The sequence below is a fragment of the Ziziphus jujuba genome, chromosome 10, assembly GCF_031755915.1.
Source record: "Ziziphus jujuba cultivar Dongzao chromosome 10, ASM3175591v1".
Lineage (NCBI taxonomy): Eukaryota > Viridiplantae > Streptophyta > Magnoliopsida > Rosales > Rhamnaceae > Ziziphus > Ziziphus jujuba.
The window spans coordinates 19,162,156-19,264,018 of NC_083388.1; the positions used below are offsets into that span (position 1 = coordinate 19,162,156).

Below are 101,863 nucleotides of genomic sequence, written 5' to 3' on the forward strand. Positions count from 1 at the left end.
AATCTTTTTTTTTTTAATTTGTGACGAAAAGTATTAAAACATGCCATAAACAAAAATTAAATATGCACAAAAACATGAAAAACTCCGCAACAAAATAAGAAAAACAATAAAAAGGATGAAACATTCGTATATTTATAAGAGGGAATTTAAATTAAAAAAAAAAAAAAAGTGACTTTATTGCTACACTGTTGGAAAAGACCGTGATAAGTCATAAAACTATCTCTGATTCTTCATATTACCTCAACAATTTATCATACCATTTGAGAAATGTTGCATCGGTATTGAAGTCAATTGGCTAGCTTAAATGTACATAGAAGACTTGGTATGACTGCAAAGACTTCTACGATCTAATCCGATTATAGATAGTTATTTCTTAATTTTTCTTCATAAATCCTTTATTGTATCAAATTCGACCAAGATAAATATTGAACAACATATAATTATTTATAATATTAAAATAAAACATGAAAATCCTATGAATAATTGACTATTATAATTTTCAGCAACAAAAAAATAATAATAATAAAATTGACTATTATAATTATATATAATATTAAAATAAAACATAAAAATCCTACAAATAATCGACAATGAGCGGTATGTAATACCATATTATTTACATAAAAATATTCTCAGGCCCAAAGGGTATGCATTATTTACTGGTGGATTTGGGAAACTTGGAAGGTCTGGGACCACGAAAGGCACTGATCTTCACATGAATAGGTATGGAGATAACTCATCTTTGTCTGGTACAGTTGTAATGCTCATCCCGTGAGCCATAAACGACCCATTGGAATAGGACCATTTAACCCAATTCTTACTTGGCCATTGCCAATCTAGCGACTATTTTCACATCCACCAACCAACCATGATTTTCTGTGGTTGCAACTTTTTGTTGATGCAGACCTTTTCAATAACAAATCTCAACCATATTACCCAACTTCATGTAAAAAGAATATCTCACAGAAAACAAAAAAGTAAAGCCATAGTTTTCATTCATGCTAGCGCTTATCACAAAGTGATCTCATATGTCTTTTGTGCACAAATGAACCATGCAACAGGGTAAAAATAAACATAGCAACAGTAGAAAGCTTTTATGATATAGTTGGTCCTCATGTTTGTGTCTCATGTCAACATAGACTTATGGACATTGGAAAATTCACAACTGAAGACAAAAAGACTTGCAAAACAGCAAACAACAAACAATATTTACAGATTGCTCGGGCTTATTGGGTATTCATCATCCAACCGAGTCAACTGAACAGCAACTTATCGTCTTTTTCATCATCATCTAGTAACCTCCTTGAATATATGCATTCAAGCGGTCTAGCTCCTCACGGTGCTCACTCACCACAGCTCGAACCACATCTCCAATGGACACCATGCCTAACATTCCCGTGTCATTAATCACCGGAATGTGCCTGATTCGGTTATCTACCCAACAAACATGAAATTCATGCTTGTATCATCTTCCTTACTTGAAAGAAAAAAAGAGATAAAATAACAGTTCGTGAAAATTTTTCAGTAACCAAAACAGCATATAATACCTGTCATCAGTTGCATTGCCCGCAAGACTTTGGTATCAGGGGTGACAGTGATAAGCTTGTTCTGCAGCCACCAAATCATAGCATATGTAACCTCAATTAATAAACAGTATTCACAAAGAGAAACTTAAACATATTTTTATACAAATAGCTGGAAATCAAAATTTCACATTTTTTCAGTGTAAAGTTGATGAAAACCTCACTGTCATATGATACATACCTCTTCAGTCATGATATCCCCAACCTTGGTTGACTTGGATGATCTTCCCTGCACTATGATCTTTCGGAGATAATCTGTAAATAATAATAATAATAAGTAACAAGGAACTACAAGGGTGGTCTTCTAAGCATCACCTAGTCTAGCAAAAGAAGCCAAGCGTGCCGTTCCATGACATTCATGAACAAATATGAAAACCTAAAAGCATTTTCTAAGTTGAGCAGCAAATACTGCCTAAATTGTACAGCATGATACTGCCATTACATATCCCTTTAACCAAAGAGAGAAAAAAATAAGAAGAATAAAAAGAAAGTCCTTGGGAGATAAGCCATTCTTCTAGATACATGGCATCAACTAAAAACATCCTATAGTGTTCATTTGATCAAACACTCCAAATTTGTTATTCAAGTGCACTCTTCGTCCTACAGTGGCTCTGATTTGAGCTAGCTAAATTAGAAATGCTATGAAAGTTAATTGTGCAACAAATACAAGTGGTATGATATTACAAGCCAATGCAGCTTACTTGTGCTTCCCATTAGTAATTAATTAACATTCTGTTTGTAGATCTCATATCAAACCTCAAATTTTAAGTGTAACCCAGCCATAACAAAATAACATTTAATAGTACCTAAAAAGAAACTATCTCAAAAGACACAGAACAGAGTTTCACTTATAAGTTTTAATCATATTTTAAATTTCCTTCGTTTTTGAGCTTGATTTTTTCTTGAGCTTATCATTATCTAAATTTCTTCCAGCTATAATGTAAACTAGGGAAATTCCAAAAGATCAGGTGTAAATAAGCAATACAAGCAAACAAAACAAAAACTTCCAACACAAGATACAAATAGAAAAAGAAAGGTAACACGTTGTTCTCCTCTAATGAATGATGCGATTCCACATATGGAAGAACTGCAATTCATGTATAGAAGAATAAAAATGATAAAACTCGTGAAATACAATAGAAACCAAAACAAAAAATAATAAAGCATATGCTCAAAGAGATATTAAGTTTTCTCGAATTAACACCAGTGAACAACATTATGTAGCCAGTACTCCAAAATATAATGCATTTCCAACCTAGAAATCCTTTAATTTTCCATTAAATGTTCATTCACACCACGAATTTACAATCTCAAAAAAAAAAAAATAATAATAATAATAATAATATTATTATTATTATTATTATTATTATTATTCATATTTTCAGTAAAGAGATGTATAAACTTTATCATAAAACACCTCTTTCTGTTATAATTCCTGCAACTGACTTCTCTTCTCCAGATTTGACGACCACCAAAGCTCCAACATTATGTTGGGTCATCTGTAAAGAAAATGGTTAATTTAGTCCATGCATCACTTCACTAACAAAGCCAGTCAAGTTATTGTAACGTAACTAACATGAAATAACACAAAGATCAAATATGCATACCGACTTAACAGCATCATAAACGCTGTCATCCGTAGTGCACCAGAGCCAGGAACCATCAGCACTTTTACCTTTTCCTTTCAAGATATCTGCTATTGTGGTGCTTTCGAAACCATGCTCTTCCATTCGGGCAGATGTCACTGAATGAGAACGTGAAACCAAAGGCTGCAACAGAGGATTCACAACACGCATTCGTTGCAGAACAGCATTTTTAACAATGCTTCCATGTGATAAAAGTGCTTGACGTATTCCTTGCATTTTTTCCTTCATTAAAATGAATAAAAATGTCACACTTCATCTTTTCAGAACATAACTAATATTCCTTTTCTTCGCAAAGTTATCGTGCCCCTGATATATGCTCTACCTTAATGAATCATGCAACCTATGAAACACCAAACTGGAAGTGCACCCACATAGAATTTTTCTCTTAAGAGAATGAAGTCTTGAGTAATATTATACTATTACTTATTCCCCTGAATTTGAATTCCTTTTATTTCAGGGGTCAAGTGGTCTTGGAGGCGTTCTGGGGTGATTATCATTTCTATCATCTTTCTCTCTTTTTATTTAATTACATATACTATGTTATTGAACGCTAAAATGGTTAATACTCAGGAATGTCATCTTATTATAAAAATAGTGATTTAGTAGGAGTCCACGAGAGGACCCCAAACTCAAATAGAACAGTTGGGTTATATACCAAGACTCTTATTTGATTGGAAACTACGACCAATTCAACCCATATATCCTTTCACTGTATATAGTTTAGTTGAATTTAATACAAAACTGAAAGGTGCATCCAAAAAATAATTTAAGAAAAGTAAATGTATATGTTGGAAAAGAAGAAGAAAAAAAAATAATAATAATAATTTTCAAAAACTAACTACAATGTCTAGTGAGCAAAATCCCCACCATAAACTTAATTGCTGAAAATAGTCGATCGGTGGGTTTCTTTGTAAATACCAAGAGGAAAAAAAATAAATAAATAAATAAGATATCATAATACTTAAATCCTTTTTCTAAAATTTTCTTCCTGTTTATCATTAAAACTCTAATTTTATTTTTTATTTAAATTTTAGATCACAGAAAGAAGAAACGCAGAGACAAGGATAAGAGTTAAAAGAATGACACAAATTAATGAAGCAAAGTCACTTTCCAAAAATTTCATATAAAAAAAAAAAAGAAAGAAAAAAGAAAAAAACTAATAAGTTCTAAAAACTGTGTCTTTTTACAGGTGTCGGGACCCAGGAGGACCACATCTTCCATTTCATTAAATAAAAACGGATAAACAATAAAAGGTAAACGATAAATCTAGCAGTCTCTTATTATCTGAAAAATAAAAATTAAAAAATTAAAGTATTCAACCATCTGAAGCCAAATCTCAATCAGATCAGAGCTTTGTAATAGTTAAGAACCGCAAATTATTTGATTTAGATTGGTGAATAACAAAGATGAAAGCTAAACCAGTAACTCAGAATTCGATCAAAACGAAATGATTAAAAAAAAAAAAAAAAAGCCATGCAAAATCAGTTAAATTCCATTTACATCATATTTTGGTAGAATGGAAAAAGCAAAGTTTGTCTGGTAATTTTGATCCTAGAAAAGTAGTAGTGATGGAAGAAAAGGAAGATGAAGATAGACAAGAAGGTTGATAAGGATGAGTACCTCAGCGAAAAAGAAAACCAGCAGCCAAATTGGTTGAAATGGATAACCCTAGACACCGTCTCTCTGGAAGTAGTCAGGACCATCACTTGGACCCTTTTTGTAAACTGTGAAGTCTCAACTCTTTGAGATTCCCCACTCGTGTGAATGCATACGTGTGTGTAACGTAATCCAACATCCATAACCATTTTCAGACAATTAATTACAATTTTCTACCCAAAAATGATTCCCTTATAAAAATAAATAAATAAATAAAAAGAAACAAACAAACCTACCTTATCTTTAAAAAATAATATTCTATATGCAAAGAAAAAATTGCACAAACGTACTAGGTTATCTTTAAAAAAAATAATAATAATAAAAAAAATTGCTATGATGATGGTTTTTAATTTTTTCCTATTGAATTTTTGTAGTTTTAATAATTTATACTTAATTATTAGTCAATGGGTTTATGGAATTTTTATTGTATAAATGCTTATATATATAAAAATATTATAAATATGCTATTTTCTCAGTGGTAGTCATTTTTTAGAACAGTTTTAGTAGACCAATAAATAGTCAAATTTTGAAAAAATTTATAGTCAACCTAATTTCAATTTCAATTCAAACATTGGTTGGTTGGTTTGCTTGAAACTCTATGTTTTGATATATCAGTTGGCTATATATGAAAAAACTCTTATGTTTTCACTTTAGCCCAAAAAAAAGAAAGAAAAGAAGAACAATAATTTTTTTTCCTTATATATGAAAAGATAAATTATTAAATTTCATTTAATTATTTTTTTTAGTAATTTAATTATATTTTTACTTAAAAGGTAATAAGATTGCGGCCAAGAAATACATATTATATATATTTTTTTTTTATTTTAATTTTATTTTGTTGTTTTTTCCTCCTCAAAGTTTCGTATAAATTTTGAACACAATTGCATAGAAAGGTGGTCAGAACTTTCTGGAAGAAATGGGAAGTAAGGAAGTTAAAGAAAGCGCAACCCAAACCAAGAGAAAAAGCATAGAATAAGAGTGGAGAGAGCAAAATGGCAGGTACATGGAAATTGCGGTACCTTCTTCTTCCTTGTAACGCGCATGCTTTTTCATTGCTGTGTAATCGTCTGCGACTTCCACCATTGCTTCTATCATCACCCATCACCTCCACCAGAGCAATTTGTTTCGCTTCTTCTCCTTCTTCTTCTTCTTCTTCTTCTTTCATTACCACAAACAGACCGCTTCTTCCATTGACGTCCACTATTAAGAAACCAACTTCTTCTCCTCCTCCTCCGCGACGTTTTCACTCCAGATTGTTCAGCTCCTCTGAACCCACCAGGATCAACACCAAGGTCAACTTTTCTCTGGGAGACTCCGATGCGGAAGACGACGACGACGAAAACAAGAAGACCACTCCCAATGAAATTGATAAATCGAAGCTTCCACCCCCTTACGACCCCTTTAACAAGAAACCCGTCATCGAAGAGCCGGAAGACCCCAAAGACTTGCAAGAAATTTTCCACAATATGCGCAACGATGGCCTCCTCAACAATGCAGTCAAGATGTTCGACGCTTTGTCTAAAGACGGCCTCACCCACGAGGCTTTGGAACTCTTTGCCCAGATCAAAGACAAAGGTCACATGCCTGACGTAGTGGCGCACACAGCCGTTGTCGAGGCCTATGCCAATGCCGGACAGAGCAAAGAGGCTCTCAAGGTGTTTATGCGTATGCTTGCCTCAGGGGTCACCCCCAACGCATACACTTACACCGTTCTTATCAAGGGGCTCGCCGCCGACCCCAAATACCTTGGAGATGCCAAGAAGTATTTGCTGGAAATGATGGGCAAGGGCATGCGTCCCAATGCCGGTGCTTACACTGCCGTGTTCGAGGCCTTTGCCAAAGAGCAGAAAGTTGAAGATGCTGAGAAGTTTTTGGAGGAGATGAAAGCCAAGGGATTCAAGCCCGATGAGAAGGCTGTTAAGGAGGTCCTTAATAATAAGAGAGGACCCGTTTTTAGAACTGTCATGAACATTCTTTTTGGCAAGTAAACTGCCTTTTTTGTTTGGGTGCAATGAAATTGTGATCTTTTTTTGAGAGTGAAGATGGTGTTTGCTTTTGCAGATTTTTGTTTTCAAGTTATGAAAATAGTTTATAGAGCTCCTACAGCCTAACACTTACTTGCTTAGCCTTTATCTGTAGAACATAAAAGATTAGGAATGGTTATTGCCTTGCTACTTTTCTAGGTTTGCATAAGACTGAGCAACTCATTCCGATTAATAGTCATTTGTAAGTGCATATTTGAGTTAAATGGCCAATAATAACCAGTGACCACTGCCAAAAATGTGAAAATTGCCTTTGAAATCAATATTTCCGACATTGTTGTAAGTTGTTAAACACTAAAAATAATGTGAAAAATCAAGGTTTAAACATATAGGGGAGGAATAAATAAGCGAGAAAAACAGCGCATTTGAAGGATGAGAGATAAAAGAGATGTTGAACGTCGGACCCCTGTAAAGCACTTAAAAACTTAGTCCTGCAACTCTGCTGCAAAGTATCTCTCAAATCCATCGAGCAGCCCCAAAAAAACAACACTGCAATGTAATACCCCGGCAGCAGCAGTCTCAGACCTTTAGTGGCTGATAATAGGGGATGGTGAGAGGCGACTTAGAAACCTAGCTAGTTAGGGCATTCTGATGCCCTGTGCCCAGATCTCCCGCAGTTAAAACAGGCACCTCCGAAACTTCTGTGTGCAAATTAACATATCATGTCAGTATTGCACAATTTTGGATATTATACGAGAAACAGCTACTTACGAGAATAACTGAGCAAAAATTTTCCAGAAAGCAACAGAGGAGTACAATGAAAATTAAAGGTTCAATACATGCAACCTCTTATCACATCCTACTGAGGTAAATGGGGATAAACTTATTTTGCCACTTTAAACTCCAGACTCCTTTCACTCATATGATACTCAAGTAACAACCTCTACAAAGTGTTTCATTTACAAGAAAAGAAAAATTGGAAATTAGAGAGAAAGAAAGTGGTGGACCGTACATATTTCTTGATTATTTTTTGTCAGTTACTAAAGAAACAAATTTCTAGTATCAATACTTTAAAGTGGTATACAAGTATATATTATATATGAAATAGGTACTTCAAGAAATAACAAAAAGTGCAAGAGATTTTGTGGAAATATACCTGTCCCTGGATGAAGACCTGCTTGTTCTTCTACCTCCAATTAGCCAATCGTCCCCAGAGCTTCTAGAGCCACGGGACCAACTACTGTTTCCTCTTTGACTTCGACCACCACTTCTAAAGAAATTATCCTCGCCATCAGAGACTCGACCACTGTCCCATCCCCGTGAACTTCTAAAACCTCCACGACTTTTTTGACCTCCCCGTCGACTATTCCTGTCCCTACCAGAAAACCTGCCATAAAAGTCATTGGCAGGCCCATCATCTTGCAGAGCTGGCAACTGTCAAAACAAAAAAGTATATGTGCACTTAATCTCTTGATTAGTAGTTTAACTTTAAAACAGGGATGATGTGACCTGGGGGGGAGGGAGGGAGGGAGGGAGAGAGAGAGAGAGAGAATGCAGGTGTACATAAACACACCAGAAAACTGCAGAAGAATCAAATTATCACCAATTCAAGCAATTAATGCTGTCATGCAGAAATGATATGATGGGAAAGCGACCAAAGTTAAAAACAACCTTGGTGATCTTGGAAATTGTGTTCCCAGGTGGTAATTGTCGGTCCAGCAACTCTTTTGCAATCTCCTCTGGAAGATCAAAAACTGCCCCTTGAACCTGATGTCAGCATTATCACTTACTGTCACAAACATAGCATGCATAATGGGACAGTAGAACAAATACACATAACTTAATGTAGATACAAACCCTTTCATCTGCAATTATATGAATTTTTCCAACTTCATCAGCGGCTGCAGAATAAACATCTGAAAGAAATCCAGTGACGGATCTAGCAGACAGATATCCTCTAGAAAAAGCTGAATCTCGAGTCCATTGCAATGTGACCCAACCCTGCAACACAATCAGATCAAATGAAATAATCAGATACCAATGTGGACAACTGAAAATACAAATGTAGAAATGTAAGACCATCCAACTAGGAAAAAGAAATAATAACAACAATACAATATAGTACAATGGGTTCAGCCAAATTGGTAGACAACCAAGATCTATGTAGCAAATAAACAATACATGAAATACTTTTGTGAAATAAATATATACTACAGGCTTGTATATCCTATAAACCAAGGCGAGAAACTGAAAGGTTTAGCAGTCTGCAGATTACTTCCATCTGAAGAAACAAAGACAAAAGAAACCTAGGGTAATATGCTTGTACATAATACTCATGGATTCAGAATTTAACATTCTTCTGCATTATGAAGTTTTCATACTGTTATTGTCAACAACTTTGCTAAAATTAATGCAACACTTCCCCCCTTGTCCCCGTCTTTATTTGTAACTTAAGCAGTTTCTCTACAACTTAACATAATCCATTTTGCATAACAAGGTTTAATGCAAGATTATTTGAGGAGCAAATGAACCATATTAGTTGTTGCCCAAAAAACAAGAACCATATTAGTTTAAACATTAAGAAAACCTTAATATTAATGATCAATCGCATATCATTGGCCCATTGCTACTCTAAATTTAAAAGGGGAAAAAAAAGTTGAAAACAAATCTTTTACCTGCTCATGGGAAATAAGAGACCGGGATGAAGGAGGTCGAGAAAATCCACTCAACTGTGCTAGTGCAGCAGCGAGAGCACTTGTTCCTTGTTCTTCAATCAATTGTTGTGCAGTGGGGGTGAAAAAGTCGATCGATTCAGGATGAACTCCACTAAGAGTGGCAACCACTTGCTGAGCAGATGACTCCAGAACCTCTTCAATAGATGGTGGACTGACAAACTCAAATTTGCACCCAACATCACGCTCAAGGGATCTCACCGTTCTCCTCTGGCTGTTAGTAAACATTAAAATGGCAGAACCTTCTTTTCCTGCACGTCCAGTACGACCAGAACGGTGTACAAAGGTCTCTGGATCATTTGGAAGCTCATAGTGGATAACCTAGAGAAACAAGTAAAGAGGCCAAAAAATTTCTCAATATGTGAGAGTAATCTGCACTTCAAATTTTGAGGGAAGCAAAAAGGACTATAAGAGAACCTTTCATGGAACACAAAACATAAAGCTCACAAGGCTGAACATAAAACTAATATTAGGAAGTATTAACAAAAAAACTCAAGAAGTTATTTGCATGCATGATCTATCCAAGGGCTTATCCTACAAAATGATAATCATTTTGTTGATACCTGATGAAACATGGCATAAATTATCATTTCTAATAAACAAAAATAATAATTATTATTTATGAATCATTGCATAAATATTCATTGTATAAATCAAAACATATATATACATATACAAATAATAATTTTGAGAGTCAAATCCAATCATTCTTCACATTTCTTACTCCTGGAAAAAACAAAAATTTATTGCTGTTTTACGTGTTCAAGATTTGTTTCTCACCAGTACCAAAAATATGCATGATGCCATTGTAAAAAATAAGGTCACAAAGTATTCAATCCCAGAAAGAGGCTGACCCAACTTAAATGGATGCATTAGCTTCTCATGGCCTAAACATTGTGGATAATACCCTATCCCATTATGTTTTGGATTGCAATTTTTAAGTATACATGATAATGACACTGAAATAGATGATGCAAGAACTTGCTTCTAATCATAAATAATTCAAGTGTTTACCAAATCAACATTGGGAATATCAAGCCCACGGGCTGCAACATCAGTTGCAACAAGCACAGTGAATTTCCCTTGCCGGAAACCATTTAATGTTCTCTCCCTCTGATGCTGAGATATATCACCATGTAAAGCCTCAGAAGCTATACTATTTGATAATGCCAAGGAGACTTCATCTGCATCTCGTTTTGTTTGTGTAAAAACAATGGTCTTCCCACCTTTTGCATAAACCTGAAGATGAAATAAATTTTCAGTGTTATGTAAAATGGTAGTCCTTTCTAGCTTTGTTATTAAACTTGAACAATAACTACACAACCATAACTTGACAATAAGAGCACCGTGATAAGATTACAGTATATATATTAATATTTGAAAGCTATAAAAGAGGTATAGATTTCCGAAAAACCACCAAAAAAAAAAAAAATTAGTGCGAAGATATATTTTGTACATGAACCAAAATCTTAGCACTAACAATAACTGCAATATCTCACCGTTACAAGATCACTAAGAATGGTCCGCTTTGAAGTTGCAGTTGTTGATAATGCATAAAGTTTGATACCCTCTGCAAGCTTTTCTTCTTGTTCACCAACCTTCACAGAAAAAGGAAGGATATGAGAAACAAAAATCACCGGTTATAGTACACTCTTCAATAATTCTAGCTTTAACATTAGCATTTAAAATGCACATGCAAACCTTAGAAAATGAACTTTTCATCTATCATAAGTAGCAGGCCAATCTATGCAAATATGTCCTATTACATACACATATGACAAGGAACTTGCATCTTTTTGTCGAAATCCCATTCAAAGGAAGCCACCCAGGCTTATTTTTCTTTTATATATTGAAAGTCACCCCATGTAATAATAACGATCCTACACCTAGAGGGTGGTGGATCTTAGCCTTAAAGACTGCAATCGAGAAAAACACCTCCCCTAGAAGTTGGACTATAAAAAGATTTTTTACTTGTAACATAGAGTCATATTACTATCATGGAGATTATATAGAAAATGGAAATAATGTATTTGACAAACAAATGAAATAAAATAATAAATAACTAAAAGAAAAGAAGTTTACCAGATCAATGGTCAACGGATTGTTCAAATGCTTCCGAGATAATTTTCTCACCCAACCAGGCATAGTAGCAGAAAAAAGCATGCTCTGCCTCTGAGATGGAAGCTTTTCTAAAATCACTTCCACATCTTCCTCAAATCCAACTGCAAGCATCTGATCAGCTTCATCGAGGACCAAATATTGTACCTCCCCCAAATTGAGGCTATTACCATTTATCAAGTCAATAATCCGGCCAGGAGTTCCAACCACTACATCAACTCCACGGGAAAGAGCACTTTGTTGTGTAATATAAGAAACACCTCCATAGACACAAACTGTGCTTAAATGAGGTGCAGATTCTTTAATCTCCTTTTCTACTTGCTTTGCTAACTCCCGGGTAGGGGCAAGGACCAAAACTCTAGGAAGACGTCCTGACCGCCTGTAAGTAAATAGAAAAATAAATCCATTCAGCAAACAAATTTCAAAATTGAAGATGTCTAACTCTGATATGTGAAACAATTATACCTCCGAGAACCTCTTTGTTCATCATCCTCAGTGAGGCGCTTAATTATTGGGATCCCAAAGGCTAGTGTCTTCCCAGTACCAGTCTTTGCACGAGCAATGAGATCTCGACCTTCTAGCGCTGGGACCAATACAGCTCTCTAAATCATATCAGGAAAGAAGAAGTAATAAGTCACAACTGCCTTCGAACGTTAATAGACATGATAACTGTTTAATTGAGAAAAAGTAGATTCCTCAGAATTAAACATCTGAGACCCAAAAAAAAAAAAAAAACAATACATAACTTTATCCCTTCAACTCCTTAACAAAACAATTTATAAACCAAAATAGACCATGAATAGCCAATAACGACTTGAACAACATTCACCATTTAAATTTAAGAGAAGGCTACACTACGACAAGCAAAAAATATTCTAACACCCGGATAAAAATAAAACAGCAAAACTGGGAGACCAAGAGAGGAACTTAATGTCTTTTATGATGCACAAACAATGGAACGATGAAAAAAGGAAGTGGGTTTCACAAGTATGGTCACAAAAAACCATAACACAGAAAAAAGCATACTAACCAAAAGATTCTTATCCCCATTTTCCGGACAAACAAAAAGAAAGATATAAAATTTTAGTGGCAATGCTAATGAAACAGAAATGTTGGGACCAATTAGCACAGAAAAAGAACAACCATGAATATTCAACGTTTCAATTAATTTGAAAAAATAAAAGAGGAGAATTAAGGCATAAAAAAAAAGACAGTACTTGGATGGGGAAAAGGTGAGTAATCCCACGTCCCTGGAGAGAATCAACAAGACGCTGAGGCAAACTCAATTTGGAAAGGGCGAGCTCATCTCCGTCGGCAGAGTCAGCAACTGAAGAAGGTTCATCTTCAGAGCCATAGTCTTCGTTACCATCGCTATCATCCAAGGAACTCTTAGAGAAGTCCCCGAGACCTTTAAAAGCCTCCTCACTGAGCACCGAATTAGGGGTGGCAATCGCCGAGGAAACCAAACCAAGGCCATGCCTTGAAGCGGTCTTAGCGCTGTTAGTGGTACTATTACTAGTATTATAGGCTCTGAGAACGCTGTTAAAGTGGGACCTATCAGGTAGAGCCAAGGAAGACGAAGAAGGGTTAGTCTGTGGTGAGGTAGAAGCAGCGGTCCTCCTATAAAGTTCGAGACTTGGAGTCTGATAAATGGACGAAACGCCCAGAATGGAAGCCATTGCTGAAACCCTTCCTCTTGCAGTAGCAGCTGAGAGGAAGAACGAAAGAGAGAGAGAGAGAGAGTGAGTGAGAGAGATAAGAGTGATAAAGGAGTGCGAAAGAGAAAGATAAGGCTGAGGAAGAAAGAGGTGGTGGTTTGCGAAATGTATGGCCTCCTAAACCTCCACCTCGGTAGTCTTTCTATGTTTCTCTAAAAACTTTGTATAAATTTTATATTTTCCCCTAAAAGGCTAAAACCCACCCTGCCCTTGTTGATATTTGTTCTCGGAGCTTCTGCGGTTTTTCTACAACCCACAAACCTAATCCAACTTTTCACGGATTGGCCCGATTTTCTCTCATCTGTTCTTTTATTTTCATTCCTTTTATAGGTTAGAAATTTTAACTCACAGCCATAAGCCATTGTTTGAAAAAACTGTGTCTTTTACCATTTCATTATTTCATGGTTTTATTATGATTATTATTATTATTTTCCGCATGTTCCTAAATCCCCGTGGGTTGTTTTATATTTGTACGAGTGTGAATGAAGAATAAGGGCATGGTTTATGGAATAAATATGTGAATAGAATGTATATTTCATAAATTTTTTTTGATAAATTTTAAAATTTAATAAAAACTATTCCATAAAAATTTATATATTTCTACTGGAAAGAATAATAATTTTTTTTTAAATCTTATAATTTCTATAATTAATCTAAATAAATTTTAGAATATTATTATCAAATTTAGATTTATATTAATTATCATATACTATAAATATATAAATAAATATAATTTTTAGTTTTTAATTAATTTTTATGAAATTTGAATATTTTTTAAAAAAATATTTATAAAAATTAAACTTTCATTTTAAATTATTATTTTCATCAAATATATAAATAGAAATTATCAATCATTGTTTTTATTTTTATTCTTATAAATAGTTATTTCTATTTTTAAAAAAATGATTATTCTGTGTATCAAACATAGCCGTAAGTGTGTAATTCAAGTTAATTAATTTGCACTTCGCCCCTTAATTGCCTTTGAGCTATATTGTTATATTTTTAACTAATATCACTTCAATTATAGGATTTTATTTAATAAATTTAGCAAAATTAAATATGCACATTGCATATCAATAAAAAATAAAAATAAAACAAATTTCCTATAGAGTTTTTTTTTTTAAAAAAAAAAAACAAATAAACAAATAAACAAGCAAACTTGATAATATATTACAAAATAACAAGTTTAAATCTGTCTGAAGAAGATAAGCCAGCCAGTTAGGGCCAACTTCCATCTAACAAACAAACCAATTTCATGAGCCACTTTGTTGACTTCTCTAGGTGTAAAAATACAATTAAAACTAGCATTACAATCCATAAGACATTTTATGACCTGTTTGTTTCATGGGATTAATTAAGCTAAGATGATCTTGGGTCATGGCCGGACAAGCTCTCTCTTCCAAAGATCTGTCATTGGAAATGTGGAGTTGATGCTCTTTCAAAGCTCTTCCACTGGAAACCTGGTGAAATCAGTGAGTTCTTCTCGATTCTTCTCCTCTTTTTCTTCGATTCTTCTTCTTCGATCCTCCTCCTCCTCCTCCTCCTCCTCCTCCTCCTTCTTCTTCTTCTTCTATTCTCCTCTTTCTTCTTCTTTTTCTTCTATTTTTATGCAGTTTATATGCTGGATCTTTTAGTTGCAATTATAATTTATTAGTTTTCTATCTAGCTTTCTCTACTGGTGCCGACAAAACTAATGAAGAAGACAAATTAGAGGAGCTCGCCTAGTGCAATCGCAAATCTCCACCTATTTATCTCTTAAATTTGTCTTCTAACTAAAAAAAAAAAAGTTAGTTAAACAAGGTAAATTTCATGCTTATTTAAACAAGGTAAATTTGTTGCTTAAAGCTTTAAGAAAAAAATAAAAATTTGTTGCGCTTATGGGTTTAGATAATATTTAGGGATTTCATTATTAATAATAATGTCTATAAAGGTTTTGGTATTTGATATGTATATTTAAGATTTAAACATATTAAGAAGATGCTGGTGAATTTTAATTTCAGATTATGTAAGTTTGTAAATGACATATTTCTATCATTTACTATGGATGATGATTATTAGTGTATAGTTGCACTTGTTAGTTGTTAGTGCTTTCATTACTGTTATTCGCTTTTTAGTTTGCAATCGGTATTACATTATTATTTATTTCATTAACTTGTTAGTTGTTATTTTTTTAGATCAAAGTTTAGTTGTTATGATTACACTTGTAAGATTTTGTTTTGACGACATTGTTTCTCTGTACTTGTATTCTTACTTATATAGATGGCTTTTTAGTTTACCAACATAAAGTTATTATCTCAATTTTTTCTCTTTGAGTTTATGATTTAAAGTCAAATTGTGTTGTCTCGTTGATTTTCTCTAATAAAGTTTTTTTTTTCCCTGTTCAAATAAATAAATAAATAAAATCAAACTGTGTTATTTTAAGTGGGTGGTGGAATTAAAAGGTGTTTATACAATAGTTGCTTTTGTTTTGGGGTTATGATAAAAAAATGTTTTTAACTTGTAGTGATCATAATTGTATATGTGTATTATAATTTGCAATGGTAAACTTAAATATGCTAACCTTATTGCATTTTTATTTTCAGGATATGAATTGTACTTTGCTTCTAAGTATTTTAACTTGCTGTCATGTTGTGTAATTATAAAGTAGCTGGAACTTTTAAGTAGCTGAAAAAAACAGTGGAGCTCTGCCAAGCCAATAAAGTGGAGAACAGTTTTTTTTTTTTTTTTTAAAGTATTTCAAGTCAGTTTTCGCTAATTGTAATAAGGAAACATGTTTATAGGTAATCTCCTAAACAACAGATTGAATTTTACTTTATTTTCTTAGGATTGTACAGTTTGTCCCGTTATTTTCTTTCGTTGTGCAGTCATTTTTGTTACATGATTTTCCTATTTCTCTAGTTAGTTTAACCACAAGCTACCTCACTGTTGAGAAACAAGGACAAACACAGTTGTATTAATTACCCTTGTTTTCTTTGGTCAATTTAATCCCATCGGTTCATACTGTTTCATAAACCATCCGCACCTACTTTTTGTGAAGAAATGAAATGGAGGTAATATAATTTTATTATTAAAATGGTTTTTGCTGTCACTTCTTATTGTAGTGGGATGATGATGATTATGTTCCTGTACCAGCATTCGTGAATATGGAAGCCCCAATATTCATTATCAGCTACTTAATGACGAAAATTCTACATCTACAAGTATCTTTTACTTCAGGACTCATGAGAAGCAGAGAACTTAAGAGAGTTGTATATAATTTTCATATAACAGAGAAACTATATATAGAATAGAGAAACGATTATTTGTGGGTGTAAATATAAATTCATATATTTTTTTTTTATAAATATAAATATATAATATTTACAATTTTAATTAAATATAATATAGTATCTGTTTTTTAATTTTTATTTTATTGTTATTTATGGCTTACTATATTATAATTTAATTCTAACTGAGTTTTTAGGATAATATATTAACATAATTTGTAAATGTAAAGTCGATTTTTTTTTTTGTAAATATAAATATATAAATTTTATTTTTTTTTATTTTAGGAGTATTCATTTTAAAAAATTACAATACAATCTAATTCAGTTTGTGCCAATAACTAATTTAGAATTAAGTTCGAAATTATTCTAAATATAAAATATGACTGTCTTTTTTATCTAATCCGGTTCAATCCTAATCAATTCGGTCTGAATTTATCATGCATACCAAATGTACCATTACAATCTTTCTAACAAAAACATGTTTGAGCTCAAATATTGATAATCCACCCGTAAGAATGTACAGCTATATGTGAGTCACTCACCATTCCTTTCCATGGAAACAAACTTAAATACTAAACCAAAACCCTTCCTTAAGTGCCAGCAATTCAGCTGTCAAAGGCTAGTAAGCAGATTTAATGGACCTAACAGCAGCAGCCATCAATTGCCCACAAAAATTCCTACCCCCACAATCCCAAGGTTAACATCCGCAAACCCATTAAACCCAAATTACATACTTCTCACACCTTATCTTTCCACCCAAAACAATCATTTGACGCATGGAACTCCATATGTATTTTTTCTATTCCAAATTCCCTACTGCCAAACAAAAGCAAGTTGCTCTTGCTGGAAACCGTACCCAAAAAAAAAAAAAAAAAAAAAAAAAACTTTTTCACATAACAAAAGGGTGAAACAAGGGATACTTCAAAACCATAAAGAATTCCTTTCAAACCTTTTTTTTTGCATTATGACATCACCGCACAATGCATGCACAGTCGTTCCCTCACCATAATGACAAAGAGGACAAATCCCATCATCCACAAATTTTCGATGTGACAAAATTATATAAAGTACATACAAGCAAAAGCTGAAAACACAAGCACCCAACAGGAAAATTTTGATCATTGGTGGTACAATTTTCCATAGAGTTTACACGAGTATATATATATATATATATATATATATTTTTTTTTTTTTTGTTCTAATGTTGAAAATATAGGATTTCAACTTTTGAAATTTATCATTAGATTGTCTTCCTAAAAAAATATATATTAACTGTGAGTGATTAATTTCATTATTTATTTATTTTATATATAAAATGTAAAGATTTGAATTTGAATTATTATTTTGAAAAAATAATATATGTATTTTAAAGATAATTTTATCAAATTTATTTGTACAAAAATATAGGGTTGAACAAAAGTGAAGCTTCCTATATATATATATATTTCTTTTCAGGCACAAATGAGTATATTTATTGAATGTAAGAAACAAATACATTAGTTTGAACCAATGTTCAAAATATGAAAAAAATCAGTAAATAATTTAATATCTCATTTGGGATAGAAAGTCTTATTTTTGGCCAATTTAACCATCCAATCCCAATCTTATATTATTTCCCTTAGGACAAAAAGAAAATCCACATAATAATCAAATTGAAGTAAGTACTCTTTATATAGTATCGATCACGGTAGCAATGGTACAAATTCAACGCACATCCTCCAATGTACTAGCATACAAAGCAAGTCGCCTTCAAAATAGCATTCTTACAAATTTGCCACAAACCTCCAACACAAATATTAATAATAAAAGCATGAGACCTGTCTTTCATGGTAGAAGGAAGTTCTTTTTTTTTTTTTATTTGATAGCAAAAGGAAGTTAAATTAAATGCCTATAAGAAAGATAAGAAATCAAACAATGAGGATTTGGTTACAACTCTATAAAAATGAGCGGCTATTACCACATAGGATAAAATAACCACAGCAGAGCCCCACTTTTTTTTATTTTTATTTTTATTTTTTTTGGGGGACAATCCCACCTTCTATAGTTTGAAAATGGAAACATAAGTACAAAGCATATAATTAATGGTTCATATGCAACACATATTTTATCCTTTCAATTACATATCTTTCATTTTTATTCAAGTTAACTTTTTAACTTCAGGAAAAGGAGAATCTCCACTCGGACAACAATAATAATAATAATAATAATTAACACAAGCAAAACAATAATAATAATAATAATAATAATAATCATATCCTGCATCTCAATCATTACAAATAATATTATATACCTAACATAATATGATATTATTTGGAGTTTGTTTTGATCTTTACATTATATGTATATATATATTTATATAAATTTGTTTTTTAGCTATGCATTATTCATTTAAAAGAAAAAAAAAATCATTTACGGTAAGTCATAAAAAACCATAATGATAATTGTTCATTATATTTCAAAGTAAAAAGACAAAGTCACATGTGCTAGAACACCTGAAACGAGTTATGTCACTGAAGAATGTTCTGAAGAAAAAATAATTTTAAAGAAATTGAAATTTTTGATATTTTACAAAATATATAAAGTTTAGAAAGTTCTATACAAATCTGAAAGGAGAAGCCGATGTGGAGAGGCTGATTTTGGACCGTGTGGTCATCAAAACCGTAATAGGTTTCTTTTTTTGGGGTATCCTCCTGCGCATCTGTATTTCCATCATTTGTTCTTTTTATTTTTTATTTTTATTTTTTTAATATGGCTTTCTTTCTCTTTAAGCTATTTTTATGTTGTAGATGATTATAATCCAAATTATATAAAATAAAAAAAAAATATATATATATATAACAAAAAAATTTGTACCGAATACCCACTGTATCTATTTGGCTCTGTTTTTGTTGTTTGTTGTACAGCGAGACTGAAAGCCGCCATTATTGGCTGCCAGTAAAGCAATTTCTTGCGCTTCGTCCCTCTCCCGTTCTTATCAAAACGACGGTTTTTTTTTAACGTTTTCCCGATAGATCTCTCAAAAAATTCCCAACTTTTCTTTCTTATTTTCCTTTGTTCTGGATTTTCGTGATTTCAATCTTGCGCACTCCTTGTCAATTAGGGTAAAGCTTTCTGCTTTTTTTCCCCTTCTCATTTTTCTTCCCAAATTGTTTAAAAGTTCCATAACGTTTCGATTGCCATATTGGGCTTATGAATTTTTGAAATTTTTTTTTGTTCTGGGCAGGCGATTTTTCGATTATTTAGGGGGTTGGGTTTACGACTTTTGGTAAGGAAAGCCCCGTTTTTCTTTGTCTGGGAATCAGAATGGAGTGCTTGTAATAGCAACCGAGGAAGAAAAGGTTTTGCGCAGAGTGGTAGAAACCGCTGCTGAGGTTATGATCATTAACTCTTGTTCTTTATATGTGTTTCTTACATGTTTTTTGTGTGTTGGTTTTCTTATTGATGTTTAGTCGTTGTCGTCGTTGTTAATTTGCAGAGTGAGTTGGGAGAATAGGTTTGTTTGAAATGGGTGAATCAGTCCCACTTTACTATGTTGTTATTGCCTTCATTTGCACCGTGGGAGCCATTTCTCTGGCCGTTTCTCATATTTACAAGCACCTCTTGAACTATACTGAACCTACGTATCAGAGATACATCGTCCGCATCATTTTTATGGTTCCTGTGAGTAATTTTATCATCTTTGCAAATTTGAATTACATGCTGCATTTATAAGACCATGTCCAATTTTTAATATTGGTCCTTTTGCATTTTTTGGTTTAAGCTGCAAGTTCATTTCTTGAAAGCTTTACCTTGAACCTTTTATGCATCATCCGGCTGCTAGAATGTGAAAGAGAAATACATGAAGTATATGTGAAAAAGATAGGTATCATTTAGGTTGGCTTCATTTTTTATGCGTCAAATGCTCGTTGTATGTATTATAAGAGGTACAGGTTGAATAATGACTCCATAATTTATATCTTGAAACTGGTCAATTGCATTTCTTTTTCTTTTTTTTTTTTTAAATTCCTTGCTGATTTAACACAACTAGTTGACTTTAGTATACGTTCGCTTTGACCCAGTTTATATTCTGTTTAGTCTACTGAAGCCACCTAGCTGTGGTTGCATGCAAGTTGCAACTTAGCATTTTGGTAGTTTTTCATTTTTCTTTTTTTATTTTTTTTCTCTGTATGCTTTGAGGAAAAAAATTGTTAAATCATCAATCTGTAAAGATGGAAAGAGATAAGTAGAAGATATTTGTTCTATGATTCAGTTACTATGTTTCCCAATTTGTTTATCTGTATTTGTTTTTTTGAGTAATCTCTTCTTCCTCTGGATTTTTGCATTTTTTATTCAACGTGGAGTCAAATCTGCTACTTGCATGTATTTAGTTATACTGTACTGTCAGGGGGAAAACATTATTTTTTTTCCCATTCATTATGTGTTTCATGTATCGGCCTTCATCCATTCTTCTATTTCCCCCAATCTCTGAAACACTAAAATTTAAGAATGCTGGTTCATTTACATTTTTTGTTACGTTTTTAAAGTCGTAACCAGTGTGAACTTTGTTATCTTTGACAGGTTTATGCATTAACATCTTTCTTGTCCCTCATTTTACAAGAGAGTTCAATCTATTTTAATTCCATCCGTGAAGTGTAAGTATGCCTTATAATTTCCATAACACATTTAAATTTTGTAACATTTTGTTCATTTTCCCTATTCAGTTTCATGGAATTGTTCATGTTCTTGCCTTGTTTTCCTTTGTTTGATTCAACATTGACAAATTTATATAATACGATCACAACTTTCTCATGTTCATATGATGTAACTAGTGATGTAGATATATCTTACTTTTTGTATGTGATATTACATTTAGATTAGGTACATCAAAATAGTAAACGGCAGGTAAGCGATTTGGCTTGCATTGTGGCATCAAACTATTAAAGTTGCACTTGTTGGATTTCTACTTTTTCATTTTATTGGTGTTTCTCTAGGTTTTTATTTATGCTGGGAAATGATGTATCTTACGTTAAAATTATCTAGTTCTGTGTAAATTTTACTGTCTATTGAGAAAATTTACTTTAGGTATGCTAATGTTGTTTAGTAAGATGAATACAATTGTCTGTTTAGCCACAGGTTATGCTCCATGTCTTGTTCTGCTTTTAGGGTCTCTACTTGTTTGAAGGGTCTTCTTTTTTCTCTTTGCATCTTTAATTGAATATTTTGTTACCATCATAATAATAATAATAATAATAGGAAAAAAAAGGTAAATAACAAAACAACTACAACAACAACAAAAAACGTTTCTTTTTACTGTAGGATGTTGTTGAAGTAACTGTTGTTTTTACTTAAAACAATAACAACAACTATAACAAAAAGGTAAATAACAAAACAACTACAACAACAACAAAAACGTTTCTTTTTACTGTAGGATGTTGTTAAAGTAACTATTGTTTTAGATGATTCAGGACAATGTAACAAGTTATATATATATGTTACTCATTCTGTATCCATCTCATTTACTATCTCAGTTATGAAGCTTGGGTCATTTATAATTTCCTGTCACTGTGCCTGGCATGGGTTGGTGGCCCAGGAGCTGTTGTCCTTAGTTTAAGTGGTCGGGTTCTGAAGCCTTCATGGGGTCTGATGACATGTTGCTTCCCTCCTATACCACTGGATGGGTGAGTTCTGAAAAGATAGATACTCTGTTCTTTTTAATTGGCCAGATATATTTATGTGTATATACCAAGATTCTTTTTTTGTCAGGATAATGGCAGAATTCTATATTACTTGAGAATCTTTGAGGGATTAGATTTAGAATATTAATGCATCAAACCAGCCTTCTCTATATGTCATCTGAAGGCTGCTTGTGACTCATCATTTCCCAGGAATTATGGACATTTTTTCTCATTCTTGTCAAATTGATCAGATATTCATATGTCTTGGTATTGTTCTCCAAATTTTGCCTGATAAACTTGCTCTCGTGGAACTGTTGATGCAGGCGCTTTATACGTAGGTGCAAGCAAGGCTGTTTGCAGTTTGTGATTCTGAAGCCTATTTTAGTTGCTGTTACACTCATACTTTACGCAAAAGGGAAATACAATGATGGAAATTTTAGTCCAAGGCAGTCATACCTGTATCTTACCATCATCTACACGATCTCGTACACAATGGCCCTCTATGCCTTGTTCTTGTTTTATTTTGCTTGCAGAGATCTGCTTCAGCCATTCAATCCAGTTCCAAAGTTTATTATTATAAAATCTGTTGTTTTCCTGACTTATTGGCAGGTAAAGATTTCACCATCTTTGCTTATCCAAAAGAAAAGTTTTGATCCTCTCCCGTTTTATGGTTGTGGAAAATTTGGAATGATATGATCTTTGTTATTGTTCAATATTCTATGTAATTAGTACTTTACACCTATTTGTAAATTACATGCTTATTCAGATTTAGAAACGTGTTTAGAAGTAAATTTGAATATGGTTGAGTCTGGTGACTGCATTAGATTTTTAGCAAGATTGTCCTGTGCAAATAGCCCCTCTAGACTTTCATTGAATCAGGAACTGTTTACTTCTTTATGAAATTGCATTGTAGGGTCATCTGGAATATAATACTCTGCTTTTGTATTGCAAGGACTACAAGACTTAGTGGTTGCATAGGATAGTTATGTCAGTTTCTGCATGGTTGGGTTTCTGCCAGCACCTTACCAATACTTGGGGAAATGACTGTATCTACCAAGTACTACAAGACTTAGTGGTTGCATAGGACAGTTATGTCAGTTCTGCATGTTTGGGTTTCTGCTAGCACCTTACCAATACTAGGGGAAATCACTTTGTGTAACTTCTCTATATGTAAAAACTTGTCTGTTTAAAAAGGTTAATAGATAAAATTTTTGGCACTCTTATAAGTTGGGTTATATGTATATTATTTCTGACAGATTTCTAATTGTTATCTCTTAAGTATATTTTGGTCTTAGTCAGGTTATATATATATATATATATTTTTTTTTTCTGACAGATAAGTCTAACTGTAATTTGTATAAGTATATTTTGGTATTGATATTTTTGTTTGCACTTTAGGGTGTATTGGTTTTCCTTGCTGCAAAATCAGGATTCATAGACAATGCGGAGGAAGCTGCTCAATTTCAAAATTTTATTATATGTGTTGAGATGCTTATTGCTGCCATTGGTCATCTTTTTGCCTTTCCATACAAGGAGTATGCTGGTGCAAATATTGGTGGATCTCGTGGTCTGACAGGAAGCCTTGCACATGCCTTGAAGTTAAATGATTTTTACCATGACACAGTCCACCAGGTGAGCCTTACATGTTATTTATTCAATGTGCTCTCCTAGAATATTTTTTTGGCATTGCTCAAAGCTGACCAATGACTCTTCCTTTTCTTGTAGTTTGCACCAACTTACCATGATTATGTACTCTACAACCACAATGAGGGTGATGAGGGAACAAGGAAATATCGGTCTCGCACCTTTGTGCCAACTGGCCCAGAGATGGATGCTGTCAGGAAAAACAAATTCACACTGGGAAACAAGATAGATGACATACAACTTTCTAGTTTTTCATCATCTAATTCAAGCTCTCCAAAACATACTGCCACAATCCCTGATTCTGCTCATTTGGATGTGATGAAGTCTTCCCTGCTTGTAGATACCTCAGCTTCTTTGGATGTTTCATATGACATGTCGCTTATTGACTTGGACATGTCAAGTTACCCCGCAAAGGTTCCTTCAGCAAAAGAAGATGTGCAAAGGTGATAAAAATATTCTATGAACCATGATAGACAGGAAAGAAGGATGTCCTTGTGAGGATCAAGAAAATTTGTGAAAAGGGATGTCAGATGTTTTTTGTTTTCCTCTTTGGGAAAGCCTAACTCTGTGCTGATATGGGTGTGACTGCACTGCCCCCCTTCTTTTTTGATGTAGATGTGCAGTAGTATCAGATATCAGGCTTCCCACTGTGATTGTCTTCAATGGCCTGTTTGTCAAGTGTGAATTGTAGATACACAACTTTTCTAATTGTTATACTTGCAATAGCTTCTCTAATATCAAGCATGGAATTGGGCTTTGATGTCATTGTATTGTTGTCTTTGTTCCTCATTTTACAGTTTCTATGTCTATTGGATTTCATAGGTAAATGTCTGTCTTTCTAAATTGAGCACTAGGACTTAGTTCAGCCAAAGCTTTTTTTTGTTTTAGATTGTCAGTCAACACTGTATTGTGGGGTATTGCTTGTAATATTTGTCCATGTATGTATTAGATTGTATCTTCAAGTTATTTTTGGATACGTTTTTGCGCCAGAGACCTTGTTGCATACACATTGTTCTGTCCATCTGGCCAGCTGGCAACAATAAATTAATACCCAATAGTAACAACGAGTATTTGAATTTAAGATCATTGTTGAAAGAGAAAAACTACTGGATTGAGGATCTGAACTCAAGTCAATTGTTAGACGAACAATCACCGGATTGTTTCTTTAGGGGACAAAATAAAAGGGTTTGAACATTCCATCTAATCCATATTACATAATAATATATAGCATAACGTAGATAGTATGTGTATATTTTGTTCTTTGTTTGTGAATTGATTGCTTAATCGTATCATGTTGAATATTGATTGATAAGATGATATTATTGCACAAGTACTTTTACCTTTAAGTCATAATAAATTTCCCAACAACTCCACGCCTATGAGTTTTTCAGTGAGAAAGAAAGTTAAAAAACGTTAAAGTCATTGTCGACTTTGAAATTAAATCTTTCCATGCGCTGGAAATTAGATCAGAATTTATTTATTTATTTATTTATTTTTTTCACACAGTTTGTTGAGCTGGAGTTAGATATTTCATTATGATTGTCTGTGCTCTGTTTCAATAATGGTAAGTGTATGTACCCATGACTCTTCATGCACAAGGAACCTCTTTTATTTATTTTTTGGGTCTGCAGGTTTGAATTTTGAAGTGCTTCATTTACAATTTATCTTGAAATTTGACATAGACTGAAAGAGAATTTCATATCATATTATATGAGATTTCAAAACAGAGTGCATGATGATCCACGTATAAATGGTAAGCTTGCAAGGAAGAATATGCACAACGAATGAGCTGTTGTACCAATCTTAGCATTTGTCTAACCTTAATCATAACTCATCATCTTTTTTACGCTAATTGCTTATCTGTAATGTTTTTTCTTCTGCTTCAAAACTAGTTGAAATTCTTATAAAATAATATTTTACTCGTAACCCATCATCGAAAACATTGCCCAAATTGGTAAAATGTTTTTTAATTTTTATTTTCAACCTCAACCCATGAGATACGTGAAGGATTATATTTTGAAAATATTAGTTTTATTTTATTCGAAAAACCACATTACAAAAAATTGAATAAAAACTTTACAAGGTATTCTTTCGTATGGACGGTAGTAAAAAATGATGGGATCATATCAATTACCAAAAAATATATATAAATGATCATATTATGATGATTGGGGTCTACCATGTTGTGGGTCCCACATGCTGATGGTGGAAAGTCCAGCTTTGAAAATCAAATCAAAACCGTCCACTATATCTCACAAGAAGATTTGGACAATGCAGTAATCCCAATCTAACTCAAAAATCGCATTTTAGATTTCATTTTCTAATCAAGTAATAAGAAGAACGAAAGGGTGAAAAAAATAGGGACAAACACATAAAAGGTAACACAAAAGGCACGTGACCACGTGTTAAAAGTACATTTTATATTTATAATTATTGTATTTTGAAATAAGAAAATAATAATCTTGTATTTATTATTATTATTGATGGAAGTAAAATATTGTATTATTGCGAAGGAATTCAGCTAATATAAAACAAAGAAATCAGACTAACAAAATTATTAAAGAAACGGAAAAAAAAAAAAAAAATAATGAAGAAGCAGTGTGGGTTTGGCTCCTGTGGCGGCGCACTGCCCGCATACTAAGCAACTCTCAAAGGCAGAGAACCCAAGCAAAGACCATATTCATTTTACAGGTTCGTAGAATTCTCACACTTTCACACCCACCTCTCTCTCTCTCTCTCTCTCTCTCTTTCTCTCTCTCTCTCTATATATATATGTATATTATACACTCTCTTTTATCGAAGACCATCTCCTCCTTCTTCTTCTTCTTATTCTTTCATTTATCTGTTTGTTATGCTCTGGTTTTTTCAGTGAGGAGCAAAAACGAAAGAAAACCCAGCATCTGTGTTTCTGTGTCTGGGTGTTTTAATGGCTCTGTTGGGAGAGAATAACCATTGGGACCCGATGCCTATTAGTAGGAGTGAATCGTTTGGTAGTGGGTATTACAACTATATGGAGCAGAACAATAACAACAACAACAACAACAACAACTTCTTGTACAACAACAGCAGCTACATGATGATGGAAAAGAGGCAGCTTTTTCTTAAGAGCTATAAGTTTTGCAGGAAAAAGAGTCTGACTGAGAGGATCAAGAGGTCGTTGATCAGAGTGAAAAGGGTCATATGGCTTAGATTGCGCGCTGCTCGTAGATTCAGAGGGTTGGTCTGTTTCAGACTCAGACATGGCCTTTCGTACAGGAGGAGAAGATTTCTCCGTCTTCTTAACAATTATCACCATCACAGCAAGTGCAACAACTCCTACTGCTTCTGGTAGAAGGACTAACTTCTTCTTTTATTTTTTATTTAGTTTTTTTAATTCTTCTCTTCAATTTGATGGTGATTTGTTAAATTTTAGTACCTTCAAAAGGGTTTCTTTTACCGGGCTAGATCGATCTTTCTTAGTGTCAGACATAAACACAAAAAGTTATGTTACCCTATTACAGTTCTTTCTGTTCTTCCTCTATAAATATATACACATGATGATTCTGTTCTGTTATGTTCTATGACAGCTGTTAATCATCTTTAGATTATGGAAATTCCAAATAATTACTTGTATATATCTGATCAAATTGAGAATCCCAAAATAAAAGCTTATTGTATTATTGTATATATCCCCACTATACATGGATTTGGTTTCTGGGTTTTGCAATTTTACACAAAGTGCGAGGTTTCTATTCCTTTGCGGGGTCATTTGGGCATGAAAAAAAGTAGGTAAAAGAAGGCTGTGGTCCTGTGGATGTGTTTTGGCAAACAAGAGGCAAATGGGAAATGCAAAATTGTTGGTTGACGTTCAAAGTTTGAACTCCCAATGGCTGGAGGAGATGCCCCCAAAAAAGAAGTCAAAGTGATTCAAAGAACCATGTTTGAATGAATGACAAAGCACAAAGTCATGGGTTGGGCGTGACTTTTATTTTTGCTTTGCATGCGGGAGATTACAGTCTTAAACAAATGGTTTTTTTGGCTGTTGAAAATTGATTGCCAACACCATGCTCTTTTTCTAGTGCTATTCCTTTTTTCTTTCTTTCTAGATTTGAGGGCTTTTCTTTTTCTTCTTTTTCTTCCCCTTTATTTTAATCTCCTTTTTTTTTTTTTTTTTTTTTTTCCAGATTACCACATATTTCTTTTTTTGGTAATAAGATTACCACATATTTCGTTCACTGGAAATCGTGTTTTATTATGCAATGCCCTTCCACACTAGTTTTGCGTATGAATCTCAAACAAGGAACACAAGCGTTTGATGTGAGAGGATTACTATCCACCTAAGATGCTAAGGCCCGATGAAATGTTTCTTATCATGAATAGAAGTTTATAATAAGTGAATTAATTTGGTGTATAGAACTATTCTTTAAGCTCTAACTTGTCCATGTGAAAAAGTAGTGATTTTACCACAAGGCTTATAAGATGGTGATTTGTTTCCAAAAATCATTGATTCCATGTGTTTCTAGTGATTGTTATGTGATGCTTAGAGAGTATGAAGATGTCACGCAAGAAATAATATGCACAAAAATAGGGTCCACAAAGAAGCTTGGCAGCCAGTGTTCTGTACCTAGATGTCTTGTTCCAAGCCTCAACCACTCTGATAACTAGCTTATCTAATATTTGTCCCATTTTTTTTTTTTCTTAAATAACATAATATCAAGGATGACTATGACTAGAGGTCTCTCTTACTTTATGTATCATTACATATGGCAAGCCTTCATTAAAAATCTACTTTAATATATAGTTTGAATTAATTGAAAATTTATATAAGCAGCATGACACATGCTCAAAAGCAACCTAACATCTTACAATTTCTTTTTGTTTTTTAATTCCTTTGGGGCTGAAAAGAAAAAGCATCTTTGGGGTCAGCCAAAGGATCTGACAGATCCTTTGGATAGAAACTTATGGTTTTTTATAGCAATACACAACTCATCAAACATGTCACGCAGTTGACCTTCTATTATGTGAGAAACAAGTTAAAAAAAAAACAAGAATCCCTAATCTAATATAAGATTTTTTTTATTTTTTATTTTTGGGTACAACTTATGCACTAATTCAGGTGGAAAAAAGGTTTTTCATTATCTATATTTGAGCATTTTCTTGAAGTTCTCACAAAAAAAAAAGATATATAAATATCTTAAAAATAGAGTGTTCCATAAGAAAAGAATTAGAGTTTCTTTCATACTTAAAAGAGGGTATAAAAAGGATCTTTCAGTGGATGTGAGCTGTCTTTTATGAGGTCAGACTTATACAGCTATACATTCATACAGTAAATATATTAACCTTTGCTACAAAGTCAACCAGATAAATAAGTACTAAAACAATAACGGTAACATCCTTGATAAGAAAATGAAACATGTGAAATATTTTTCTTTGATTTCCAAACTAGATCTAGAACACAATATAATAGGACATTTAACTGCTTACATACTTGAAAAAAAAAACTAAACACACACACACACACACATACAAACTAATTTAGTCTATGTGTTTGATTAAATATAATAAGACGGCATTGGCCGTCTACCCCACAATCTATTGTCCCTTTTGGCTTAAATATTTCACTAAACGAAATAGAATTGCAGGGTCAATCTCATAGGTAGGTGAGTTACACTGCATACACATTGACAAAGTAGTAGAAACCCATAAAAATGCACAGTTTCCGTGGTGGCTTTGGACTTGTATTATATATATTTCCCACTAGTTTTCTGAAGAGAAATAAATCTTGTTTTTAGCATTTGTTGTTAATAACTTAATATTCAGATACGTTTCTGGCTGAATTTAATAAGTAGTTCCATAAAGTCAATAAGAATCTGGGGAGCTCTGAAAAAATCCAAGATGAAAAAGCATTCTGTCAAAATGGGGGTAGCAACTGATGTTGATCAGATAAATGGGAAGGTAGTAAGCTAGAGGTATAGTGTATTGGACAAATTCATGGGATGTAGTTGATAACCACATATGTGAGATTGCCATTTTTGGTTGTGATAGAATTTGTCTTTATTTTACAACATGATGCCATCCTGAGTGGACAGATAAATAGGAAAGGTGGGTAAGGTTATTAAGACTGATAATCATGATAATTGTGGAGAAAGTACCAAAAATAGGTCAGATTATTAAGATTTGGTAATATCTTCCTCTTGTCAGACTGACACAGGTATTCTGGCTTGATTTTTCTTTTTTTTATTTTTTTTTGGCTTAAATTTAAGTTTCCGGGATTAAACTTTTTGATGTTTTTAATGGAAGAATTTGGTACAAAACTAAGATAAGAGTGTCTCTGATGGAAATGCTGAAAGGGAGGATGCTAAAATAAATATAGTATTGGCATTACCTTTTGCATCTTCATGGAGGATGCTGTGTTTTGGCAAGGCCAATTTTAGTGCCAAATATAGCACAAGAAATGACATTACCAACAAGATGTATCCCTAACCCTAACACTGACTTGGTGAGTGGGCAAAGATTTTTGGTAGCATTTTCTTTTGGAAACTGTGCTGAAATTTAACATTAACATTTTAATATTAATATTTGAAAGTTCATTGTGGAAATGCTAAGATTTGAAAATGATTTCATCATCATAATAGTCTTCATATTTTTTACTGGGGGTGCACCAGGAGAGGTCTTTAGAAACAAGTCCCTGAGGAAACAGCGACACAAACTCTACTCTCTTTCACAATTTTCTGTTTTTATCCTTTTTTTTTTTTTTTTTTTTGGTTTTTTTTTCTTCCCCGGTGAAGAATTTGCTGTCTCTCTATTTCTCCCATTTGGGAATAGGAGTCTCCTCTCCAATACTGTTCCGTTGGAAGCATTTATTTTTTTATTTATTATTTTTCTAATCACAAGTCCAAACCACAAAGAAGCCCTATTGACTCAAAGGTGGGCTGCGTAGCCTCTGCAACTGTTAACCCATTGATTAGGTTTGAATTTGGAGTCCTAGACACCACACTTTGAACAAAGAGAAGGGCCCAGCAAATTTTGGGCTCAAGATGGTATGGTTCACCTTTCAATCATTCAAGAAGCCGAACGAGGTCTAATTGGTCTAATTGGTGCTTTAGACTAGACCATAGAATACTAAAAAAAAACAGAAAGAAAATCCCAAAAACGGAATTAAACAAATGGTAGACACTGTTTTGTTCAATATGGGACAAATTAGACCAACAGTTCATAGTCTTGACTCGGTTATGGACTAATCTGCATCATGTACATAAACAAATAAGTAATACCAGCTTTTTGGCTAAAGATCACAACCACATACATTCTATACTGTAGCAAATGATTAGCTTTGATTTGCATTCTAACGTGGAATTCAATCATTGCACATGCTTCCCAATTCCTTTCATAGTTTACTAATTATACTTTTCCATTTTATTAAAAAAAAAAAAAAAAAAAAAAAACCAAGTGAGGGAGAGAGACAGAGAGGAGCTATCTCAATCACTGAGGTTGGTTATACCAGTGATGCTAGCCATGTGTTAGAAAGTAGAAATTCAGGGCATTTTTCTCTCTCTCTCTGTGCCTCTCTTTCTCTTTCTAAATTCAGAGTATTAGTGTAATAAATAATGGTAGCCATGTGTAATATGGAATCTAACACAGGCAATTTTCAGCTCTTTCTCTTGCTTGTTTGTGTTTGAAAGAACATTAAAACCAATTTTCTCGATGGACTTAGTGCACATCCAGTAGTTTTCTTAAACTCTCTACAGAAGCCTAAACCTTTTTCCTATGCCACATATATAGGTTAGCTATAACTTCTTCACACTCACTCCCCTATTTTTTTTTCCTACTTTTATCTGACTTAGACTTAATGCTGAAAATGGGTTTCCAACAAATGGTTGAGGGACGAATCAGATATCGATATGAGAAGCTGAGCAGCAATATGAATATTGAAAAGGTGGCAAGTCCAGGAAGAAGGCATTGGGTTAAGAAAATGAATGGAAGACTGAAAGGTCTTCGTTTATCGCGCTCTAGGAGGCTTACTTTGAAGGTGTTTTCTGTGGTTGTATTGTCAAGCAGGATTGGTAGGATATACACTAAAGTTGTCAACAGGATGAAGATTGAAGGTGGATGCCCTGCTATCATCTTCTCAACTCAATGGGGACTTCCTGTTCTATCTCATCCTTCTGTTAAATGTGGGAAGAAGGTTTCCAATATTGATAGGAAGTTAGGAACTTGACATGTTCCAATTGGATTAAACTATTTGAATTGAAAAGATTAGTAATTTTTATTTTTATTTTTTACCTAATTTGATTTTCTAATTGTCTTTTCTAACAGACAATATGAATGAAATTCTGCAGTTCATCTGATATTATTTCCTTTGGCGTAATGAGGTTTCCTTCTTTGAGTGAAGAAACCAGTTTAAACATGTTTAGAATGCTAGAGTACCAAAAGGGTTTCCAATGTATCATTTATCAAAGGGACTGGGATGTTACTGTTCCATATCTTTGCTGATATTAGCAGTGTGGTTGATTCGAATTTAAGATTATTATCTGCGGAAACTTGGCTTTGCCTCTTGACTGTCGCTATAAAGATGTGATGATTTCCTTTCTTTACTGGACGATTGCTTTTCTTATCTTATTTTTTTTCCCCCCTCATTATTAACATGTAAATCCTAGTTAACATGATTTACAATTTACCAATATGCTATGTTAGTAAGTGACATTAGCAAAGCAATTGAGCTTGAGCCAATGCATTCGAGGTGGATTCAACAGTCTAATATTCCCGACAATCATTATTAGGGCGTGGGATACTTTTTGTGTACAACTTATTAGAAACATGCAACTTTTGACCAAATTGCCTTCTTGGATATCATGAAAAACAGTGCAACTTTCGTAAATTTTTCCAAAGGTTTTTGATTAAGTAGTTAAATGATTAATGCATTTCATAATTAACATGTAGCTTTGTTTTCCTGTTTTGGATCACATATTATTGTTCACCTATATGCTTCCTTTTTGACCCTAACTGGTCTTATGAAGTAGCTAGACTTTTAAGAGTTTTCTTGGATTTCCAGTACTATTTGAACCTCATCGATGAGTTCTTTTGAGAAAAAAAAAATGTTGGAGACCTAGCACTTCTTTAACATGAAATGATGAGGGTACTTAATTTTAACTTTGACTCATTAAGTGTGTAGAAGTTAAAAACTTTTGAGTACTTAATATAAAAAGAAGTGTTGAATCTCTAAATCCTGTCAAAGCACTATGAAAAGTGCTTGTTATCACAAAAATAATCCCCATCCTAAGAGAAGGGTACAAAAACCCCCAACACCTTAAACTATGCACCATGTGGGCATGCTTAGATTGCAGGACCAGTCCAATAAATTGCTGGGTCCTCTTGCAATCACTCAAAGTTGGGCAATGCCCTGGCTTAGGCATGCTGATCATATCATTTCCTCTCTGCAACCACTTTGATGGATTTCAATATCAGTCCAGAGAGGCTATGTAGCTTCACTGTGTCAACTACTTCAGGCTTTAACTGGGAAACAAAATCAACAAAGCTTTTTTGTAATTGAGTAAATTTTTTAGAAGTCAGTCATATAATCAGTGTAAGGAAGATGGACTAGAAAAATGTTTCCAAACATGCCAATACATATTTTTCATACACTAACATTTCAAACATTAGATTTCCACCATTTTTCCAGCATATAAAAGAAAAGGTGAAAATTTTGGTTATTGCAGGATAATACTATACAAATATATAATGTTAAAAAACCATCATAGAAAGATGTTAAACAAAGTTTTTCCCAGTGGTTCTCTGAAGAAGGTTCCTAGTGCATATAAGATCAGTATTGAAGGAGTCCACCAAAGCTACCTTTAGAGGCAAACCTAGTCATGAACAGCGAATAAGAATCTTTCAGGCTGAAATGGGGCAAAGGGAAGTATCCTATCTTATCCTTGCTGCCTTTCTTCTTCCCCTTCTTCGTCAAGCGCCTCAGCCGTGGAGGTGTAAGGTTTTCCTCCACTATCTCTGGCTCTTCCTTGATGGTAGCTAGCTTAGTCTTGAGTATTTCTTCAATGTCTTTCCAGGAATCAGTCCTCAAAGTTTTCCTGCTTGTACAGGGCACTGCCTTCCACATCTTCCTATATGCCCTCCTCATATTGTGCACCCTACAACAAACTTTGGCTTTGAATTCAGCTTCACATTGATCAAAAGCTATGTGTGATTGACACACCACCAGATCATCTTCAATGCTCTACTCCTTATATTTATGATATAAGAGAGGCACTGGGGAGGATCCAGGAAAGCGGGTATTGAGTTTGTATTAGTTGGAAAGGTATAGCAGTTGAGAGAGGGGCCAGAAGGGCAAGCATCTAGCGCCCCCCCCTTCTCTTAAAGTACTTAGTGGCTTTGTTTCTTTACAGCGATGGTTCAATTATAAGGTAGGGGTTTTGTTTGATAACCTTTCTTTTGTCCTACAATCAAACCTATATGTCCCTCTTCTTAAGAAACCATTAAGATATAAGATAAGATTCATTCTTTAGTTTACAAGTTTTTTTTTTAGATTCATTCAATGAGCTTTAAGGAGACATGTCTGCAACAACTTTGATAGTTTCCACTTTGTCGTATATTATATGTTTTTAAGTTTTTATGATCATGATATATGCATATGGATTAGGGAGGGAAACTTTTTTTAACTCCAAGCCTTCTCAAACCGAGGATCAGGATGTTAACAACAATGACCATTGTTTTATGGACTGTCCCTAAAGGAACGATTACATAAACTCTAAAAGCCACTTTGTCACAAATTACATAAACTTGAGGGAAGATATATCAAATTGCAGTAAAAAAAAAAATTCCCTTGAATTCAATATACTGTTTTTTGGCTAGAAAGTTTTTTTAAAGAGACTATATTTGAATCAAAGGTAGAGTTTTGATAGAGTGATGACCTTATTCATAAGTAATGGTTTGAGGAATATGTTGAATAAAATTATGGTGGAATAAGATAGAAAAAGCATAGTTGGTAAGCACTTTTTCTTTAACAACCTGAAGCACATTACAAGCTATTTAAAGTTTGATGTAGCGTTGAACTGATAATTAGATTTGAAAGGAGATAATAAAACTTTGCATGAACTAATTATTATGTAGGCAGACCATCTCCAATCTTCCAGCCTGTAAACACCCACCTAACTTTGTTTATCCTCTTAAAATACCTCTTATATCATTGACAAAAATGATATAGAAAATCAAATCATTCTTTTAGTAGATCCAACCTAATTTATTAAAATAAACACAAAGAAAAGGTTTTGGATACTAAGGAAAAGCTTGTAGCTTTAACCCGAACTTATAATTGCCTTTTTCTTTTTTGGTGTATCAAATTTATAATTGCTTGTCTTCTGCCTTTAAGGTTAAACAGAATGAATATATAACATTATCAACATTATGTTATCCATGCCTTTTTCGATGTGGTTTTGCAATGATTAAACTGGCATGAGGCTATTTCTGATTTTTTTTTTCTTTTTTTTTTTCCTTCTATCCCCTATTTCCTCCCATGACTCGAACCCGTTGCCAAATGGTTTTATGGGGACATTTTTATGCCACTTTTTTGTTTATAATTCAAATATATATATATATATAATTTTTTTTAAAAAATTTAAAAGATAATTAGATGATACAAAGGTACCTTTATATTTTACAAAAATTATATTCAAATTTAAAAATATGTGGTATTCGAAGATAAGAGAACAGGAAAATTTGTAGGTGTCGTTCCAGTAAAACATTTGGTTTTTAGTTTTTGATTTTTCTACCCAAACATTTGTAATTTGTTTAACTCATATGTTTATCATTAATGATAATTAAAGTTTATTAAATATCTCAATTCACAACAAATTTAAAAAAAAAAAAAATTAAAAACCAAAAACCAATATGCTACCAAATGATAATAAATGAAGCAATATACGTGTATTACATGGGAAAAAAACTCTAGTTCACTGCTGAGGTTTTGGGTATTCCTTGCACACATCAAATGCCACATGGCAAAGTTAGCCCACGTCAGATGGTTACAAAATGCTGGAAGAAAATGTTTTAGTTTCGGTTTCACGGCGTCTCTCTCTCTAGCCCCTCCACTTACTCCCTTTCTTTTCTTTCTCTCTCGTCTCTGCAAAATCCTGGAAAAAGTTTTTCACTTTTTGCAAAAACAAAGTATCTGATAAAACAATTAAATGGCACTTTTTTCCCCATAAAACAAATATTTCTTAAGTTTTATTGTCTTCTAAGCTTTCGTTTCAGATCTGTTGATTGTGGGCTTTCCATTATTAATTTGGTTTTTCAATTCAAGTGGTTGGATTTTTTTTTTTTTTTTTTTGGGTTTGAAGAAAAAATATATATATTTCTTTTTGCTGGGGTGGTGGGTTTATTGATTTGTCTGAGACATAGATGTTAGAGAGAGAGAGAGAGAGAGAGAGAGAGAGAGAGAGGAAGAGCTAGGATTAGATTTAAAGAAGGAGAATGGAGAAAAACATGCAAGCAAGATTGTAAAGCAGGGAAGAGAAAGAAGCTCGGGAAATGTGATGAGCAAGAAAGATGATATTGTTCCTTGAGATTTGAAGTCCAGAGGAGAAAAGGAGAAGCAGTCCGTTTGGTAGAGAGAGAAAGAGGCGTTCGGTTTGTTTGTTTATGTGGAAGGTATTCCACGTGTCATACAATCATAGGCAGGAGTATAAAAAAACTCAGTACTCGGGGAGTACTAGAGTTTTTTCAGGGTATTACATGTTTGCATATTATTTATTTATTTATTTTTTTTCCTTCGGTCACTCCTCACTATACTTTCATTTTGGACCCAAAAAAATATTTGATCATTTTTGGGCCTTGTTTGCCGACTAAGCAAGTCCACCATCATACGTGAAACACGTAGCTTTTGCCTCAATGATGATTAGTGTAAACAAACAAACCAACTTCGTTTTTTTGTTTTTATACAAAAAAGTTAATTTTTTTAGCAGTTCGAATTAATTGGTGTCAACTCTGGGTGTTGGCAGGAACAGGATCTCCTTTCTCCGATTACTTTGGCAAAGAAATCTTCGACCTTCACTTTAACATCTCCCCCTATTCCCCGCAAAAACTTTCAATTTGATTCCGCTTCTCAACTGGGTGGTTTTTGTTTTCTTTATTATTCCCTCTTCATTTTTATACATTATCTACCAAAAAAGTTTTTTTTTTTTTTTTTTTTTAGATTCTTTTTGGGTTTTATGGGTTTGATAAGAAATTTTTTTTTCTACCTATTATAGATAGATAGACGTTGATGTCTGTGTCTGATAAGGAGATCTCCAGCGTTGGTATTAGTGGTGGTGGTGGTGAAGGTGGTGGTGGGTGTGGAGGTAATGATGGCGATGAAGACGACGATGAGAGTGGTTGTGTTTGTGGGGTCCATGCCAACGAGGATCGCAGAACGAAACAGAGAGGGTATGGCTTCGGTGGGTTTGGAAGAAATTTGGGAAAAGCAAAGCAGGTGGTCCTAAATCCATTCACCAAAGCAAGAAAGCATCTTTCCATTAGAAAACAAAAAAGGGCATTTCTTCCTTCTTCTTCTTCTTCTGCAGCTCAAAATGCTGTTGCTTCTTCAGGAAATGGGATTGGAGGAGATGGTGGTTCTGGTGGTAAAGGTTGTTACTTTTGTTTCAAGCGACCTCTAACTTTGGAATCACCAATTGGGTCTCGAACCAGTGATCCAAATGATCCAGATTTCACTTATGATATGTTGAAAGTTCTCATTGAGCAGAGTGATTTCTATTCCAGGGAATGCAATCCCCACTTAGATATTGATTCCATTGCTGACTGAGGGAGCTATTTGACCAATATCATCTCTATTGTTGATTCTGCATTTTTTTTTTTTTTTTTTTTTTTTTTTTTGTTTTCGATGATGATGATGCTATTGTGTGGTTGTTAAATTTGAGAGTTTTTCTCGGAAAGTCTGAAGAGATTAGAGAAATTTTGGTGTTGAAGAGAAGTGTCAACAGGTTTTTTCAAATTAGAACCTTTCTTGTTCACTGGTTCATGATAATGGGTTTAGACTTTCAATAGGATTACGGAAGAATTTTGGTTTAAGCTGTCTTAAATTATATGCATTGAGATTGAGGAAATTTGGCTAGTTTTGATGTTGTTTTCAAGAGGTTCTGTCAAACGATGGCTTATAGAGAACAAAGCTTGGTCGCCATTCCGTTGTTTTGTTGGAATGGAATGGAAATTCATATTCAACTTTTTCATTTTGTTATGGTTCACAAAATCTTATATCTTGTGCTTCCTTCTGAAGAAGTTGAAGATAATTGGATTAAATTGCTGAACCAGGTGCCACCATAGTCAGAAGCAAGTTGAAGCTGTGTAACCAAAGCAGGGCTTGTATGTAAAACGAGAATTCTTTCAAGTTTAATTTTTCTTTTGTTGGTCCAAAAAAATTCAATTAGTATCTGATTAGCATTTCATTTCATTTTGTATAGTTCGGAAACATAACCCATACCACGAAGGGTTATTTTTACATGTAGATTAATAGAATGTAAAGTTACACGTTTCGAATGGAACAATTAAGTGCAACTTTCTATTTTCTTGTTTAAAATAGTTGATACTTCGGAATTGATGCTATCACTTTTTGGAGGATTCTAAGTAGTAGTAGTTTAAGTTCCATCGAGCAGTATCACTCTATACAGGACTTTTAGACACATTTCATATTCTTTAAAATGGAATAAGTTCCTCTCTCTTGCTTGGTTTCTCAGCTATTAATTAGGTTTATTATTGGGGAATCTTTGGATGATGCTGGCAGAAATGTAATCCATCCTACATACAGTTTGGAGACCAGTGGAAATACTGAAAATACAATGGAGCTATTTCTAATTGTTATTTCAAGTAAATGTCGAAGTATAGCATGGTGAGTGTAGTTGATCTTGAAAAAACTTTTAGTGCATGGTAATCTATATCTAGGGAATAATGGTCCAACTTACTTCATATAGCTATGGCGCCAAATGAACTTCCCTATGTTATTTCTATGATTTGCTAACTGTAATCACACTTAATAGGTTTCTGGGATAAGGAATTGCAGCCATCAGAATTACCATCTATGGTTCTGAGGGCATTTTGTTTTTTATAACATGCCTAAATATTTGATGTTGACTGTTTCATTTTATTGTGCAAGTTGCTGCCAATTACCCTCTCTAGTCTAGCCCACATGGTGATGATTTGAGGAAGGGAATTTATCAGGGCTACGCATATATATCTGAGAAGTAGTGTGAAATTGAAATGGTTAGGGTGTTCTGTAGGCATTTGGCTTGTTCTGTCTATTATATCATCTTTTCCAGGTACCCGAATAAGTTTTCAGATGTGCAACTCATCATTTATAGTTGAAGCATATTTAGTACATGATTAAAGTCATTGTTTGGTGAAGAAATCATTCCTTTACTCTCTACAGGCCCTTAGCAGATATCATAAGTTGATTTTAAAAGCTTGATATGCATAATATAATTCTTGATCCATGGATTTCTCTATTCCTAGTTCCAGGAAACCTTTTCTTGAATTTTGTGGGAGACAAAGCAAACACCTATAGCTGTTAATGAGATATTTTCTTGAGTATGAGAAGATTTTGATTGCTAAAATCACCATAAGAGTATCTTATAGAAAATTATTTGATTGCTTAAGCATGTAAACTTTCTGGTTTAACAATGCAAGGAAGATCTAGTTGTTTACTGATTTTTTGAATAGCCTCTTGCTGTGTATCTGCAATTCTAATATGCATGTCTTTTATAAACTTAAGAGGCTATACAAACAGGATGTCGTTTAGAAATTAACCTCTCTATGTTTCTGTGGCTTAAATTCAGATAAACATAAGCAGCTTATAGATGAAAAAGGGTTTGATGGATATCTAATTTTTGAATTCATCACTGCTAAGACTGACAGAATTCGTGGATGAAAAGGGGTTTTGATGGATATGTAATCTTTGAATTCATCATTGCTAGACTGACAGAATTCATTTTCTTTCAACTCTGAAAGTGAACTTGGATGCCCAATTCGTTAAGTTCATGCACACTCTCAGCAACATAAACAGTATTTGATGGTCATTCAACATTGAAAGGCGCACTTGGGAAAGTGGAAGTAATATTGTTTAATCCCTTAACAGCATTTAACCTGCAAACACCTGATAACAACACATCTTTTAGACATTTTCATGGACCAAACTTATGTCCTTGTATTGAACCATAACATAGTTCGAATGGTATTAACACTCTTACCTAACCCAACCATACCAATTATGCAATTGAGCTGGTCAGAAAAAATCTAGACAAACCAATCAAACTGGTTAGAGCAAAAAAAAAAAATAATAAATAAATAAATAAAATGAAAATGCAATCTTTCTTACTATTCATAATTTATTTTCTTACCAAACTGATATAATTGGTTTGATAAAAATATCTAATCGAACCACTAATCCATGTACAATGCATGTAATCCAATTTTTGTAAGTTGGGTCTGCATGGAGGTCTGTGGGCTAGGTTAGGAGCAAAAAGAAGACAATTCTCTTTAAAATCACGGAAGTTTTGCTAAAACCCAACAACACCAAACAAAGCACGAGAAATTTGTTGATATTTGTTTATCCGAAATCTCTTTCTCTTGTCCCCAAAAAAAAAAAAAAAAAAAAAAAATTTTCCACTTTTACACATACAATTGAAAAATTAATCCAACCCAATTGAAATAGGATCAGATACAATTAGCACAAACCAACCTTTCAATGAATTCAAACCGAATTTTTCATGTCCCCAACTATAAACGTACACCTAAAATTCAGTCAGCAAATGGATAAAAAAAGAAAAGAAAAGGAAAATGGCGACCAGAAATTGCATGTAGGGATTAAGAAGCATGACAGAACTGGAGAAAAAAACAGTTGGGATGGGAAGGAGAGATTCGTTAACGGGGGACAGATGAAAGGATAAGAAAAAGCGTAAAGGGCGCTAAGCATGGAAGATGGACCCTACAAAGGCACAGAGACTGAGAGGCTTTAAACAAGAAAAAGGAAAAATGAAAGTTATGGGCAAAATTGGCTGGTGGTGGCTCGGAACCGAACCCCGAAAGGCCAAAAAAACCAAAAGGGATTTAGCTCAGAAAATTGGGTAAAAATGTTTGTTTGACGTATTTCGGAACATGGGAGTCCATGAATTTGATACAATAAGCAAACAGGATTAGGGTTTTGCACGTGACTCGTCATCAGGACCATAACGCAAATTTTTGTTGGTATTCGAGTTAAAAATAATAATAAAAAAAAAAGTCATGGACTTACTACTATTATTTCACTCCTCTCTCTCTCTCTCTCCCTCTCTTTCATTGACCCATTATTTTGCAGGAGTACCCGAAGCAATTCTCTATATTTTATATTTTATATTTATATATATCTGTCTTGATTTGTTTTATATAAAGTATCAACATCATCATCACCATGATTAGTAATCCCACTTCCATTTTTGATTATATAATAATGGGTTGGGATTTGTTTTGCATTTCTAATTTGGAACCAGCTGATCTACACTGGGAACTCGTTCACAGAGCCTGGACAAATAAAAATTCCAGCTTTGGCTATTATTTATGGGTGTCATCAACTAACTGTTAACCATCTTTGGGAACCAAACCGACCCTCTAACAGTCTTTTTCTTTTTTTTGCTTCTACAAGAAAAAAAATTACTATTTTTTCTCTCTTGGATCCATGTCCTTGGTGAATATTAAAGTTAGGAGTAAACCCACTGAGGAAGGTTGGGATATTATTTTTACATATATATTTATTTGGGGTATAAGATTAAGGCGGTACCTCGATGAACTGGTATAGCTCTTGGCTTTGGAGGGCGGGTCCACAGACACAGCAGGGCGGTGATCGAGATTTTTTGTGTGCTTTTCCATGAGATGGGATTGGGGGGTTTAATTGGCACACTTGGGATTTTCACTTCCAGCTCCTCTCCTTTCCATCCTCCCTTTCTTTGCTCGCTTGGGGTTTGGTTGGCTTGCACTGAGTCTTGAATTTATTGGTTTTTGCTTTCTGAAGCTTCACAAGGTTTGACTCTTTCCATTTCTTTGCTCATTTTGTTTTTCTTGCTTTACCAGGTTACCAACCGTGTGGCTAATTTTGTTCAAGTTTAGTGTTTTTTCTTTTTCTTTCTTTTTGAATGTCTATGCCTCTCTGTGATACTGGATATTCTTATTTGCTCGTGTTCTTGTTAAGAATTCAATCTCTCTATAGTTACCTGCTGATAGCACCCTTCTCTTTTGCCTGGTTTTCTTGGAGGAACTATAAGATTCGACTGCTATTTGATATATGATTGACATCTGGTTTTTCCATGTTGAAGAATAGTATTCCTTGTTCATACTTATATTTCACTGATTGGGGGAAACTTTGAATGAGTAACTGGGGCTTGATAATTGTTCAATTTAGTTAAAGTTTATTGTCAATTTTGTTTAATATATTTTTGTCGTACATGGAAAATAAGCTTTAAATCATAGACCAACTATGGAGCATCTTTACTTTTCCACCATTCGAGGTAAAGAAGAGACTGAGAATTATTCTAAAATACGAGCAGACTGTTCAATTATTAATAAAATATTTTGATTTATTTTCAGCATTGTCAAAGCATCCCATCAAAATTCCTGGCCCCTAGCAGTCCACTGATTGTTGCTTCTAGCTTCTTTGATGATATTGATGAAAACCAAATCCTTTCATCAAATCCATCATAGCTTTAACTATGATTAAAGTTTTGTGGAAATCTTTCTAAGATGTAGTTTTTTGGGGTCTCCAAATTAACCCTTTTTATTTATTTATTTTTCAGTTTTGGCAAAATGTCCTCTTCAAGGCCCACCAACTCATCCAGCTCAAGACACAGTGCAAGGATTATTGCTCAGACCACTGTAGATGCAAAGCTTCATGCAGATTTTGAGGAGACGGGTAGTTCCTTTGACTACTCAAGCTCAGTACGTGTTACCAATTCAGTTGGCCTGGATGTGCCACCTAGGACTAACAAAGTAACAACTGCTTATCTCCACCAAATTCAGAAAGGAAAGCTGATCCAGCCATTTGGTTGCTTGCTGGCCTTAGATGAAAAAACTCTAAAGGTCATCGCATATAGTGAGAATGCTCCTGAAATGTTGACAATGGTCAGTCATGCAGTTCCAAGTGTTGGGGATCACCCTGTTCTTGGCATTGGAACAGACGTCAGGACAATTTTTACTGGTCCTAGTGCCTCTGCATTGCAAAAGGCACTAGGATTTGGGGAGGTTTCTCTCTTGAATCCCATACTAGTCCATTGTAAGACCTCTGGAAAGCCATTTTATGCGATTGTCCATAGGGTAACAGGTAGCTTGATAGTTGACTTTGAGCCAGTGAAGCCGTATGAAGTCCCCATGACTGCTGCTGGGGCTCTGCAATCATACAAGCTAGCAGCCAAAGCAATTACCCGATTGCAGTCTTTGCCAAGTGGGAGCATGGAGAGACTTTGTGATACGATGGTCCAAGAGGTTTTTGAACTCACAGGTTATGACAGGGTGATGGCCTATAAGTTTCATGATGATGATCATGGAGAAGTGGTCTCTGAGATCACAAAGCCTGGTCTGGAGCCATATCTGGGTTTGCATTATCCAGCCACTGATATCCCACAGGCTTCACGATTCTTGTTTATGAAAAATAAGGTTCGTATGATTGTTGATTGTCGTGCAAAACATGTGAAGGTGCTTCAAGATGAGAAACTTCAATTTGATCTAACCTTTTGTGGTTCAACATTAAGAGCTCCACATAGTTGCCATGTACAATATATGGAGAACATGGATTCCATTGCTTCGCTGGTTATGGCTGTAGTGGTCAATGAGGGGGATGATGAGGGTGATAGCCCTGATTCTGCACAGCCACAGAAGAGAAAGAGACTCTGGGGTTTAGTAGTGTGCCACAACACAACTCCCAGATTTGTTCCGTTCCCTCTTAGGTATGCTTGTGAGTTCCTAGCCCAAGTATTTGCTATCCATGTGAATAAGGAATTTGAATTAGAAAATCAGATCATTGAGAAGAAGATCCTGCGGACTCAGACACTTTTGTGTGATATGCTGATGAGAGACGCACCATTGGGTATTGTGAATCAAAGCCCAAATATAATGGATTTGGTGAAATGTGATGGGGCTGCTTTATTATACAAAGGCAAGATCTGGAGACTAGGAGTCAGTCCCAGTGACTACCATATTCATGACATAGTCTCATGGCTCTCTGAGTACCATATGGATTCCACAGGTTTGAGTACAGATAGCTTGCATGATGCTGGTTTTCCTGGAGCTCTTGCTCTCGGTGATGGAGTATGTGGAATGGCAGCTGTAAGAATAACTTCCAAGGACATGATTTTCTGGTTCCGGTCCCACACAGCTGGAGAAGTCCGATGGGGTGGTGCAAAACATGAACCTGGTGAGCAGGATGATGGTAGAAAGATGCACCCAAGGTCATCTTTTAAGGCTTTTCTTGAAGTTGTCAAAACAAGGAGCTTACCTTGGAAGGATTACGAAATGGATGCGATCCATTCATTGCAGCTTATCCTGAGAAATGCATTTAAAGATGTTGAAACCTTGGATGCAAAAACCAATACAATTCATTCAAGGCTGAATGATTTAAAGATTGAGGGGATGCAAGAACTTGAAGCTGTGACAAGTGAGATGGTTCGCTTGATTGAAACAGCCACGGTGCCAATTTTAGCAGTAGATGTTGATGGGTTGGTTAATGGGTGGAATACAAAAATTGCTGAGCTAACTGGTCTTCCTGTTGATAAAGCAATTGGAAAGCATTTGCTCACACTTGTGGAAGATTCTTCAATAGATGTAGTAAAAAAGATGTTGGACTTGGCATTGCACGGTATGTCGGAATCCTTTCACATTTTGAATATCTTTAGCAATAAATTTAATAAGCCTCATTGGAAATGACAATAGCTTGGATGTGTATACTTGTATTACATAGGTGTGCCTGTGCAGGCAGTTGCGTATAACCACTTAGGCAAGTCTAAACAAATTATATTGGTATACCATGCATCTTCGTCATATTGAAAGATGCCTATATTATGCATGCTCCACACTTACTTTTTTCACCCTCTATCTGAGTTTTCTTGGAGGGGAGATGGATGGGATTTATTTTATTCATCCTTCGTGTAACAGAGGTTTTAAGTTAATTATAATTTATTTTTTCTCTAATTTGATCACCTTCTATATGTATTATTATAATAATTTGACTTTGTTTTCTGATCAGGCAAAGAGGAGAAAAATGTACAATTTGAGATCAAAACACATGCTTCTAAGATTGACTCTGGTCCCATTAGCTTAGTAGTGAATGCTTGTGCAAGCAGGGACCTTTCTGAAAATGTTGTTGGGGTGTGTTTTGTGGCACAAGATATTACTGGTCAGAAGACTGTGATGGACAAGTTTACCCGGATTGAAGGCGATTATAAAGCAATTGTGCAGAATCCAAACCCACTGATACCTCCAATATTTGGTGCTGATGAATTTGGCTGGTGCTCTGAGTGGAATCCAGCAATGATAAAGTTAACTGGGTGGAAACGAGAAGAGGTAGTGGATAAAATGCTTTTGGGGGAGGTTTTTGGGATCCACACGGCATGTTGTCGTCTCAAGAATCAGGAAACATTTATAAATCTTGGTGTTGTACTTAATCATGCCATGACTGGTCAGGAGCTGGAAAAGGTTCCTTTTGGTTTTTTTTCCCGGAATGGAAAATATATAGAATGCCTACTGTGTGTCACTAAGAAATTGGACAGAGAGGGTGCAGTCACTGGGGTCTTTTGCTTCTTGCAGCTTGCTAGCCAAGAGCTGCAGCACGCACTTAATGTCCAGCGCCTAACCGAGCAAACTGCTGTGAAGAGATTGAAAGCATTAACTTATATAAAGAGACAGATCCGTAACCCATTATCTGGAATAATATTTTCTAGGAAAATGTTGGAAGGTACAGAGTTGGGAGCAGAACAGAAGCAGCTTCTGCATACTAGTGCTCAGTGCCAGCGTCAGCTCAGCAAGGTTCTTGATGATTCTGACCTCGATATCATCATAGATGGGTATGACAATAGCAATATTAAAGAGTAGATTTCCTTCTTGCCTTACATATACATACATACACATGCATACTGCTTAGATACATATATATATATATATAATTACAGGATGACTCGATCAAGAAATTCTTGGCGCTTTAAAATAGAAAGACTGCATTGTTTCTGAGTCCTCAACTAGTATGAATGGCAAAATCGCTCTTTGGTAAATCTGTTGCTAATGCTGCATAACTTGTTCATCCTTACTACAACCAGCTTGAATTATTCTTTCTTGTTTTCCCCTCTTAAATTTAGTTTTTTTTTCATTATTTTTTCCCCTATGTGAGCATGATTTTGAGAGGGAAGGGAGGTGGGAATTAGTGTCATAATCTTTGTTTGATATGGAAACTATAATTATTAATTTATTTAGTTCTCTTGTCAAGCGACATCTGCAATATAAGCTGTCAAGTGTTACGAAGACTGTGGTCAAACACCTCTCCATCAGCGTGCTTTGATGTGGTTTCTTTCCATTAACATTCTGACACTTTCTTCTTCAGGAATTGACTTTATTTTATGTACCTGTTCTTCACTTTCTCTTGAACCATGTCTCTCTCGTTTATAATAACAACAAGGATTCAGTTGCTCAATTTTCTCCATCCATGGCCAAGAAGGAACCATTCTTCTGGATGTGGTGAGAGAAAAGGGAGAAGGGGGGATATTGAGTCCTGATGCCTGTTTACCTTGTCAATTTTAACGTTGATGATGTCTTAAAAATTATCAAGGGCTACTACCAACTTACAATAGTGGAGTCTTAGAATTATGGGGAATACGTGATGGGTATAAAGGGAAAAAGAGATTGGAAAAGTTTATGTTCATTTTTTTTATTCTGATTGTGAGGACGTGATATTTATTTCCTGTTACATGGTTTCTTCACAGCTACTCAGATCTCGAAATGGTCGAGTTCACTTTACATGAAGTATTAGTTGCCTCTATCAGTCAAGTCATGATGAAGAGTAAAGCGAGGGGAATTCGTTTAGTTAATGATGCGGTAGAAGAGATCATGACTGAAACCTTATACGGTGATAGTCTCAGGCTTCAACAAGTGTTGGCTGATTTCTTATTGGTAGCAGTTAATGTCACGCCGACTGGAGGCCAGCTTGTTATTGCAGCCAGTTTGAGCAAAGATCAGTTGGGAGAGTCTGTTCATCTTGTGCATGTGGTGATAAGGTACTGAATCAGGAACAGTTTGAAGCATTATATAAATACATTATATATATATATATATATGTATATAGTTATGCAGGTCAATAACTCAATATCGTGATCTGATGAGTTTGGTTTCTTGGGTCAGGATAACACATACTGGTGCTGGGATGCCAGAAGCATTGCTGAACCAGATGTTTGGAAACGATGAAACTATATCGGAGGAGGGTCTGGGCCTTCTCGTCAGCAGGAAACTGGTGAAGCTGATGAATGGAGATGTAAAATATCTGAGGGAAGCTGGAAAATCGAGCTTCATCATATCGGCAGAGCTTGCTGGTACCCAGAAATCTGGTAAACGGAGTTTGGGCAAGAATCATGATGAAATCTGATTTTGTATAATTTTTTTGGAGGATTTTGAGAGTTGAGCACCAATGGTTTTGGCATGCTTTGTAATTTTAATGCAAACTCCTTTGGTCGTTGTTAAGGTTGCTGTATTGCTTTTTCAACTGTAAATATGCATGTCAATATTTCTTCCCGTTTCTTTGTTCTTATTTATTTTGGTATTATGCCAGATTGAGTTAAATGAGTTTCCTAGTGATAATTATATATTGAGAAGCTCTTTTCACAATTTAAAAAAAAAAAAAAAAATTTATCAAGTTCTTTATACATTACTATTTAAATATAAAAAAAATTTATATAATATTTTTAATATCTAAATATAATAACTTATAGAATTTTAATTAAATTAAAAAATATTTTTTTTTATAAATTGATGACTAATTAAATATTATTCTATAAATATATTTGAGATGTTTAATTATAAATTTTTTTTAAATATTTAAAATGTTCGATTCAATCACATATTTTTTTTAAATATTTAAAATGTTCATCAAAATATTTAATTGCATAATTCTAAATGTATTTAGGATGGTTAATTGTATATTTCTAAACACATATATTCATATCTAAAAATATCTAATCATATATTTTTAAATATATTTAACATATTTAATTTTATATTTCTAAATATATTTAAAATATTTAATCTCAGATTTGAATATATTTAATTAATAAATATTTTTAATAATAATTTTAAATAAAAATATAAATATAAATTTATAATATAACTATAATCGGTGCAACTAGAATTTTTATTATCTATTTGTAAGGTTAAAATTCATGACTTTAATACATCCTTTAAAACAAATTTCTAAACTCAAATCAAATTTCTTAACAGCAAAGCAATATTTTAATCATTGGGTAATAAAAAGGACCCAAAAGTATTTTTTTTAGCAATGGATTCATATGAGAACTAAAAAAAAAAGGTTTTTTTTTCCTTTAACAACTAAAATTCAGTATGTCTCCGGTGAAAGAAATTCTTTTTATTTTTTTTATTTTTTGGGTTATATTTTCTTATATGGACAAATTTCAGGTTGAATTTTATATCTTTGAAATTTGTAAACAGTCAAAAGAATCAGAAGTATAATAATATTTAAAACTTGAGACCCTGACTACAAACCAAAAATAAAAAAAAATCCCAATATAAAATTTTACCCCAAGAGAGAGAGAGAGAGATCAAAAGTCAAAAAAAGTGAGCTGAAAATTGCTTGATTCCGAACATTGGGCTTGGACTAAGAAATGGAGGTCAGAAGCAGTGGGATTAGTCCATGTTATAAACCCAGAAATTTAGACCCGGAAACTGGAAAGAAAATACCGCTAGCACCGTGCCCAGAAATGACCTAACGGTACTAGCATTACGAAAGAAAAAAAAAACTGTGGGTTTTCAAATTCGCAGACAAAAAAAAAAAAAAAACACAAAATATATAGAAACTGTGGGTTTTTATTCTTAGCTTAGGAGGAGGTATTTATATTCTTTCATATTTGATAGTCAGAGATTGTAAGCTTATTACGCTAACAGAGAGAGAGAGAGATACCCAAAAAAAACCCAGAAAAAAAAAAAAAGAAAGGGCCGTCGGTGCTAGTGGAAAATGGAGATAAAGTCGGTGACATTTCCGGCCGACAGCCCTCCGTTGGCCGTGATTGCTGCCGCCAAGATTGCAGGGATTCCTTTGCACGCCGATCCATCCGCTCCTACTGATTCGTCTCCTGTTTTTATTTTCTCTAATGGGTATCATTTTTTCACTGCTTTTCTACTCCCATTTCTTTCTTTCTTTATTTCGATTTTTTTTTTTTTTAACTCTTTAATTGCAAATTCGTTCTTTTTCTTTTTTTTCTTTCTTTAAAAATTTAATTCTTTAGAGCTGAGAATTCCATAGAAAAGTTAAAAAATCTTAGTGGGTTAGTAAATTTATTTGTTATTTTCGTTTGTTTCCCTTGCTGATCATAAATCTGCTCGAGGAATAACAATTTTTCAGACTTACATTTCAGATTTTACTTGGTTTTTTAGGGAACAACTGCATGGAATTAATGCACTTCTTCGATATGTTGGTCGGGTTGCTAGCATCCCAAATTTCTACGGACAAAATGCATATGAATCTAGCCAGGTGATTATCCTATCCTTAAAATTCTTAAAGGGTTCAAGTTGTTATTGTTGTTGTTGTTGTTTTCCTTTTTTTTTTTTTTTTTGATAATATTCTAGTTTGTTGTGCTTTGTCATTGTTTTCAATCTTTCTCTTACTTTTGGTTTTATGCTTTTGGCCAGATTGATGAATGGCTGGAATATGCTCCTTCCCTTTCATCTGGTTCTGCATTCGAGAGTGTATGCAAATATGTGGATGAGTATTTAGCAGGCCGCACATTTTTGGTTGCTCATTATTTGTCAATTGCAGATATAGCAATCTGGTCTGGACTTGCAGGTGAAAGCTTACTCAGAATTTAGCAAAGCTAGCTAAAATTTTGCTGAATCATAATGCGATGTCACAATTTATCCAAATATAATTACCTCTTTGTCGAATTTGCTCTTTTCATATGGAATGCCTATATGGCTGGTGTACAGGGTATTGATGTTTAAGTCAAACTACATGACTTTGGTTCATGAAGATTTGGGAGAAGAGTTTCAAATTTGTTCTGTTTATTTTTGGTGATTAATGGTCAAGTTAAGGGATACATTTAGCAGAAAACATCTAGTGAACCACAAGAATGTTACTTTCACTTTCAGTACGAAAAAATTCTATCTTGGTAGATAATTGGTACTTATAAAAAATTGTGTGATCATTTTATTACATTGCTAGTGTTTAAATTTTTGTTACTGAGTGATTTTCTGGGATGCTTAATTTAATGCTTTTCAGGAACTGGGCAAAGATGGGAAAGTTTGAGGAAGTCAAAGAAGTACCAGAATCTTATAAGATGGTTCAACTCAATATTGGCAGAGTATAATGATGCCTTAACGGAAGTCACAGCGACATACGTTGGCAAAAGAGGTGTGGGAAAGCCAGTAGCTGCTGCATCAAAAGAGCATCGAGGTGCCTCTCAATCAGTTAATAGTTTAAATGGGGAGGTAACTGAAAAAGGTAGACCAGGAAATCGACCTTCATTTGAAGTAGATCTTCCAGGTGCTGAGATTGGAAAGGTGAAATTGCGGTTTGCACCAGAACCAAGTGGTTATCTTCACATTGGGCACTCAAAAGCAGCACTATTGAACCAGTATTTTGCTCAGAGGTATCAAGGTCAAGTTATTGTGCGCTTTGATGATACAAATCCTGCTAAAGAAAGCAATGAATTTGTGGACAATCTTCTGATAGATATTGAAACTTTGGGTATCAAGTATGAAACCGTTACATATACTTCAGATTACTTCCCTCAGTTGATGGAAATGGCTGAAAAGTTGATTCACCAGGGTAAAGCATATGTTGATAATACACCACGCGAGGATATGCAGAAGGAAAGGATGGATGGTATTGAATCAAAATGTAGAAATAACAGTATAGAGGAAAATCTGAAATTATGGAAGGAAATGATTGCAGGAACGGAAGAGGGTCAGAAGTGCTGTCTCCGTGGAAAGTTGGACATGCAAGACCCAAACAAATCACTTCGAGATCCAGTATATTACCGTAGCAATCCGGTACCCCACCATAGAATTGGCGCCAAGTACAAGATATACCCAACCTATGACTTTGCATGTCCATTTGTTGATGCTATAGAGGGTATAACGCATGCTCTTCGTTCTAGTGAGTACCATGATCGCAATGCACAGTACTACCGTATTCAAGATGATATGGGAGTTACAAAGGTTCAAATATATGAATTTAGCCGCTTGAATATGGTTTATACACTTCTCAGCAAGCGTAAACTTCTGTGGTTTGTTCAAAATGGAAAAGTTGATGGATGGGATGACCCTCGTTTCCCAACTGTCCAAGGGATTGTACGTAGAGGTCTGAAAATTGAAGCATTGATACAATTTATTCTTGAGCAGGTAAGATGATTTACTTATAGTTTGTGCGAAAAAAGACCAGAAGCTGTGTCAAGTGAAAATATTTTCTACTTAAAGATTCCAAGTGAGATATAGGGTTGTGTAGGTTTTCTTTTTCATGGTAAACTTCCCTTTCTTAAATGCTGGATCCTTCACCTTGAACTAGTTGTGTCCTTGGACTAGTGGGATAAATCTTTCAATACATGCATTATTATTTTAATCAGCATCTACCCCCTTATTGAAATGCTTAATAACTGATTTTACATTATTGCTTTTCTAGGGAGCTTCAAAAAATCTTAATCTCATGGAATGGGACAAACTTTGGACCATAAATAAGAAGATAATTGATCCTGTGTGTCCTAGACATACTGCTGTCATTGAAGAGCGACGGGTGTTGTTGTCCCTGACTAATGGCCCTGAAAAACCATTTACCCGCATCATACCTAGGCATAAGAAATATGAAGGAGCTGGAGAGAAGGCTACAACATTTACAAGGAGGATATGGATAGACCAAGCTGATGCTCAAACAATATCAGTAGATGAGGAAGTAACCTTGATGGATTGGGGCAATGCCATAGTTCTGGGAATTGAGAAGGACCAAGATGGAAATGTGACACAGTTGACTGGTGTTTTGCATCTTGAAGGTTCAGTGAAGACTACAAAGTTGAAGCTCACCTGGCTACCTGAAACAAACGAACTAGTTAACCTCACACTAGTGGACTTTGATTACTTGATTACGAAGAAGAAGGTACGTGGTAGTCAACTCATAATATATATACATATATATATATATATTGCCAATCTAAGCATATGAAATACTTCACAACCAGATTGACCATTGTTTGATGATTAAGTTATCATTCCGACTCTTGTATGTGATTCTAACATGGATATCCATGGCATATCTAACTCAAAAACATGTATCCAACATTTCAAAAACCTTACAAAGAATGCATCGTATGTGGTGTGGACTTGTGACTTGTGTGTATGGGAACTATGTTATAGTAACTGCTTGTCTTGCAAATTTGATCAAGTACTGTTTGAAAGTCAGCTTCTAGGCTAAAGGAAATGGTATGATGTACAAATAGGCATTTTTGGACGTGATATAGATGTTTTGAAAGTTTTGACTAGACTGATTTGATTGCCTAATCAGTTTCAGGATGATAGACTTGAATGTTGTCTATGCATCTAACAAGTTTTCATTTCAGTTGTTCTGTATCTGATATTATTGCTTATCCATGGCAACTGAATTATTGTTGGACTTTGTTTTATACTTGAATTACATTGGCCCTTTTGATTTTGTCTTTGTAGCTTGAAGAAGGAGAAGACTTCCTTGATGTGCTGAATCCATGTACTAAAAAGGAGACTGCAGCCGTTGGGGATTCCAACATGCGAAATCTGAAGCGTGGAGAGATTTTGCAGCTTGAGAGGAAAGGATATTTCAGATGTGATGCTCCCTATCTGAGGCCCTCAAAGCCTGTAGTTCTATTTGCAATCCCAGATGGCCGAGGCAGACCTGTTTGAATAAAATCTTCTACAATTTAGCGCGTTTCTTTCATTTCCAGGACACATCCATGACCATTACAGTTTGTTGACTTGATGTCAAGATAATGTTGATCTAAATCTTTTCATGTTTCAATAGAACAAGTTTTAAATCCAGAACCTTAAAAAGTCAAGCGTTTAATCTGTCTAACATTTCAATTAACTGGTAGTTATTTACCGGAAGAGATTTGTCACTTATATTTGATGGAAGCATGGTTTTGGATTATGATGTGCCTCCTTGGTCGCCGGCCTTATGGGTTACTCGAAAGGAAAATAAGAAAGCAATGCGAATCAAGTAGGCGGCACATGATCTATTACTTTATTACCGGTTGTCAACTAATATAATCAGTCCCATATTACACAAAACTCGGGATCATCTCAATTAGGAACCACCTAATCCTCATAATAACCCTACAATGGTATTTTATCAAATATCCCATTGCTTGTTGAAACCCAATTTATTGGGTCCTTTTCGTCTCCATAATTATTGCAGGAAAACACTTCCAAGTAGATGAAATTTTCTTTTGAAGGGCCATAAAACATTGATGGTTGTTTAGGCTTTTTCCATCTTTTCAGGAGCCGCAAGATTATTCTTGAAAGGGCGTTACCTCAGTTACAAGTTAAGATTTCATACTTCTCCTGATTTTCTAACCGCTGACAGTAACAAATTTTTTTTATATACGTATAAAAAAGGAACAATATTTGTTATGAAATTTGTGAAATTGACCACACTGATGCTTAAGCGGAATGCAGAATAAACATAGATTGGATCTGAAGGTCACCAGGGTCTTCAGCTTCAAGTGCCAAAGCAGACACCGAGTAGTGGCATAAAGTGCCTGGAACCCAGATCCAATATTGGCAGAGGCTTAAACTGCCAATGACTCTGGATCTGGATGAAATAGAAGCTAGCAGAGAGAGATCAATAACTTACCCTTTGTATTCACCCAAAAAAAATATCTTATCCTTGGTTTGCTGATTTAGGAGATCTAAGTACACATTTGCTATCCTGTCGTCCAATATACCATATAGAAAGAAATCATGGTAACCTGTCGCATAATCATGGTAACCTGTCGCATCTAGACTTCCATTGATCCATGGACAAAAGAATTTTTCCATAATTTTTCTTAATATGGAAGTTTGAAAGGCAAGACAGACTTCTTGTATAGTTTTGTACAATTAGCTCACACTGAAAAATACAATGCTAACAGTATAATGCAAGATCCAAACTCGGAATGTTAATTATATCCTCACAATCTGTAATGTTAATCATATCCTCCCAATCTTCCATGTAAAACAGAAAATTAACAGAGTAAACTAATAGCGAATAGCCATTCTTTCAGCTAGTGCAGAGCACACTTACACGAAAGATTACTTGCAATTTCTTTACAAGAATGGCACAGAAAATCATTCAAAACCTAGTAAAAGTTAATAACGCTTTGAAATTTACTATGATACAAGTAAAAGAATAGAACTTAATGCAGACCAAGTATGATAAATAAAAATACAATCTAGACAAGAAAGCCAATTTTACAGCTTCTCTGATACGGTTATAGTTTTACTGGGGTTATGACTTGTTCATGACTAGTATTCTGGTCAGGAAATGGAAAAAGGCAGAAGTGATACATCCTCCAAAAATCATGGAAAGACATATAGAAGGCTAAAAAATAATGATCGCAGCTCAAAATGCTCAACCTTCCTCTTAATAGGTACAGTTGGGTTAGCAACTGGTTTGAAAAATGATCCTGATCTGCAAAAGAAAAAAGAAGACCATAAAGCGTCATATCATAAAGAGAAAGAAGCCCATGAAATGACATCCATCATTTAAGCATCGCTTACCAGACCTGTGATGATGTGTTCTTGGCTGCTTTAATTTTCTATATCGCTAAACAATTAAAGAAATCAGGATAGATAAAAGCATCGCATTATCTCAGAAAAAACAACATAACCTCACAAATAATACATGCAACAACTACACACCTTTGTAACTCTATCACTGCTAAATCAATTTTCAATTACCAAAAAGGCAATCAGCCCCTACATAAACAACATGAACCTTTAACTCATATAACATGACAAACAATTAAAATTTTCTACTAGGAAATCAATTACTTCTTCAACTGGGGCAGCCCACTTACTATCGTGTTGCTCATCATCAGTAAAGACCACTGGCTCTTTAAAAAGCTGTCTAGCCTACTGATACAGCCAATCATCTGGCATTTGGTATCTGACTATAGAAGAAAGAAACATAATAATTACTTAAATGAAAACAAGGTTTTGAATCATTGTAAACCAATGCAGACCTCACTCTATTTATGTTCTGCAGTACATTTTCTATGGAGCCATATTAACGGTGAGCTTTAAGGCAGTCTGTCCTTCAATCCCTGTAGCATAAATTCATAGTCAAAATATCAAGCCAATTAGGTTTAAACTTAAGAGTGGAAAAAATCAAGTTGGAGAAGGTTTGAAATCCTAAATACCCCGAATGCTGTCACAATAGTCACGTCCAGAAAGAATACACAAAGTAAATAAACTGATCCATAGCAAGATTAACACCTCCAAAATCTAAAAATGAATCACCTGAAAAGTAAAGAACCACCTTTACAGCCCGTTTACTGAATTTCTCAATATCTTCCTTATTGCCGGAATGCAAGGACAAGAATAAACAGCTGCATGTCACATAATGTGATTCGAAAATTAAAGCAACAACGAGAACAGGAAAAAAAAAAAAAAAAAAAAAAAAAAAAAAAAAAAAGCCTTCATCCACAATGGCAATGACATTGATAACGACAATCATGATGAACATGACTTTATTGCTTTGTTCTGAAAAATAAAAGCTTAACCAAAAGCAAAGCCTTCATCCACAATGGCAATGACATTGATAACGACAATCATGATGAACATGACTTTACTGCTTTGTTCTGAAAATAAAAGCTTAACCAAAAGCAAATACAAGCAAAAGAACATAACCACAATGGTTCTGCTAATCTAATATACTACCATTGCATTTTCACCAAAGCATTTGAACTTCGCAAATCAACAAGTTATATTCCAAAATGAATATGTACATTTAATAAACACCATCAAATAGGCGGATGCAAGAAATGGTGGGAAGCTTCATGAAAATGCGCTACTGCATAATATATTATATAAATATTACATACGAAATACAAAGACAGAAGTTAAATCAAGAAAATAATCACACTTTAAAAACGCTACAAACAAAGGCTATAACAATGAAAAAAACTACATTACTACATACGACAGGGATAAAAACACTACCCTCGATGTTTCTCCCCTTTCTTCTTTTTTTTTTTTTTTTTTTTTTTGGGGGGGGGGCATTTTCCCAATCCGATCAGCCGTCAACTCCGTCCATTTTTCATCTTCATCACAAGGAACAATGCCGTCATTTACAGCTCAGCATGATCAACCCCACCAAAAACAACAACTCCCAAAAGCCCTCTTCCCTCAGCCCTTAATCGTCAATACAAGCCCAAAATTTTATTTTCTCACCCACAATTTCCAACTTGGGTAGAAAACGAGCCAAAAAGATTTTTTTTTTTTTTTTTTTTTTTTTTAAAAGCTTGTAATTAGGAGTAAACTGGATTCTTTCTGGGCCTTCCCCTTTTCCTACGAACAGTTTCCAATTCCGATGCACTCCCATCGGAAACTTTCACCGTTCCATGTCTCCCTCTAGTCCCATCTGCATTTCCCTTCGCCGGAGCCAACCCACCATTCCTCCCACTCTCTTGCTGCTGCTGCTGCTGCGGTGCTGATTGAAACATAGGTGGCATCCAATTCGGAAACCCAGTCGCAGCCGCCGGAGCAGGAGCCGAAGCTTTCCCTCCATTCTGCGAGCTCCCAAACACGAACCCGAGTGGGAAAAAACCCCAGCAACAGTAGTAAGCCTCCTGGCCTGCCACCAATGGCGGCAAAGACGGAATCATTGCCGCATGGAAAGCCCTCTGGCATTTCTGGCACCTCAAACAGCAATCCTCGTAAACCCTCGGGTACTCATACAACACGAAGCAGTATGGACACGCCGTCCAGAAGCTCTGAAGCCTCTGCCTCTGATTTTGCTGCTGCTGCTGCTGATGATGATGATGATGATCCTGCTCCGACGACCCACCACCACCATGGTTGCCAGCGACATCGTCCGCCGCTGCTGACGACCTGTTGCCGGCAGACGAATGATGGGTGTTCGTCGTCGTGGTCGTTGTCGTCCTCCGAACGGGCAATTTAACTTGCTGTTGGTGCTGAGAGCTCAAATCGACCTTGGAGAAGAAGAGGTTGAGCTCCTTATCGTAGAGGGGCTTCTTGGTCTGGTCGGACAAGACGGCCCATGCATGGGCGACGAGCCTGAAGGCCTGGTCGGCGAAGGCGTACTTGTTCTTGTCAGGGTGAAGGAGGAGAGCCATGCGGCGGTACTGCTTCTTGATGAGATCGAGGTCGTCGGAGCGGTGATCTAATTGGAGGATTCCGTACCAATCGTGATGGTTGTTGATGCGCCTCTCGGAGGCCAAGAGTACGTCGACAACCGCCAAGATCTGATCGGAGCCGTCCAAAAGGGGCTCTGTCTCTTGGGCCAAGACGGCGAACTCCCTTGAGCCCGTTAGATCCCGGGCCTGTAAAAGTTTCTCCGCGATTCCTAGCAACCGCTCCGCCTCCGTTCTGTTTGACTCCATTTTCCCTTCTCTTTTTTCTTTATGTTTTCCGGCCACGAAATGGGTTTTTGGCGGACCTGGGGAACATTCGTCCGACGGCGTTGCTTCTTTTTCTTTTTTCCACCTCTGACATGGACTGTTTGGCAAATTAATTTCTAAACTTCGAAATTAAAACAACCAATTGGGAAAATTGCAAAATGACCCATTGTACTTTAGCCTTATTTCAAAAACCACTCACTTTTGATAGAAAAATGGGAAATACTTATCCATGCAAATAAAATATAAAAAAACGAGTAGTTATTTTTATTGGTATATTTGGTTACTATATTAAATTAAATTTTTATCAATATTTTTATTTATGAAATATCCAGTTTTTAGAGCTATTAGAAATTAATTAAAATTAAAATTTTCTACTTTATTTTTTTTGTTATAGGATCATCCATCTAAATTTAAATCTATTTTAGATATGATAAGGATGTGTTTAACTTGGAATGAATAATAAAGAAATATCATTTATGAAAGGTATAAAAGCAAAAGTTATTCTATTTCTTTTTTAAGCAAAATAGTTATTCTTTTGGAATGAAAAAGTAAGAATATCAATATGAATTATTAAAATAAGATCAGTTTTAAATTAGATTATTAAAAATAACATAATAATTTATTTTTAAATATTTATATTACATTGAAATTAAATTAAAATTATTTTATTAATCACCTAATTTAGTATAAAATTTATTTTTTTAAAATAGAATTTTAGTATATTATTAAATTTATATTGATTATTTTTTAAATTTTAAATCTAACCCTAATGTAGTCCAAATATTAATAAAAGAATATATAATGTTAAATTTATAAGTTATTATGATGTAAACCTGAATTATAAAAGTAAGCGTATTACACGAGGAATATAAATAGTATTTTAAGTAAATTACTCTCCTTTGAAATGAATATCAAATTAATATAGCTATATTGTCAAAGTGAATCTCTCATTATCCATCAAAAACCCGTAAATTATTATAGAAAACAATTTTTTCTTTAAATATCAATTTTTTTCAAAATATATATATATATATATATGTATACACTTGCACTTTTAGCCATATTTTTTGGCCAAATAACCGCGGTTACTTTTGTCTCTTCATTTCCAGATGATAGGTGGTTTATAATTACTTCCATTAAAAAACAAAACTTCATTCAACATATATTTATCAACTTTTCAACTTTTAACTAGTTTTGAGCCAAATTAATCAATTTCAAAATCCTAAATTTATCATAAAATATTCGAAAAGTTTTCTAATCATAATTCATACATATTTTATATGCATCAATGAACTCTTAGAAGAAAAAAAAAATTAAATATATATATATATATACATATTATTTAAAAATATAGAAAACACTGATTTTGCTTGAAGTTTTTTAAGATAGGAAAATTCCCAACTTTTAATACACAACACACATGATTAATTTAAGTATCAAAGCATACCAGTGAAAATCAAAATCAAGCATAGAAATCTGTAAAAATTAATAACAAGCATAAATTTAAAAAAGGGGAAAAAAAAAAACACAGTCAAATATCACTCAAGCTCTTTTTTTTTACAAAAGAACCTAAGCTAAGCAAACCAAAATGAATAAAAACAGCTATTAAAACCATCAAAATCGTGCAAATACAAAAAAAAACAAAAACAAAAAGAAAAAAGAAAGAAAGAATACACAGATAAATATCCTTATCTCAGCCCCAGTTTTGCCTCTTTTTTTGGTAATTCAATCTGCATTAACACACCAAAAAAAAAAAAAAAAAAAACAGGGGGCTTACAGTACAGAGGAGGGGACCCTCTCTCTGAGAAAAGGGAATTAAGAAAAAAAAATAATAAAAAAATAATAAAAATAAAAATAAAAACTGGAGAATTTGGGACAACGCAGGACCCTCCTCAATTGTTCCTCAATCTTCCATTAAACCTCGGATCTTGATTTTCCAAACTAGATTGTATGGGAGGAGGAATAATTTCTGACAACAAAGGACATTATCAAATAAAAAACAAAACGATGCAGTTTTGAAGCTAAAAGAATTTAAAAAAAAAAAAAAAAAAAAAAGGGTAAGAAAATGACAAAAAATATGGAAGACGGAAAAAATATATATATATATTCACCACTCCTCCTTTATATACATAGTAGATATATTAATAAAAAAAAAAAATTATTATCAACAATATTCTCCTCCCTTCAGTCAGTCTTTCACAAGGGATGGGGTGTCTAATTAAATCCCAAGTTCGTGGTAGCGAAATTAATATTAGAGAAATCAAAATTTTCATTTAAGAACACCGTGTTGGTCTTTAGTATTCAATGAATCAACCAAAAATTAAATTTTACGATTAAATTGAAAGCAATAAGAAACCTAACACAGAGAAAATTTAAATTGGTTAATTAAAAAAAGTATGAATTAAATAACAAAATTAGATATATAGTAAAAACTGATCTAGCTAAATTATTAATTAGCATAAAAATGTCTGTTAAAAGAAAAAAAAAAAGGTTATTCAAATATAAAAGTGTCTTTTCGCTAGATTGTGAATCCAGCTAAGGTAATTTTCAATTTTTTTGGGATTTTTTTTTATTTTTTGTCTGTACCAGGTACAGTTTTTTATCTGATTTGTTTGTACGTGTGTGTGTGTGTGTGTGTTACGTGGGACTGATATTACTATATGTACTAGATTACAAATAGAATTGGTTGGACACAAACACCATTCTTATAGAGACTCTTTCATTTTCTAACTTCATCTGTATCATGATGCTTTTCGTATGCTCACTAGTTTATCATAAACATGTTTTTTTCTTTCATATGTTAACCCTGTGCCATGACTATGAGAAGTTTGCATTGTTGCAATTCAAGCAAACCTTTTTGCTCCTGATATTTTTCTTCTATAGTGTCTGTTGCAGTGTTAATAGGTTTCTGATTCAATTTCATCTCTCTCTGAATGAAAAAATAAATAAATAAATAAATAAAAACCTTCGGTGCTCCTGAAGTACCAGAAATTTACTTGCATATACATGAGATATGGGTAACTTTATGAAAAGAAATATATTTGACATAAAAAATAAAAAATAAAAAATATAAACATTCATAATTGTACTAAAAGTTCAAATACAACTGCTATTAGGACATAGCAATATTGTGAACATCAAATATTTTTTAATCAATTTGTTGTTTTTGACTGACATAGCAATTTATTTGGTAACACCAAAGTCTTTTTGATTCTATACTAAATTTCTTTAATTCCTTTATCATCTATGTACATGTCATGTTGTTTTTAATTCCTATTTTCCAAGTCACAAAATTCTATCCTGATTAAGCATAGTAATGATGTTTTGCCAATATGTATACTTAGACCATGAAAACATCATTAAAAATGTGGTGGTGCTAGCAAATTAATATAGTAGTATTTTTTATTTTTTTTCAATTATAATTTTGGGGAGGAGACACTTTCACTCACCACTGGGCAGGTTTACGAATACAATTTATTTTTTATTTTATTTTATTTTATTTTTTGGTGAGAATATAGTAGTACACTATTTATAAACATATTAAGCAACTTATAGGAGTTAGAACCATTAATTTATAAACAACTAATAAGGTTGTAAATTTCACGTGCACTCCTAAAGTATAACCTAATTGGAAAAGTGTCCCAATGGTTTCAAAATATTATGGACTAAAGATGCGCATTGAATCTTGTACATAATGCACAAATGGGCATATTTAGGACATGACATAAGATGTTTTGGGAGTTCAGCTTGACAGATTTGAATGCCCAATCAGTTTCATGATGTTGGACTTGAATTTTTTTTTTTTTTTGTGTGTGTGTGTGTGTGTGTGTGTGTGTGTGTGGTGAATGATGGTATATCGCTCAAAACGAGACGCCACTTCCGAGATGCTTGGAGGCTCCTCAGAAGTATGCTTTCATGTCTGAAAATTTCCAAAAGCTGTAGAAAAAAAGAAGCAGAGAACAAAGTGACCAAAAAAAAAAAAAACTTTTTGATCCATTGATTGGAGCTTGACACATGTCGTTGCATAACTCGTATCCAAACATTAGGGATGGTTATTGCAGAACTTCGTTTGGACACTGTGATTTCCTCAAAATCCTATATATTTTAGTGGGTTTCTTTGTATTAGTTCTGCTTGTTTGTTTCCTTTGAAGTCCCTTTGATAGTTGTTCTAGTGGCCTTATTGACTGCAACATTCTGAAAATATTCCTTGGTCAGATCCAATAAATTTTGATCCACATTTTGATGATGAGCGAAGTTACTGATAGGCTTACTATAAGATTTTAAGGATTTTCTTTTTTCCTTTTTTTTTTCCCCCCAAATATAAAAGTGATAAGAAAGTCCCAAGGCCAACATTGTCCAATACTTCTATACTTTACAAAGTAATATAAATATAAATATATACAACTTCAATCGCACCAGGTTTCGGAATATCTTTAGTTTTATAAAATTAATATGCAGTGGAAATTAATATAGCTTGACTTTACATTATGGATTTAGATTTTCTATTCCATTTTCTATTTCATCCATCGTGGCAAATTATTCAAATTATTTCCTTTACTTTGTTTGGAAGCCCTGTACATTGGATTTTGGACAGGGTGCCAAGATAAATTTTTTAAAAAATATATAAATTTGTTAAATAAAATTATGTTAATTCATATTTACAATCTTATATACACATAAAATATAATATGTTTATTATTTATTATATAAGTTTAATTCAATAGAATATTAAATGAAGACTAAAAAAATTTCTTTTTGGTGTTTAATAGTGATAGGTTAATAAAAACACAAAAAAAAAAAATGTTAATTGATTTTTTTTTTAAAAACAAATTTGAGTGGTCCAATTTTCTCGTCTTTTTTATTTTTAGTTTTTCAAAACTTACATTTAGATAGGTTTTCTTCCAAAATTTTTATTTTAGTCAATGTATTATTTCCTAATTGATATTTAAATTCACCTAGATAATCTCAAGAAAATAATAAATATTTTCCTTTTTTTGTTTCCAAATATTTATTTTAGTGAAAGTATTATTTCCTATTTAACCAAGAAAAATGTATTATTTCCTATTTAACATTAATGGCATATTTGGATAAAGATAAAATTAGTGGGTATCTAATTCTTTTGGAAAGTGATAATTTTTTTTTATTTGGATATTTACTGTGAAGTAGAAAAGTATGGGTCCAGAAAAATAGATTTCCACCACCAATGTAAAAAAATATGTGGGAAAATTGTTCTCATCTATATAGATGTCATATTGAAAATTCCAGAAAAAATAATTTTAATTTTTTTAAAATATATGTTTACCCTTAATTTATTATATAATATTAAATTTAATTACTTATCAATCCTAACTTTTCCATTACTCACCAAACAGTTCAAGAGAAAAAATAATTTTCAGGAAACTAAATCTCGGACATCAATTTCCCTCTCAACTTTGATACTTCCCAAACACCCCATAAAGATTATAAATTCTCCTAGATTATCTCATGAAACTAGTAAGCATCTTCCATTCAGTATATAACTATATGGTGATAAACATTTTCCTTTTTTTTTTTTTTTTTCTCGAAGATTCAATTAGGATTTTAATTTTTTCCAAATATTTATTTTAAAAGTATTATTTCTGAATTGATATTAAAGAATATAATTCTCATAGAAAATATCAAGAAACTAATAAACATTTTCCTTTTAGTATATAATAATATGGTAATAAAAATTTTCATTTTTTTCCAAATATTTATTTTAGTCAAAGTTTTTATGTCCTATTTTGACCAAAAAAGTATTATTTCCTAATTGCTATTAAAGAATATAAATTCTCCTAGATAATCTTGAGAAACTAATAAATATTTTCCATTTAGTATATAATTATATCTTAATAAACATTTTCCAAGTAGAATATAATTATATGTTACTCTTGCGTTTTTTTTTTTTTTAACCCGACTATATGGCATTCTTTTTTAAAAAAAAAAAGAAAGTATATAATTATGGTATAAATGTAGATTACTATAAAAAATTTCATTACAAACAATATTGTGATATTATCTAAATCAAAGGAATAATTAACTTATATATTCTTTTTAATTTTTTTAATAAATTAGGAAGGGAGATTTCATCACCATGCCTTAAACCCTGAATCTAGATTATAACTACTCCAATTAGGCTGTCTTAAAAAGATCTTTGAAAAATATTATCCAAACAACATTAAGAATAAATCTGGATTGCCATGGCCCCTTCAGTCAGACATGTGTGTCTTTTTGGGGAAAAATAAAATAAAATATATATATATATATATATATATATTAGACAACATATATATAGATTTTCAAAATTAAAGGACTAAAAGTTCAAATAATGCTACTATTATATTGACACAACAACATTCTGAACATCAAATTTTTTAAATCATTTTGTTATATCTAACTGACATAACAATTTATTTGGTAATAACAATGTTTAGTTGATTATATGCTAAATTTCTTTAATTCCTCTATTATCTATGTACATGTTGTTTTTCATTCCTATTTCTTAAGCCACAAAATTCCATCTTGTTTAAGCATAGCAATGACATTTTGCTAATGTGTATATTGAAAATTTAAAAATATCATTAAAAATGTGATAGATCTAGCAAATTACTATAGTAGTAGGGTTAGAACCATTAGTTTATAAATAAGGTTGATTTCATGTACGCCCCAAAGTATAACCTAATTACGGAAGTGTCTCAGTGGTTTCAAAATACTCACTTACTCATCTAGGCTAAAGGAAATGGTACCATTTTTATTGACTGAAAATGCACTATGAAATTTTTTTGGACATGATACAGATTTTTTGGAAGTTCAACTTCACAGATCTGAATGCCCAATCAGTTTCGGAATGGTGGACTTGAATGTTTGTTTCAGATGTTCTATATACAGTACTTATTGCTGGGTTTCATTTGCGTTTCTTTTCTGGGTTTCTTTTAGTTCCTGGACATATATCCATGGCCATGCAACAATTTTTGTTAGACTTAATGTTAACATAATGTTAATTTAAACCTTTTTATATTTCAATAGAACAAGTTTTAAATACACAACCTTAAAAACAAAACAAAAAAAGACCAAAAAGCAAAAAAAAGAAAAAGAAAAGAAAAGTCGACCTTGTATTTCTATCCCTTGGTATTTAGAGTATCAAATGAGATTGCCACTTACATTTGGTGATTTGGATATTTCTTATGAAAATTCTACGTGTTTGATTAATCGCCAACAATTTCACAAGCAAAATGATGTTTATTATAGCTGAGGCTACCAATTTTTTTTTGGTGTCACTCTCATCTCAATACTTTTGGAGTAAAACTTATTGGTGTTCAGATTGGATTTTCCTTACAAGACAAAATATGGGTCCCAATAATCAGCACATATAAAATTTGAAGTAAATGTATTTGAATTGGGGATCACGTTGAAGGGCACTAATAATTTATCCACTCTACTCGTTCTATCTTTCTACCATCTTTGAATTTTTTAGCAATTGTTTATAGTACTTTACTAGATTTTGACGTTACCATTAAAAAATTATGATCCCCATGCTTGATTGCTGGACTTCTGTGTTATCCAAAAGGAAAATTTTGAAAGCAAAGAAAAACAATTGTGGGAATCAAGTAGGTAGCATTTAAATTAAACAAAAGCTATGGACCATACCTAATCCTCATATGCAGGTATTTTTATGATATCCCAATGCTTGTTGTAATTAACCTATTGGGTCATCCTTTCTCCTCCATAATTATTGTAGAAAACTGGAATTTCCTTTCTCCTCCATAACACTTCGATGGATGGTTTTAGGCTTTTTATTATTTATTTATTTTTAATATCTTTTTGGGAGCCCCAAAAGTGACGTATCATTGTGTGCACTAGTAAACAACAAAATAAACGATACCCACGAGTCTACAACCCAAATAGATATAACAACAAAATAAACGATACCCACGAGTCTACAACCCAAATAGATATACTCTTTGAACTACTCTTTGGTTATAGTTGTGGAGTAGATTAAAGATTAACTGGGTTCACCAACTTTTGAACAACTAATCCATAAATGCTATAGAGCTAATTCTAGCAGAAAATTAAGGAAATTTGAAAGAAGAAGTGTCACGGAGTATTTTGATCATAATTAAAATTGGACATATGATATATCAAAGAAAAGCGATTTAACATTATTTTCACCATAATCCAATTAGTAATTCTCATAAATCACAAATTCCCCCCATCAAATGTAAAAAAAAAAAAAAGAAGCAAAAAAAGAAAAAAACAACAAACATTGATCCCCCCATTAACACATACACAAATTCCTCTCTATTTCTTAGGAGCAAACCTTGACTTAATCTTCTCAATCTCTTTGGTACCAACTTGGAATGCTTTGGTCAAAACATTGTCTGGGACTTCTGGTTTTGCAGCAAACAACGTAGCACCAATGGATTGTGTTCCAGGCAACTGGCTGTTAAACGCAGCAATCACAGCAGCTGTGTCTTTCCCATTGTTCTTCTGGAAATGAACAAGTCCTTTTGGGAAGACAAAGATCTCACCCTTTTTAATAGACTTGGAAATGAGCACATTTGAAGTGGTAATGAATCCAACATCAAGTTCACCTTCAAGGACAAACACAATCTCAGTGGCTCTTGGGTGTGTGTGGGGTGGGTTAAGACCACCTGGTGCGTAGTCAATTCTTGAAAGTGAGACACCGAGCGTGTTGAGTCCTGGGATTTTCTCAACATTTGCTCCGGTGACCAATGAACCAAAGGTGTTGTTTGTTGGGCCTGGTTTGGCTAGCCCGGCGAAGAAGAAGTCCTCTGATGTTATATTTGCTATGTCCTTGCAGGTGAACCCATTGAGTTTCACAGCTATTTAGATCATCACAAAAATTGAAATGATTTTGTCAGTTTAATTTTGTTTTTTCCTACCAAATTTTGTATTTCCAATCACTAGCACACACACCAAAAGTTTTTCACAGTCGATGAATGGAACCCATTTTTGGGCAAGACCAAGCCATGATTATCATTATATCTAACAAGAAATAAGAGGGTACAGAGTACAGACACAGAAACAAAGAAAAGGGTAATCATTGCTGTCAAGCATAGTGATGGTAGTTACAAATAAGAAGATAAAAGGGCAAGCAAAAATGATTAGAGTTAGTTCAAATCTTGAAATTGGTAAACAAAAGCTAAAAAAGGAGGTCAACAGCCTAATAATTGACAAAGAAAAATGAACAGTTAAAACGGGGATTGTTCTTTTTTCTGATCCAACTTCTTTCCTTACCTTCAATATCATGATTTTAATTGTTTTTTCACCATGTTTTAGCACTATAATGTATCAAAAATAATTAGATCCAAAAAGAATTATGAAAGAAAAATGGTTTAGAGGGTAGTACCGGACTTGAGTTCGGCGACACAAACATCTTGGAGCAAGTCAGGATCAGCAACTGAGGTGGCAAACACAGCAGCAAAAGTCATGACAAATAGAGCCAAAATAGCAGCCATGGTTAGCTTTGTTTGAATTATAGAGAAGAAAAAGCTGTCAAACGAAAGAAAGGAGGGGAAAAAAAAAAAAAAAAAAAGAAGGACTTGAAAGAAGAGGAAAGTATATTGGAAAACAGGCAATGAATGGTGAAGGAATTGGTGGGCTTTAGTATTTATAATAAGACAGACAGAGACAAGAGAGAGAGAGAGAGAGAGAGAGAGAGAGAGAGAAGAGAGTGAAATAATAGGAGACTTTAGAAGGGTAAAAGATGTTGTGTATGTAAAGCATGGGACACGCTCTGCTTCTTCTCTTTTTCTCTCTCTCTCTCTCTTACTCGTGCTTATACCCAATGCAAAGTCATTAACAACAGCCCCTATTTTGGTCCCGTTGACCCCATTATTTGTATTTTTGTATTGTTTTTATTAAACTTTGTTCCATAAAAAAAATATATATATATTTGTTTCCCAATCATTATTTCATTTTGATGATTCTAATAAAACTGCAATCTTATACTCCATACATTTCTATTGATTTGCTTCACCGCATCTACAACTACTTGATCTCGATCTGACCTTCATCATGAAAATTTGTCATTTTCTTTAATTTACACGTTCAGATTCCTTACCATTTTTTTGTTATTATTAACATAGTTAAACTGTCTTATTACCGTAGTGATAAATTTTTCATTGTTGGGGAAAAAAACAAAAAAAAAAAAAAAAGAGATTATTTAAAGGGTTCTCACTTTTCCACATAGTCTTGGATGGAAAGGCTGTTATCATTGTTTGGTAGAGTTGTGGGGTGTATATCTGTAGAATGTTTGCAAAGTCAAGACAAACGCAAACTATATATATTAACGCCAACCCAAAACCTACTATGGTGGGGTCTCATTTCTTCTACATTAATCTCTAACATAATATTATTTTCAGATTTTTATGTTCTTTTTTTTGTTTGAAATGCAATTTCTAAAAATACGATTATAAGTATGCTTAATTAAGCATCATGGTTGTATCTGTAAAGCAACTACTTGGTTGTAGGTTTTTTTTAGGTAATGATATATGTTCTCTCTGATTTATTAAATGCTTTGCCAGAAAGACTTGGTCAAAATCATTAGGCGCCATGGAAGTTCTTAACGAATCATAAACTCTTAAAATTAATATTATTTTTTTTTAGAGTAAATAGAATTCAATCTTTTACACATGGCAGAAATTGATAGGCTGGGTTAATACTTGGGCACTAATAATATTAAAAGCATTAGTCTGCCTTGATTATACGTTAGCAATTGGAATTCGGCGTCGTTTTTGACATTCTTTCTAATGGTGTTCAGGTGAGAAGAAATATCAAGTTGGTTGTGGATGGTCCTGGGTCACACCAGTTCATGTCATACCAATATTAACACAAAAAAGTTTATGTCACACCAACATTCAGGGTTACGTGTCTTTGCTTGGATGGTAAAAGTTATTTCTTTTTGAGTCTCATCAACTTCAAGAGTGAATAAAAAAAAAAAAAATGTTTAATTTATGTATCAATTAAGTTATAGCATCTTTCTACTATCATATGGATGTTAATAAAAAAGATTAAACATACAAGATTTGGAATGCAATTGTACCATAAATAAATCCTCTCTCTATATATGTATATAGAATAAGATGGTCAATAAAGGAAGAAACATTTGAGATTTTCATTTTTTATTTGTTATTTGAATAAAAATGAATCTACCTAGAACTAGGATGTGAAACTTTTCAAGTTTTCTCATTTTTTTTTTATAGAATTTTCAAGTTTTCTCATTGCACATTGTATAATGTCCTGGCAACATTTTCTGTGTATTATACCACATCCAAGCTATTGATTCAGTAATTATGGAAACTGGAAATCTTGTGATTGAATTAATTTCCATGACAATGGCATGCATGTCATACAGCCTACTTTCCATGACTACTATTTATGAATATATATATATATATATATAATTTTTTTTTTTTTGGAACGATATTAAAGAGACGCATTTGGCATCAAATATTATATATATATATATATGTATAGTATTAGATTCTATAATGCAGTATTTATCGATTCGTAAAAGTCAAAGCGTAGGGCAAGCTGTGTCCTATATGCCATTAACCTTGCTGAACTTTGGTTCCTCACAAAAACAAACTAAACAAAAATAATAACAACAACAACAACAACAATAATAATAATAATAATACCGATGATCAACCACAAGTTTTATGGGGTAATTAAAATTTTCACATTTTTGATCAATGATCTTTAATTGGACAATAATTAACTTCTTAAATCAGCCACCAAACAGCTGGTGAAAGGTAAAGAAATTTGAATGAGTAAAGGCTGGATTTTAAGTTTAATTACTACTCTTTAAATGCTCTCTGAAAATCGAATCTTGATAATAATAAAGCTTTTTACCTTTTTGTTATGGAACAAGCACAGTTGAATCACTAATTATCAAGAAAAAGAAATATAAAGTCCGCCATGCTCAAGAATACAACTTCGTTTGGTTGGATAAGAGAAATGCGATTTTATTTTATTGCATATTGCTTGCTTCAACTTGCATTCTTGATTTTATTTTTGAAGAAATACACGTAACCATGTATTTGGTGTGAAATAAACTTACATTCAGGCACCATTGACTAGAAGGAGCTCAGAAGGAGAGTACTACTCGATTAACAAACAATACATGCGTATACTTATATATATATATATATAATTTTTTTTTCCTTCTATTTTTATTCGTTTGCAACTTTCATGAAGCAGTCACAATGATATATTATGGGTTTCTCCCAATGAATCATACTCCAAGAGGGAAAAAAAAAAAAAAAAAAAAAAAAAAAAAAAAAAAAAAAAAAAAAAAAAAAAAAAAAAAAACAGATACTCTTTTCTTTCTTTATTTTTTTATTAGCGTGTTCAGTAGCCTATAATCAATCATTCTTAATTTATTCGGTAATATGAGTCCCAACAATTTGAAATTATTGGGTATTAAACCAAACAAATATTTGCCTATGTAAAAAAATAATAACAAAAATAAATAAATAAAAATTGGTCTGTAAAAAAGAACCAACTTCTAAGTAGTAACCTTGTTGACATTTAGGAGGCCTCTCATTTGGGCTTAAGTGAATACATAATGGGACAACAGGAGAAGCTGAGGCCCAATTCAGCACTGGCATCTAATTTAAGCTTTCAGGCCTTTTGAGCCCACCATTCAACATGTCAAGAAGCAATGGCATCAGCATGTCAATAATTAAGTGTTGACATTTAGGAGGCCTCTCATTTGGGCTTAAGTGAATACATAATGGGACAACAGGAGAAGCTGAGGCCCAATTCAGCACTGGCATCTAATTTAAGCTTTCAGGCCTTTTGAGCCCACCATTCAACATGTCAAGAAGCAATGGCATCAGCATGTCAATAATTAAGTGTTCATTGAAAAACCAATAGCTGATGTTTCTGAATATTTGCCATTCAACTGTTATCAGTCACCAATAGTCTTTACAGGAACATGAACCTTCCTTGAAGTGATGGAACCGAACTCGGTCTCTTACAATAATTTCGCGGCTGAATGCTTTTGAAACAAATTTAGTGAACGAATGGCAATCCCTACAAACTCTCAGGTTTTTCACTATTCTTAAACATGTTCCTTCTGTAGTTCTTGCAATCCCAAAAGCAATAGCCAGCTTCTCACTGTGACATGAACTAGTTCCCAAACAACCTTCTTCGTTGTTAAATCCAGGCACTGTAATGAGTGGTGATTCTTCTTCCACATAACCAAGTAGAGTAGCCCCATGAATTATTTCTCTCAGTTTATGATGAACTTCATCTGTATCAGGATGTGACTTGTCATTCACAACAAATTTATGAACTTGATCACCAACTTCAATCCAGCTCCAACCAGGGGTCGTCTTTATTCCCCGACTTTTGATCATTTTTCTCATCCTTGCAACACCATCTGCATTGTTTACTCCAATATAGATGGTAGCAAGCAATATGCAGTCCCCTGCATTTGATGCACCAAGCTGGACCAGATTCCTCATAGCAATTTCTCCTATATGCACGTTTTTATGAATCTTGCAAGAGCCTAGTAGTGTTCGCCAAAGGACGGGATCTTCATGTGTAGGAGAAGTCCTTATAACTTCAAGTGCATTTTCAAGCTTCCCGGCCCGCCCGAACAGATCAACCAGGCAACCATAATGCTTAATTCCGGGCTTGATGTTGAACTTGGAGCTCATATTGTAGAAATACTTGACACCCTCCTCAACTAAGCCTTGGTGACTGCATCCACATAACAGACCAATAAATGTAATAGAGTTTGGCTGGACCCCAGCATTTATCATCTGTCTAAAGAAATAGATTGCTTCATCTCCACGGCCATGTACTCCATACCCAACAATCATGGAGTTCCACGTCAAAACATCCCGCTTCTGCATTCTATCAAAGACAATAAGAGCTGCATCCAAGTTGCCACATTTCGCATACATATCTATAAGAGCGTTTCCAACAAAAACACTCTCCACAAACCCCTTTTCTCGAGCTATTTTATGCATTTGAACTCCTATATTCAGCGCACCCAAATGGGCACAAGAGGAAAGCAAGCTAACGAGCGTGAACCCATCAAGACCCACATTCTCATTTTTCATCATATTATATATCTTCAAAGCCTCATGGTGGAAACCCGCTTGAGAGTAGCACGAAATCATTGAATTCCAAGAAACCAAGTCCCTTTCAAGCATTCCATCAAAGACCTTCCGTGCATCCCAAATCAATCCGTTTCCGGCGTACGACCTGATCAGATTGGTACAAACTACAACATCCCTCTTGTACCCACATCGGATTACGAAACCATGAACCTCTTTGCATTTGCTCTGAGCCTTAACTCTCTCGCAAGCCTTAAGCACGAATGAGAAAGTGAAGGTATCAGGACGGGAGTCGGAAGCAGCCGAAACCATAGCATTGTAGTAAAATATGGCCGAAAGTGGAGAAGGGCTGTCAGAAAAGCCTCTGATGATGGAATTCCAGTCCTGGGTTAGTGGGTTCTGGAGACGATGGAAGAGAAGCTGAGCATAGGACAAACATCCAGAAACAGAGATGGCACAGAAGTGGAGGAGCTTGGAGGAAATGGCAGGGTGGTGTTGGAGGCCGGTGGTGATGACATGGGCATGGATTTTGTGAAGCCTTTGAAGGCTGTTACATCCTTGCAAAATTCTCAGGATGACTTTGGCTGCTGCTGATGTTTGGCCGACAATACATAGCAGAGGCTCTGGTGATTGCATGGAACAGTGTCAATCAAAATGAAACTCTGTTTCTATTCCTACTTTTCTATTCCTATTTACCATGTAGGAGAAAAACAGAGCCCCCATCACATCAGGATGGATTTTATTTTATTATATACTATGTTCACATATTTGGTTACCTTCCAAATATTATCTCTAGCCTTAAAACCATAAATTTTACTAAAATAAATTAGATTTACAAAATCTATTAAGATATATATATATATATATATATAAAGAAGGAGAAATTTGCAAACCACATCCAAAATTGATATTTTTTGAACGATATCTTCGACTTTGATATGTACAATATACAGCTAATTCGACACTTTTATCCAAATAGCATCTATTTTGAATGCTTCCATATACAAACCGTCCATACCGTAAAAACACTATAAAGAAGCTCAAAATTTACATTTTCATTTTTCATATGTGCTCTTCCATTGGAGTTCATCGCCATTTTCATAAATTCAATTAGAATTGTGATTGTCATATAAATATTCAATCTATTTCGTCCTGATTTTAGACATCAAATGAGCATATAGAAGGAACTTTATATGTTGTACATGTTTTTGAGGGGTGCAATATACTATATATTTTAGACATCAAATGAGCATATAGAAGGAACTTTATGTTGTACATGTTTTTGAGGGGTGCAATATACTATATAAGGCATCGGCTGAAGAAAAATTTGCTTTACACAAAAAAAACTAAACCACAAAGTTCAAATGTTCAAAGCCGAAGTCTCTACATATTATATAAAACAACTTCAATGCCTCTTCTGCCTCAGAAGCTTGCAATTTTAAACGTTAAACAAAATAGGTGGAAGCATTATAAGCTGTTGAATTCCGCTTGCTATCTCAGAAAATTTTCCTGCTGGACTATTTAATTTGAATTTCATTGACATGACCTCTTACTAGATAGGAATATGGCTTTGCTCCAGCCTATTTGAGGTCATAAAAAGCAATCCAACTATTTCTTCTTTTTACCACCACCAGCTTTTGACTTTTTGTTAGCAGCTTCTTTAACGGCGCTCCCTGGTGTTTCCTGCCACCAAAAATGAGCAAACATTGTTACTTTCAACCAGCATGCTACTGCTCTAGTGACAAAACCTAAGACATGATAAATATCTTTAACATCAATTCAAGATATCTGCAAGACCAGAATAATACAGAGCAAGAATATTGAACATCACCTACACTACGAACTACACATATAACCCGTAAGATCTGCACACAAGATTGTTCTTGAAAGTCCTATATTTTAATTACAAGTTAAGATTTCATATTTTTCCAGATTTCTGAATGTATACGGTAACACTAATATACATATATGTATATATAAAACAAATAAAGGAACAAAGTTCAAAATTTTTGTTTTGAAATTTGTGAAATGTGACCACCCAGGTGTTAAATATATAAGTGGAATGGAGATTATGGACAGATTGGCTCTGGAAGTCACCAGGGCTTTCGGCTTCAAGTGCCGAAGCAGACACCTCTGGATAGTGACATAGAGTGCTTGGAGCCCAGATCCAGTATTGGCAGGCTTAGATTACCAATGATTCTGGACCTGGATGAAGTAGAAGCTTGCAGAGAGAACAACATCTTATCCTTGGTTGCTGGTTTGGGAGATCTAAGCACACATTTGCTTTCCTGTCATCCAATATACTGAGAATTGAGAAATCACAGTAACCTGTCTCATCTAGACTTCCCAATGATCCATGGGCAAAAGGATTTTTCAATGAATTTTCTTAATATAAAAGCTTAAAAGGCAAGACAGACTTTTTTGTACATTTTTCTACAATTAGTGCGCACTGCCAAACATATTGCTAGCAGCACATGCAAGAGAACTAGTTCATTTAAGTTCTATTAGAATACCAAATACATATTTTATAGAAGATAATGCAAAACCAAAGGTGGTACAAGCCACCTTGTGTTAACAAAATCTTCCATATAAAACTAATATCATTGGCTTAGCCTAAATAGCCAAATTCTTTCAACTAATGCAGAGTACGGTGACATGAAAGTTACTTGCAATTTCTTGATAATTATAAGGATGACAAAGAAAATTCTTCAAAACCGAGTATAAGTTAATAAGAGTCGAATTTACTGTGTATACAAGTAAAAGAATAGAACTAAATACAGACCAAGATATGAAAGATAAACATACACACTAAATAAGAAAGCAAATTTGCAGCTTCTGATTCAGCTCATAGTTTTTCTGGCTATGAATTATCCATGCCTAGTATTTGGGCAGGAAATCAAACACGGCAGAAGAAGTACAATCCCCACTAATCATGGAAAGACATATACATGGAGAAAAAATGATGACAGCAGCTCAAAATGCTCTAAGGAAAATTTACCTTCCTCTTAATCGGTACAGTTGGGTTTGCAACTGGTTTGAAAAATGCTTCTAATCTGCAAAAGAAGAAAGAAGGAAACCATGAAGCACCGTATCATATTGAGTAGGGAACCCATGCAATCATATCCATCATAGCAGCATCACTTACCTGCCCTGTGATGACTTGTTCTTGGCTGCTTTAATTTTCTCTATTGCCTAAAATAATTAGAGAAATCAGGATAGGTAAAAGCATGTTATTATCTTAAAAAAAAGCAATATACCCTCACAAATAATACACTGAACAACTGCACACCTTTGTCACTCTGTCACTGTTAAATCCATTTTCATTTACCAAAAAGGTAATCAGCCCCTGCATTAATAACATGACGCTAAAACGCATATAACTTTTCAAACAGTAAAAAAATTTCAACTAGGAAATCAATTACTTCTTCATCTGGGGCAGCCCACTTAATCTCATCTTGCTCAGCATCAGTATAGACTTCTGGCTCTTTGAAAAGCTGCCTAGCCTCTTGATATGGCCAATCATCTGGTATTTGGTATCTGAATATAGAAGAAAAATAACTTAATAATTACTTAAATAAAAACAAGTCTCTCAATCATTGTAAACCGATGCAGACCTCTCTCTATTTATGTTCTCCAGTATATTCTCTATGGAGCCATGTTGACGGATGAGCTTTAAAGCAGTCTGTCCTCCAATCCCTGTAGCATAGATTCAGAGTCAAAATTTGAAGCCAGTTAGCTTCATAGTTAGTGGAAAAGATCAAGTCGGAGAAGGTTTGAAATTCCAGATACCTCGAATGCTATCACAATAATCACATCCAGAAAGAATGCACAAGTCGATGAATTGATCCATAGTAAGATTTAGCTCCTCCAAAATCTAAAATAAAGAATCACCAGAAAATTATACCGATAAATTAAGCAACCATGACTACCTCATATCTCTGTTAAAACTTAAATGTAGTAAGTAGTAACCACCTTTGAAATTTCAAATTCCATGACAGGGACTTTTCTTGAGCTGGGATCCATTAAATGGCGAAGAAATCTAGGAGCTCCAAACGTTAAAGAATCCATGTCTTCAGAAGCCACAGCATAAACCTGAAATGCATAAAAGAAAAAGAGGATTTATGAAAAAAAAAAAAAAAAAACTATTGAATTCGGCAACAGGTTCACCCTCCAGAATGAAGCTTTTCAAGCCATTAAGGGAATTGGGGTCAGCAATGCAAGTGAAATAAGCACTCTGGAAATAAACTAATGGGATTATTTTTTTACTCCTTAAAAAATGATGAACAGATAAGAAAAAATAGACTCCTTACAAAATACTGCTGACAAAATACGAAGCTATTTCAGAGTACACAGTAAACCAAAATGTAATCCTTTGAGGGGGTTTGTCGTTCTTTGCTTGAGGTGTAATAGAGAAATGAAAATTAAGTACTTGCCTTTCCAGATTTGCAAAGTGCAGCACATTGTGCTTCTGCTTCTGAAGGAGCCTGTGAAAACCAATCCATAGAGTACAGTATGAATCATATTCACATACACAATTAAAATAAACATCAGCAGCAAATTACTTCAAATGAGTAATATCACCTCTATTACTGGAACACCCATGAGTTTTAAAAGTCTTTTGCAATCATCATTGTGCTGCTTTGTCACCTGCCAAAACAAAAAATGGCATGAAAGGCAAGCAAAATCAACGGTTCCTTTATTTGAATCATTTTAAAACACAATACATTGCAAGATATGCATAAAGAGGTGCTGGAGGAAATATATAATCATAGGTTACAGTTAATCAGAAAGCAATTAAAAGAAAGAACCCACCTTCACCGTCCTTTTACTGAATTTCTCAATATCTTCCTTATTGCCAGTCTGTCATGACAAAAATAAACAGTTGCATGTTACATAATATGACAGGGAAAATAGGGAGGAAAAAAAAAAAAAAAAAAGCAACTAAAATAACAGAAAACCTTCATGGCCTCTTCCAAATCTCCAGTAGCATCTGCTCTCTTTTCATAACTGCATCACAAGTCAATATGTTGATAGGACTTAGAAAAAAGCTATTAAAAGTTTAACTATGTTTTAAAAATTAACCAGAAATGCAAGCTCATTGTCATAGCAAAAAAAAAAAAAAAGAAATACCGTTTTGCCAGTTCTTGCTTTTTCATTTCTGGAGGCTGCCCGTCAAAAACATAGCTGAGTATAAAAATTAACTGATTCAGAAGATCACATATTTTATTGATAAATCACCAGCCTACAATGCAGATAAGTGCAAATTGAAAAGAAATAGCTAAAGAAATAAATTACACTGGCTTTATTCCGGCTTCCAGAAGCCTAATTGTCCTTGTAAACATGCCTTGCAAGTGACTACAATGAACCCAATAAAAGAAATAACTCATCAGAAACATAAAATAAAAATTTGCCTAAAAGCACTAATATGATGAAAATGAAGCAAAATGCAACTCGAACTAGCTTATGTTACTAAAAATTAGAACTGGTCAGAGATGGTACCTAGTAACTTCACCAGCCTCATTGGTCAACATCTCAGTTCCGACTCTTCCTACAACAATCTACAGGAATTGATGTAAACCCATTTCAAAACTAAAACTAAATATGTAAGAAAAATTAAATAAAATAATAATAAATACAAATAACGGGGGATGGACTTACAAGGAACTGGTAGATGCTCATACTAGCATCAATGGCTATCTTGCGGCCGAAGTAGCTTTCGAATTTCTGTTCCTTCATGGCCTTTGGAGCGTTGTCCGCCAAAAGCTTTGTTAAACCCTAAAAAGTCTCATCCAGAACCCACGAACAAATAATCTCAAAAAAAGAATCAAAACCCATGAAACAAACGAGAAAAGGGTGTCGGAAATGAACTACCTTTATACCCATTATTTGTCAAAACGGAGAGATAGAGAAACAAACGAGAGAGTGAAGTGAACAACAACTGAGAGAGGCAAAGGAAAAGCTCTTTTGGAGGTTAGGGATGAAACTGCTTCCCGCCTATTCCCAAATTTCCCTCTCTTAATACACGTCGGCTCTTTTATGGGCCTATAGCTAGAAGTTCATGGGCTTCAAATTTGGGCCTGGTTTACTTAGTCAGCATCAATGCAGAGTTTTTTATTTTTCGAAGTTATTTGTTGGTGTTGCCTGTTGGTGATAACATATCAGATGTTCCATAAGATAATGAGAGAAAACAAGAGAGATTTTGAGAGTTGTACCCATTTAATTTGATTGTTCTACAATTAATGCCTTTCTCCATTATATGTTTTCGAATGATCTTTTCCTTTGTCATATTGCCAGTCGATTTATTCAAATTGGTTTTTGAAAGATGCCATGCAACCAGATTTTCCAGATCCATGAATTCATTCATGTTGGAATAACACTCTTTTGGTCTTCTGTATTTGACACTTTTTTTCAAGAATCATCTGATAACTCTGTAGATGAAAGTCAGCTAAATCTTTTTAAGACTAATCATTTCTTTTAGTGGCCTTAAAATGGTGTGCAAAATCAAGGACTATAGATTTTACTATAGATTTTTGAATTGTTTCTCAGGTTTAATGCTAGAGTTACTAAATTTGTTTATCAAATTTTAGATACTACATTATGTGACATTATCTCATTGGATTCACTTTTTATTGATTTAAATTATGACAATTTACCAACCATTATCAAATTACAATGTCATTTCCAAAAAGTCAATAAGTAAATTTTATGGTCCTAGCATTACTCTAATCATGTATCCTTAATTCTATATACATATTTTCAAATGGCTTCTATATAACTAAATATTGTCCTTTTTATGTTTCTTATTATTATATGTTTTATTCATACTAGTTTCTCAATCTCAACAACATACACGCAAATGAAAAGCTGAAAATGCTTCTAGAGGGCAGAGAGAATTTCATGAAAGAAGAAGGGGCTAATATGAAGAAGCACAAGAAATGAATTACACACCAGGGTTAGGGAAAGTGAGAAAACACGCAACTACTTTACAGTACACGAAAAAGAACTGGAAGATTTGTAGGGAAAGAGATAAGAGATAATCAATATTAAAGCAAATAAATCATTGATAAATAGAAATGGGAGGTGGGGTAAGTTTGCTTTACGTAAAAGAATATCACATAGACAATGCCTAGTGATGCTAGATAGGAAGCATGGACCATCCATATTTTCAATTTCATTACTATAGTCCATATAAATTATTTAGCCCCCTCACCTATAAAAGTGGCTTAGTGATACAATAATCAAGTTGGGAGGTCCAGAGTCTTTGGGGACAGAGGCTTCCCAATAATTACTATTAGATGTCCTTATTTGCTCACCTTGAAAAGCTTCCCAACCCTATGTTCTGTAGCTAATTATTGATTTTGGTCAATTGAAGTTGAAAGTGACATGTATATTTTGAATTGTTCCTGTTGCAAGATTGGATGTTTGAATTTTCTTTGCCCTGAATTTGGAGAGAAAATAATTTGCCCACATTTATATTTCTCTATGAAGGTTTTGTTAGATCAGCAGAAATATTAACATTTTTTAAAAAGTTATTATCCGTTAAAGAGTCTGAAAATACTTCCAATAATACATATAGTGTTCGAAAGAAACATTTATTGGTTTTACCGCCAGTGAGTTTCTTTTATTGAAAGGAAGGAAATGATTAATTGTGCTCCTAACGGCCGCAGTTTAAAATGGTATCCATATTTATGCATTGCAGGATTGGCAACAAGGGCAGCAGCTGTTAGTGAAATTTATTCCTATGAAAGTTAACTCTGTAGTTAGATGCTTTTCTCAGTTTACAAGAGGAAAGATTCTTTGATGCCAGAGATTTTTTTATCTTTTCTTGTCAATTTGAACTAAGTAATTAGCTTTACAAACAACAACTGGCAACAATCAGCAGAACAGGACAAGAACATAGTTGGCTGATTTTAACAGCCAAAGGCAATATTGAAGTGAAAAAATAAGTTAAATTTGGTGACACTAATTGAGCCTTGCTTCGTCCGTCACTCAAAAAGATATGGGAAATCCCCTAACAAACTGTTCAAGTGATAGTGATTTCCTTTCACAAAAAGATCGTAAGAATGATTAATCAAAGCACCACCTTTTAGACCAACTTCAGATTGAAATTGGTTTGAGAACTGGTACATGGTTATTATCAAATTGAAGACTAAAAGACAGTCTAAAATAGACTTCCATGGTTACTATACAATCAAAATGAAATATGGTGCGAAAGTGACATTCATGGATGTTCAAGATTCTTGAGTTCAAGAAGACATGCATGAATGAAATATCTTATCGAAATGGAAAATTATCGAAACCCTTTTCGTATGGTGGACCGTTTGTATGAGCTTGGACATAGCAGCTGCTTCACATGACAAGGCTAGATGATAATTGATATGTCTAAGTCCAGTGCTCCAACAGTGGAAAAAAGATGTTGCACAACAAATCCATTTCAATCCAGGAAAGAAATAAATAAAATAAAATAAAAAGAAAAAGGGCATTCAACAATCAGCATGGCATAGTTTCACAAATAATGCCTGAGATGGTGGAAAAGTTAGCAATCGCACGTAATGATGATTTTTGTTTACCATTTAATAATCACTGATTTTGATCTCAGGCAACTTTAGCATGAACTTTTTAAGTGCTAATCTGCCTATATAATATTACTGACTGCACTATCAGAGAATCTTCTGCATTAAGGAAGTACTGAGACTAGCAGACAAGTGGTTGTATTGTGTATTTATGTTAATTTTATAAGGAATCCAATTAGTTAATTTGTTTTAAATGTTTTCTTAACTTTTTAGTGGATCAGAATCAGGTTTAGCTGATTGAAAAAAAATTAGTCCAAAAACGATTAGTAATCATTATTAGAACTTTAAACATTTTGCATGGCACTCATTTCAAATACACAACCTGAAATAGAAACTCTGGACATTTTATGATCAAGAAGTCTTCAGTTCATAATTTGATATTATTGCAGGTGTTTGTCCATATATCGACCTCGGGGATACTTTAACATTAGAGGTTAATTAATCCATAAATATGAGATATGGGATATTGTTAAAATGCAAATTGGATATTTAAAAAATAAAATTAAAAAAAAAAAAAAAAAAACTTTTTCAATTATATATAGAATGACTGCCCACACTCTTAGGGAGACGCAATAGGAGAGAAACAGATAAATATAATTAAACAAGGTAGTCGATATCAAGATGGCGATCAATCTAATGCCATGAACGTTACAAACTAGGCACTCTTGTGAGCTATATTTTGATGCTTCCCTCTGCCATTTCTCTGTAAACCAACTACTCCTTCATTCAAAACTCTCAAAATTCTCCACCATGGTTACTCTCTCTGTCTCTCTTTTATCTTTCTCTATCTATCTTTATGTCTGTGTAGCTATTACTGATACGTTTCATAATAATGTGCAAGCAGGGAGACAAGGAGCAAAACAAGGCAGGTTACTGGTCCCTCGGCTCGGGGAACAAACCAAAGGGTGGCTTCAATGCCTGCAAATTTGTTTTTGGTAAGGGGGGAAAAAAACATTAACACTACTACTAAACATTAAACTCTTCAAAAACATTGTAAATTAACTTCATTTTTTCTTGGTATACAATAGTATTGGCAGCATTTGAGAACATGGGTTTCGTGGCAAACATGGTGAGCTTGGTTATCTACTTCATGACTGTAATGTACTTTGATCTGTCAACCTCAGCCAACACGCTTACGACCTTCATGGGTGCAACTTTCTTGCTCTCCCTCATCGGTGGCTTCGTTTCGGACTCCTACTTAAGCAGACTCAACACTGTTCTGATATTTGGATTCCTTGAAGTCCTGGTAATAACAAAAACTAACTTGTATCAGAATCATTTGAGTTTGATCAAGTTAATACTTAGAATCTAAGATCCTGGACTAAACTTAAAGTCCAAAAACAGCTTATAAGCACTAATAGGCGCCTTCAAGTGCTTGTAAGCTATCCCTGGAATTTATTTTTAGTCCAATATACCGGATAGGAAAATTTTAAATGCATATATGTATATATTTATTTATTTATATAGTGTTAAAGCTCTGTATAAAATATAGGCTTTGGTGCTGATGACAATCCAAGCTTCCTCACACAAATTTCAACCAGATCCTTGTGGGAAATCAAGCTGTTTGAAAGGTGGTGCAAAATTCATGTTCTATATGTCATTGTGTATGTTGGCAAAGGGATCAGGTGGTGTTAGAGGAGCCCTTCCAGCACTTGGTGCTGACCAATTCGATCAAAAGGACCCGAAAGAAGCAAAAGCTCTTGCAAGCTTCTTTAACTACCTCTTGCTTAGTATTACACTTGGAGCAGCAATTGGAGTAGTGGCCATTGTGTGGGTCAGTACGAATCTGGGTTGGCATTGGGGTTTTTTCATATCAACTGTGTCTGCATTTTTGGGGTTCGTTGTTCTTGCTCTTGGTAAGCCTTTCTATCGTCACAGAGTGCCAGGAGAGAGCCCCCTCATAAGAATCATTCGGGTTTATCTCTTACCTCGTTTTTCTCTCTTTCTCTGTCACTGCAAATGCTTTCATGCTAATTATATAAAGGCCTAAAATGAATTTATTTTGTGTGGGGTTGGTTTTTGAAAGGTGATTGTTGTGGCAATTAAAAACCGAAGACTGTCATTGCCAGAGAGGTCTGATGAACTGTATGAGATCAGTGACAAAGATTCACTTTCTGCTGAAGAAAAAATTAAACATACCAATCAATTCAGGTGACAATATTATCCATATCCCTTTTCTCAATAATCATTTCCAATTTTATACATATTAAAAAATAAAACCTTATGCAAGTCAAAGGAAGATAAATTGCTCAACAAAATAGGAAATTGAGTAACTTGGACAATGATAACATTAGCACTCTCAATTTGTTTTTGGCTGAAAAATTGTGTGTGTGTCTAAGCTCTTAGTAAAACTGGAAAAAAGTTATTGTGATCCAACAGAAGAACAATCAACATAACATTGTTGTTTCTTAATAATCTTTTTTTTTTATTATTATTTTTGTAAGATATGATTTATCAGATTACGGCAAATAGAACTCCAATATGAGTAGAGCTTTTGATGACATTCCCACCACATATAGTTTTTTTAAAGCTTGAAACTTAAAAATTCATGAAGCAGGCTTTTAGACAAAGCAGCAATTCTTCAGGCAAATGCAGAGCCAAGACCATGGACCGTATGCACAGTGACACAAGTTGAAGAAGTGAAGGTCCTAACAAGAATGTTACCCATTTTAGCCAGTACAGTCATAATGAACACTTGTCTAGCACAGCTCCAAACATTCTCAGTACAACAAGGACGTATCATGAACCTCCATCTCGGCTCTATTGTAGTTCCTGCTCCATCAGTTCCCGTGATCCCCTTGATTTTCATGTCGGTTCTCATACCAATATACGAGTTCATTTTCGTTCCTTTTGCTCGGAAAATCACCCACCATCCAGCCGGTATCACTCAACTCCAACGTGTTGGAATTGGCCTAGTTCTCTCCGCGGTTTCAATGGCTATTGCAGGCATTGTGGAAGTCAAAAGAAGGAACCAAGCAAACAAGGATCCAGCACATCCCATAAGCCTGTTTTGGCTTTCCTTCCAATTTGGTATATTTGGAATTGCTGACATGTTCACTCTTGTAGGATTGCTTGAATTCTTCTACAAAGAAGCACCAGCGGGGATGAGATCACTGTCGACCTCATTCACATGGTTGTCTCTAGCTTTTGGTTACTTCTTAAGCACTGCTTTTGTCAATATTATTAACTCTGTCACCGAGAAGATCGCACCAAGCAAACAAGGCTGGTTGCATGGATTAGACCTCAACAAAAACAATCTCAACCTTTTCTACTGGTTTTTGGCAATCCTCAGCTGCGTCAACTTTTTGAACTACTTGTATTGGGCTAATTGGTACAAGTACAAATCAGAAGAATCAGTATTGAAAGAAGCACCACTCTTGAAGGTTGATCAAAGCATTCAAGACAGTACTAATGGATTTAGTACTATTCAAGTCTCATCTGCTTTAGGGGATGCCAAAGAAAAAGAATCAAGTTGATAAAAATCCTCAACAGCAATACAGAAACAATAAAATCAACGGATAAAGGTTTTGGAGATTGGAGATTCTTTTCCTTCTTTTTTTTCCCCCCTTTTTTTGTCCTGCTTTTTTGCGTGTATGTGTGTGTGTAGTGTAGAAGCTTGGTCTAGGCAGGCTGTGTTGTTTTATGTGCTTACAGTATTATATGTATGTGTGTGTATTATTTTTATTTTTTGGTGGTTGATGAAAACAACTAATTTGGATGTCTACTTAATAAAAGAAAAGGGAAGGTTGCTTGAGGCTGATTATAAATTTTGGCGGTCCAAACTGCTGAAATTCTCCATCGTCCAGACCAAATTCAATCTGGGCTCGATCTTGTTTTACAGTTTGTAAGCTGATCCATAACATAGGCCCAAACAATGTATACCTTTTTTTTGTTTTCTTTTTCTTTTTGGCTTCCACCAAGAATATATTCTTGAACACTAACCTTTTTCTTTTCTTTTATTTATTTATTTATTTATTTTTTGTTTCCTTTTAATATTGGGGTGTGTGAGTCAAATACGACAATGGGGATGTGAAGATTCAAATTTGAAATTATTAACATAACAAAAAAAAAATTTTACTATTAAACTGTTTCAGCAGTATTTAAACACTTAAACCTAACAAATAAAAATAAAAATAATAAAATAAAACTGATATTCAACCAAAAGAATTATCATTATCAATTAGATGCCAATTGTGTTAGTTTAAATACTTGACAATTACCAGTGGAAAATATATATATTTATTTGACTAGTAAAAATATAAGATAATGAGAGGGAGTTTAAGGGCAGTCCAAATTCTAGCAGTGGCATTAATTTCAAGGCAATAAATAATATTGAATGATTTACCATGTTCACATGAATATTGAGGAATGTTGTTATTCGCTTTGCTTGCAGCAGACGTACAGCAATAAGTGCAGCTATGTACAAGTAGCAGATCATAAGGAACTTCACTTGCCCATAAGTGTGACAGAGAACGTTGTGTTTTATGACATTACTCACTTTTATCTCACACCACACACACACTTACGTATATACATACGTATACTATAGACTTGTGTTGCTTTCAGGAAAATAGAGAAAAGGATAATTCAACATAATGAATCAGCAAAAAATTGTTTGATTTCCCAAAAGAATCTAAAATATTAATTTGTCATAATCTTCTAGGCATGCATAGTCTTGTTTGCTTGTCCTTTTGTAATATATATATATATATATATTATCAATTAATGAAATTCAACAAAAGGTTATCTTTTTTATTTTAATAAGAAAAAGAGGATAGAGTTTTATTGTATTTTATTTTCTTCCCTTTGAAAAAGGATAAGAGTTATGGATTGACAAATAAGATGTCTCATTCAGCCGTTCGCACATCAAATTAAAGGATGAAATGCCAAGTTGCATTGGAAGTGCAGAGAGAGTTCTATAATAATGGGAGTCCATGCATTAACTATGAATCATATATAATTCCACATTATACATATATATATATATATATATATACACGAGCACATCCTAATTAATTTCTCCTACTAATAAAAAAATAAAGTTATTGGAAAGATTTCCTCCTTTCTAAGTTCTAACAAAGGAATTACGCATTATATTTCTTCACTTCAACCAATCATTATTATGAAAACATATCCTTATACCATAAAGTAACAAGCGAAATAGCAGAATCGGATAAAGAGAGAAATATTTTGCAATTTCTCTTAGTGGTAAAGGGAACAAGGGACTTTAATTTCCCTTTTATATATAAATGACTGGCCATTACTTCATTGCTAAATATTTGCAAATAGCCAGCCATATGGAATAAAGAATACACACACACACACACACACACACAGACCTATATGTACACCTAATATATTATTGAGATTATGAATGCATGGTTAGAGCCAAAAAAAGAAAAAAAAAAGAAAAAGAAAAGAGATTATGAATGCATGGTTGTGGGTTGTAGTTTAATTGGATAATCGTATGGTGGAGGAGAAACCCATAATGTGTTAGTGCTTAGAATTTATCAAGATTCAATTGGCTGCTTTTTCATGTCAACCACATGTCACCAACAAAAGGCACATGCAACCAACCTCTAGTCCCCCAAGTGGATTAATTCTCATTTTTGATAGCGAAACTAACGAAACACCATATATAGACCCTCATCTGCCATAATATGTGCTCCTTTTCCGTCCCTTTTTTTTTTCTATTTTTAATTAATATTGATTAGTTGCCTAATTAGTATCCAAGCCAGTTTTGGTCCAGAAATTATATAGATATGATCAAGAAAACATTGCAATATTTTCAAATATTGAAAGTGGAAATTAATTTATGGAAGAGTACTATCAATTAATTTACTCTGAATTAATTGCACTATTAAGTTTTGCCATTGCACTATCATTTATGGAAGAGTACTCTGAATTAATTTACTCTATTAACATGCATTATTTTCTTTGTTGGATAACTTGAATACAGTTGGAATTTTGGAAACTAAATTAATGGCAGGAAAATTACAAATAAACAGTATTTGAAAAATAAATATGCACCGACACTCTGCAAAAAAGTTGCCCTTGCAAAGAATTTAATTTAAAAAAAAAAAAAAAAAGGAGGTAGCAAATAAAGCCATAGATTTGACTGGCACTCTTTTTGTTTTGTTTTGAATTTTGATTAGTGGCAGTACAACAATACTGACTTCCTTGTAAGAAAATATGATTTTGATCAATAACCGTGCAATTAGCTGCCCCAAAACCAAAAAGCATGCTTGTTTTTATTCTGTGGGTGTATACAAGTGCATGACAGTGGCTGGTGTTGGTGGGTTGTGGCCCTCATTGCCAACAAGCCGAAAAAGTGCACGTGATAATATGGGACCAATTAAGTTTCTCACATGTTTCTCTTCCATCCATCTCCCTTTAGTAACAGGAGAGAGTTATATATGAATATATTTATAAATACCTATACTTATAAATGCCTTGATGTCCATTATCAATTATTCTGTCTCTAACATCCAATTACTTTACAGTTATACTTAATCATCATTTATAACTTTGAATTAAAAAGCTGATCTCTTACTTTTTTCCTACTCCTGTTTATCACTTTAATTATATTTACAATATCAAATTAATTATATATATGTATATATATATATATATATCAGTTCCTTTCTATTTAAGATAAGTCTTCCACCTATATATTCACTAAGTTATTGGAATTCTTGATTTGGTGTTAACATTAAGTAATTGAGATATCCCTCAGTTGGGAGTGGTGGGCCTAAAAATAATCCTAATAAATTAAACTTAATTACCCTAAAAACAAAGTAACTGAAAATGACTTAATTTAACCCAACTGGATTTCTTAAAAACAAAGTAACTGAACATGACATAATTTAAACCCAACTGGATTTCTTCTTCTTTTGTGATATTTTCCTAGATAAATCAGGATTTGATTCTATATATTAACATTTCAGGAACTAATTAATTAATAAAACGGGGATTGAGGAAACTCAAATTAGTGCATATGGCAGACCACACAGTAGTATTTGCAGATGCAGATGAACTGTCATGTGTGCGTTTTCAGGTGATCATGGAGTTGAAATAGTAATATTCTTTGCTGTGTGTTCTTATACGAGCATGACCTTTCTAGCTTTCAGAATAAACGGTGCTTCCTTGAAGGTTTGAACATCAACATCTCATATTATTTTAATACATAGTAGATATCGATGTGCGTGTGTGTGTGTGTGTGTGCCTGTTTTTTCTTTTCTTTTTTTTTAATTGAAACTTTATATTATGGTTTACTGGTTGACGGATCTGGATGAAACAGGACTGGTTTGAGATGCTAAATTGCGTCATACTATTTTAATATATTGTAGACATGGATGTGTTTTTTTTTTTAAATTGAAACTTTATATTATAGTTTACTAGTTGACCGATCTGGATGAAGCAGGACTGGTTTGAGATGCTAAATTGCGTATTGGATCAGATTTAACAATTTCAAATTTAGTCTAATAATAAAAATCTAAAATAGTTTAGCTCAATTCAATTTAAACCATAAGAATTTTTTTTTTCCAATTTTTAAATTGTTTCAAAAATTAAAGTTTAAGAATTCATTTGATGATTCTTTATATTACTATTTACTATGTTTAAATTTTTTTTTAATATATTAATAAGTTTATATTTAATTAATAATTAAATTTTATATTTTAACCTTTAAGTTTAATTCAAAAAATAATAATAAATTTTTTTACATAATTGACAACTCGATATAACATTAATTTAACATTATATATATAATTTTGTTATAAAATATGTTTTTCCTCTTCATAATACGAATGTCTAACATCAAACTATATTTTATCCGATGAAAATATCATATAATATATTGTTTGATGTTAAAAATTTATATTATAAAAGTGACAAACATGTTTTATAAGGTAATTGTATATATATTAAATTTTTATCTACTGTTTACTAGTGGTCATGGTCTAACTGCATACAAGCGCTCCAATAGAAAACTTCTATCTATATCATCGTAAGTTTGTATAACAATATTATAAATATTATGACCCCTCTGCTCCTGTATTAGATTATTAACATATATAATGATTCCCTAACTTAGGACTACAAATTTAATTACACATCCATGTGAGTCTCTCGCTTCTATGAAAGTACGGTCTTTTATATATAAATTATATATATAATATGAACAAACTAAACATTCAAAGGAATTCATTGAAACTTCAAACAACTATATAGAAACACGTAAAAATTATTACATACAAAAAAAGAAAAAAGAAAAAAGGAATTAGATGGGAAGCAAGCAAATGGATGTCTTGCGTGTGGCTGAGGAAGAGCACAACCTCGCAATCTGCAAAGAGACACAAGCACACATAAACACAAAAATAAAAATGCTTTTTGGTTTAGTTTCAATTGCGTGAAGGAAACGGAGAGTTTCAAGTTTCAACTTTCACACTACGTAAACTTCAATTGACAATGAGATATCGATGAATAATAACAATAATAATAAAAAAATAATAATAATTTGTAAGTAATAATATTTTTTATTAATTGATTGCTGAAAAAGGTCTAGCTCTACACCTCAAAATTGATTTTATTTTTTTTATTATTATTATTTTTGTTGGTGATGGAGAAAAGGATTTGGGTTTTGTTCATTTTGAACAAGTTCCAACCTTTTATCACCTCCTCAATTGGTAAAGTTACCAAAAACCAAGTCGTTGCACCTGTTATTATCCATATTCACAACTCAAACTCACTTTCACATTCGTTTTCATATATTCATCCTTTTCTCTCAGTTGTCGGCAGGCCATTTTATTTACTCAAAATACACTTCCAAGACGGACTACTTTAGCCCTTGGTCTCTTTCTTGGGTTTCCTACGTTTTTGAATATATATTATATAAGTTATTATTTTGTTTGTTTGTTTGTTTGTTTGTTTCTATAGATAATTTAGGTTAACTTTCACCCAAAAAACAAAAAAACACATAAATAAATATATAGTTTAGGTTAACAGTTTCTTAATCTAACCTTTTTAAAACACCATCATCCCCCTTGACCTTACTGCTTAACAATATTCAAAAAACATACCAATTTTTGGTAAGAACTTTTATTTGAAAAGAACAGTGGAATTTAAAATCAGGTGTTTTTTGTGAAAAATTTGAAATCAGAGAAACCACGCATTGAATTTTCGAAATCAGAGAAACCATGTATTGAATTTTTTCTTGTTTATTTGTTCCTATACATTATTTTCTTTGCATCATCACTTGCTTCTTTTTCTACTGTACCTTTTTTTTTTTTTTTTTGGGTCTCTCCTCACTTTTTGAACTTAATATCTTCTAGTTTTTCAAACATGATTTGATATCAGACTATTTCTTGACCCATTTTTAGGTAGCTTTAATTTAACTTTTTTCTCTTATGTATTTAATTAGGGAGGTTTTTTCCATTTCAGATTTTTAAGTTCACAAATTTAGCATGTTACTATTGAATGAGAAAACATGCAAAATTTATAAAGTAGCTGTAATAAAAGAAATGAGAAAAACAATTGAAGAGAAAATTAAAGAAGGAGAGTAGTAATTATATTATTGAGTATGTTTTACGAGGAGAAAAATTCTATTATAGTCCGTTTCATAACACAAATAATTATAAAAGTATAGAAATACAAATAATCAAGACAATACATATATATTAGAAAGTATAGTTGTCTTATTTAATAGTAAACATCCACGTTTGATATTATTATAAGATTGATAATATCATAATAGTTGCTATAATTTTGATATATAGGAAATTTTTAAAATAATGCTGAAAGATGACCATCACAATAAAATTTTTGGAACTACACTGTTTTTCCATTAAATCAATGGGACATAATAGACTTTTATTTATTTATTTATTTATAATCAATGGGACATAGAATACATTCACCCAAAAAAAATGAGACAGAGATTAAAATATTGAATTGAACACTGCATTATATCTGTTAATAAATTTCAAAAATCTCCATGAAAACAAGATCAGCTAAAACTAGAATCATCATAGTTTCAATCTTGGCATGTCAAACTCAAATAATTGAGTAAAAGAGACGTCCAAAATGCAACGAACAGTGATCAAAAGAAAGTCCACAACAAAAACATAAAAACCAATGGGTTCCACCGCGATGACATAAAGCCCATCACACTCAATGATATTAAATGGAAAACCCAAAACGGTGCGTGTGCGCTTTAAATCATTAAACCCTCCTCAGCTCAGCAGCATTCAAAGTTTCATTTTTCACCGCGGTGTTCTTCCTGCCATCCACAGACAACACCTCCTCAACATGGTGGAGCCCACTTCATGATGTCATTGTTCCATCAGTCTCTCACAGATCAACGGTATCAAACTGTCTGTGAGATTGTATGGATATCTAGTGCTGTGCATTTAGTTTGGCCTTTGTTTTTTTGTGTTTTTATTTATTTATTTATAAAATAAGATTCCAAACTTGAACCCTTTGTTAAAACGTTAAAAAGCCCGGCAAGCAGTGTTTAGCTGCAAACCTCTCTCTCTCTCTCTCTTTTTAATTAATTTCTCTGATTTACTTTGTTAATTTTTCTTCTATATTAAGCTGCAAAGCTGAATATAGGAAGATTTTGTTATAAATGTGTTTGCATTTTCTGGTAGAGTGGTAATTATTCAAATGCAGATTTGTTTCTCTTTTGAAGGCCTAATAAGTGAAATAACACGCAGTTAAGGCTGATTCAAAAAAAGTTAGCTTTTTTGTGGTTTTTTCATATTATATTTATTGTTCCAAGATTTGGGTGACAGAGCATTGAGGCAGAGGAGGGCAATGATGAAGCTTTTTTTGTGGTTTGGTGTAGTGGTGGTACTTTGTCTGAACAGTGGGGGGGTTGATGGGTTTGTTGTTGAGCATAGTCTAAATGAAACAGAGCTGCCTTTGTTAGATTCTTATGGAGTCTCAGCAGCAAGTAATAATCTTTTGATGGTAGGTCTCACCCTCATTCATGGAGCTAATGGAAAAGGAGCAGGTACACTCTTGGAGGCATTGCGTTTTTTTTTTTTTAAATAAATTTTTTGGTTCTGGGTTTTTTACATTTGGAGTTTGCTTAAATCAGATGCACCCAGAACCCTCTTTTTTCCTGATTTTCTTTTTTGGCTTTTATAAAAGTTAGAAGAAAGAAAATTTTAATGGGTAACATACGAGTTTGATAATGATATTTCATTTTTTTTGGGGTCAGTCGACATCTTCATTTTGATTTGCTTTCCCCCGCATTTTTCATTTGTTTATGGTAACTTGTATTATACTTTTTCCTAAAAATCTTTGTTGTTGTTGTTGTTATTGTTGGTTTTTTTTTTTTTTTAAATAATATAATATAGTTTTCTGCATTGTTATTTATTTATTTTTCGTTCTGTTTTCTTTTTTTCTTCTTTTCTTTTTCTTTGTATTCCTTCCGATTCATTCATCTTGGAAGATATTAGATTGAGGCGTCTGAATGAGTTTAATTTGTATAGTATAGCTTTCTGGAATTTAGATATCATTATCTGCAATGCAGTTGTTATTATTCCTCAAATGTCCTATCTCTTTTCTGGCTATCTCGATTAGAAGTGCCAATTTCTTGTTTTGAGCTCTGTGGATCTTGTCTTAATTGTTAATAAATAATGATTTGATGCATCTGATGTATGGTATTGATGAGATTTGTCTAATGTTCATGGCCTAATATATCTCCTTGGGCCCTTTCACTTTTACAGTATGCTTGGATGGAACATTACCCGGGTATCATTTGCATCGTGGATATGGATCAGGAGCAAATAGTTGGCTCATTCAGTTGGAGGTTTGTGGATGACCAGAATCAATTACATCATTTGATTCTAAATGCATACATGTTGGTTGTTGAATGTATATTATATTGGATAATCAAGTTTGTCTATTTGCTGATTTTGATCCCTATGGGTGTTTTCGTTGACAGGAACATTTCACTAGTACTTGCAATATTCTCATGTTTGAAAGGACAACATCATCAATAGTTTCTTAACTTTTTGAAGCGTAATTTATCTTTGTTTCTTAACACCTTTTGGTTCTTAGGATCAGTAATATCAAACAAATGCTTTAGTAATATCCATGGTCTAATGTTTTGACTGGAAATTTCATATGACAAGTTCTATAATTCTTAAAAAGGTTTTAGTAATACTTTAATAAGTATTTTATTTTATCAAATAATTATTTTTGTGTTATGTTAGATTAGCTGGACCAATGAGCCTGTAAGTGCCTTCCATTATACTAACAAGATTGTTAACTTAAAACTCGACCTGAATAAACATTTTCTGGCAGGGCGGTGGATGGTGCAATAGTATTAGAAATTGTGTTTACCGTAAAACAACGCGAAGGGGATCATCAAATTTCATGGAAAAACAGATTGCATTTACTGGAATACTGAGTAATAAACCTGAAGAAAATCCTGGTATTATCTCAAACTCAAAATTAAATTCAACAAGTCAATGTCAAAAGAAAGACAAATATCAATAACATTATACTCTTATATTTCCTAATTTTTCTCTTTTGCTTTTGCTGTCTTCATTCTTATCTTGTTCCTTTGGGGGTTCTAGACTTTTTCAATTGGAATAGAGTAAAGCTTCGCTATTGTGATGGTGCTTCTTTTACTGGAGACAGTGAACATAAGGTTCGTATAACAGTCTTGCCTTTTAATAACTTTGTCTTGATATTTGCTTTTGTCATTTTCTTTATGCTGCCAAGTAGCTTGTGCAGTAATACTGAAACAAATTAGATTTTACATGCACCACTCCATATCAAGTAGTTGCTTAGGCACTTTTTTGTTTCAATTCTTCTGTAAAACCAGACCAGTTATATTGTCTTGGTGCTGATTGCTCTTTATACAGACTAGTAGACCTCCTTAAAAATTTCTTACTAATCAAATACTAGCTGCAAAGCTTATCAAATGTTTGTCAGAGCTTGGAAAGTAGAATTGACTTATCATTAGCCACTCTATATAAGTTATTAACTAGATTACCTATGTACATGACTTAATGTGGTAATGCTGGATTCTGACCTTTTTGTTATTATATATGTAAAATCACATGATGTAACATGAAGATTTTTCTTCCAGGCTGCAGGATTGCAATTTAGAGGGCAGCGTATATGGTTGGCTGCAATGGAAGATTTAATGTCCAAAGGAATGCGCTATGCCAAGAATGTATAGTAGTTTTATGCTGAGATACCATCTTCCTTATCCTTTCAATTTTGGATTTCTTCTTGCAACACAGTAATTAAAAGATATTAGTTAATTATATAAATCTGTTTCAGGCTCTTCTTTCTGGATGCTCTGCTGGGGGTCTAGCAGCCATTTTACATTGTGATGAATACAGAAACTTTTTTCCAAGAACTACAAGAGTAAAGTGCCTGAGTGATGCTGGATTGTTTCTTGATGCGTAAGCAATTGTTCATACTCTAATTCACATATCACTTTCTTTTTTCTTTTTCTTTTAGTTTTATGAGTATTTTTCTTGCATAATTACAATGTGGATAGGTTCCTGAGCTTTGATGTTAATACTTTCAAATTTTCATTGATTGACTTCTCTGGTGCTTCAGGGTTGATGTTTCTGGTGGACGAACTCTCAGAAATATATACAGTGGTGTGGTAGGGTTGCAGGTATTGCATTTACTTTGGAAATTTTAGCTTTTTCCTTTATCTAAAGCTACCATCTTCCCTGTTTTCCATGGCTTCAATTTCAGGCTTATCTTAGCTTCATACAAGTCAATTTGGAAGTAGACTTAATTGTTGAAGAGTAAATGTCAGTTCGAGTCAAACCTCAAATTCAAGTTTAAATAATTATTAGATACTTCATGCATAATGTTTGAAAATTGAAACTATGCATAATACAATCCAGGAAGCTTATCAATCAATCTCTTACAGGATAGAGCCACTTGATACTTTAATTTCATTATATTTGCTTTATGATATTTCTAGAAAGAATCACAAGTCAGAGGTTTTTAAAAATCTTGCGGTTTACAAGAGTGCTAGTATGAAGTTTCTTTAGTTAGTAATGTAAAATGGCCGAGCCACATTGAGCAGAGCTGTTTCAACTTCATCATTTTGTTTTATCCTTTGTTACTGTTTTACAAAGAATGGTAAAAGTCCTTGGGTTCTGGCTTGACTGACTTATAGGTATGATGCTTTATGCTAATTTTCACATTGTATATCTCAAAGCAATTCCTTATGATATTAGAGGTTATAATGAAAAATATCCTTTTCTATAACTATTGCAGGGGGTGCGAAATAATCTGCCTCGCATTTGCACTAACCACCTTGATCCTACTTCGGTAATCATTTTTACTTGATTTTTCTCAGGCATATATATCTGATTTGATGATAGCTAAAAGCAGATAAAATATTTTAACCTTTTCACTCTGTTAGACTGACTTTATCCTCTTATACCAGTGCTTCTTCCCCCAGAACTTAATCTCCGGTGTGAGGACCCCATTGTTTGTTCTCAATGCAGCCTATGATTCATGGCAGGTAATTGTTCACTTTTAAGGGGATATAAATTTTGATTCATTGACATTCTAAAACATACTAGTTTTGACAATGTACTTCCTTCTTGTGAATCTGTTAATTGAAAGAATGTGGAACCATTTACTTTCTTAACATCAGATCCAATCCAGCTTAGCACCTCCATCAGCAGATCCCCACGGCTACTGGCATGATTGCAGATTAAACCATGCAAAATGTTCCATATCACAGCTTAAATTTCTGCAAGGTGATCCCATATATGCAATATTGTTTGAGCTTGGTGGTTATAGTGGCTTCATAATGTAAACATAAATCTGCCTACTTATTTTGCTTACAGGTTTCAGAAACCAAATGTTGAATTCCATCAAACAATTCTCAGTGTCTCGTCAAAATGGGCTATTTATAAATTCGTGTTTTGCTCACTGCCAAAGTGAGAGGCAGGACACTTGGTTTGCTGATAATTCTCCTGTTCTTGGCAACAAGGTGAGCCCCATGTTACAGAATATAATTTAGATTTCACAAAGGAGAAAGAAAAATTCCTAGTACATCTCTTTAAAATATGAATAATGAAATGTCATGAACTCACAAATTCCATCTTGACTCATCCCACGAGGTCGGAAATTTCCTATTATATTTGCTGGTGCTTCATTATAAGAACTTAATAGGGTAGGCTAATTTTTTTTTAAAACAGTTTTCAAATCTGTTACGAGTTATGACTACTTAAATTTGCTAATAATAGTGGTTACGCTGCAGCTCCCTCCATAGGAGCATCTGTTATGTGCTTTATAATTGTCATGGTTAAATTTGCATGCAACAACACCTTTAATCTTTTTCTTTTCTTTCTAACATGCATTTGTCACGTACATTTTCGTGTTTTAGTACTTAGAATTTATGTAAACAAGATGTTCACATTGTCTAATGTTGTCGGATCAATGAATTGCAGCCCATCGCACTGGCTGTTGGTGATTGGTATTTTGACCGAGCAGGTGTCAAGGATATTGATTGTCCCTACCCGTGCGACAATACTTGCCACCATCTGGTTTTCCGATGAGTCTAGTTCTACACAATTGGTTCCTTCACATGGTCATCTCGTCAAGTAATCAGTATCTACCTTTCTGCTATTGGAAAGTTCTTTACAATTCAATTAAAATCAATAGGAGGAATAATAATAATAATGATATAAATGCTGCTGAGAAACATGGAATTGGTCTCTGCAAGCATTTCACATTGATATTTACTATATTGATAAAAGCTCTTTATCCGTTATGTTTCTACTGAAGACATTCTTGAAATTAGCGAAGCTAATTAATTGTAACCTTTTGCGTTAGCTTGTTACCTTGTTGATTAAATTTGCTATTCTTTTGAGAGAGAAAGAATAGGAGAAAGAGGGTTACAACCTCAATCTTTTCAATTCTTCATAGATCTCATATCATCCAACTCCCTCAATCAGATTCACAACATCGACAATCGACACATACATTATATACATTTTCTTTCTATGACAACATCAAGAACAGCAAATTATTGTATAACTTTTTCATCAAGCATTTCCTTCTGTGCCTATGAACTATGAATTACACAAGTGAAAAGTCATGTGACAAAACAATGGTTCATGTTGTTCATGACTTAATACGTAAGATGAATTGGGCCATTGGCATTTGTATCAACTCAGCTAATTCAGAGACCCCCCAATTTAGCTGGATTCTTACATTGCCAAGGGCCTTTCTGATGAATGTACAATTTCAAGGGCCTAATTTAAATTATAGAATGCACTTCAAATTATGGGGCCAAAAAAATCAAAAATAAAAAATAAAAAAAATAAAAAAAGCTTAGACCTGCCATGTGATTTACATTTAAGTATGATTATAGTTTTTCAATGACAGGCAGGAATCTAATGATAGTGGATGCCTCGAGAACTAGGCTGTCTTTCTTTTATGACCCATGTCTTGTTTTATCCACACCCGTTTAAAAAACCAAAAAAAAAAAAAAAGAAAAAGAAAAAAAGAATCATCATACTCTCTTTGCATCATCTTGTTTAGATTGTTGGGTATTTTTCTTTTTTAATGTCAGAAATAGCCTCCGCTAATCAGTAGAAGATTAAAATATATCCACAAGCAGACAAACGAATTTTTGTAAGTTAGTATTATCAGCCTGCGACCATGTTACCCTTCATAGTTGCCAAAATATTTTAATGTTGGTAAACATTTTAATGTTTTTTAAAAATGGTCTTACGTGTTGGAAACAATTGTCTCAATTCACATTTAGGAGAGTTGAAAAAAATTAGCAAAGGTTTATCAATGATTGCGCCAAGACTAATAAGACTTTTGTTCGCAATAAATGGGAACCACAGGATTAATTGTTTATCATTAACCCCATTGGTTTTTTTTTTTTTTGAAATCTTCTGGGCATGATTTCGAGTGGGGAATTTAAAAAAAAAAAAAAAAAACAAAAAAACCAGACTGATGTTTTAGGTGCTTTAATTATGATAATGATGATGCTAATTTCACTTGGGGTTCTGTAATGCATGAATTAAGGTCTTTTCAACAAGATGTGGTATTCTTTCCTTCTTGTGTTTTGTAGATTCTCTCTGTGCTACCAAGTAACAAAAAAGAAAACCTAGATACTTTGTACCAAAACTAGAAACAGGGTTTTGATGAAAACTCAAAATCAATGGTCATAAAATTTATGAGCTGGCAAACAAATATGCCCCACATTTAATTTCATGGTTTTCCAAAGTATATTATTTTTGTGCCACCATTAAATTTATTTCCCCAGTATTGATTAATCAAATGTTGTGGCAAGAAACTAACTTGTTACTATGTCTTTTTCTTCTTCTTTTTTTGCTTGTTTGGACGGCAAGAAAAATAATAGTTAGTCTAGGAAAATGGTTTACCATGATTGAATGTTGTTTGTTCTTAACATCTTATATTTTGGACCCAAAATGAGGACAAAGGGTCCTAGATATATATACTATAAAAGCGACCTACACAGAGCTGAAACTGACTGTTTCTAACTTTTCACGTGAAATTGAAAATTCCTCTCTCTTAGTCTCTATTCCAATGGGACATAAAGCAACACAAACTGTGTTTGGAAAAACTGGACTTGGGGACCTCCATTTCCAATGACAAAAAAGCTTCAAATCCAGCAGTATAACCCAAATGTATCAAATTGTAATTAATAATTGACACACTCGGAGTCAAAAATTGAGTTTTTTTTTTTTTTTTTGTCTGCGCTTGACAACATTGACTAAAGTATTTTTTTGCTGATATTTTATAACAAACACACACGCAGAGAAACCAGTTCCTGATTTCTTGGCTCTCATATATTTTTGACCTCAAATTTAGTATTTGAAACGTGGATGTAAATTTTTTTTCCCTTTTGCTTTCACTTCTTCTACTACTTTGCTTGGAAATTAGCAGCTTGTTTCCTTTTCTACCCACATACTACTATTTTCTCATTGTTTCTTCCTTTCCAAACACTTTTATTATTATTTTCTCTCTCTCTCTTCATATATATATATATATTCCTCAGCTTTTGTTCACGTTCATTTTCTATGTATGTATATATTCATAGATAATCTCATCCAGAACAAAATCCTCTCATGACAAATGATATTTTAATTTAGTCATCATCATCATCATCACCACTGTCATCATAATCATAACCATAATCATTCCTCACACTAATTTCAATCAAATTAATAAAAGCAATTAATAATTTGATATTCTTTGGTCTTAAAATATTGAGAAGAAACGCCCTAAAGATTCCAAATTATTTAGACATTCATTTTGCTCAAGTTGAATATATATATATATATATATAAACACACACACACACATAGAGAATCAAAAACTTGGGACTACTGTGTTCTATGCCATCTCATCATCTACCGTCGGTGTGGCATTTTAAAGCAATCCTTTTTGTTCTTTTCCAAACCTCTTTTGATACTATGGTGATTACAGGGCCCCAGCAATTGACCCAATAATTTTGTTCACATGCATTTGCATATACATATTACATATTTATATTAATATATGGATATATTTTACTTATATATATAGATAGATATAATATAAATGTTTATCTAGTTGTTAGCCTGCAAAAGAAAAAAAATGGAAAGAAAGAAAGAAGACTTAGACATTTTCTAAGAGGAAGACTACTTCAATGTATGTGCACATGGACAAACAAAAATGGTGCCTTTCGTGTTTGTATGAAGAAAAGTTATCGGGATGACCATCTTATCTTCAATGGGGCCTCCATCATAATATATATATATATATATATTTATAGAGTCATACTTTTATTAAATCGATATAAATCTAATCAAAATCTTTTTTTATCAGTTTTCTATTATTTAAATATTGAAATTTAAAAAATACATTAATAGCCTATACTAGCCTATTAAACTATTGAAATTATATATAAAAAAATAAATTTCATATGAATTCATATTGATCACTAATACATTTTTAAATATCAATTTTTAAAATTCAAATAATAATAATAAAAAATTATTGTAATAGTAAAATTATTAGGTCCCCTTAACTTAACGTTGAAGTCGTTATATACTGTATACATGCAGTAAAATGACAATTTTATTTTATTTATTTATTTATTTTGTGGTAACGAGTAAAATGACAATTTTGAGTACTCATTTTTCAATCCTCATCTAGAGGGCATTTGATCTCATCAATCTGTACTATGTTTGTATTTTGTGATGGATGGAAATGTTGCGTTTTTACTCAATCTGTTTTCATTCTTTCAAATGCAAAAGAGATTTATTTAGTTACCCCATGTCTTTATATGCACAAAGGAAGATTCTTCATGAAAAAATATTGACCAATTGAGGGACGTCCTTCGCTGAATTATCAACATCCTCTCAGTCTTTTTTTTCTTTTTTTTTTTTTTTTTCTTGACAAAGAATTAAAAAAACATTGAAATTCTTTACTTCTTTTTCTCTGATGAAGTTTCAGCATCAAAGAGGGACCCAATTTTCTGTTCCTCACATATAACTAGTAAAAGTTTAAAGGCCCACTTCAATGGGACACCGCACACGGTATCCTCTTGTGATAATGCTACAAATCTTGTCACCCTCTCTCTCTTCCCCCTATTCACAAGCTGTTTAAATATCCTAATTTTCATTCAAATTTCCAATTAATCAATGATATATATATATATCTATATATATATTTTTTTGGGATCATAATCTAAGGTGTGATTTCGAATTCACGATTTGGTCATATAAATGTGATATAGGACATATAAATAGATCAACCTCATTTTAAATATTAAAACATATATTTTGATATTGCCATATATTTCTTTTTAAGATAATGTTACTGACACGGGAAAAACACAAGCATTAATATCAGACAGGAATTTATGGCCTACATTTGATTGAAAATTTGTTTCCCTATATTTCTCGACCATATAGTTATAAAAGCTGTTTACCAATATATATATATATATATATAGCTATAAAAGCTGGTGGGATATTGGTGTAAGTTTTTTGGCAGTGGGGCTTCTATTTGCCTCCCTCGTATATGGTTGGAAAATTTCAATCTTGTTTGGAAACTGGAATTTATCGATCGATTTCTAGAGTTGTTATTTTTTGCTTTTATTTTTATTATTATTATCATTATTTTTTTTCTGTACACTTCTTCTGAGGAAATGAACTAAAGGAGCAAGGACAACTATGATTTCTTGTCTTGAGCCATACGGCCTTAAAGAGTAGAGGAAATGACTTAAAGACTGTCAAAAAGTGAAAAACATCTCAATCTGTAGGAGACAGTGATAGACACCCATTTAAGAAAAATGGACCCTTTGAAATATATATATATATATATATATTTATTATTATTATTTTTTTTTGCATTAGAAAAAAAGAAAAGAAAAAAAGAACGTAATGAATTTTTCTAAAGTAATAAAATACTAAAATCCCGGAATACCAAAAATATTGGGATATGTTAGAGTCACCATCACCATGGATTTTAGATTCATGAAGAAGAAGAACTGCAAAAAGGTGATGAAAATAAAATACTACCATCTTCAAGAACTTCCATTGAAAAACTGAATTTTTTTTATTTTTTATTTTTTTTTCTACTGGTATTACAAAATATTATATATATATATATATAAGAAGAACAAGACAATAATTGCACGTACATAAAGCCTTATTGGGTAACTCTCTCTGCTGTGTTTTCCCTGAACAAAAGAGAGATGAACATAATAAAAAGCTCAAAATAATAGTAAATCACAAATATATTTTAGTTGGTAACAAAAGATTGGGAATATAAAAAATGAAAAAAAATGAAGTCGAAGAAGTTGGATCCGGTATCAGAAACATTTACAAAAATTAAAAAAAAGAAAAAAAGAAAAGAAAAGAAAAGAAAATCTATCACAACACACCTGTAACCAAAGAAAATATCCATCTTTTTAATTTTTTTTTTTCCCCTCTTTTCCCAACCCCCTCCTCATCAAACTGAATACTTTTCCATGATTATTATTATTATTATCATTATTTTTTTTTTTATAATTTTTCTTCAATTAAGAGTACTCTGCACATGATGAACAACATCTTTCATAGTGTTTGTCCAAAAGCTACAGCAAGTCTCTGCAGATCTTTGGTATACATTTCTGAAGCTTGAAAAACCTGCTGGTGCTGGTTCTGATGAAGGTGATGATGAAGATGATGATGCCAAGTGGCAGCAGCAGCAGTAGCACTTGACCTATTTGTTAACAAGTGTGTTTCTGGTTTAACATCACTATTAAACATGTTAGTAGTACTAGTACTGGTACTACTACTTGACGCTCCTCCAAGAAG

At 33.4% G+C, this 101,863-nt stretch overlaps 16 protein-coding genes and 2 long non-coding RNA genes across 28 annotated transcripts in view; 10 read left to right on the forward strand and 8 right to left on the reverse strand.

The window, feature by feature from the left end:
• Positions 1-965: 965 nt before the first annotated feature.
• On the reverse strand, positions 966-5,009 carry LOC107411695 (CBS domain-containing protein CBSX3, mitochondrial). 3 transcript variants are annotated; one of them, XM_016019329.4, is made up of 6 exons: positions 4,850-5,009; positions 3,191-3,451; positions 3,001-3,082; positions 1,765-1,838; positions 1,548-1,608; positions 966-1,434 (listed from the first exon to the last, which is right to left on the reverse strand). In XM_016019329.4, exons 2-6 carry the CDS (start codon positions 3,443-3,445, stop codon positions 1,292-1,294), a joined length of 615 nt encoding a protein of 204 aa, XP_015874815.3. In that variant the 5' UTR covers positions 3,446-3,451; positions 4,850-5,009; the 3' UTR covers positions 966-1,291. The 3 variants fall into 3 exon arrangements, with proteins under 3 accessions (XP_015874815.3, XP_048324961.1, XP_024926820.2); XM_048469004.2 differs by having other exon boundaries at positions 1,356-1,473; XM_025071052.3 differs by having other exon boundaries at positions 1,356-1,477.
• A 738-nt stretch (positions 5,010-5,747) lies between these two features.
• LOC107411694 (pentatricopeptide repeat-containing protein At4g38150) lies at positions 5,748-6,981 on the forward strand. The gene has a single exon (XM_016019328.4). The coding sequence runs from the start codon at positions 5,878-5,880 to the stop codon at positions 6,871-6,873; it is 996 nt and encodes a 331-aa protein (XP_015874814.3). The 5' UTR covers positions 5,748-5,877; the 3' UTR covers positions 6,874-6,981.
• A 176-nt stretch (positions 6,982-7,157) lies between these two features.
• On the reverse strand, positions 7,158-13,613 carry LOC107411693 (DEAD-box ATP-dependent RNA helicase 3, chloroplastic). Its single transcript, XM_016019327.4, has 10 exons — positions 12,935-13,613; positions 12,183-12,319; positions 11,682-12,096; positions 11,099-11,197; positions 10,614-10,838; positions 9,543-9,920; positions 8,725-8,868; positions 8,539-8,634; positions 8,024-8,301; positions 7,158-7,568 (listed from the first exon to the last, which is right to left on the reverse strand). Exons 1-10 carry the CDS (start codon positions 13,394-13,396, stop codon positions 7,502-7,504), a joined length of 2,301 nt encoding a protein of 766 aa, XP_015874813.3. The 5' UTR covers positions 13,397-13,613; the 3' UTR covers positions 7,158-7,501.
• A 945-nt stretch (positions 13,614-14,558) lies between these two features.
• LOC132799768 (uncharacterized) lies at positions 14,559-16,261 on the forward strand. 2 transcript variants are annotated; one of them, XR_009634627.1, is made up of 3 exons: positions 14,559-14,907; positions 15,102-15,235; positions 16,018-16,261. It is a non-coding gene; the product is annotated as an uncharacterized LOC132799768 (long non-coding RNA). The 2 variants fall into 2 exon arrangements; XR_009634626.1 differs by lacking the exon at positions 15,102-15,235.
• A 2,975-nt stretch (positions 16,262-19,236) lies between these two features.
• On the forward strand, positions 19,237-24,988 carry LOC107403553 (uncharacterized). Of its 3 annotated transcripts, XM_025068275.3 has the most exons (9): positions 19,245-19,383; positions 19,605-19,802; positions 19,925-20,072; positions 20,177-20,361; positions 21,259-21,332; positions 22,209-22,358; positions 22,679-22,964; positions 23,754-23,987; positions 24,081-24,988. In XM_025068275.3, the coding sequence occupies exons 4-9, from the start codon at positions 20,206-20,208 to the stop codon at positions 24,444-24,446; spliced, it is 1,266 nt and encodes a 421-aa protein (XP_024924043.3). In that variant the 5' UTR covers positions 19,245-19,383; positions 19,605-19,802; positions 19,925-20,072; positions 20,177-20,205; the 3' UTR covers positions 24,447-24,988. The 3 variants fall into 3 exon arrangements, with proteins under 3 accessions (XP_015865945.3, XP_024924043.3, XP_015865944.3); XM_016010459.4 differs by lacking the exon at positions 19,605-19,802 and having other exon boundaries at positions 19,237-19,383; XM_016010458.4 differs by lacking the exon at positions 19,245-19,383 and having other exon boundaries at positions 19,463-19,802.
• A 1,540-nt stretch (positions 24,989-26,528) lies between these two features.
• On the forward strand, positions 26,529-27,665 carry LOC107403540 (uncharacterized). Its single transcript, XM_016010445.4, has 2 exons — positions 26,529-26,690; positions 26,869-27,665. The coding sequence occupies exon 2, from the start codon at positions 26,926-26,928 to the stop codon at positions 27,328-27,330; it is 405 nt and encodes a 134-aa protein (XP_015865931.1). The 5' UTR covers positions 26,529-26,690; positions 26,869-26,925; the 3' UTR covers positions 27,331-27,665.
• A 4,171-nt stretch (positions 27,666-31,836) lies between these two features.
• Positions 31,837-32,196, forward strand: LOC132799685 (uncharacterized). Its single transcript, XM_060812131.1, has one exon. It carries the CDS (start codon positions 31,837-31,839, stop codon positions 32,194-32,196), a length of 360 nt encoding a protein of 119 aa, XP_060668114.1.
• Positions 32,197-36,020: 3,824 nt separating this feature from the next.
• On the forward strand, positions 36,021-38,559 carry LOC107411683 (uncharacterized). Of its 3 annotated transcripts, none has more exons than XM_025070489.3 (2): positions 36,021-36,890; positions 36,989-38,559. In XM_025070489.3, the coding sequence occupies exon 2, from the start codon at positions 37,252-37,254 to the stop codon at positions 37,786-37,788; it is 537 nt and encodes a 178-aa protein (XP_024926257.2). In that variant the 5' UTR covers positions 36,021-36,890; positions 36,989-37,251; the 3' UTR covers positions 37,789-38,559. The 3 variants fall into 3 exon arrangements, with proteins under 3 accessions (XP_024926257.2, XP_015874801.2, XP_024926258.2); XM_016019315.4 differs by having other exon boundaries at positions 36,021-36,715; XM_025070490.3 differs by having other exon boundaries at positions 36,021-36,638.
• Positions 38,560-39,833: 1,274 nt separating this feature from the next.
• On the reverse strand, positions 39,834-40,490 carry LOC125420812 (uncharacterized). Its single transcript, XR_007239103.2, has 2 exons — positions 40,223-40,490; positions 39,834-40,128 (listed from the first exon to the last, which is right to left on the reverse strand). It is a non-coding gene; the product is annotated as an uncharacterized LOC125420812 (long non-coding RNA).
• An 899-nt stretch (positions 40,491-41,389) lies between these two features.
• On the forward strand, positions 41,390-47,765 carry LOC107411699 (phytochrome A). The gene is made up of 5 exons (XM_048467960.2): positions 41,390-42,027; positions 42,797-44,850; positions 45,238-46,054; positions 46,964-47,254; positions 47,379-47,765. Exons 2-5 carry the CDS (start codon positions 42,807-42,809, stop codon positions 47,617-47,619), a joined length of 3,393 nt encoding a protein of 1,130 aa, XP_048323917.1. The 5' UTR covers positions 41,390-42,027; positions 42,797-42,806; the 3' UTR covers positions 47,620-47,765.
• A 1,208-nt stretch (positions 47,766-48,973) lies between these two features.
• On the forward strand, positions 48,974-56,710 carry LOC107411689 (glutamate--tRNA ligase, cytoplasmic). The gene is made up of 6 exons (XM_016019325.4): positions 48,974-49,358; positions 49,638-49,734; positions 49,893-50,046; positions 50,479-51,602; positions 51,880-52,347; positions 52,911-56,710. Exons 1-6 carry the CDS (start codon positions 49,219-49,221, stop codon positions 53,121-53,123), a joined length of 2,196 nt encoding a protein of 731 aa, XP_015874811.3. The 5' UTR covers positions 48,974-49,218; the 3' UTR covers positions 53,124-56,710.
• Positions 56,473-57,982, reverse strand: LOC107411690 (uncharacterized). The gene has a single exon (XM_016019326.4). It carries the CDS (start codon positions 57,821-57,823, stop codon positions 56,729-56,731), a length of 1,095 nt encoding a protein of 364 aa, XP_015874812.3. The 5' UTR covers positions 57,824-57,982; the 3' UTR covers positions 56,473-56,728.
• An 8,013-nt stretch (positions 57,983-65,995) lies between these two features.
• On the reverse strand, positions 65,996-67,464 carry LOC107411673 (germin-like protein subfamily 2 member 1). The gene is made up of 2 exons (XM_025070340.3): positions 67,230-67,464; positions 65,996-66,702 (listed from the first exon to the last, which is right to left on the reverse strand). Exons 1-2 carry the CDS (start codon positions 67,336-67,338, stop codon positions 66,158-66,160), a joined length of 654 nt encoding a protein of 217 aa, XP_024926108.2. The 5' UTR covers positions 67,339-67,464; the 3' UTR covers positions 65,996-66,157.
• Positions 67,465-70,245: 2,781 nt separating this feature from the next.
• LOC107411677 (pentatricopeptide repeat-containing protein At3g56550) lies at positions 70,246-72,734 on the reverse strand. The gene has a single exon (XM_016019307.4). The coding sequence runs from the start codon at positions 72,589-72,591 to the stop codon at positions 70,801-70,803; it is 1,791 nt and encodes a 596-aa protein (XP_015874793.2). The 5' UTR covers positions 72,592-72,734; the 3' UTR covers positions 70,246-70,800.
• A 453-nt stretch (positions 72,735-73,187) lies between these two features.
• On the reverse strand, positions 73,188-77,984 carry LOC107411672 (flap endonuclease 1). Of its 3 annotated transcripts, none has more exons than XM_016019298.4 (18): positions 77,827-77,984; positions 77,614-77,730; positions 77,455-77,513; positions 77,251-77,310; positions 77,086-77,139; positions 76,914-76,962; positions 76,768-76,815; positions 76,537-76,602; positions 76,389-76,439; positions 75,928-76,047; positions 75,745-75,829; positions 75,570-75,651; positions 75,378-75,492; positions 75,245-75,301; positions 75,101-75,147; positions 74,954-75,008; positions 74,053-74,243; positions 73,188-73,638 (listed from the first exon to the last, which is right to left on the reverse strand). In XM_016019298.4, exons 1-17 carry the CDS (start codon positions 77,836-77,838, stop codon positions 74,067-74,069), a joined length of 1,254 nt encoding a protein of 417 aa, XP_015874784.1. In that variant the 5' UTR covers positions 77,839-77,984; the 3' UTR covers positions 73,188-73,638; positions 74,053-74,066. The 3 variants fall into 3 exon arrangements, with proteins under 3 accessions (XP_015874784.1, XP_024925914.1, XP_015874785.2); XM_025070146.3 differs by having other exon boundaries at positions 77,614-77,739; positions 77,827-77,954; XM_016019299.4 differs by lacking the exon at positions 74,053-74,243 and having other exon boundaries at positions 77,827-77,983.
• Positions 77,985-81,034: 3,050 nt separating this feature from the next.
• Positions 81,035-84,286, forward strand: LOC107411682 (protein NRT1/ PTR FAMILY 4.5). Of its 2 annotated transcripts, none has more exons than XM_016019314.4 (6): positions 81,035-81,281; positions 81,373-81,463; positions 81,557-81,774; positions 82,021-82,443; positions 82,555-82,679; positions 83,086-84,286. In XM_016019314.4, the coding sequence occupies exons 1-6, from the start codon at positions 81,279-81,281 to the stop codon at positions 84,002-84,004; spliced, it is 1,779 nt and encodes a 592-aa protein (XP_015874800.3). In that variant the 5' UTR covers positions 81,035-81,278; the 3' UTR covers positions 84,005-84,286. The 2 variants fall into 2 exon arrangements, with proteins under 2 accessions (XP_015874800.3, XP_024926213.3); XM_025070445.3 differs by having other exon boundaries at positions 81,036-81,233.
• A 6,555-nt stretch (positions 84,287-90,841) lies between these two features.
• On the forward strand, positions 90,842-96,456 carry LOC107411705 (pectin acetylesterase 12). Its single transcript, XM_016019344.4, has 13 exons — positions 90,842-90,891; positions 91,322-91,542; positions 92,264-92,346; positions 92,844-92,973; positions 93,119-93,192; positions 93,637-93,723; positions 93,834-93,958; positions 94,119-94,179; positions 94,797-94,850; positions 94,969-95,046; positions 95,182-95,287; positions 95,378-95,523; positions 95,984-96,456. Exons 1-13 carry the CDS (start codon positions 90,854-90,856, stop codon positions 96,089-96,091), a joined length of 1,311 nt encoding a protein of 436 aa, XP_015874830.3. The 5' UTR covers positions 90,842-90,853; the 3' UTR covers positions 96,092-96,456.
• A 4,890-nt stretch (positions 96,457-101,346) lies between these two features.
• Positions 101,347-101,863, reverse strand: part of LOC107411670 (transcription factor MYB86) — a 2,476-nt gene continuing 1,959 nt past the window's right edge. The window contains exon 3 of the mRNA XM_048467758.2: positions 101,347-101,863. This exon is cut by the window's right edge and continues 1,084 nt beyond it. Coding sequence (XP_048323715.2) covers positions 101,621-101,863 — 243 coding nt within the window. The 3' untranslated portion in view covers positions 101,347-101,620.

Excerpts from the sequence above, each read along its gene's own strand:
- LOC107411699 (XM_048467960.2), top strand. The coding sequence starts at position 42,807 with ATGTCCTCTTCAAGGCCCACCAACTCATCCAGCTCAAGACACAGTGCA. Across the intron at positions 46,055-46,963 it reads CTCGATATCATCATAGATGG|CTACTCAGATCTCGAAATGG; the intron begins GTATGACAATAG and ends GTTTCTTCACAG. Across the intron at positions 47,255-47,378 it reads CTTGTGCATGTGGTGATAAG|GATAACACATACTGGTGCTG; the intron begins GTACTGAATCAG and ends TTCTTGGGTCAG.
- LOC107411682 (XM_016019314.4), top strand. Across the intron at positions 81,464-81,556 it reads TGCCTGCAAATTTGTTTTTG|TATTGGCAGCATTTGAGAAC; the intron begins GTAAGGGGGGAA and ends GGTATACAATAG. Across the intron at positions 81,775-82,020 it reads TTGGATTCCTTGAAGTCCTG|GCTTTGGTGCTGATGACAAT; the intron begins GTAATAACAAAA and ends TATAAAATATAG.
- LOC107411672 (XM_016019298.4), bottom strand. Across the intron at positions 77,311-77,454 it reads GAGGCTGGTGAAGTTACTAG|TCACTTGCAAGGCATGTTTA; the intron begins GTACCATCTCTG and ends GGTTCATTGTAG. Across the intron at positions 75,302-75,377 it reads GGGCTGCCCCAGATGAAGAA|GGGCTGATTACCTTTTTGGT; the intron begins GTAATTGATTTC and ends TTATTAATGCAG.
- LOC132799685 (XM_060812131.1), top strand. The coding sequence starts at position 31,837 with ATGGGTTTCCAACAAATGGTTGAGGGACGAATCAGATATCGATATGAG.
- LOC107411694 (XM_016019328.4), top strand. The coding sequence starts at position 5,878 with ATGGCAGGTACATGGAAATTGCGGTACCTTCTTCTTCCTTGTAACGCG.
- LOC107411683 (XM_025070489.3), top strand. The coding sequence starts at position 37,252 with ATGTCTGTGTCTGATAAGGAGATCTCCAGCGTTGGTATTAGTGGTGGT.
- LOC107411677 (XM_016019307.4), bottom strand. The coding sequence starts at position 72,591 with ATGCAATCACCAGAGCCTCTGCTATGTATTGTCGGCCAAACATCAGCA.
- LOC107411693 (XM_016019327.4), bottom strand. The coding sequence starts at position 13,396 with ATGGCTTCCATTCTGGGCGTTTCGTCCATTTATCAGACTCCAAGTCTC. Across the intron at positions 12,097-12,182 it reads GAACAAAGAGGTTCTCGGAG|GCGGTCAGGACGTCTTCCTA; the intron begins GTATAATTGTTT and ends ATTTACTTACAG. Across the intron at positions 11,198-11,681 it reads ATCCGTTGACCATTGATCTG|GTTGGTGAACAAGAAGAAAA; the intron begins GTAAACTTCTTT and ends TTTTCTGTGAAG.
- LOC107403540 (XM_016010445.4), top strand. The coding sequence starts at position 26,926 with ATGGCTCTGTTGGGAGAGAATAACCATTGGGACCCGATGCCTATTAGT.
- LOC107411705 (XM_016019344.4), top strand. The coding sequence starts at position 90,854 with ATGATGTCATTGTTCCATCAGTCTCTCACAGATCAACG. Across the intron at positions 92,347-92,843 it reads GTTGGCTCATTCAGTTGGAG|GGCGGTGGATGGTGCAATAG; the intron begins GTTTGTGGATGA and ends ATTTTCTGGCAG. Across the intron at positions 93,193-93,636 it reads CTGGAGACAGTGAACATAAG|GCTGCAGGATTGCAATTTAG; the intron begins GTTCGTATAACA and ends TTTTTCTTCCAG.
- LOC107411695 (XM_016019329.4), bottom strand. The coding sequence starts at position 3,445 with ATGCAAGGAATACGTCAAGCACTTTTATCACATGGAAGCATTGTTAAA. Across the intron at positions 3,083-3,190 it reads TTTATGATGCTGTTAAGTCG|ATGACCCAACATAATGTTGG; the intron begins GTATGCATATTT and ends TTTTCTTTACAG. Across the intron at positions 1,839-3,000 it reads AGGAATTATAACAGAAAGAG|ATTATCTCCGAAAGATCATA; the intron begins GTGTTTTATGAT and ends TATTATTTACAG.
- LOC107411673 (XM_025070340.3), bottom strand. The coding sequence starts at position 67,338 with ATGGCTGCTATTTTGGCTCTATTTGTCATGACTTTTGCTGCTGTGTTT. Across the intron at positions 66,703-67,229 it reads TGTCGCCGAACTCAAGTCCG|CTGTGAAACTCAATGGGTTC; the intron begins GTACTACCCTCT and ends TGATCTAAATAG.
- LOC107411690 (XM_016019326.4), bottom strand. The coding sequence starts at position 57,823 with ATGGAGTCAAACAGAACGGAGGCGGAGCGGTTGCTAGGAATCGCGGAG.
- LOC107403553 (XM_016010459.4), top strand. The coding sequence starts at position 20,206 with ATGGGTGAATCAGTCCCACTTTACTATGTTGTTATTGCCTTCATTTGC. Across the intron at positions 21,333-22,208 it reads TTTAATTCCATCCGTGAAGT|TTATGAAGCTTGGGTCATTT; the intron begins GTAAGTATGCCT and ends TTACTATCTCAG. Across the intron at positions 22,359-22,678 it reads CCTCCTATACCACTGGATGG|GCGCTTTATACGTAGGTGCA; the intron begins GTGAGTTCTGAA and ends CTGTTGATGCAG.
- LOC107411689 (XM_016019325.4), top strand. The coding sequence starts at position 49,219 with ATGGAGATAAAGTCGGTGACATTTCCGGCCGACAGCCCTCCGTTGGCC. Across the intron at positions 49,359-49,637 it reads GTTTTTATTTTCTCTAATGG|GGAACAACTGCATGGAATTA; the intron begins GTATCATTTTTT and ends TTGGTTTTTTAG. Across the intron at positions 51,603-51,879 it reads TACAATTTATTCTTGAGCAG|GGAGCTTCAAAAAATCTTAA; the intron begins GTAAGATGATTT and ends TTGCTTTTCTAG.